This window comes from Pongo abelii, chromosome 10, assembly GCF_028885655.2.
Source record: "Pongo abelii isolate AG06213 chromosome 10, NHGRI_mPonAbe1-v2.0_pri, whole genome shotgun sequence".
Lineage (NCBI taxonomy): Eukaryota > Metazoa > Chordata > Mammalia > Primates > Hominidae > Pongo > Pongo abelii.
Genome location: NC_071995.2, coordinates 27,456,712 through 27,600,890, shown reverse-complemented (window position 1 = coordinate 27,600,890; position 144,179 = coordinate 27,456,712). Strand labels below are relative to the sequence as shown.

Here is a 144,179-nt window from a genome sequence, read left to right as displayed (position 1 = left end):
TTGTTTTTGAGACAGCATCTTGCTATGTCACCCAGGCTGTAGTGCAGTGGCAGGATCTTGGCTCACTGCAGCCACCGCCTCCTGGGCTCGAACAATTCTCCTGTGTCGGCCTCCTGAGTAGCTGGGATTACAGATGTGTACCACCACGCCTGGCTAATTTTCGTATTTTTAGTAGAGATGGGATTCACCGTGTTAGCCAGGCTGGTCTCAAACTCCTGACCTCGTGATCCACCCGCCTTGGCCTCCCAAAGTGCTGAGATTACAGGCGTGAGCCACCACCTCCCGGCCAGCCATCCCTTTTAACGTGAGAGCTATTTCTGAGTTCTTCAGTTCCAGTGTCAACTTCCCCTTTCTCTCTTGCATTTCCATCAGATCTTCTCATTCCACCTCTAAAGATAAATTTCCTGTGCATGACACTGCAGGAAGTAGAACAGGCTAGGAGAGAAGCTAGGTGCATCTTGGCATGTTTAATCAATGAAGGAAAGTGTTAGGAGCCTGGGTAAGAAGATTTCTGGGACTAGTACTTGCTGTGGCACTGTGGGTCTGTGTATGTATATATTAATGGAAAATAATGCACTGCCTCTGACTTTAAGAGAAGCTAGAATCAGTGTAGGAGGATGCACTTTGGCTCTCTAAGGATTGCTTATTGGGCACTGCAATTTGGGCTGCCAGCCATGCATATCAACCTGCCTCAAGCAAGAAGAGCAAAGAGGAAGTGAGGAAAATGTTCTACTAAAAGGAACTCTGCATTCTTCTTCCTTCAGCATTGCTGATTGAGAGCACTTGGAAAGGTGGTGCAGAATTGCTTCAGTGTAGCAGGAGATGCCCTAGAGAAGCCAGGCTTGCCAAACTTTCAAGTCAGCCTTCACACAGTACAGATGCCACTGAATACCGAACTAAAGGAAGTGGTGGCAGAAGAGCCTTCTCTGCATTTCAATTTTTTAATACCCCTCTAAATTTGATTACAGGAAAAACTATAAATAGTATGATAGAAGATTTTAAGTGAGAAGCACGTTACTATCAGTTCAAACTCACCTGTGATAGGCTCCAATGTTCCGGCTTCAAGATACACAGCAGGTGGCAATTTGCCTGTGCTACTCAACAATTTCAACATAGTTCTACTGCTTCGATACATACATTGTAGCGTGTCCCTTTCTTGGCTTAAAATAATGCAGCAGGGCTGTGTGTAGGCATGCACACAGACAAACACAAGTAATAAATGCACTATATTACAAAGTATTGAGACTGATTTTGTTTGCACCCTTCACAATCTCATTATTCTTTAACCCCTGGGCTGGCTCAGTGAATGAACTATGAAGGCAGCCAACACACACAGCGTGATGGTCCATTCTGGGAGGGCCATGCCCCTCCCTGCTTGGCCAGACTCCACTGTCTCCTATCTGATTTGAACTGTCCATTATTCATTAGTCACTTTTTAAAATTCAATATAATTGTGGAAGAATTGGGTATAAAGTGGGTAAATGGCTTTAGAAGACACTCTATTGAAAAAGCACTGTTGGGAGGAGAATGATGACTGTGATAGTCTGTCACTTTTCCATTAGATCATATTGGCTAATAGTCGATGATGTACCCCTAAATGAGGTAATTTGTTGAGTGCCAACTCTGTGCCTATATGTTCTAGGGGAGAGTGGCAGGCAGGGAGTGAATCAAAATAAAAAGATATGGCATGTCTTAAAATGGCTTAACAGCTACTGAGAAGTACAGGTGCACAGACAATTTTGAAGCCAGGTGGCAGGTGAGATAAGAGAGGTAGACTGTGGAACCCAGAGGAAGGAGCTTGGAGGAGAGGAGAGAGAGGCTCACAGATGGATAATTCACATTCTTGTAAAACTAGTAACAGCTAACATTCCCTGTATGTGTCCTCAGGGTCAGGTCCTCTTCTAAGTTTGAACTCATTTAATGCTCATACAACTCCATGAAATAAGTATATAATTATCTCTAGTTTAAAGATGAGGAAACTGAGGCATGGGGTGGTTGAGCAATTTGCCAAAAGTTTCACAACAGGTAAGTGGGGATGAGAATAGAGGCAGTCTCATTCCGGAATCCATCCTTTTAGCCTACATTCTGTGCCCTGAAGACAAATAGAGATGTGGGATGAATAAGGTTCAAGGAGGAATGGGACTGTAGCTATTATGACTGCATGTTCTTGGCCCTACACACCAAATTCATATGCTGAAATCCTAACCTGCAGTATGATGGTATTAGGAGAAGGGTCCTTTGAGGAGTAATTAGGTAGAGGCCTCATGTGTGGAATGAGTGCCTTTACCAGAGGAACCCACAGAGCTCTCTCTCTTTCCACCCTGTGATGATACAGTGAGAAGTCATCAGCCTGCAACCCAGAAGAGGATCTTCACCAGGAACCGTATCAGCTGACACTGTGATCTTGGACTTAGCCTCCAGAACTGTGAGATATAAATTTCTGTTGTTTAAGCCATCCAGTATATGGTATTCTGTTATGGCAGCCCAAGCCACTAAGACCACCGCAGTGCTGTTTAATATTTAAAGTAAGGTAAAAGCAGGAGGAAAGCTGGGCAACTCTTGGAACAGGAATGCAGGATAAACACCTGAAAGAAGGGAAGTAATGAAGCCAAGCTCTGCCTCTTCCTACCTTTATTAACAAACATCCATCAGGCCCAGGATCATCCCAGGCACTGAGCGAGGCATTGGGGATACAAAGATACAAGCATTGTTTTGGGGGAGCTCACATTTCAAGGATGTGACACACCAAAAATAGATTTTAATACAATGTAGTAAATCTATTGGCAGGGTATAGAAGGTGCTGTGGGCGCTCAAAAGAAGAAGTTGCTATGTCCAAAGTGTTGAGAGAGATTGTGAAGAATTGAATGGGAATTTAGAAGTGGCCAAGGAAAGGGCCCAGGGAGAGGGACACCGAAGTCGCAGGAAGCGTGAAAGCAAACGGAGAGAGGAGAGAAAGAAACAGGCTTCATGGAACAGCCAGTCAAAAGGGCCTTTGTGTCATGGAGAGGTAGCTGTGAAATTGTTCTAGATTATTATCCCAAGGAATAATGGGGGAAGCCCCAAAGTTTTTATACAGGAAGCAGAACACAATCATATTTAGTTTTAGGGATATGACTGGAGGAAGAAGGAAGGAAGGATGGTGTATTAGGGTTCTCTAAAGGGACAGAACAAATAGGATATGTATATATATATATATTCATTAGTATATATATACATATACATATTAGTATATATGTATATATGTGTACATATATATGTGTACATATATGTATATATGTGTACATATATATGTGTACATATATGTATATATGTATGTATATAAAGGGGAGTATTTATTAAGTATTAAATACTTAAAAGGGGAGATTTATTAAGTATTAAATCACATGATCACACAGTCTCACAATAGGCCGTCTGCAAACTGAGAAGCAAGGAAAGCCAGTTCAAGTCCCAAAACTGAAGAACTTGGAGTCCGATGTTCGAGGGCAGGAGGGATACAGCATGGGAGAAAGATGTAGGCCAATCTAGCCTTTTCACATTTTTCTGTCTGCTTTATATTCTAGCTGGGCTGGCAGCTGATTAGATTGTACCCACCCAGATTAAGGGTGGGTCTGCCTTTCCCAGCCCACTGACTCAAATGTTAGTCTCCTTTGGCAACACCCTCACAGACACACCCAAGATCAATACTTTGCATCCTTCAATCCAGTCAAGTTGATGCTCAGTATTAACCATCACAGATGGGTTAGAGAGGAAGAAGCCATTGACAAGAAGCTCAGCTTGATTGAAGGTTGTTGCAAAGACCCACCCAAGAGAACAGAAGGCCTGTCCCAGAGCAGTGGTTGTCTGATGAATAAAAGAGAACAGACCCAAGAGACATGAATGAGGTAGAGGTCCAGGATTTTAGATCAATAATAAGTCAGGAAGGGAAAGTTTTTCAGGATTAGCTGAAAGTTCTAATTTGGGAGACAGAGTAAATGTCATTAGCAGGGAGAGAAAATTCTGAAGAGTGGTTATGTTAATGACCTGTTGAGCTTGAGGAATCTACAAGGCATCCAGATGAATATTACAGTACACTCTCTAATTGCTGTGGCAAAATAATATCATCACTTTGTTTTCCTAACACCTTATTTGGAATGCCAGACAGCTTCACTGAAAAAATACGACAGATAGTAGATATTAGGTAATTGAATCAGTTCCTTGGATATTCTAGAGAAGCAATGATCACAAAGTACTTTGAGTTCAGTTAAGAAGAACCAAGGTTTGTGTTGAGTTTTATAGTGCTTTGACATACGTTGTTTCTTTTAATCCTTCCAGCAGTCCTAAAGGCAGGCAATATTTAATATCTTTCCATTTTTATAGCTGAGGAATCTGAGTCCAAATCAGTTGTCTTAGTTACCACATAATGAGTAGCAGAGCTCCAGAATGACCACCTCTTTCCTCCTTTGCCTCTAGAGAGAGATCATCCTCATGAGACTGCAAACCCACTGAGGGCAGGAGGGTAATCTTGTGACCCTGATACCAGGCACAATGCCTAGTGTTTGGTAGCATGGAATCATCTGATTGTGGAATGAATGAATGGATGCCACACATCTAACATTCTAGAATTATTTACCTTATCAAATAACATGACTACATCCTGAGTAAATATTTCCGTGGAAATGAAAAATTAAGAACACTAGCCAGGCAGGTTCTACTTGATGTGAAATAGCAGGGACAGCGAGTAGATTCTATTGGTAAAAATAACAAATATGGAGAATTAACATTTTAAAAATGAATATAGAAAAAGAGATATTTCTATGTAATATAATTAATTTCCCAAACTACCGGCAGGAAGACCCTTTCCTGAATCCCACCTGAACAAGTGTTTTTGTTGCTTGCTTTCCAAGGGTGTGTCTACACATCGACTCTCATCACCTTCTCTGTCTGCCTCTCTCTATTTTATTGCATGACATTTTCATTGAGCTATTGAAATTGGATGTGTCAGACACATTAAAAGCAATGGCAGCTGTGGCAAGTTAGTTGATATATTTTAAAATAAACCAAGAGGGCCATGCAGATGTCAGGGGAATAAATTGCTCTGTTTAGCAACAAGTGATTTATTTAACCACTGTAGACAGGGTCCAAGGGAATGCCAAGCTGCATACATTTTGGTTGGGAAAAGCTGAGCTATTTTCTCAGAAATCTCTTTTGTGGGATCAAAATAAGAGTGGGAGAAGTTTGTGAGAAGATTAATTAAATTCTTGATTTGGGAATGACCCTGAAGAATGAGTTTTATTTCCCATGTGCTTCGAATTTGACCTCTTAGTGTTTCTGCAGGTGAGACACGTTCTGGAAGCATCAGGTATTGGCAATAACCCTGACTTCATGGGCATCACTCAAACTGCAGCAGCAGCATTTCTCTCTAGCTTGCCTTTGAAGGCAAAGTGTGATGTTTCCAAGAGTGTGATTAAAAAAAAAAAAAAAGGCCCGAGGCTGGGATTTCACTCTTTCTTCCTCTTGCATTTCAACCTTGGCTAGTGACTGCTAGATGCAAAGTAATCAATAAATGTGAATTGATTGGAATCTAAAGTTGCAGACGTGCGGCATAGCAGTGAAAGCACAGGCTCTGGAAACAGAAGGTCCAGATTTGCATCCTGGTTCTGTCGCTTAATCACCATGTGCCCATGAACCAGTTTCTGACCTTTCTTTGCTTCATTTTTCTCATCCATAGATGAAGATAGGAACACTACTCACCACATACAATGAATGTGAATTTAAGTAAGTTACTGCAGTCACAGAAGAGGTAACCACCTGCAATGATGACTTCACCTATCCACATCATCAGTTCTCCTGTCTATTGGTTCATTCCCCCTAGCATACATATGTTGTACTCACCCCTTTAAAAAGAATCTGTGATCCTACATCCTCCTTCAGTTGTGACCTTATTCTCTTTTTCTCATTTACATCAAAACTCCTGGAAAACAGAAAGTAGAAGGATGGTTACCAGAGGCTGGGAAGGGTAGTTGGGGATTGGGGGAAAGTGGGGATGGTTAATAGGTATGAAAAAAATAGAAAAAAATGAATAAGACCTACTGTTTGATAGCACAATAGGATGACAATAGTCAATGGTAACTTATTTATATATATATATATTTTTTTATTATACTTTAAGTTTTAGGGTACATGTGCACAATGTGCAGGTTAGTTACATATGTATACATGTGCCATGCTGGTGTGCTGCACCCATTAACTCGTCATTTAGCATTAGGTATATCTCCTAATGCTATCCCTCCCCCCTCCCCCTACCCCACAACAGTCCCCAGAGTGTGATGTTCCCCTTCCTCTGTCCATGTGTTCTCATTGTTCAATTCCCATCTATGAGTGAGAACATGCAGTGTTTGGTTTTTTGTCCTTGCGATAGTTTACTGAGAATGATGATTTCCAATTTCATCCATGTCCCTACAAAGGACATGAACTCATCATTTTTTATGGCTGCATAGTATTCCATGGTGTATATATGCCACATTTTCTTAATCCAGTCTATCATTGTTGGACATTTGGGTTGGTTCCAAGTCTTTGCTATTGTGAATAGTGCCGCAATAAACATACGTGTGCATGTGTCTTTATAGCAGCATGATTTATAGTCCTTTGGGTATATACCCAGTAATGGGATGGCTGGGTCAAATGGTATTTCTAGTTCTAGATCCCTGAGGAATCGCCACACTGACCTCCACAAGGGTTGAACTAGTTTACAGTCCCACCAACAGTGTAGAAGTGTTCCTATTTCTCCACATCCTCTCCAGCACCTGTTGTTTCCTGACTTTTTAATGATTGCCATTCTAACTGGTGTGAGATGATATCTCATTGTGGTTTTGATTTGCATTTCTCTGATGGCCAGTGATGATGAGCATTTTCTCATGTGTCTGTTGGCTGCATAAATGTCTTCTTTTGACAAGTGTCTGTTCATATCCTTTGCCTACTTTTTGGTGGGGTTGTTTGTTTTTTTCTTGTAAATTTGTTGGAGTTCATTGTAGATTCTGGATATTAGTCCTTTGTCAGATGAGTAGGTTGCGAAAATTTTCTCCCATTTTGTAGGTTGCCTGTTCACTCTGGTGGTAGTTTCTTTTGCTGTGCAGAAGCTCTTTAGTTGAATTAGATCCCATTTGTCAATTTTGGCTTTTGTTGCTGTTGCTTTTGGTGTTTTAGACATGAAGTCCTTGCCCATGCCTATGTCCTGAATGGTAATGCCTAGGTTTTCTTCTAGGGTTTTTATGGTTTTAGGTCTAACGTTTAAGTCTTTAATCCATCTTGAATTAATTTTTGTATAAGGTGTAAGGAAGGGATCCAGTTTCAGCTTTCTACATATGGCTAGCCAGTTTTTCCAGCACCATTTATTAAATAGGGAATCCTTTCCCCATTGCTTGTTTTTCTCAGGTTTGTCAAAGATCAGATAGTTGTAGATATGTGGCATTATTTCTGAGGTCTCTGTTCTGTTCCATTGATCTATATGTCTGTTTTGGTAGCAGTACCATGCTGTTTTGGTTACTGTAGCCTTGTAGTATAGTTTGAAGTCAGGTAGCGTGATGCCTCCAGCTTTGTTCTTTTGGCTTAGGATTTACTTGGTGATGCGGGCTCTTTTTTGGTTCCATATGAACTTTAAAGTAGTTTTTTCCGATTCTGTGAAGAAAGTCATTGGTAGCTTGATGGGGATGGCATTGAATCTGTAAATTACCTTGGGCAGTATGGCCATTTTCACGATATTGATTCTTCCTACCCATGAGCATGGAATGTTCTTCCATTTGTTTGTATCCTCTTTTATTTCCTTGAGCAGTGGTTTGTAGTTCTCCTTGAGGAGGTCCTTCACTTCCCTTGTAAGCTGGATTCCTAACTTTTTTATTCTCTTTGAAGCAGTTGTGAATGGGAGTTCACTCATGATTTGGCTCTCTGTCTGTTATTGGTGTATAAGAATGCTTGTGATTTTTGTACATTGATTTTGTATCCTGAGACTTTGCTGAAGTTGCTTATCAGCTTAAGGAGATTTTGGGCTGAGACAATGGGGTTTTCTAGATATACAGTCATAGAGAATGTAATTGGATTGTTTGTAACTTAAAGGATAAATGCTTGAGGAGATGGACACCTCATTCTTCATGATGTGCTTGTTTCACATTGCATGTCTGTATCAAAACATCTCATGTTCCCCATAAATATATACACCTACTATGTACCTATACAAATTTTTTAACATAATTAAAAATTAAAAATACATAAATGAATTGCTTTTTTTTTTTTGAGACACAGTCTGGCTCTGTTGCCCAGGCTGGAGTATAGTGGCATGATCTCGGCTCTCTGCAACCTCCACTTCTCAGGTTCAAGCGATTCTCCTGCCTCAGCCTCCTGAGTTGCTGGGATTATAGGCACCCACCACCGCACCCAGCTAAGTTTTGTATTATTAGTAGAGATGGGGTTTCACCATGTTGGCCAGGCTGCTTTCAAACTCCTGACCTCATGTGATCCCCCACCTCAACCTCCCAAAGTCCTGGGGTTACAGGCATGAGCCACTGCACCTGGCCCGATAAATTGCATTTTTGAAACAATAAAAGAAACTCCTGGAAAGAATTGTGCATTTGCTCTTTGATCCACTCAGACTTTTACCTCCAGTGTTCAAATGAAGCTGTTCATCCAAATCACCTATGCCCTTCATCTTACCTAATCTAAAGGTTCATTCTTACATCTCATGAGACTCGACTTTTCAGCAGCATTGACCCATTCCTGACTCCCTTCATCATTCTTAAAACACGACTTTTTCCTTTCCTGGTTTTTTTCTTACTCTACTATTTGCTCTTTCTCAGCATCCTTTGCAGGCACCTTCTTACTGTAGTGCCCCCGGATCCGGTCTCTGGAACTCTCCTATTATTTTTCTATACTCCTAAGATAGTTTCATCCAGTTTCATGCAGGATATAGAGATTTAGATACATTGCAATAACTGCCAGATCTGTGCCTCTACCTCCAACTTTCTTCTCATTTATCGTATCTCCACTTACATGAATAATAGGCCTCTCAACCTTCAGATAGTTCAGTCCTCATTATTCATAAATTCCATATTTGCAAATTTTCTTATTCACTAAACTCTATTTGTGACCCCAAGATCAGTACTCATGGCACTTTCATAATCATTGCAGTCACGTGCAGGCCTATAAAAATTTTGAGTCACCCGACATGTACGTTCCAGCTGGGATGAGACAAGACATTCTACCTTCTTGTTTCAACTCTCATGATGTAAATAAGCATCCTTTTCATGATCTATTTAATGCCACTTTTTTACACTTTTGTGCTTTTTGTTAGTGACCTTGCTCTTTAAAATGGCACCCAAGTCTTCCTTTGAAATTGCTCCACTTCCTACGCCTTCATTATTTCAAGCCTGGTCCCAACCATGATTGCCTTGATTATGGCAATTGCGTCCTAGTTGGTTCCCCTCCTCTCATCTGTGACCGTGCCTGCTCTCAGCACACATAAGGCAGATCATGTCCCTCCTCTGCTGAGAACCCTTCAAAGACGAGAGTCTTATCTGAAGCCACAGTGTCATCTTTGCTGATTCTTTATTATATCATGACATGCTCTCACCTGAAGGCCTTGCATTTGCTCTTTTCTCTATTTCACTTTTTCTGTTTTTTCTTTTCTTTTTATATATATATATATATATTTTTTTTGAGACAGAGTCTCACTCTGTTTTGCAGGCTGGAGTGCAGTGGCATGATCTCGGCTCACTGCAACCTCCGCCTCCTGGGTTCCAGTGATTCTCCTGCCTCAGCTTCCTGAGTAGCTGGGATTACAGATGCATGCCACTACACCCAGCTAGTTTTTGTATTTTTAGTAGAAACAGGCTTTCTCCATGTTGGCCAGGCTGATCTCCAACTCCTGACTTCAGGTGGTCCACCTGCTTTGGCCTCCCAAAATGCTGCGATTACAGGTGTGAGCCATCGCACCCAGCCTTCTTTTCTCTATTTCAAACATTTGTCCTGCAAGGATGCAAGTGGCTCACTTCTTCCCTGCCTTTTTGTCTCTGCTCAAACATCAGTTTATCAGAAAAAACTCCCCTAGTTACTCTATATAGAATTGCACTTCCTTTATTCTCTATCCTCTTACGCAGCCTTACTTTTCTTCGTATCGATTATCACCCAGTATATTAAAACTCTGCTTATTGTTTACTCTCAAAAGAATGTAAACTTTTTGAGGGCAAAGACTTGATCTATTTTATTCACTGCTGTTTTACCAGTGCCTGAAACATTACCAGACACAAAGTAGGTACTCAATAAAATTTATTTTGATGAGGATTCATACTTTGGTTTCTTCTGTGTGAAATGGGGATAATATGACTCCCTTTCACACTGGGACTTATCTGTTACAATGTTAGATTGTACTTCAGACTGCCTGCCAGGCCCTTGGGCCATCTTCAGTAAGTCAGCTCAGGGAAGGCTGGTGTCCACTATTGACCTAAGCAAGCCAATGACGGCCTACACCTGAAGCAGACATCAGGAATGTTGAGATTATCTACTGCCCCTTGGCTCTGGTAAGAGGAATCAAAAATGGCTATGTTGTTTTAGAAAATATCACCTTGAAAGCTTCATGATGATATACCAATTTGCTCTGTTGTCTCATAAAGCACCATTTTCCTTCCCCATATATTATGGAGCAGACGGCTCTCTTCTCAAAGGAAGCTGTGCCATTTCAAAACTTTTTTTCCCATACAGGATGAGCCACTGGCCGAAATGGTGAGATCACCATCCATCCAGCCATGCTATTGTAACCCAAGACACTCATGTAGGATTGAAGCCTGGAAAGTTAACTGCATGATTTCCAGGTGTTAGGGCTCCTTACCAAGAATGTTTGCTTAACTTTGAAAGGAAGGTTTCCCTGGGAACATACATCCTGGTGAACAGGATCAGGTGTTGTTTAATAGATATTATGTAGATACAGAGTAAATGTCGGGCTTACATAGAGGAGTTGGCTGCTGAGGCAAATTTGTTCTTCAACCTTGGCCAGCAACCCAGAATTTGAGGGAAGAGTCAAGGCTGGAAGCCACGTGCATTGAGGATCTAGGAAACCACCCACAGAGTCATCCTTCTTCCAGACTCAGCCTCCTCAGACAAAAAAATCCCACTCTGTTCCCAGGCCGGAGAGCCTCCCAGGCTGGAATTGCTCAAGCCTCAGCTCACAGACGAGTCACTGTATTCATTTGCTCCACAGGTAGGCGTGTAGTTTGGCCCCATATGCAACAGACAGGCCAAGTTAACAGAAACTCGGGGAATTTCAAAATTGATTTTTATGGCAAAAAGAACACATGACCATTGTGATAGAAAACATTGGAACATACAGGCAAGCACCATAAATTTTAAAAAGAGCTCATAATCTCCAAATGCAGAGATTAAACATCATTAATAATTTCTTGTCTCACCTTCCAGGCTTTTGTCTATCCACCTGGGAGTACATATAATGTAAAACAAATTGGATTATTCTAACGGTGTTGTTTTATGGTCCTTCTCTATATACCATCCTATGGTGGACATTTTCCCAGGTCATTGATTATTCTGTTCTAGTGATTTTTTAATGGCCATACAACATTCCAACATAAAAATGTACCATAGTTTGTTGTACAATGCTTTACAGTTGAACATTTAGATAATTTTCAGTTTTTCATTACTAAAGATAACACTATGATGAGCATGATTGAACATACATATTTGTGTACGCCTCTGAATCCTGACTAAGAATAAATTCATTCAAATGAAATCATGCAACCAAAACATATGAGTATTTTCAAGGCTTAAAAAAGGTTTTACTTACTTATACTCCTACACTTGCAGCATGAAACAGGCCCTTTCTCAAAGGTGGCTTTTAGGTAAAGCTGCTTTGGTGGCCCAAACTAGGGTCCCCCTGCCTCTGATGGAGCTAAACTGTGCCGCCGGAAGCTGCCCCAGGGCAGCTGTGTGCAGAAGGCTGTTTTTGCCCCTTGGGGCCTTCCGGCTGCATTTTCTCATCTCTACAGCCAGGCCAGCTGAAGCATGTGGAGGTCAGGTGATGTGCGTAGGGTCATGCAGCCAGCAGTGACTCAGCCAAACCCACTCCAGCTCCTGAACCTTGCTCAGATCACAAGGCTGAGAGCACTCGCTTTCCCTGCAGCCCACAATTTCCAAATAATTAAAAGAGGCTCCTTGCGCTTCAGTTTGTAGATATTAAGTTTTTGGAATGAGTGGTTCAGCCCCATGACCTTGTTAATTGGTGACACTAAATGCTGTATAATCCTGCCTTCCTTTTTCTTTCTGGAAACAATCAGAATAATTTGTTGAGCTTCCCTGCACTGTATAATTTGCAATGAAGCTTTGTGATGAGTCTATTCAGGTTCCCATCTGAGACTCAGATTCAAAGACATAACTGCTGAGCTGAATCAAAACAACAATTCTGGTACATCTGATTCATTATGACTCATGCATCAAACTCAAGCTGCCTATTAAGGTACTAGAACACTCTCACCAAGATAAGAAAACCCCTGATGACAAAGATTGGCCAACTCTTGGGGATTATTGTCTCCTTCCTCCATAATTCAGTAAACCAAATTAAATTCAGGTGACCAATAGTCAAGTCAACCTAACAAGACTGTCTCTTCTCAGGTGGCTGTGCCAGCATGGGGGGATAACTGCAGCTATTCCACAGGGAGTCTTTGCTTCCAGTGGTTTACTATCCCTGTATTACTCTCTGGAATGGAGCCTGTGAGCTCAAGGTCCTCTGTGGACATCATACTTTGTTCTGATTCTTAGCCATACACAGTGGGAGTTGAATCCCAGATGTCCTCTTATGGCCCAGCACCATTTGCACAGGGTTAAGAGAAAATGGAAGAGTATCAACCCATCCCCTCAGCTGGGAAATGATTCCTGACTCTTTTGCCAGGAGAATATATCAGTTACATCCTCTTTGGGGCATTCAGAGATGAGCCTAATATGTAAAAATTAAAGAAAGTAAACAGGCTGAGGAGACACATACTTGTAGTATAGCTGCTGTGTTATTTATCTGCATATATAAATGCACAGGCACATAACCTAGCTGATTCCAAACTGCGTAGGTGAGTGTTTGCAGAACTGGGGGCTAGGAACTTTTCTCAGTACCTATTTGCATGAGGCTGTGTTTCAGGAAGGCTTTTGGTTGTTAGCTGAAGGACGATGATGGAATTTAATGTCCTTGGGACAGAGACTGAAATGGCGGGATGGCCTGGTGTTTGGTTCCTATCAGGATATTGAAGGTGATTTGAGCTAGGAGGAATAAGGGATGACAGCCATGTCCTGGGCTTCAGCACTGCTCTGACACTCTGAAGGTCAGCAGATTTGAAAGCCTTGCAGGTGAGCTGTTGCATGGATGCTGGCAATGCTCGTGATAGGTTCTCCCAGTCATGGCAGGACTGAGGCTCCTTCAGAAGGTGTTGTGAGTAGAGGACGCTGAGGAGGGAGAGGGGGAGAAAGAGAAAGAATAAGGCAAATGCCACATGTGATTATATCTAATAGTCTGACTTACGAGTTCCTGTGGGAGAACTTAGGGGAAGTCCAGAAATACTTGGGGAGACCTTACAGGGGTCTGCAGGGCAGGTTAGGCTAGAGCAGGAAACTCATTTGTAAATTCTAATGCATCCATCACACCAAAGGCCCCCGTTTTTGTACATCAGTCTTTTATTTCTTGGCATTTAGGTAATGGCTGGATTTTTTGTTGTTGTTTTTGAGACAGGGTCTCACTCTGTTGCCCAGGATGGAGTACAGTGGCATGATCTCAGCTCACTGAAATCTTGACCTCCCAGGCTCAAGCAATTCTCGCACCTCAGCCTCCCAAGTAGCTGGGACTATAGATGCACCACTGCCTCCAGCAAATTTTTGTATTTTCAGTAGAGATGGAGTTTCACTATGTTGCCCAGGCTGGTCTCAAACTCCTGACCTCAAGCAATCCACCGACCTCAGCCTCCCAGAGTGTTGGGATTACAGGCAGGAGCCACCACCCAGCCAATTTCTGGTTTTTCATTATTAAAAATAATAGTGAGGAGGAGGTGGCAACATGGCCAAATAGGAACAGCTCTGGTCTGCAGCTCCCAGCTAGACCAACGCAGAGGGTGGGTGATTTCTGCATTTACAACTGAGGTACCCGGTTCATCTCACTGGGACTGGTTAGACAGTGGGTGCAGCCCACAGAGGGCAAGCCAAAGCAGGGTGGGGCATCGCCTCACCTGGGAAGCACAAAGGGTCAGGGAACTCCCTCCCCTAGCTAAAGGAAGCCATGAGGGACTGTGCCGTGAGGAACTGTGCACTCTGGCCCAGATGCTTCACTTTTCCCATGGTCTTCCCAACCTGCAGACCACGAGATTCCCTCCAGTGCCTTTGCCACCAGGGCCCTGGGTTTCAAGCACAAAACTGGGTGGCCATTTGGGCAGACATCAAGCTAGCTGCAGGAGGTTTTTTTTGTACCACAGTGGTATTTGGAAGCCCAGTGAGAGAACCATTCACTCCCCTGGAAAGAGGGCTGAAGCCAGGGAGCCAAGTGGTCTTGCTCAGTAGGTCCCACCACCATGGAGCCAAGCAAGCTAAGATCCACCAGCTTGAAATTCTTGCTGCCAGCACAGCAGTCTGAAGGCAGCTTGAGACACTCGAGCTTGGTTGGGGGAGGGATGTCCACCATTACTGAGGCTTGAGTAGCTGGTTTTCCCCTCACAGTGTAAACAAAGCTGCCAGGAAGTTTGGACTGGGCGGAGCCCACCACAGCGTGGCAAAGCTGCTGTAGCCAGACTGCCTCTCTAGATTCCTCCTCTCTAGGCGGGGCATCTCTAAAAGAAAGGCAGCAGCCCCAGTCAGGGGATTATAGGTAAAACTCCCATCTTCCTGGGACAGAGCACCTGGGGGAAGGGGCAGCTGCGGGCACAGCTTCAGCAGACTTAAACATTCCTGCCTGCCAGCTCTGAAGAGAGCAGCAGATCTCCCAGCACAGCCCTTGAGCTCTGATAAGGGACAGACTGCCTCCTCAAATGGGTCCCTGACCCCCATGCCTCCTGACTAAGAGACAGCTCCCAGCAGGGGTCGACAGACACCTCATACAGGAGAGCACCGGCTTGCATCTGGAGGGTGCCCCTCTGGGATGAAGCTTCCAGAGGAAGGAACAGGCAGCAATCCTTGCTGTTCTGCAGGCTCCACTGGTGATACCCAGGCAAACAGGGTCTGGAGTGGACCTCCAGCAAACTCCAGCAGACCTGCAGAAGAGGGGCCTGACTGTTAGAAGGAAAAATAACAAACAGAAAGCAATAGCATTAACATCAACAAAAAGGACGCCCACACAAAAACCCCATCCAAAGGTCATCAGCATCAAAGATCAAAGGTAGATAAATCCATGAAGATGAGGAAAAACCAGCGCAAAAATGTTAAAAATTTCAAAACCCAGAATGCCTCTTCTCCTTCAAAGTATCACAGTTCCTTGCCAGCAAGGGAACAAAACTGGATGGAGAATGACTTTGACAAATTGACAGAAGTAGGCTTCAGAAGGTGGGCAATAACAAACTCCTCCAAGCTAAAGGAACAAGGTTCTAAGGAAGCTAAGAACCTTGATAAAAGGTTACAGAAAGTGCTAACTAGAATAACCCATTTAGAGAAGAACATAAATGACCCGACGGAGCTGAAAAACACAGCATGAGAACTTCATGAAGCACACACAAGTATCAATAGCTGAATCAATCAAGTGGAAGAAAGGATATCAGAGATTGAAGATCAACTTAATGAAATCAAGTGTGAAGACAAGATTAGAGAAAAAAGAATGAAAAGGAATGAACAAAGCCTACAAGAAATATGGGACTATGTGAAAAGACCAAACCTACGATTTATTGGTGTACCTGAAAGTGATGGGGAGAATGGAACCAAGTTGGAAAACACACTTCAGGATATTATCTAGGAGACCTTCTCCAACCTAGCAAGACAGGCCAAATCCAAATTCAGGAAATACAGAGAACACCACTAAGATACTCCTCGAGGAGAGCAACCCCAAGACATATAATCTTCAGATTCACCAAGGTAGAAACGAAGGAAAAAATGTCTTTAGGCAGCCAAAGAGAAAGGTCAGATTACCTAGAAAGGGAAGCCCATCAGACTAACAGTGGATCTCTCTGCAGAAACCTTACAAGCCAGAAGGGGAGGAGGGGCAATATTCAACATTCTGAAAGAAAAGAATTTCCAGCCCAGAATTTCATATCCAGCCAAACTAAGCTTCATTAGCGAAGGAGAAATAAAATCCTTTCCAGACAAGCAAATGCTCAGGGATTTTGTCACTACCAGGCCTGCTTTACAAGAGCTCCCGAAGGAAGCACTAAATATAAAAAGGAAAAACTGATACCAGCCACTGCAAAAACATACCAAAATATAAAGGCCAATGACACTATGAAGAAACTACATCAACTAATGTGCAAAACAACCAGCTAGCATCATGGTGACAGGATCAAATTCACAAATAAAAATATTAACCTTAAATGTAAATGGGCTAAATGCCCCAATTAAAAGAAACAGACTGTGGATAAAGAGTCAAGATCCATCGGTGTGCTGTATTCAGGAGACCTATCTCACGTGCAAAGGCATACATAGGCTCAAAATAAAGGAATGGAGGAAGATTTACCAAGCAAATGGAGAGTGAAAAAAAAAGCAGGGGTTCCAATCCTAGTCTCTAATAAAACAGACATTAAACCAACAAAGATCAAAAAAGACAAAGAAGGGCATTACATAATGGTAAAGGGATCAATGCAATAAGAAGAGCTAACTATCCTAAATATATATGCACCCAATACAGGATTACCCAGCTTCACAAAGCAAGTTCTTAGAGACCTACAAAGAGACTTAGACTCCCACACAATAATAGTGGGAGACTTTAACACCCCACTGTCAGTATTAGACAGATCAATGAGACAGAAAATTAATAAGGATATTCAGGACTTGAACTTGGCTCTGGACCAAGCAGACCTAATAGACATCAACAGAACTCTCCACCCCAAATCAACAGAATATACGTTCTTCTCAGCACCACATCACACTTATTCTAAAATCAACCACATAATTGGAAGTAAAACACTCCTCAGCAAATGCAAAAGAATGGAAATCATAACAGTCTGTCAGACCACAGTGCGATCAAATTAGAACTCAGGATTAAGAAATGCACTCAAAACCACACAACTACATGAAAACTGAACAACCTGCTCCTGAATGACTACTGGGTAAATAACAAAATTAAGGCAGAAATAAATAAGTTCTTTGAAACCAATGAGAACAAAGACACAACATACCAGAATCTCTGGGACACAGCTAAAGCAGTGTTTAGAGGAAAATTTATAGCTCTAAATGACCAAAGAAGAAAGTAGGAAAGATCCAAAATCAACACCCTAACTTCACAATTAAAAGAACTAGTGAAGCAAGAGCAAACAAATTCAAAAACTAGCAGAAGATAAGAAATATCTAAGATCAGAGCAGAACTGAAGGAGACAGAGACACCAAAAAACCCTTCAAAATATCAGTGAATCCAGGAGTTGGATTTTTGAAAAGATTAACAAAATAGATAGACCACTAGCCAGGCTAATAAAGAAGAAAAGAGAGAATAATCAAATAGACACAATAAAAAATGATAAAGGGGAGATCACCACTGATGCCACAGAAATACAAACTACCATCAGAGAATACTATAAACACCTCTGCACAAATAAACTAGAAACACTAGGAGAAATGGATAAATTCCTGGTCACATACACCCTCCCAAGGTTAAACCAGAAATAAGTCCAATCCCTCAATTGACCAATAACAAGTTCTGAAATTGACGTAGTAATTAATAGCCTACCAACAAAAAAAAAAGCCCAGGATCAGACAGATTCACGGCCAAATTCTACCAGAGGTACAAAGAGGAGCTGGTACCATTCCTTCTGAAGCTATTCCAAACAATAGAAAAACAGGGACTCCTCCCTAACTTATTTTATGAGGCCACCATCATCCTGATACCAAAACCTGGCAGAGACACAACAACAACAAAAATTTCAGGCCAATGTCCCTGATGAACATCAATGCAAAAATCCTCCATAAAATACTGGCAAACTGAATCCAGCAGCATATCAAAAAGCTTATATACCACAATCAAGTCAGCTTCATCCATGGGATGCAAGGCTGGTCCAGCATATGCAAATCAATAAATGTAATCCATCACATAAACAGAACCAATGACAAAAACCACCTTATTATCTCAATAGATGCAGAAAAAGCCTTTGATAAAATTCAACACCCCTTCATGGTAAAAACGCTCAATAAACTAGGTATTGATGGAACATATCTCAAGATAATAAGAGCTATTTATGACAAATTCACAGCTAATATCATACTGAATGGGCAAAAGCTGGAAGCATTCCTTTTGAAAACTGGCACAAGACAAGGATGCCCTCTCTCACCACTCCTATTCAACATAGTATTGGAATTTCTGGCCAGGGCAATCAGGCAAGAGCAAAAAATAAAGCATATTCAAATAGGAAGTCAAATTGTCTCTGTTTGTAGATGACATGACTGTATATTTAGAAAACCCCATTGCCTCAGTCCCAAAACTTTTTAAGCTGGTAAGCAACTTCAGCAAAGTCAATGTGCAAAAATCACAAGCATTCCTATACACCAATAATGGACAAACAGAGAGCCAAATCATGAGTAAACTGCCATTCACAATTGTTACAAAGAGAATAAAACACCTAGGAATACAACTTACAAGGGATGTGAAGGACCTCTTCAAGGAGAACTACAAACCACTGCTCAAGAAAATAAGAGAGGACACAAACAAATAGGAAGAATCCATATCTTGAAAATGGCCATACTGCCCAAAGTAATTTGTAGATTCAATGCCATTCTCATCAAGCTACTGTTGACTTTCTTACAGAATTAGAAAAAACTACTTTAAATTTCATATGGAACAACAAAAAAAGTCCGCATAGCAAGACAATCTTAGGCAAAAAGAACAAAGCTGGAGGCATCACAGTTCCTGACTTCAGACTATACTGAAAGGCTACAGTAACCAAAACTGCATAGTACTTGTACCAAAACAGATATATATACCAATGGAACAGAACAGAAGCCTCAGAAATAACACTGCACATCTACAACCATCTGATCTTTGACAAACCTGACAAAAACAAGAAATGGAGAAAGGATTTCCTATTTAATAAAAGGTGTTGGGAAAACTGGCTAGCCATATACAGAAAACTGAAACTGGACCCTTTCATTACACCTTATACAAAAGTTAACTCAAGATGGATTAAAGATTTAAACATAAGACCTAAAACCATAAAAACCCTAGAAGAAAACCTAGGGAATGCCATTCAAGAAATAGGCATGGGGAAAGACTTCATGACTAAAACACCAAAAGCAATTGCAACAAAAGCCAAAATTGACAAATGGGATCTAATTAAACTAAAGAGCTTCAGCATGGCAAAATAAACTATCATCAGAGTGAACAGGCAACCTACAGAATGGGAGAAAATTTTTACAATCTATCCATCTGACAAAGGTCTAATATCCAGAATCTACAAGGAACTTAAACAAATTTACCCGAAAAAACAAACAACCCCATTAAAAAGTGGGCAAAGGATATTAACAGATACTTCTCAAAAGAGGACATTTATACAGCCAACAAACATCTGAAAAAAGGCTCATCATCACTGGTCATTACAGAAATGCAATCAAAACTACAATGAGATACCATCTCACACCAGTTAGAATGGTAATCATTAAAAAGTCAGGAAACAACAGATGCTGGTGAGGATGTGAAGAAACAGTAGCGCTTTTACACTGTTGATGGGAGTATAAATTAGTTCAACCATTGTGGAAGACAGTGTGGTGATTCCTGAAGGACTAGAGCCGGAATTACCATTTGACCTAGCAATCCCATTACTGGGTATATACCCAAAGCATTATAAATCATTCTACTATAAAGACACATGCACACGTATGTTTATTGCAGCACTGTTTACAATAGCAAAGACTTGGAACCAACCCAAATGCCCATCGATGATAGACTGGACAAAGAAAATGTGGCATATATACACCATGGAATACTATGCAGCCATAAAAAAGGATAACATGTCTTTTGCAGGGACATGGATGAAGCTGGAAACCATTATTCTCAGCAAACTAACACAGGAACAGAAAACCAAATACTGCGTGTTCTTACTCCTAAGTGGGAGTTGAACAATGAGAACACATGGACACAGGGAGGGGAACATCACACACCAGGGCCTATCAGGGGGTGGGAGGCAAAGGGAGGGATAGCAGTAGGAGAAATACCTAATGCATGCAGGGCTTAAAACCTAGATGATGGGTTGATGGGTGCAGCAAACCACCGTGGCACATGTATACCTATGTAACAAAGCAGCAGGCTCTGCACATGTATCTGAAAACTTAAAGTATAATAATAAAAAAATAGCAGTGAGAAACATCCTTGAACATAATTCTTAAGTTAATCTCTGATTAAATTCATATACATATGTCAACACATTTAATATTGTGTCTATCCATATAAAAATCAAATTTATTGATGTTATATACAATAGTATTCACATAAGTATACAATTTGATGACTTTTTTATTATCTTAACCTTTATTATCATTCACGCTGATAAAATCATCCTAAAATGTGTAGACTGACAGAGCCCATGTTATGTTTTTATGATAATTATTCCAAACACCAACTTCATAATGAAGTAATATAATTGATTAATTAATTAAATCAGTACCAAAAGCATCCCAAATATTTTTTGAGGGAATAAAAAGACTACATTCTTTACAGTGAAAATGATTTATTGTAGTCAAGAGTACCAGAGAAGGAGTGGGAATCGAAATGGGGCAGTGAAGGAAACCAATAAATTGTGAATTATTGTGATTATCCCTAGGGGAAAAAGGCTTAATCCCATTTCAGAACACTGGGAGACAGTGTAGACCATATTACAGAATTACCCCAGCTGACTGATAGATGAGGAAGCCGGGGTACTTATTTACCTACTGCCTTTTTATCATTGGTGTTGTTTTCATTTTTTTTTTATTGTGATGAGAACACTTGGCATGAAATCTGCCCTCTTAATAGACTTTTAAATGTAAAATACAGTAATGCTATCTATAGACACAAAGTTGTGTATCCTGCATAATTGAAATATTGTGGCCAGGTGCAGTGGCTCACTCCTATAATCCCAGCACTTTGGGAGGCCGAGGCGGGAGGATCATTTAAGATCTGGAGTTTGAGACCAGTCTGACCAACATGGTGAAACCCCATCTCTACTAAAAACACAAAAAATATTCGCTGGGTGTGGTGGTGCACACCTGTAGTCCCAGCTACTCAGGAGGCTAAGGCAGGAGAATCACTTGAACCCAGAAGGTGGAGGTTGCAGTGAGCTAAGATCACGCCACTGGACTCCAATCTGGGTGACAGAGTGAGACTCTATCTCAAATAAAAATAAAAATAAAAATATTTTGCCTATTGATTAGCAACTTTCCATTTTCCCCATCCCCCCGCCCCGACAATAACTATTCACCCTCTGTTTCTATGAGTTTGCCTATTTTAGACACTTCATATAAGTGGAATTATGCAGTATTTGTGCTCTTGTGAATGGCTCATTTCACTTAATATAATGTTCTCAACGTTTATACGTGTTGTTCCATGTTGCAGGCTTTCCTTCTTTTGTATGACTAAATAGTATTCTATTACGTGTCTATATAACATTGTTAAAAATCCATTCATCTGTCAATGAACACTTAGTTTTTATTTCCACAGCTTGGCGATTATAAATAGTGCTGCAATGAATATGGGAATGGTAATATCTCTTTGACATCCTGATTTCAGTTCTTTTGGACAAATACTCAGAAGTGGGTTTGCTGAATCCTATGGTAGTTCTATTTTTAATATTTTGAAAAATCTCCATACTGTTTGTCATAGTGGCAGCATCATTTTGCCTTCCCCTCCAACACTGTATAAGGATTCAAATTTCTTTACATTTTATCAACATGTGTTGTCTTTGTGTGTGTGTGTGTGTGTATGTGTGTGTGTGTATTTTTATAATAGCCATCCTAACAAGTGTGAGGTGATATCTCATGGTGGTTTATATTTGCATTTCCCTGATGACTAGTGACACTGGGCATCTTTTCATAAACCTGTTGGCCATTTGTATGTCCACTTTGGAAAAATGTGTATTCAAGTCTTTTGCCCAATTATTTAAGCAGGTTATTAGTTTTTTTACTATTGAGTTATAGGAGTTTCTTATATATAAGTCTTCTTACATATTTTGGAAATTAACCCTTTATCAGAAATATGGTTTGCAAATATTTCCCCATTTTATAGGTTGTCTTCTGTTGATTGTTTCTTTGCTGGTAGAAGCTTTTTAGTTTGAGGCAGTCCCACTTGTCTATTTTGCTTTGTTACCTATGCTTTTTTTGGTGTCATATCCACAAAATCATTGTCAAGGCCAACGTCATGAAGATTTCTCCCTATGTTTTCTTCTAGGAGTTTTATAGTTCCAGGTCTTGCCTTTAAGGCTTTAATCCATTTTGAATTGATTTTTGTGTATGGTATAAAATAAAGGTCCAATTTTATTATTTTGCATGTGGGTATCCAGTTTTCCCAACACCATTTTGAAGAGACTATCCTTTCCCCATTGTGTATTGTTGACATCATTGTCAAAGATCAGTTGACCATATATGTGTGGGTTTACTTCTGGGTAACTGGTCTATATGTCTGTTTTTATCCCACTACCACACTGTTTTGATTACTATAACTTTGTGTTATATTTTGAAATCAGAAACTGTGATGCCTCCACCTTTGTTAGTTTTCAAGATTGCATTGACTGTTCAGGTTCTTTTGTGGCTCCATATGAATTGCGGAATTGGGTATTTTTTTCTATTTCTATAAAAAATGCCATTGGGATTTTGATAGGAATTGCATTGATCTATAGATCATTTGGGGACATTTTAACAATATTAAGTCTTCAAATCCGTGAATGTAGGATGTCTTTCCATTTGTTTCGCCTTCTTTAATTTATTTTATCAATGTTTTGTAGTTTTCAGGATATACTTTCCTAGTTAATTTCATTCCTAAAAATCTTTTTTTATGTTATTGTAAATGGGATTGCTTTCTAATTTCTCAGACAGTTCATTATTAGTGTATAGAAATGTAATTGATTTTTGTATGTTAATTTTGTATTTTACAACTTTACTTAATTTATTAGTTGTAACAGTTTTTTAGTGGAGTCCTTGGGCTTTTCTATATAAAATCATGTCATCTGCAAATAGGGACAATTTTACTTATTCCTTTCTATTTGGTTACCTTTTATTTCTTTTTCTTGCTCTGGCTAGGACTTCCAGTACTCTGCTATATAGAAAGGACTGGGTATCCATGCCTTGTTTCTGATCTTAGTGGAAAAGCTTTCAGTTTTCACCAATGAGTATGATGTTAGCTATGAGCTTTCTGTATGTAACATTTATTATGCTGAGGTACTTTCTTCCTATTCCTAGTTTGTTGAGAGTTTTTATCATGAAAACATGTTGAATTTTATCAAATTCTTCTGCATCTATTGAGATAGTCATGTGATTTTATCCTTTATTCTGTTAATGTGATGTATCACTTTAATTAATTTTCATATATTTAACCATCCTTGTATCCCAGGGATAAATCCCACTTGGACATGGTGTGTGATACTTTTAATATGCTGTTGAATTGGTTTGCTGGCATTTTGTTGAAGATTTTTGTATGTATGTTCATCAGAACTATTAGCCTATAGTTTTCTTACAGTGTCTTTGTTTAGCTTTGTTATCAAGGTTTTGCTGGCTTCATAAAAATGAGTTTGGAAGTGTTCCTTCCTTTTCAATTTTTGAAAAGAGTTTGAGAAAGATTGACATTAATTCTTCTTTACATGTTTGGTAGAATTCACCAGTGAAGCCATCTGGACCTGGAATTTTCTTTGTTGGGAGGTTTTTGATTACTGACTGCTATGGCTTGAGTGTGTACCCAAAGTTCATGTGTTAGAAACTTAATCCCCAATGCAACAATGTTGAGAGGTGGGGCCTTTAAGGGGTGATTAGGTCCTGAAGGCTCTGCCTTCATGAATGGGATAAAGGCATTAGCTTTATCACAGGAATGGGTTATTTATCATAGAAGTTGGTTCCTGATAAAGGGATGAGTTTGGCTTCTTTCCATTTACTTTTGCCCTCTTACCCTTCTGCCTTCCACCATGGGATAATGTAGCACTAAGGCCCTCCAAGATGCCAACAGCATGCTCTTGGCCTTCCCAGCCCCCAGAATTGTGAGCCAAATAAATTTCTTTTCTTTATAAATTACCCAGTTTCAGGTATTCTGTTGTAGCAACACAAAATGGACTAGGATGCTGATTCAATCTCCTTATTAGTTATGGTCTGTTCAGACTTTATACTTCTTCATGATGCACTTTTGGTAGGTTATATGTCTAGGAATTTATCCATTTCTTCAAGATTATCCAGTTTGTTGGCATTCATTATAGTCTTTTATGATCCTTTTTATTCCTGTGGCATCAGTTGTAGTGTTTCCTCTTTTACTTCTGATTTTATTTGAATTCTGTCTCTTTTTTCTTAGTCTAGCTAAAGGTGTGTTGACTTAAAAAAATCCAACTCTTGGTTATAATTACTTTTCTGTTGCTTTTCTATTATATTTTTCATTAATTTCTGCTCTAATATTTATTATTTACTCCTGTTAACTTTGGGCTTAGTTTGTTCTTCTAGTTTGTTGAGGTGTAAAGTTAGAGATATTTTTTCTTTTTTAATGTAGGTATTTATTAGAAATGCTTTTGCTGCATCTCATTAGTTTGGTATATTGTGTTTTCGGTTTGTTTGTCTCAAGATGTTTTCTAATTTTCCTTTTGATTTCTTCTTTGACCCATTAGTTGCTCAAAAGCTATTGTATTGCAGTCTTATAAGTTAAGAACTTTTGACACACACACACACACACCTACACACACATATATATACATACACACATATAACAAACTTCCCATTTAAGATGTAGACTATTTTCATCTCTTCAGAAAATTATTTTGTGTCCCTTTGTGATCTCCTGTCCCCTCTTCACAGCTCTCAGGCAACCACTGATCTGATTTCAGCCAATCACTGATCTGATTTCTATCATCATAGATTAGTTTTGCCAGTTCTATAAATTCTTAGAAATGCAATCATACATATATAATCTCTTATATATGGACTGTTTTGCTTAGAATAATGTATTTGATATTTATCCATGTTGTTCTATGTATCAGTAGTTTGTTTCTTTCTATTGCTAAGAATTTCATTATATGGAAATACCCCAATGTATTTGTTTATTTATTTGTAGTTGGTGATTTGTGTTGTTTTCCAAGCTTTTTACAAATAAAGTTGCTATAAATATTTGTCTATAAGATAGGGATGCCCTCTCTCGCCACTTCTATTCAACATAGTGTTGGAAGTTCTGGCCAGGGCAATTAGGCAGGAGAAGGAAATCAAGGGTATTCAATTAGGAAAAGAGGAAGTCAAATTGTCCTTGTTTGCAGATGACATGATAGTATATCTAGAAAACCCCATTGTCTCAGCCCAAAATCTCCTTAAGCTGATAAGCAACTTCAGCAAAGTCTCAGGATACAAAATCAATGTGCAAAAATCACAAGCATTCTTATACATCAATAACAGACAAACAGAGAGCCAAATCATGAGTGAACTCCCATTCACAATTGCTTCAAAGAGAATAAAATACCTAGGAATCCAACTTACAAGGGATGTGAAAGACCTCTTCAAGGAGAACTACAAACCACTGCTCAAGGAAATAAAAGAGGATACAAACAAATGGAAGAACATTCCATGCTCATGGGTAGGAAGAATCAATATCATGAAAATGGCCATCCTTCCCAAGGTAATTTACAGATTCAATGCCATCCCCATCAAGCTACCAATGACTTTCTTCACAGAATTGGAAAAAACTACTTTAAAGTTCATATGGAACCAAAAAAGAGCCCGCATCGCCAAGTCAATCCTAAGCCAAAAGAACAAAGCTGGAGGCATCACACTACCTGACTTCAAACTATACTACAAGGCTACAGTAACCAAAACAGCATGGTACTGGCACCAAAACAGAGATATAGATCAATGGAACAGAACAGAGCCGTCAGAAATAATGCCACATATCTACAAGTATCTGATCTTTGACAAACCTGACAAAAACAAGAAATGGGGAAAGGATTCCCTATTTAATAAATGGTGCTGGGAAAACTGGCTAGCCATATGTAGAAAGCTGAAACTGGATCCCTTCCTTACACCTTATACAAAAATCAATTCAAGATGGATTAAAGACTTAAATGTTAGACCTAAAACCATAAAAACCCTAGAAGAAAACCTAGGCATTACCATTCAGGACATAGGCATGGGCAAGGACTTCATGTCTAAAACACCAAAAGCAATGGCAACAAAAGCCAAAATTGACAAATGGGATCTAATTAAACTAAAGAGCTTCTGCACAGCAAAGGAAACTACCATCAGAGTGAACAGGCAACCTACAAAATGGGAGAACATTTTCGCAACCTACTCATCTGACAAAGGGCTAATATCCAGAATCTACAATGAACTCCAACAAATTTACAAGAAAAAAACAAACAACCCCGTCAAAAAGTGGGCGAAGGACATGAACAGACACTTCTCAAAAGAAGACATTTATGCAGCCAAAAAACACATGAAAAAATGCTCACCATCACTGGCCATCAGAGAAATGCAAATCAAAACCACAATGAGATACCATCTCACACCAGTTAGAATGGCGATCATTAAAAAGTCAGGAAACAACAGGTGCTGGAGAGGATGTGGAGAAATAGGAACACTTTTACACTGTTGGTGGGACTGTAAACTAGTTCAACCCTTGTGGAAGTCAGTGTGGCGATTCCTCAGGGATCTAGAACTTGAAATTCCATTCGACCCAGCCATCCCATTACTGGGTATATACCCAAAGGACTATAAATCATGCTGCTATAAAGACACATGCACACGTATGTTTATTGCCGCATTATTCACAATAGCAAAGTCTTGGAACCAACCCAAATGTCCAACAATGATAGACTGGATTAAGAAAATGTGGCACATATACACCATGGAATACTATGCAGCCATAAAAAATGATGAGTTCACGTCCTTTGTAGGGACATGGATGAAACTGGAAATCATCATTCTCAGTAAACTATCGCAAGAACAAAAAACCAAACACCGCATATTCTCACTCATAGGTGGGAATTGAACAATGAGAACACATGGACACAGGAAGGGGAACATCACACTTTGGGGACTGTTGTGGGGTGGGGGGAGGGGGGAGGGATAGCATTGGGAGATATACCTAATGCTAGATGACAAGTTGGTGGGTGCAGCGCACCAGCATGGCACATGTATACATATGTAACTTACCTGCACATTGCACACATGTACCATAAAACCTAAAGTATAATAATGATAATAATAATAATAATAAAGAAAAAAAAAATTAAAAAAAATAATAATAATAATTAAAAAAAAAAAAAAAAGAAAGTATGATATTGCCTCAGATTTGTGATGAGGAAAAACAACGTAATAACCTCTTAGAAGAAAAGTCTCCAGTTAGATAAGAATTGTGTTATTTTGCCTGGCTCGATACCACTAACTATTCTCCATTTTGAGTTGATCTTGAATGCTCTTACATTAATGCTTTTGATCCAGATGGCCTCATCTAGTCATTCAGAGTATATACACCATAATTCTATTTTTGTAAAAGACGAAAAACATATAAATATTATGTATATATAAAGTACAAAAGAATATAAATAAAAATGTTAATTGGGGTTGTCTCTGAAAAAAAAAAAAAAAAAGATATTTATTTATTTATTTTTACATGTACTTTTTGTCTTGTGAGTAGATATCTAGGAGCAGAATTGCTGAGTGGTTTGGAAAGTTTATATTTAACATTTAGAAATCTGCCAAACTGTTTTCCAAAGTTGCTGTACTGTTTTGCAAGAGTTCCAGTTGTTCCAAATTCTCACCAACAGTTGGAATTTTCAGTCCTTTTACTTTTAGCAATTATAATAGGTATACGATATTTTGTGGTATTTATTTTCACTTCTCTGATGATTAATGATGTTGAAGATCTTTTCATGTGATTATTTGCCATTTAGCTCTTCTTTTGTGAACTGTTTGTTCACATTTTGCCTATTTTTGTTTTATCTTCTTACTGCTGAGTTGTAAGAGCTTTTACTATACTCTGGTTACAAGTTATTTTCCAGATATGTGCATTGAAAATATTTTCTCCTGTTTGTGGCTTGTGTTTTATTTTCTTTTTTGAAGAACAGGTTTTAATTTTATATAAAGTCCAATTTATAATTTTTTATAGCTAACAAAGTTAATATTTGTGTAAATCAGGAAGTATAGATATCCATTTGTTTTTAAGACTCTAAATAGCTTAGTATTTATAATTGATCATAGTTCAGATAATAACGAGCACAGGACAAAAGCCAACAAATGTGTATTTCAAAAGCTTAATTACAAAACAACATATCTTAAACCAAGAGTTTTGAGGTTTAGTAAACGGGTCACAGGTACAAAGTAATCATTTTCTAAAGCAGAAGATGGCACGATATATCCATGTGTCGTATCCACGTTGTTTCACATTTAAAGCCTTGAGAAGGAGTCTTCTAGATGGTTTGCTTAGCATTTGTTTTTCCACCTGTTGACTCCTTCCCAGGAAGAGATTTGAAACCCATGCTGCTCTAGTAATCTGCTTATATGTGACTAAGGCTGTAGGATAGCAAAGTAACTACAGGTTAACAAAAGTAATTTTGTTGATATTTATTTGAAAATGCAGATGAATGGCAGTTTTGAAAATAATGTAGAAACATGCAGAAAAGTGAACTTCTAACCCTCTTATGTTGGACAGAGGCATGGTGCTCCTCTACACCTTGCTAATGTATAGGCAGGTTAGGGACAGACAGCATAAGAGATTTCATAAACTCAGCTGGTCATGAACATCATCAGTCTGTGCCCTGGGTGTTAGAGGACCTATGTTTGAATTCAGCTCACTTTGACTTTCAGTGAATAAATTACCCTTTCTGAGTATCTGTGTTTTACTTTGTAAAGTAGGGATGCTACCTTTGATGTTTGTTGTAATCACTAAATGATATAACACATGAGGAAACATCTAATACATGACCTTGTCTTATCTGCACAGGGTAAATACTTGATAGATGTTTGTTGAATCTGAATAAGTTGGATATTCAAGGTTTTTATTTAAACCAGAATATTCTATTAAAGCTACCACAGGCTGTTAGCACCTTATCTCAAGGTAGCCTTTCAGACTTCTCTGTTACCTGGCCAGGATCCTCTGGGAATGTACTACCAGATAGTTTTGAGCAGGAAAAAAAAAAAAGTCCTATCAAAAAATGAAGAAGAAAATATCAAAGACATAAGGTATTTCCCAAAGTGGTTTTCATCTGTTGGTGGGGTTTCACCTCTGGAGTAGGTTTCACACTAGGTTTCACACTTGGGCAGGCAGAGTAGATTATATTGGCTGGGTGACCTTGGAGGGAGAGAAAAAAAAGCCATAAGGGAAACATTAATGAAAAAGAAGCAGAATGCAAGGTCAGAAAGTCAATGTTTTCTTATTTCGCATTTAGCCCTTATCTTAGATCATTAATGTTTCAACAGATTTTTCCACGTGACAGTAGGAAGACCTACCATTCTCCTGGATACTATAGACAATTCAGAAACCAGTGTCTATTCTCTGCAAAGAGTAAGCCAGATAGATATAAAATGGTGATTCAGGACCAAAATGATTGACAGACCATGAGCATTTTAGAGTTCAAAAGGAAGCGATATGGAGAAGGGGCTGCCCATGAAGGGCTTCAAAACAAGGGTTAGAAATATGATAGACATGCTCTCGGGGATGGTGAAGGGGAAGGATTAAACCTGGAAGGACACAAAGGAAACAAGGTTTCCCTGGGTCTTTAGGCCTTCATAAGTCTCTGTTCTAGTGTTACTCTACTGCTGTTACCCTTCTTGCTCTAATAAGTTGCTTTCTCCAAAAGGAAATGGGTAAACTTGACATTCAACATTATGCTCCACTCTGATATCTCCAGCTATCATGTGGGTTCTTAAACTTAGAAAAACAGTGCAATATTATTTTTCAAGTTCTCCTTTCCCCTACAGCCCTGGCATGAGTAACTGGGTATGTGGGGCTGGAGGTAAGATTGAAGGGGTGAATACGCATGACATGATTTCAGCAACAAAGACTTCGCTTCACTGAAAATTGTGTCTCTCCCGTGACACTGACCCTGTGCTTTCGATAAAGTTTATGGGTTTGTCTTCCAAAACTGATCATTTGCCAGAGCCTCTCTCATCTCCAAATCCATAAACACATTGAAACTTTAAGATTGGACTCCACTTAGACTAATAACCTAGATCTCCTAACCCACAGGACTGTCTAATAAGTAGCATGTCAGCTCCTTCAATATCTACCTAGTGGGATCAAAGTAGAGGTTGTAGTGGAGCCATTGTGGGAACATAGTGGGGGTGGGGAATAAAAACACAGGCTTGTATCATCTAAAATGACTAAGCCCAAAGAAGGAATGGAGGAAACAAGAGAGTGTGAACATGAAGGAAGGTTCACTAAAGATAAAGACAGAAAGAGCATTTTTAAGACAAGAGAATGAAATCTTATTGTTGGCAATACCCGTTCCTCATAGACAGGCTCTTTCAATTTGCCCACTTCAGGGTGGCATTTGGTTGACTAGCCCCTCGTCTATGCAATACTTTCTTGTTGCTGGTATAAATCACTACTCTGGGTATATTATCTTTTGTTAGTTTCCATCCCCACTGTAGAACCTGAGGGGACAGATAGAGAACAGCAGCATGGATAATGGTGTAGAGTTGAGATTAACCATGGCTTTGGTTGAGAGATCAGGTTTATCAATGTGGAAGACTCATGGGGAGAAACAACGGAAGACTCATTCATTAAGCTGATACTTGCAAAGCCCTCACTCTGGGGTAATACTACATGGAAAGACAGATAATAGAGAGAAAAAGACTGAAGACACTGAAAAGTAAAAAAGAAGATAGAAGTGAATACATTTCCCTCTGGATCTAGGTAGTAAAGATGAAAGTATACATGTTAAGGAGTCCAGGTGCGGTGGCTCATGCCTGTAATCCCAGCACTTTGGGAGGCCGAGGTGGGCGGATCACGAGGTCAGGAGATCAAGACCATCCTGGCTAACAAGGTGAAACTCCATCTCTACTAAAAATACAAAAAATTAGCCAGGCATGGTGGCGGGCGCCTGTAGTCCCAGCTACTCGGGAGGCTGAGGCAGGAGAATGGCATGAGCCTGGGAGATGGAGCTTGCAGTGAGCTGAGATTACACCACCACACTCCAACCTGTGTGAGAGAGCGAGATTCAATCTCAAAAAAAAAAAAAAAATTGTATACATGTTAAGGAATAAGTAATCTCAAGCAAACACTGGAGAGTCATTCATGAAAACTTGTACTGAGAATTCACTACCTGTCAAGCAGCTTTCTATGAGCTACAGAGGGGCTGTGCGATGAAGGAGAGGGGAGTGGGAGACAACAAGGAGTAAAATATAAACCCGACAGTCAAAGGGTTTAAAGCCTATGGGAGAATCAGATAAATAAATAAGAAAAGTATAATGTTCCAAATGCCGTAGTAAAAATGTAAATACACCCAGAATTCCCCTTCCCATTTCCCCCCAATCAGGGTCCTGATGTTGGCATGAGACCTGCTTTGGCTGAAAGTTTAACCACCTTTGAAGTTCAGTCCTCAGATTATCAGGCTGGGCTCTTTCTCTTCTTGCAGCTTCAGGAGATGAGGACTTCTGCATGAAAACAACAAAACCACTGGCTTTTCCACTTGGCGTTCAATTATCTGTTACTCAGATATTTGTTGTGTTTCTGCAGGGCATCAATGGCCTTAGCAATCAGTATTGAGGAATATCGTTATCCTTTTAGCTATAATTTCCTTTGTATGCCTCAGAAACCTGATATATCATACCCTCTAGAGCATTCTTTGCTATCAGTACACCTTCCCAGTTCACCACCAGTAAAAGTTTAACCATCAGATCAACACACTGGGCCAGGGGCTATCTGTGATCCACCTTCCACCAGCAATGGTTTCCAGTACCATCACTGCCAGCTGGAAATGAAACTCTAACTTACTGTGTATTTCCTAGGACTACTCTTAGATTGGGTTCTCTAGAAGGAGACACTAAGACACATTTTGGGGTCAAGCCACATATTATGGATGAACACCCATAAAGGAAGAACAAAGAAGCAGGATTAAACAGAGAAAGTTGAAGATGACAGAGAGCTCAAGAGCTAAGATTCTAAGTCAATAATCCTGCAGTGGCTGAAACAACCAGGCCTTTAGACCCACTTTTCTCTGGCATGGATGTGGACCACTCCTGCAAGGATGCAAGGCAAAGCAACTGAGGCAGACCCTGAAGAAGATGACAGCTGGACAATATCAGCTGATCACACTGTCCACAATTGGGTGGCAGGTCATTCCTTGAAGGGGGATCTGGACAACGTACCATAGGCCTGAGCTAAGACAGAATGCAATCAGGAGATGATAGTTGATAGACAGATTGACAAATGGATATAGAGATGTGTGTATGCATATATATATACACACACATATGTATACATGCAGACCAGAGAGAAGAGGAAGGAGGAGGGGGAGAAGGAGAAAAGAAATTATGGAATAACATTAATATTACTTATAAATCTAGAAGATTAATTTGCAAAGATCAAGGATTATGTGGCTGGATATTTGAAGAAAACAAAGTATTTGGACATACTGGCCAGGAGAAATGTTTTAAGCCTTCTGACAGAATTTTAAAATCTCCCTAATATTGCAGATCAGTTGGAATTTTTAGTGTAAATTTACAGAAGGCCAGTCCTATAAGATTTTGGTCTTTATCTCACAGCCTCATATTGTCAAAGGCAGGTCCAGAGAACACAGTGGGTGCAGACCATGGTTTGGGGGTGGCATGGTGGATGTGGCTAAGTGCCAAATGGATAAAGGTGTCTAGGATGATGGGGACATTGTTGTAATTGCTGACCACGGACTTTAAGCTGAATGGGGCATTGAGTGGAGTCAGAGGGGCTCCTATGTCCTGGTGTGACAGACAGAAATTATAAGCGATTTAATCTAGCAGAAGGGTAGAAGAGGATTTTTAGTTCTTATGAGTGAGTGGAAGAGAGAACAGATGGGGAGGTTTCAAGAGAAAGATGAAAGGACCAATTTGAGATCTTGATTGGGACATCTCCCATGAAAAGACCCAGGATAAAGCTATGCAGGTGGAAAGTTGGTATGGATTCGAGATGAAGGCTGCTAAAATTATATAAGGGAAGAGAATGTGAGGAATGTCATCATCATTGTCATCAAGATGCTTTTAGTAAAGCCTGGAATAATCAGATTTGAATTTCAGGTTCTGCACAGAGCAAGGTAGTAGATGCTATATCTGGCCACTAGGAATTTACAATCTGCCCCCTCTGGGAGGAGATGAAAACCAGTCTCCCCCTTCCTGGAAAAAAGACCTCACTTGTTTTTTGCAAACTGAGAGGAACCAGGAAAACATTTTGGTAACAGGTATTAGCCTAAAATGCTAAAATATCTTGAAACCTACTTTAGCGGACTGAGGGACAGAACACATTTTTAAAAACAGACGTCGAATGGCTTCTTCCTCTTTCACTTTCTGCCACAGTGTCTGCTAGGCAAGGAAAATGACTCATTAATAAATTTAGCCCCGGAGGCCTGACTCAGACTCATTCAGAAACCTCTTAACAACCACCTCACCCAATCTTACTCTACTTTAGCTAATGATATTCTCCAGCTTAGGCTGTCAGAATTATGCCTTACACATGGGTAATGGGTTTTATAGCTTGTACTAGAAGTACGCTAGTAATATGAATTCACATTTTAGTGATGTTAAAGCTGAGTGAAGTGAATCACCTTAGGCTAAACATCGAAGAGAAGATGAGATCGTACTTCTTATCCCCAAAATAGCAAGTGTCCACAGCAAAGCACTTAGCTCTAGAGCAGACACTCCAGTTGATAGGTTAAGGTCTGAACCCAGTGACCTCACAGAAATAACTACTACCAAATTTGAAGAAATGGTAGCAGCTCTTTTAATGAGCAATTGAAGGGTAGAAATCATTTCTTATGAAATTTTGTATTTTCTATACCTAGCACAGAACTTGGTAATACATATTCAAAGCAGATGTTTGTTAAATGATTGAATAAATGAAGTATCTTAAATATCAATTTTTTTTTGTGATCACTGTCATCCCAGAGAGGAAATAAGAAAATGCACACTTTCTAGCTAAGGCAAACTGTACAGTTCTCAGCAGTGAAGTGTGCTCAGATCTAAGTATCAAGGATAAAGAAATCTATTGCATTGCAGCTCTTCAGTATCCTTGATCTTATTCTTTTGATTAGTGTTGATGCTAATATCCATGTAGTTTCTGGAGCAGAGGTAGGGGAGGAGCTCAACAGGAATTCAAACAGACCTCCAGCTTCCTGGCTTGGGCTCCCCTAAGCTTCAACTTTTTATATTTATCATCTAAATCTCAGAAGTTTCTATTGCATCCTCTGTGGTGTTAGTCAAGGTAGAGAATCATTGTGTATCATTGAGAAGTCAAATCCAACCAATTCATGTTTACTGGCACATCTATAAGAAAGTAATTGAAGAGTTACAAGGTATAGGCTTTGCCTCACATGTTTTAATCTACCTGGGAGGAAGAGATATGAAAAATATGAAAAGAAGACAATAAAAGCTGTTAATAGCAATTCAAGATAATAAATACTTGTCACACGGCAACATATGACATTCATCTCCCCTTTTCTTGATTCCTACCAGACCCCAACTTTATTAAAGTATCCACTCCTCCTAGGCGATGTGGGGGAGGTTCAGGTGTAGGTCCTAATTAGTATAAGACTTAGCATGTTCATTCTGATTGAGCCAACATTGGTGACATGCCCACTGCTGGACCAGTAACGGTTGCAATGCTACTGCCAGCAATGGGCATGCGACTGATGTTGGCTCAATCAGACTGAAAAGAGAGACTGAGTCACTGCCTGGAGAGAGAGTTCCTGCTGTCTGCCACTAGGTGTAAACAAAGAAGTATGTCGCCCTAGCTGCTTTTGACAGCCATCTTATGCCCATGAAGAAAGCAGACATAGGATGGCAGTGTGGAGAAAACATGGATCTCCAACAACTCTTTTAAGTTCTCAAATCAACCTCGGAGCATGTCCTAACTCAGAGCTCTTGCTGTGTGAGATAATAAATTTCCCTTCTTGCTTAAGGTGGTTTGGTGGGGGATGTTTCCAGTAGGATCTCGAGGAGACAATGACCAATTGCCAAATGCGTGGGCAGATAATAATTACTGTGAGAGTCCAGAATGAGAAGAGTTCACATCAGGCTAGAGTGGTCAGGACAGCATTCAGAGAAACCGACGCATTAAGAATGAATAGGGTTTGTACAGAGGAAGCGGCAGGAGAAAAAGCATTCCAGTCAAAAATCAGAAGATGGAGGGAGTTTTAGGAGCAGAAAAGGAGTAGGGAGTGCAGAGCTGGGAAGGCAATGTCAGAGAAGACCTTGAACTCTTACCACATGAAAGTACCTGGAACCTTTCTATTTAGGCAGGAAGGCTTTAGGGGCTCCAATTTTAACTTGAGGTTTGAGGGGACAAACACCCAAACTTCAGCAATGGCTATACCCCATGGTTAGCACTGAGGTTGTTTTAAGGGAAGTCAAATAAGAGGTTGATATATATGCTATACAAAGAGCTGTTTGAAGTTGACAAGAAAAATGTAAACAATCCAATAGAAAAATGGAGTAAATGGTTAACCATCATGAAAGGGTGCTTGAATTCCCTAAAATTATGGAGCTGCAACTTAAAGAATCAGTGAGGCCGGGCATGGTGGCTCACGCCTGTAATCCCAGCACTTTGGGAGGCTGAGGAGGGCAGATCACAAGGTCAAGAGATCAAGACCGTTCTGGCCAACATGGTGAAACCCCGTCTCTACTAAAAATACAAAAATTAGCTGAGCGTGGTGGCGCATGCCTGTAGTCCCAGCTACTCAGGAGGCTGAGGCAGGATAATTGTTTGAACCCGGGAGGCAGAGGTTGCAGTGAGCCGAGATCGTGGCACTGTACTCCAGCTTGGCAACAGAGCAAGACTCCATCTAAAAAAAAAAAAATTAGTGAAATATCAACTTCTATGGCAAAAGTTAAAAAGAACTCTACTACCTAGTATTGGTGAGCATGTAGGGAAAACTGTACTTTTATATATTACTGGAGAAAATATGAAGACTTACTTGCAGCCTTATTTAGTGGAGGCAAAATGACAACGTCTCTTAAAATTAAAAATACATATAGCCTTCACCCCAACCATCCACCTCGGTTTTAATGTTATAGAAATCAAACAGCAATACAAAAAGATGTAAGTACACAGATATATATTGCAATGCTGCCTGTATGAGGGGGAAGAAATGGGGAAAAAAGAGAAAACTCTTCAAAAGAAGAGAGACTGAATAAATTACAGAATATTATATACCATCACAGTCATTTGGTGCTGTTGTCAGTTGACATAGAAAAATTTACATGGGGAATAATGATAGCTTAGATTTGTCTAGTGCTTACTGGGTGATAGGTGTGATTTCAAGTTCTTAACATATATAGGCATACCTCATCTTATTGCACACCACTTTACTGTGCTTCACAAATACCACATTTTCCCAAGTGGAAGATGTGTGGCAGCCCTGCATGGAGCAAGTCTATCAGCACCGTTTTTCCAGCCACGTGCTCACTTCCTGTCTCTGTGTCATATTTTGGTAATTCTCACAATATTTCAAACTTTTCATTATTATTATATCTGTTATGGTGATCTGTGATCTATGATTTTTTAAAAAAAATTTTACTATTGCAATTGTTTTGGGGCACCACAAACTGGACCCATTTAAGACAGCAAACTTAATAAATGTTGTGTGTGTTCTGCCTACTCCATCAACCGGCTGTTCTCCCATTTCTCTACCTCTCCCTCTGTTCCCTGAGACACAAAAATATTGAAATTAGGTCAATTAATGACCCTGCAATGGCCTCTAGCTGTTAAAGTGAAAGGAAGAGTCACACATCTCTTACTTTAAATCAAAACCAGAAACAACGAAACTTGGTGAGGAAAGCATGTCAAAAATCAAGACGGGTCAAAAGCTAGGCTTCTTATATCAAACATTTAGCCAATATGTGAATGCAGAAGAAAGGTTCTTGAAGGAAATTAAAAGTGCTACTCCAGCGAACACACAAATTATGATAAATTGAAACAGCCCTATTGCTGATATGGAGAATATTGGAGTGGTCTGGAGAGAAGATCAAAGCAGCCACAACGTTCCTTTAAGCCAAAGCCTAATCCAGAGCAAGGCCCTAACTCACTTCAATTCTATGAAGGCTGACAAGAATGAGGAAGCTACAGAAGAAAACGCTGAATTTTGCAGAGGTTTGCTCATGAGGTTTAAGGAAAGAAGCCCTCTCCATAAACTCACAGAGCCCAGAGTTGTAGGGACAGGAAGCAGAGGTCTCCCAAGTGGGTCACTGGGAGTGATGGGAAGCAAGGCCATTCTTACAGCCACACTGTGTTTCCCAGATCCATTTATTCTACCTACTGGGCCCACAGCACAATACAATGGCCACTGATTTATGGCTGCTATTCTTACCAAGGATTCTCCAAGATTATTAATCCCAAATGCCCTAAGGCATCCATTCTACACAACGGATTAACTTTCTGCCTAAGAGTCTAGGGTAGTATTAGCTGTGGACCGTCCTTGGAAGAAATAGGAGAATGGAGAAAACAGTTATGCAAATCATTTTCGGTATGCCTTAAATCTCTCATGGAATTCTGATTTAAAAAGATGGAAGTTGTATCCCATATCCTACAAGACAGCGTCTCATCTATACAAGGTAATATCTCCAAGCAGGTACTATGCTTCTGAAAGACCGTTTCACCATTCTACCTGGCTAGTAACTAACTTCTTGATGATGCATTATATGATAAGGCCAGGAGATTTTATGATCGTATGTCCACTGCCACATCTTCTTTGCTATAAAACAGTCGTTCTCTAGCATTGGTGTAAGAAGGACTGAGTGGGGATGGGGGGGCATGGTTAATGGGTACCGAAAAATATATACAGTTAAAAAGAATGAATAAGACCTAGTATTTGATAACACAACAGGGTGACTATAATCAATAATTATTTAATTGTTCATTTTAAAATAACTTAAAGAGTACAATTGGATTGTTTATAACACAAAGGATAAATGCTTGACAGAATGGATACACCGTTTTCCATGATGTGATTATTGCTTATTGTATGCCTATATCAAAGTATCTCATGTACCCCATTGATATATATACCTACTATGTACCCACAATTTTTTTTTTAAAAAATCACCTGATGGGCTTGTTAAAACAGATTTCTGGGCCCTGCCTCAGAGTCTCATTCAGTAAGTCTGGGGTGGGACCCAAAAACTTGCATTTCTGATAAGTTCCCAAGTGATGCTGATGCCACTGGTCCAGAGACCACACTTTGAGAACCACTGCTTGGGTTCCTTTGTCCAGTGCATTATTACACAAGATGCTAAGTCAATGCATCAGACACTCTATAAGCCTTTGGACAGTACTGCAGGCTATAGCCCTGCAGGCAGGAAAGACAAACCCATACCCAGAATATATGCCACTGTTCCTTCCAAGTGGAGGGGATCCAATGTAATCAACTTACCATCAAGTGATTGGTTGAACTCCTGGAAGGACTGGGTCATATCACGGGCCTGGTGATGGTAGACTGACAATTGTCAGTGGGAGTATCTAGATCAGCTTTGGTGGGTGGGAGCCTATGCTGTTGAACCCATGAGTAGCTTCCAATCATGCTACTACAGTACTTCATTCATACACCCATTGTGCCAGCACTCTCACCAATGAGAGAGGCTTGCTGGTGTCAACTGGCTAAGTTGTTCTGTCTGCTTGATATTTTAGTGCTTTGTGGTTAATGCTCTCTGGTAGGTGGATAGTATGGATACAATGATTTTCACATTGTGTGCATTCCAGTAAGACCATTCACATGCCTCTTTCTCAGATTTCATTGTCCAATCTTCTAATCTTTCTCTTTCCAGACCCTTGACCAACCAGCTGAACCGTTTACTACTGCCTATGAACCCACTTGTATTCTTACTGCAGGCCACTTCCTTTTCCACATGAAGTAGCTGGCCAGGTATACCACCTGAGGCTCTGCCTGTTGGGAGGATTTCTATTTACTGCTGTCTTTCAAGGTGTTCTCTGAGTAAGGTAGCAGCATTCACTTTTGGCTTGCACCCACAAGCTCGGCCTTTTTTTTTTTTTCCTCCATCACTTGGTTATAAGGGACTCTCATGCAGCCACAGGTGTGAGCTGAGAGAAGATGTGGCCAGACAGTGCGGGGTGACACGGGAGTCCAAGTCACCTGCTTGTGTGGCTTCCTTGTTCCTTCTGGCCTTGCTTGTGACCTATCCTGGATGTGCTATTTCCATCTTACAATGGATTGTGGCTGATCCACCTGATTTTATGACTTGGTGAGTCTGCTAGGAACCAGATCATGGGCAATTCTGACCACATGTTCCTTTGCTGTTCCATTGTCAGGAATTTCATCTCTACCATGGGTGAGTAGCATTCAAATTGTTATCTTTTGAAAGGTGTATGATTCTCTGCTGTACACAGTAGGCCTCGATCTAAAACCCTTGGAGTCTATATTGTGATTTTCCTACTAGTCTTGCCTTAAACACCACATGACAGCTTTTCTTACCATGGGTGTCTCTAATATTATAAAGTCTGCTGGGTCATATTGTCCAAAAAGCAGGGTGGCCTGGACCACAGTCTGGACCTGCTACAGAGCTGCTCTGGGCCTGTCTCAGAGCTGGAAGCCTATGTCACCCATTAAATGAGTTGTATTAGCATTCTCCCATCCTCACAATGCCTAGTTAATCCTTTCTCCAGTGCATGGCTACCAGAGTAAGTGATGGTAGGACCCTTTTGGGAAGGACTGGGTGACTCATTACCAACTGTTTGCTGTGGTGTTGCAGTGTCCTGTCTCCCAGAAAAGCATCTCCTTCTTATAATGGGATCTGTGTCTGAAAACTAGTTCAGACCAGAAACTCAGTCATGAACTTACCTTCTTTGTTCCCTTCAGTCTTTACTTCCAATCTTTCAGCAAGTCTGTTGGCTTCACCTCCAAGGTGTTCATTTAGCCTTTCTTTCTTTTTTTTTTTAGACAGAGTTTTGCTCTTTTTGCCCAGGCTGGAGTGCAGTGGCGCGATCTTGGCTCACTGCAACCTCTGCTTTCTGGTTTCAAGCAATTCTCCTGCCTCAGCTTCCCAAGTAGCTGGGATTACAGGCGCCCACCACCACACCCAGATAATTTTTGTATTTTTAGTAGAGACGGGGTTTCACCAGGTTGGTCAGGCTGGTCTTGAACTCCTTACCTTATGATCCACCTGCCTTGGCCTCCCTAAGTGCTGGGATTACAAGCGTGAGCCACTGTGCCTGGCCCACTTAGCCTTTCTGTTCTAGGTGCTTAGGATTACAGAAGTAAAGAGAAAAACCCCAGGTTCCATGTTGCATATATTTTAGTGAGTTATGCAGACCACATATATGAATAGGTAAACATATAATGTAATATCAGATGACAAGCACCATGAAGGAGAATCAATTGGGATAAGAGGCTAGAGCATGATGGAGAGCAGGGAGTGGCAGTGGAGTGGAGTGGGGTATGCTTTTGTAGATAGGGTGGCCAGGACAGGTCTCTTCGAAAAGGTGACATTTAGGTAGAGACATACCTCAGGTGGAGAACTAAGGCATGTGAGTGAATGGAGGAAGTGTATTCCAAACTCTGCCTAGTTATCTCCATCTACATTCCTGCCATCCTAGCTCATGGTGCCACTGTCAGCAACCTCCTAACTAGTGCCCCTGTTCTGATCTTCCCATTTGCACAATCCATTCAACATGTAGCAAATGATCTTTCCAAAGCATAAGTTTAATTCAAGCCACTCATCTGCTGAAAACCTTCCAGTGCCTTCCTATTGCACTCAGAAAGAAATCCAAACTCTCACCATTACTGTCAAGTTTCCACATCATCTGGCCCTGTCTACCTTTCTAACCTTATTTCTTCCCACCTCCCTCTCACTGACCACCCTCCCGTCACTCTGGCTTACTTCCTATTTGAAACAGTGGAGGTAGGGTTCTCCCTCAGTGCCATCATGTGTGGTTCCCTCTGCTTGGATTATTTCCGCCCCCTGCCCCCCAACCCCCAATCCCTTAACACTGTGGATTCATCTTACAATTCAGAACTCACCTCCTATGTCACCTTCTCAGAGATGCTTGCCCTGACAACCTCCCCATCTAAGATTGACTGCACTTGCCTCCACTCTCATTCCACCTTATCACTTTTTTTCATAGCACATATCACTACATGAAATGTTATGTATTTAATTGCTATTCTGTTTCTATTTTGTCTCTCCCTCTCCCATTTCTCAGTGAGCTCCATCACTGAAAGGCTTTTGCCTCTCAATCAATGCTCTATCCTCTGCACCCCAATAAAATAGTCACTCAAATCATATTTGTAGAATAAAGAAATGAGTCAATGAGAAACCCCTTCACCTGATGCTTGAGCCTCTCTCCACCAAAATTTTATTGCTACGTGTGAAATTAAACCCCATAATGTGTTTATGGCCCAGTCCTGAGCCTTTTAAGAAGCCACGCTCCACTCACCACCTCCCACTCTCATACATTAGCCAGTTCTCAATAACCCCTGGCAACCTGGAGAAGATCTCAGCTTCCTTCTTGAATGTAATCAATGCAAACCACTCTGGGACCAATTTCATAACCTGTTCCCGCCTCTTAGCCTCCCGGCCTCCTGCTTTATTCCCCCATGTAAGGCATGCACTTGCTTTGAAGTTTCCTCAGGCATCAGTAACAGAGGACCAGATGCCTGCATCATCATCCCATCTCCGCCTGTGAATTTTCCGTACAATGTGCACTGATACTGAAGACAGTTTCCCACTTTCACTTGTGACTTTTCCACTCGATTTCTTCTTTCCATGTTTTTATCTGCCATGCTCTATGGTAACTGTGTTCCCAGATTTATCTGACTGTTTTCCCCTCCACAACACACTATGTTGAGTTAAAAGTCTAAAGTCTAGCCTCTCCCCAGACACATTCTTTCTGTGCATGCAAAATGTAAACCACCCATGGCCAAGAACCTAGTATTCCAGGATTTTAAGCCAGCGGACCCCAAATCCAAATCCAGTTTGTCAGCACCACCTGGGCAGGCAGTCATCGATCTCCCAGCTCTTTCCCTTTCATCTCAAATCCAGATTCTCAGTAGTATTAAGTGATAGAAAACAGCACCTGTGCCCCAAGTCATTTGGTGTTTTTATTCAACAGTTAATATTCTCTGAAGATACTTTCCTGAGGGCCTCTAATTGTCTGTTTTCAGACCCAAATACTGCTTCTGTTTTCCCTCTGCAACAATCAGGTTTCCTGTGGACAGGTCGGGGTTTTGAAGGTCTCTTTACAATCGATTCTGATGTAGGCAAATAATCTCTTTTTTCTCATATTTCCGTATACCTAGAGCTCTTTCTATTAGAAGTATTGAAACTATGCGTGCCTTAAAAATATAATTCCATATGGAGATGAAATCCCATAGTCAAGAGATCTGTGTGTCCCACATGAAGAAGAACGGGTAGCTGAAAACAAAAAGGAGATAGTAGAGGAAAAATGGACTCAGTTCCTGGCAAGAATTATGATGCCCATGGATACATGAGAACTTCTAAAACCTGCCAATGGAAAAGGAGGAGTTGATGAGGTCACCTTATGTTGTACTTTTTTGCCTCTCATCATGGGCCATAAACTTTGTAGAATAATCAGAATTTTTGCTGGAGTACCTTCCACATTTAAGTTATAGATCCAATATTAAACAACAATAACTACTGGAAAATGAGAACATAAGACTCTATTCCAAATGGATTGCCCAGTTTATTTATGTAATTATGAATGTAGCTAATGCTTCAAGTTGCAAAGCTGGAGGATGAAGTAGTCGAAGAAACAAGTAGTTCAAAACAGCCACCACCAAGAGAACAGAATCCAGCAGGGCAACCCAGAATCCCCATGGTTTAGAATGAAACCTAGGTTCCAACGTCAGCTCTCTCAGATATGCGCTCTATAACCTTTAATCGCTCCGGATGTTACTGTAATCCTATGTAAAAATGGTAGTGAAGATTCCTTTCCAGGTTATTCTAAGGATGTAATGACATAATACACAGGACAGCACTAGCATGCTGCTTGGCACCTGAGTACTCAAGAAGTGTGAGTTTACTCTTCTTTTTACTAGGTGGCCATCCCAAACTCTGAGATTTTAGACCCCATACAAACATTAGACACTCCTTGCTGTGTCCCTTTAAAAAGTAAGAGGAAATAGCTTTGTTCAAACTTCTTAAAAGGCCATTGGCCAGAACAACATCCTTCCATACCTACTTAGTAACAGTTAGAAAGGAAAACCTCAAGCTTTGCTACCAAAGGGACATTTGATATTGGAATGCAGGGAGTGTCATGGTATCCATGTTTCAGCCCAATGGGAATTTCAACTTAGACTTCAAACCAGAAAAATCTTAATTCTATCAAAAAGTGTATACATGGAAGAGGAACAATAGAAGTTGGTAAGTCAAAACTTGATGAGAACAGAATAATCCAGTGCACTGAGGAAGAGCACCTGATTTATTTGTTTAGTGATGAAGACCCGGACTTCTGTGTCTTTAATTTGCTGTGGACAATTTTGTCGTCTAAATTGATGTAGAGCAAGGTTTTAAAACTATGGTTCTCATTTCAAATTATGACCTCAGTCATTCCCAACGAAATATTTAATTGTCTTTGTGAAGTTAAAGAAATCTCCAAGTTAAGCAAAACCTCAGGAAGAGCAAAACCCTGGGCACTGCCAGTGTGCCCTAACTCTCCTCTTCCTGTTTCTGTGGCAAACTCACCCCACGGTGCTCATTCCCACTGACACGGGATGTGCTGTCAGATTTGCAGTTAAGATTTTGGGGCCCAGAACAAGTAAAGGCAGGTGAGAACTCTAATGACAGGGCTCCATTTGTCTAGGGGTGCTGCGTGCTGTGTTGGCCATGGGCAGAGCTCCCTTCACAAGGAGGAGGAGGAACGTGTTCTCTTAGATAATGCCAATGGATATTGACCACTGATTGGCCCCAACTAGCCTCTCTGTTTCTACTCTCTGCTCTTTGTATATCACTAGCTTTGTTCCTGCTTTTCTGAATACCAGGCCTGCTTCCATGTAGCACACAGCTCTGCTTCCTCCCTGGTACCCAGTTAGATTCAGGCCTCACTTCAGATCCTCACCGCTATTGTTCACTGAACACAGGTCTCTAGGTCTTGCCTAGCAACCAGCTGTTTTTTGTTACTCCTCCTGGGCAGAGCCTGCATGGCCTTAGCAGGCAGCCATTCTCAGTTGTCTTCACCTGGTCTGGTTAACCTAGGTCTGGCAAGCTGCCCATGGGGTCCAGCCTGGCCTGCCCTGGCCTTGTCTGGCCTTGGCACTGGGTGTTGGGGGTGTCCCACAGCTTTCCTCAAGGGACAGCCTGTACCTGAGTTGGCCCAAGCCGAAAAGGAGGCCTCCTCTTCCTTTTCTGGATTTGTGGTTCGCTAGTTATTCCCCAACCCTACCACAGTTGCCTTGGCAGCAACACACCCTGGGGCCTGCTGGGAAAATTCCACACTCTGATTTGGCACCTGTTCCTGGTAGCAGACCGGCCTGAGCTGCTGGGAAGAACACAGGCATGATGAGTTAGATATTGAACTGATCGGGGCAGCAGGGGAGTTCCTTTCCATGAGAGTGGCCTGCAAAGCAGAATTAAGGAAATGGCTTCTTTTCTTTCCTCTGTTAGCAATAAATCTCTGTGCCCCAGGACGGCCTGAGCTTGGCAGGTTGATACTCAGATGATTGCTGATGGCCTACGTGCCAACCGCAAGGCAAGCTTGAGCACTGCCAACTCAGCCTCCACAGAGAATCCCTTCTCTGGGGATGAGAGGTGCCGTTCCAAACCCCAGCGAGCTGGAATGTGTCCACTCCTACCCCTTGCATGTCGCTACAGTGCACAGTGGTCAGCTGAATCAGGAGGGCAGGGGAGCAGCCTGTCTGTACGGGAAATGTTAGGCCATGCTCTGAAACCTGAGACATAAAGAGAAATTTGGCCATGGAGGAGCTGTGGTTCCAAAACTGATAAAAATGTTCCAAAATCTTGCTCTGTCATATGCTTGATTGCACCAATCCTCAGAATGGCAAATGAGCTTCCATCTTAATTATAACTTGGGAAGGATGTGTAGACAGCTCTTTGACTTCTGTTTCATTCTGTCCATTCCAAATGGCTGCTTCCAAAAGGGGGAAAAAGAAGAAGAAAAGAAGAGACATAAATAACACTCCATGGACTGTCTCATTTGCCCTGGAAACTCTCCTAAAAGGTTAATGTTGCTCCTCATGCTTCTGGACATGTGCGGGTAGCATGCTGGGGGCTGGGAAGTCTCTCCAGACTCCTGCTGCTATAATGCCCGACCAGGCGGAGAGGGACGGGTACCAGGCGGCACAGAAACAAGTTTTGGTAAACCATTGTTGCCATCAGGGTTCTGTGTAACAAGAAATCTCATGAGGAGAGAAATCTCAGTTTCCTTCTCTGAGAAAAGAAAGGAGCAAGAAAGGGAAGGGAAGAGTGGCTATAATGCCTTCAGGGTGCCCAGAAGAAAGAGAAGCCCTTGGACAATGAGGAGATCAAATCTCCATCTGCCTCAAATGATGCTGGGAACATCCGGAGCCCCAAGGAAAGGGGCCCTTCACTTCCTGCTTGGAACATGATAGATTTCCAGTGCCAAGTGTCCTGACCAAGGTATTTTGTGGCAAAGATAAAAGAGAGGAGGAAATGGGTCAAAAACCCCAGTGTAGACTGTCTTTGGGGAAAGAGCCAAAGAGCCAAGTTATTCTATCTTCATGTAGTCTGAGTCCTTAAACTACAAAACAGGGAGCCCCAGCCTCACCCAACTGAACAGGCCATAAGGTGCCAGACGATGTGGCCAGAATGTAGCTCTGCTGTAAGGGAGAAACTTCCCAGGGTCCTGCTGGAAGGTATGGGACTCCTTTTGGTGAAGAGAAGGTATCCATGGGGAAGGTATAGAAGTCACCCAAAAGAGGCAGAGATGCAGGATGCCTGTGAAAGTGAGGCAGGAATTCAGCTAGTACAAGTTGAAGGCAAATAGGGCTATAAACACGGCTGCCCTAAGTAGGCTAATGGAGAAATGGACCAAAGGCCACAGAGGGCAAAAGCAAGATGCAATGAGTTTGGCCACTGGATTCCCTGGGCCATGAGAATAGCCCCTTTCTCCTGTGGCCTCCCAGCCTCATGTGATTCTCATGTGCTGAGCGTAGGCTGGCGGAGGGCTTTGAAATCAGCTCCCACTGGTGCTGGAGGTGGGCCGCGTGCCCGGATGCCCTATGAATCACCTGCAGCAGGAGGAGCTCATCACTCTCCCATCTGCCATCCCTGCTCTCAGTATCCAAATTGAGTTGGCAGCAGGAAATGGGCCCAGGGACCTCAGCCTTCTCCCTCTTTCCTGCCCCACTTACTGGGAAGGGAGTCAGCCTTGAGTCATTAACCTTGAGGCTCCCTGGCTGTCCAGGGTGGGCCTGTTGTAGCTGTGGGGCCCAACCCCCAGCCTGCTAGAGACCCCTGTATTGGTCAGCTTGGGCTGCCATATAAAATGCTGCAGATGGAGTGGCTCAAATAACAGAAATGTATTTCCTCACTGTTCTGGAGGCTGGAAGTCCAAGATCAAGTGCCAACAGGCTTGGTTTCTAGTGAGACCCCTCTTCCTGGCTTGCAGACACTCATCTTCTGGCTGTGTCCTCACATAATTTTTCCTCTGTGCAAAGTACCCCTGGTACCTCTCTTCTTATAAGGCCACCCATCATATTGGATGAGGGACCCATCCTTATGACCTCATTTAACCTTAATTACCTCTTAAAGGTCCTGTCTCCAAATACAGTCATATTTGGAGTTAGGGCTTCAACATATGAATTTGGGGAGGAGGACACAATTTGCTCCCTTATGGTGCCCCAGCAAGTGTAATTGCTTATGAGGGGTGCTGGAATGGATTCCTTGGAATCAGGAAGCAAACAGTTTGTCTGGAGACTTCAGAACTAGCACCTCAGCCCTGTCAGCACATAAGGCATCCAGTGTGCCTCATCTGCTCTTGTGATCTTGCTGGGGATGGGGCACCGGCATGGCCATCTGAAAGAGCCTTTATTGTTGGCTTGCTTATTTTTCTACTTGCTGGTGGGGGGGGGAGAGTTAGAGGCAAATTCCTGTTGTGCTTCTGCTTCTATTAATATTCTTCAACCACACACATTTATTTAGGAAATCACATAATCTTAAAGATGCTGGGGACCTCGAGGGGTCTTCTGGCGTGGTCACTTGCTTCTGGGTAGCTCTATGCCGTGAAATCATTCAAGGCAGAAGAAGAATGATCCTAGCTGCAAAGATCCATTTTCCTCCCACCTCCAGCATCTGCCAGATGCTCTGAAAATTTCACAGACGAAAGAAATCACTCCATTAACAATGATAAGTACTCAAACTAAACAAAATTTATAGAGCAGGCTAGGATTGATTTCTTTAAAAAAAGTATTGATTGCTTAGTGTATATCAGTCACCAGTGAAACTGAGGGTTGGAGGGATTTATTAACTCCCCACAGGCCTAGCTAATACATAGGAGGATCAGGGTTAGGGCACACATCTTCTCCACTCCCACTTCAGTACCCTTACTATAATGCCATAAGGAAGGGAAGGAAACAGGAAATCTGATTTAAACAATAAAAACTTTAATTATGGAATTTCTTTTAAACAGTACATTTTCAAGAAACTGTATTTGTGACTCGGCAAAAATATCTTTGCTGGCAAAATTCAAGAGGGACCCAAATCCTATATAATCAGATGATTCTAATATTTATGAGGAGCCAGGCTTGGTTGCTCATACCTGCAATCCCAGCTACTTGGGAGGCTGAGTCAGGAGGATTGCTTGAGCCCTGGAGTTCAAGACAAGCTTGGACAAGATAGTGAGACCCCATCTCTTTAGGAAAAAGAAAAAACACTACTTATGAAAGCAAGGTTTTCACTAGCAGGGTAAGCATGGCCCTGATAATTTGATTTCTGACACCATGCTTAGCAAAACCCTTCCTTTCGGCCGCCCCCATCTTAATGAGTACAAAGTCAAATAAGTGAGGCCCCAAGCAAGGAGCAGGCTTAGAGAATGAGGGCCATGACTCTCCTAAGGTGAGGCAGGCTCACCATATGGCCATTTGGTCCACTCACAAGCTTTCTTTAAAAGCCAGAGAGCACTTAAAACTTCTCCTGTTGCTACTTCTGTCAGATGAGATCAAATTGGTCCTTCTCAGCACACCTGCTCCTCAAGGATGGCAAATTGGGGAAGATGTATTAGGGCTCTCCAGGGGGACAAAACCAATAGGAGATATATATATGTATATCTATCCTATATATATATATATATCCTATATATATATATATATCCTATTTTTATATATATATGTGTGTGTGTGTGTGTCTGTGTGTATGTATGAGTTTACTATGTGTATGTGTATATATATATGAGTTTACTATGTATATATGAGTTTAATATATATAGATGAGTTTACTCTTTCTCTCTATGTATGAGTTTACTATATATATGTGAGTTTACTAGGGAGAATTGGCTCACATGATTACAAGATGACATCTCACTATAGGCTGTCTGCAAGCTAGGGAAAGAGAGAAGTCAGTAGTGGCTTAGTCCAAGTCCAAAAGCCTTAAAACCAGGGAAGCCAACAGTGCAGCCTTCAGTCTGTGGCCGAAGGTGCAGGAGTCCCTGTGAAGCTGCTGGGGCAAGTCCCAGAATCCAAAGGCAGAGGAACCTGGAGTCTGATGTCCAAGGGCAGGAGGGGAGGAAGCAAGCCTCTGGCATAGGAAGAAAAAGAGAGTCAGAAGACTGAGCAAGCAAACCTTTGCCTGCTTCTGCCTGCTTTGTTCTAGCCGCACTGCCACCCACATTGAGGGTGGGTCTTCCTCTTCCAGTCCACCGACTCAAATGTCAGTCTTCTCTGGAAGCATCCCCACAGACACACCCAGAAATAATACTTTACAAGCCATCTAGGCATCCTTCAATCAGATCAAGCTGACACTTAATGTTAACCATCACAGAAGGTATGATGGGAGTCTCCCATCCCTCACCAATGCAGTCATAGCTAACCTGGCATGCGTGGCCTCTTTCCCACTGACCTTTGATGTGGTTCAGAATCCCTCTCAACATAGCACTCAAGAGGGAGTTGACATGTGAACCGACACCCAGTTGCCAGCTTGGTTTTTTTTTTTCACCTGCTGCTTTCGATTCAGAAGGGTGCTGGAAGCTTTCACCCTTCTCTTCAGTTTGCTCTTTATTTACATTCAACCATGGCAGGGTCACAAATTAACTTCAGGCCACGAAGATGTCTAGATAAAGTGCTTTTGTATTGCTCCATAACTGCTCTCTGTTGCCCTTACTGGACAATGGGGAGGGGACAAGGAAGGGTTCTGTGCTTTAGATCAGCACTGCTCAAACCTGAATGTGCCTGTGAACCCCCTAGGGGCCTGGTCAATATGCAGATTCTGATTCCTTAGGTCTGGAGTCTCAGATCTGGGACCTCAGAGTCTGTTTCTAATGAGCTTCCACCTGAAGCTGTTGGTTTGGGGCTCATACTTTGAGTAGTAAGGCTTTTAGACACTATGAGAAGCCTAGTCTGGTATCATAATTTAAATAGTCTCCTTATGAAACTCTTTAGTCTCTCTTACATACAATACTTAGTTGTTCAGAGTTCTGTTCCCTCCCCTTGCTCCTCTCAGGGATGGTGTCTGGGCATATGAGGAAGGAGTGTGTCTTCAGTACCTCCGTGGCAGAATGGGGAGAGGGTATCCATGAGTCTACATGGAGTCTCCAGGATCACCCCGTGGCAGGTCTGGGCTGCTTTGTGGTCTGGTGACCACTAAGTTGCCACCAGGCTCCTCTCTGGGCCTGTGTCCAGCCTAGGAAGTTAATCTGAAAGAGTGATCTTGTGAAGATATTAATAAATGACATTGACTTCTCGTGTCAACACAGAGAATCTATGAGCATCCAGGGAATTCTAAGCACAATGGCAGCCTGGTGTTTGGGGACAGGGGATTTCCAGTGACTCTCACATCACATGCAGCTGCGTATTCCATCTAGGGGTAAGGTTGAGCTAAGATGCTTGGCATCTCCAGACCTCAGTTTCTTTTTCTGTAAGTCATATCTCATGGGAATACTTTTTACTGTCCTCCTTTAGCTGCAGAGAAGTACAGTGAATCTACTTTTGGTTTCACCTCAATCCAAATGCAACCTGAACCCTCCTGAAGTAAAAGAGGATGGATGGAAGTTAATATCAAGTATGCCTGAGGATCCTGAACCCCAAATCGTGAGAATTCCAGAGCTAGGGGAAAACTTAACAATAGGTGACTTTTTACTATGATTTAGCCCCCCATTCATCCATCTACCTGGCCACCAACGTTTGTTAAGCACTTAAATGGATCACAGAGCAATGCACTAGGCAACAGTCAGTCATTTGAGATAAATGAACATACAAAGTTCAAGGCCACACTTCAAAGCACAAATTTCCTGTTGCCTTAATTTTCAACAGGAATGGAGCATAATTTCATTTCTGTGTAAAACTTGCTTCATGGGAGTCTTGACGTGAGTCCTGTTGAAAGCCCCTTTAAGGAACACTGTCAAGAATCCCTGTCATTTTCTCTGGATAATGCAAACCAGAGGCTTTTAGAATGCTCCACAGATTGTCGCCAGAGCTCCCATTTACTTGCAAATCCACTTGACTATGAAAAGTGAAATGAGGAGAGCAGCCATTCTTGTAAATAGAAAGAGGTCATTATTGCACTGATGGAAACAAGTGGCCCAGACCCTTCCACCAAACTAATGCATTCTCCCAGCCCGTTTTCAGTTTGTTTCACATTTTGGAAAGAAGGAGCAGACAGATTGGGTGACTTGCCCAAGGCCACAAAATGTGCCACAACCAAGGTTTGGAATGAGACATGTCGTTCCTGGCTTGCAGTACCTTTCCCTCACAGTCCTACCTCTCTTTGGCTACAGGGATACCGGGGCTGCCATGAAGACAAAAAGGAACAAATTGGAAAGTGTCATGCAGCTGTATTATTTTTATAGCCCTATTGTATGTGACATCTGCCTGTTGTGAATTTGCTCTGTAGATGAAGAAAGCTAAGGATTTCATCATTTGGACAGCGAATAAGGTCTCGTCACCAGTCATGGAATTTATGGGAGGGCAGCCAGTCCTTGAGACTTTGAAAAGGGAATGCTGATGGGCTTCGCCTCCAGCCCTGCCTCAGCTTGAGCCAACCATGTCAAAGGCAAGCAACTTAGCCGTGTACTATAGAGCAGGAAATTAACTCAAGATCAGCAGTCCCAAGAGTGGAGATGTGAATGATGCACTGTGAATGCTCAAATGTATCTCAGCCTCAGTACCCTAACCATCCCAAAATACTGACCAACTTCACGAAATGAGTATGAATTGTCTTACCTAGCACTCTTGTAATTCACTAAGATGGGAAGGCAGCCCTGAGCCTCAAATTCCTTAACCAACTCTTGCTAACTCCCAACCTTTGGGGTCACAGGGCACTGGATGGATCCTATGCTTCAGCTGGTCAGTACCTGGCTGGATCCAAGCCTTGAACGAACAGACCAACAGAAGCTATGCTTCTCTACACTTCCCTGCACACCACTCATGTCTGGAATTCCCATCTTGACCACAACCTGGGGGGTGGCCTCTCCCCAGCACCTATGAAAACCACACCTGATGTTCGAACACACATCAGATGCCCATTGGATCCTGTCCTCAGATCTTCTGGCTAACCTGGCTGAAGTAGCCTCTGCAACTGGGGTTTTCCTTTCACCTAAGTCTGTATCTTAGATTTTTTCTTCTTCCCACCAGTATAAGTTTTGGCAAGTGTAGCAAGGGTGCCAACTCCCATTATGACATACATGGTCAGGGTGGAGTTGGGTGCAGGGCCATGTATTAGAAACTGTAGAAGTAATAAGGGATTTTTTTTTTGTATAAATGCATGGGGTACAAGTGTAATTTTGTTACATGAATATATTGAGTAATGGGAAAGTCAGGACTTTTAGTATATCCATCACCTGAATAACATACATTGTATCCATTAAGGAATATCTCATCGTTCACCTCCCTCCCTTATCCTTCCAAGTCTCCAGTGTCCATCCTTCTACACTCTACATCCCTGTGTACACATTATTTAGCTCCCACTCATAAATGAGAACATGTAGTATTTGTCACCCTGTTTCTGAGCTGTTTCACTTAAAATAATGACCTCCAGTTCCATCCATGTTTTTGCAAAAGTCATGATTTTATTCTTTTTATGGTTTAATAGTATTCCATTGTGTATGTATGCCACATTTTCTTTATCTGGTCATCCATTGATGGACATTTAGGTTGATTTCATGACTTTGCTATTGGAGAATAGTGCTGTGATAAACACACGAGTGCAGTCATCTTTCTGGTATAATTATTTCTTTTTCAAGACAAGAAGTAGATACCCAGTAGTGGGATTTCTGGATCAAATGGTAGTTCTGTGCTTAGTTCTTTGGGTAATCTGTAGCAGTAGTCCAGGGATTGGCAGGGCGAGTTACACACACTCCCTTCCTAGGGCCTGTACCTCAGCTTCCTGGAGAAATGGCCTTGATTACTCTGATAACTACAACCAGCGCAGTACCTCCCTTAGATATGGCAGCCAGGGTCCTGCCCCGTGTTTCATGCTTTAGAGGTTTCTGCCCTGACCTGGCCTGCTCTGATCCTAGCCAGATGAGTGAGGAGCCCACAGGTCTGAGGGGCATGCTTGCCCAGTCTACACACTGTCTCTTCTAGACCACTCTTTGGAGTCCTGGGGCCCTGTAATTTCCATCCAAATAGCTCAAGGCCAAATTCTAGGACTTGCCTGATACCTTTTCCCATGTTTGTCCTGGAGTAATAGCCAATGAGTGCTTTGTGAGAGGCAGGTGGTAGGGGTTGGGGGCTGTGTACCAGTGGGCTGAGGTGTCCAACATCTGCGCATGAGGCCCCCATGATGTGGGTTACAGCCTCTGTGTGTACTCCTGCCCAGATGCCCATGCAGGCCACAGGGTGAGAAACCCCACATGTTCTTTTCTGGAATGCTTTTCTCTTCCCATCAGCTAGGTCAGCTCATCAATTCTCATGGTTTCAAATACCAGCTTCATACTTATTGGAACCCTTCCTTCACTCCCTGATATCAAACCCATCAGCAAATTCTCCTGGTTCAAGCTCAAATGTCTTTTCTCTCCCTCTCTGCTGCTATCCCTTTGGCTCAAGCCACCATTGTCTCTTGCCTGGACAACTGAGATAACCTATTCAATGGTTGCTCTGCTTCCACTATTGGCCTCCTACAATGCATCCTCCTCATAGTGGCAAAAGTGCTTTTCTGTTCATGTGAGCTGGATCGTGCCCTTCCCCTGCATGAAAGGGAGAAATGACTTCTCACAGTCTTGTGAGCATGGCCCTTGCCTGCCTCCCCCTCCTCCTCTCGTGCGCTCTTCCTTCTTCTGCATACCTCTTCAGGCTGGCCCTTCAGTTCCTGCAGCACAGAGGCCTTTCCACACCTTGCACAGTCACCAGCATCTCACATGGGTTCTTTGCTGAAACACTGACTCCAAGAGCCTTCCCTGACCCATCTAGCTAAAGATCACTCATTCCCTGCATTCATTCTCCTTCTCTGCCCCTTGTGTGTCCCCAGCATAACACTTAATGTATTTGAAATTATTACATTGTTTTATTTTTTGTTTTTTTGAGACAGAACCTCACTCTGTCACCCAGGCTAGAGTGCAGTGGCGTGACCATGGCTTCAAATTCTTGGCTTCAAGCAATCCTCCCACCTCAGCCTTCCGAGTAGCTGGGACCACAGGTGCATGGCACCATGCCCAGCTAATTTTTCATTTTTTGTAGAGACAGAGTTCCACTCTGTTGCCCAGGCTGGTCTTAAACTCCTGAGCTCAAGCGATCCTCTCACTTCAGCCTCTCAAGATGCTGGGATTACAGGCATGAGCCATTGTGCCCAGCCAAAATTAGTATTTCAAATCATATGCGTTTTAAATTGTCCATGCTACTAGGATATAAGTTCTTTAAAGGCAAGGGCTCTGACTGTCTTGTTCACAGTTCTCTCCCCTGTGCCCAAAGCAGTGCAAGGCATGTAGCTGGCACTGGATAAACATTTGTTATGTGTACAATGAATACCAGGGAAGGATTGTTGGGTGTGGCAGACAGATAAGTGAGAATGCCATCTTCTATGTCCCTCGGGGACTCAGGCCCACTCATTTTTCCACACGCGAGTCAACCACTGATGTTTCAATTTCCCTTTTCTCCTGATCACTCATGTTGGTTTCTAGATCCTCTGAATGTGCCCTCAGAGGGTCCTTGCTAATCTGTGTCTAAAGAAAGAATGTAAGACCCTGGCTAAAGCTTACGCTAAGAAATTCCACTAGGCCTTAGCTATTGAAGGAAACAGATTCCCACCCAAGAGTGACAGGTTACAGCTCTGCTCACAGGGACAGACCCGTCCTCAGAGAGCCCCGTGGGGTTGCTGAGGCACAAAATTTACAGAAAGCCTTTCTGTTTGGGGTGGTGGGTTTTCTCTGCTTTGTTTTCTTGTGTGCTCAGTGGCTTGTTCCTAACTCGCGGCCAATCACCACACTGCCAGATGGTGCAAAAGATTTACCGGAATTTCGTTTTCAAATAAACCACAAGCTTGGATGAGCTAATGTTGTTCCACATAAAAAAGCCACAAAACTGGACAAATTAACGTTGTTTCAAGAAAGGAAACTTGTCCCGGCCATCAGGTCTGCCCTCTCAGGGGGCACCAATATCTGCACCAAGACACTGGGGACGCCCCTGCCTCCTTTACCGCTGACTCCACAAAATAACTTACAGGGAATTTTATTTTCCTGTGGAACCGAATCATTTCTGTCAAGTTCATCTCAGTTACACCAAGAGTCTGAGGATGGCAATGCCTCTTCCGGCCTGTCAGCAATGGCTGCAGTCTCTCCCAACACTGCCTGTGAGCGCTCCCGGGACAGGGCCACTGGCCCAGCAGGTCAGCTTGGGCTGCTTAGCAGGGACATTTAGCATGATTTATAAACCACAATGGCATGGGTGGGAGTGGCTTCTGGGAAGGCCCCACTCTCAGCAGCAGTGGCCATAAAGCCTAATGGAAAAAGCTTCCAAGATTGGGATCCTGGATTCTCACCCCTGCTGTACCACTTAGTGGCAGAACCATGAACAGATTGAAAGACTCTAAAGAACATGATTTTCTCATTCTTAGGATGGAAACAGGCTGGGTGCAGTGGCTCACACCTGTAATCCCAGCACTTTGGGAGGCCGATGCAGGAGGATAACTTAAGGCCAGGAGTTTGAGACAAGCCTGGGCAACATAGCAAGAACCACCCACTGCCCTTCTCAACAACAAAAAAGAGCCAGATGTGGTGGCACATGCCTGTTGTCCTAGCTCAGGAGAATGAGGCAGGTGGATTGCTTGAGCAAGTTCAAGTGGATTGCTTGAGGAGTTCAAGGCTACAGTGAGCTATGATCATGCCAGTGCACTCCAGCCTGGGTGACAGAATGAGACCCTGTCTCTAAATAGATAAATAAATAAATAAATAAAAATAAAAAGGAGATAATAATATTAAGCCAACAAGGTTGTCGTAAGGATAAAACTGAATTAATATGTAAAGTCCTTTAGTGCTGTGCTCAACACACAAGAAGTGCTCCTCCCTACACGTGGACACTACATGGGATGATGGTGATGATGATGATGATGATGACAATGTCAGCCATGTGGCTGCCCCTCATCTTACAGCACTTATCCTGTCCATCTGGTGCTAAAGAGCCAGTCTCAGAGGAGGTATGTCATCTGCTTCCTATGGTCAGCTGAGCTGAACAAAATACCACGAAGTGATTCAAGCCAGGAAGTCAATCAGTATAACTCAAGCTGAAAGAGCCCTTCTTTAAAGAATCTAAAGAATTGCCTCATCTTTCCTCCTTCCTTTTCTCAACCAAACAACAAAATGTTTTGCCTTAAGAATTAGTGCCTGAAGGATTTTGTTTTAAATTAGAATTTTGTGAATGTCCTTCCTCTGTGAAATTTTATATTATAAATATATGTAGAAATACTCTAAAGGGATGTCTGTGATCTGAGTGTTGGGATTTCATCTTGCTACATGGGATAATGAAATATGGAAGTTATTTGAGCAGAGATTCAGGTCTATTGAGAATTATAACCAAAATAACTACCGCTTATTGAGCACTTTCTAAGCTAAGCGACTTTATATAATTTATTTATTGAATCCTTACTACAAATTTATATTTTCTCCATTTTGCAAATGAAAATTCTGAAGAAAAATTTTACTAGTTGTAAAAAGGCCATATCTGCTTGACCATAAGACCTGTTTATGCTATTCTGTCTCACTAACACATTTTTAGATAGAAGTCACTAGAGATGAACATTAGGCTAACCTTAAAAGATAATGATGGAGAAAAAGAAAAACATTCAAAATGCTTTACAAGTTTCACTTTAGTCTTCACAACCACCCTTTGAGGTAGCAGCTTTCATTGCCTTCATTTTACGGATGAGGGAACCAAGCAGAGAAATCAGTTCCAGACTCACATAGCTGGTGGCCTGTAGCAGAGCTGGGATTCAAACCCAGGTAGTTTGACCTTGAGCTTTGTGTTACGCTGTCATAGGCAGGGGTCAGCCTCCTGAAGCCTTGCACAGGGAAGGAAATGTTCCCTTCCTTGTGCATTAGGGAAGCTGCCCTGAACTTCTTGCAGCACCCACCATAGCATAACCCACCAACTCCATAGGAAACCTCGCTTATGCACCCAGATCTGGTCTGTGATTTGCTACAGAAAGACAAGAAATGGCCTGTGGCTTCTTGCTGGGCATGTTGAAAAGCATGGTGGGGTGGGAGTGCAAGCCATGATTAATTGTTTGCTGATGTGGAAAGTCTATAAAGTTTGAACTACATTTCTCAGAAACAGGAAGAGGGACAAATAATTTCTGGTCCATTAAGCCTTTTCTTACAGGGCTTCATATTGTTTTCTCAGGGGTTTTGTTTGTTTGACCTCAGAATGTGAGCAATAGTGTGTCTTTTTTTCCCTTTCTGGCTAAAACCAAACCTTTTGACTTCTCAGTTGATATAAATGTGCCCTTTCTCCTGCCCCTCAGACTTGTTTCATTTCTTTTTTTTTTTTTTTTTTTTTTTTAAGACGGAGTCTCACCCTGTTGCCCAGGCTGGAGTGCAATGGCGCAATCTTGGCTCACTGCAACCTCCGCCTCCTGGGTTCAAGTGATTCTCCTGCCTCAGCCTACGGAGTAGCTGGGATTATAGGCGCTCGCCACCATGCCCGGCTAATTTTTTTGTATCTTTAGTAGAGATGGTGTTTCACCACATTGGCCAGTCTGGTCTCAAACTCCTGACCTTGTGATCCGCCTGCCTCAGCCTCCCAAAATGCTGGGATTACAGCAGGGCCACCGCGTACGGCTGACTTGTTTCATTTCTTAGAGCTAAAATGAGGTTTGGAGAAAGCTGTGTTCATTTTGAAGCCTCAGTCTTCACCCCAGCACTCCTGGATCCTGGCTGCACCCTGGAAGGGAGCTGTGATTACCCGAGATAGGAAAACCCCGGCAGCTCAGCTACAGGCCTAAATAAACAGTGAATCTTCTTGCAAGCATCCCATCTGGGCTTCAAATGCCCCCAGAGTCTCCTTCAGCCTGGTGCGTGGGCTCTGTGGGGCCTGCATTTCAGAGCCTCCTGTGGTGCTTCCCCTTCCAGGGCAGGCCCCACTGGGCACTGACTCAGGGCTTATCATTCTTTACTAGAAGTTCCGGATGAAGCAATGCAGGGGAGAGAGTCACTGTTTCTGCTCCCTAACTCTGACCATGACTCATTATTCAGCAAACACCAAACGGTTCCACATCCTCCTCCCGAGAAGGAGGCACAGAGCCCATTACATAAGCAGCAGTCTACAGCTGCTTTTGGGTAATTGAAAGTGAAGCCCTCGACTGGAGGCCCTGCTGGGATGGCATGACTCTCTCCTCACCCCTTGATACCAATCTTTATGAACAGAGAAACCCTCTCCAGGAGAGGGCCCCCAAAGCCAGGGGGTTTGTTTTTTGCACAGTAGGCCTGATGTTTGGAATAGCTTGTATTTTCTGCCTTGTTAAAACCTGGCCCTTCCGTAGTGTCTCTGATCTTATCTCTTGATGAGCCAGAGCTGAGCTGCGGGAGGCAGCATCTGCCCAGCGTGCTGAGCAGAGGAGGAAACGTGGCCTGGGGTTTCTGTGCCCAGGGACCCACCCAAGAAGGACCACCCAGGAATGATCATCTTAGGGAGAGGATTCACAAGAGCTGCTTTTGTTTAATAAGCTCAGCACTGCGATCATAGAAAATAGAGTTGAACTGCAAAGCCCAGAGTAAAGGGGACGGTTGTTGATCTGGTTCGGGGATAGGAAAAGTAACTTTAAATTGATCTGAAAAAACACAGAGGGGTTAAAAGAGATCATCTCTGGGCTCAGTAATCCTGTCTTCTTTCCCAGCCTGCACTACCAGGCAATTACTTTTCAGGAGTGGTGGGAAGCCAAACAAATTCTGAACATCCTTATCTGGAACCTGTTTCATGCAGAGAAAGCCTGCTTGTAAACACAACAGGAAGTACAAGCTGATGAGGAGAAGGCTATTTTTTTGAATGCCGCCCCTGGGGGACTGGGAGGTCTGCTAGCCCTGGCTCGTCGGGCAAGACCACAACCCTCCAACTGGGCCTCACTCTCTGCTTTGGCTGAGCTGGCAACAGCCAGCAAGGGAGGAGTCGCGGGTGTGGGAGCGCATTGGCCTCCACCTTGGCAATGCTGCTGTCCCCAAGGGAAATGTTCCAGGAAATGTCCTCAGCACCACAGAGAACCGAGATCCTGGAGAAAACTGGCCTAAGAAGCTCAGAAAGGCCAGTAAAACTAGGGCATTTGGGTAAGAAGAGGAGATGGAATGGCATTATTGGATGATTTAAATGTGGTGTGTTGCTATGGTTCCCAGCCTTCCTGAAAGTCACAGACATGGTGTATGGGCTGAATTGTGTCTTCTCAAAACTCACATGTTGAGTACAGTACTACAAAATGTATTTGAAGACATTTGAGTTATAGCACTACACATTTGAGTTACAGTACTACAAAATGTATTTGAAGATGGAGCCTTTGAAGGGGTAATTGAGTTAAAATGAGGTCTTAAGTTGGTCCCTAATGCAAGGTGATTGGTGTCCTTATAAAGAGAGAGGATACTACAGAAGGAAGACCCTGCAAAGATAAAGGGAAGAGACAACCATCTGCAAGCCGAGGAGAGAGGCTTCAAAAGAAACCAGCTCTGCCAGAACCTTGATCTTGGACTTCTAACATCTAGAACCACGAGAAAATAAATTTCTGTTGTTTAAGCCACCCAGTCTATAGTATTAATACTTTGTTATGGCAGTCAAGCTGAGTAACATACAAGGTGACCCTGCAATTCCCTAGATTTGGAGTGCTTGGCTTTTGTTTGTAGCTCAAAGCCTGTCTCTTTTACAGGTAGCTCTCAGAAGACAAGTGAGGGGACATGCAGAAAGGGAGGTCCTTCTTCCCCCACTGCAATGCCTGAGCATGGATGGAGATGGGAGGGCTAGGATCCTCAGTTCTGTGAGAAAAATACAAAGGACCATCAGCTCTGGTGAGAAGGAAGAGTCTCCCTGAGGCACTAGTAAGGAAGTGACCTGGACCTGGACCTCCCACTCCAGGACATTTTAACCAGCCCTGTGTCAACAGAGCATGCGCAACCCAGAGGACATTTTCTTTGAGCCCCACTTTACAGTCTCATTTACCTGGAGCCTGGCTGGGCTCCATCAGCCCCCATTCAGTTAAGAAACTGCCAAAGGAGCAGTTTATCCATATGCCTGCATGATATTAAGGGAAATGAATATTGTGTTCTGGCTGAGAGGGCCTCAGTGGACACTTCCAAAAGGAACCCTGATTCACAGTATTTGATACTTGGTTATTGGCTTTGGTAGAGCTTGGTTTTGTGTTCTGTCTTCTGAGAGGCAGGTACTGGACACCAGAAGCAGCAGGATAATGGCCCTGAAGGAGTCCTGACTGCCACCCCCTGACCACCACCACCAGAGAATTTGCTCCAGCTTTACTCTCTTCTGACTTTCCAGAAATCTGGCATTTTAACTAGCTATTTTGTTGGCCTCCTTTCTTCCTTTCTAAAAAGTATGTTTTAATTAAATGTTCTTTGGTTCCTGGCTAAGCTAACCCCAAAGGTTGGTGTCCCTGGTGCGGGCAGGAGAGGTTGAGTTCACACTGCCTGTCAAAGCAGTGCCAGTCCCTTCTGCCCTCTGCGAAGCCCACGTGAAGGGAAGACAATGGGTTACTGTGGGCCACAGAGCCATGTCCCCTCACACTGCTCTACCCTCAGGGCTGCCAGGTGTGGGTGGGGCCTGAGACAAGCTTCTCGCCTTATCATTCCTTTCGAGACAACACTTAAAACAGAGAGGCCTTCAGAAAGAAACAGCAAAACCAGTGTCTCAGCACGTGCGGCAATTCAGAGAGGAAGTACGTTCTAGAACAAAAATTAAACCCTAAACCTATAGGTACCAGCTCCATCCTGCCATAAATGCCTCATATGCTTGGAACTTCCAACACAGCCCCGAGAATGCTGCTCGCTCCCACGCGCTGACGGCAGGCCTGGCCCTCCGCCAGGGAGTTCACTTGCAAAGCTGGAAACTCCCTAACTTAAAACAATGTCTGGGTGTTTTCTGCTTCATAGGGGCTCAGAAGGAAGGTAAAAAGCTCAGTAAATTTGTTGTTTGACGTCTCACTCTGAGTACTGTGTGTTTCATCTGCCTTCACTATCTCACAATTATTATCAACTTGCTAGCTATAAAAGGCAGGGGCTACAAACACAGTGAGCCAAATGCAGTGCTTGCTTCCTATCTGTGGTCCATTGCATAGCAGTGTGCTTGGGTGCTGTGTAAGACAATTCCCCCCAACGCCTCCAAAAAACAGGACATGGTCCACTGCAGGAGTTCATAATCTAGGAGTCCAGAGAGTCCAGGCTCATCATCCCTTCAGGTATGCACTGCTAAAACCCATTTTCTTCTTATTTCTTCATCGTTTTCCTCTTCTTTCCCCATCTCTCTGCTTCCTCCCCCTTCATTCCCTCCTTGCCATCTTCCTCCTCCTGGTCCTCCTTTACTGAGCTAGAGGTAAGAGCACACAGCTCATCTTTCACTGCCGTCGGGGTCAAGAGTAAAGAGGAGTGACTTGCAGTTGTCTTTGAAGTAATCTTCCCTTCCCAACCCTACTTATCTTAGCTGAAGTTGGGTTTTAGGAGAAGAGGGTGATCAAGAAGTTAAAAGAAATAAATGCAGGAACACCACATCAAAAAGTATTTGCTAGCACTGAAGAATATGGGTGAAGACAAAAATGGTGAGTCATGGAATTCCAGAGCTGAAGACGACTTTGGGTGCTGTGAACTTATCTCCTCACTTTACAGATAAGAAAAATGAGACCCAGGAAGTCTAGTGACTTACGCAAGGAGAGAGTAATCGTCAAAGGCTCTAGACTCAGCCCTTCTTGTTTCTAAGTTGGTGCTTCTAAGTCAATGCTCTAGATAACAAAAGTCTGTCATTAGGAAGATCATCCATGGGCCTAATCCTACCCCACCTTCACCTTTGTCTGCAAGTTCTTTCCTCTTATCCCATTATATTAAAGGAAACTCCCCGAGGATGTTAATGTAAGCTTCTGTCTGTCAATTATGTCTCCATGTAAATGAATCATGTGGGGATGGTGGAAAGGAGAGACTACTTAGTTAGGAGTCCTGACCTGTCTCCAATGATCCAGATAGCCTTGAAAAGGCATTTAGCAAAACAATAGAAACCATTGCTGTTTAATACAATTATAATTTAGAAAGCCATGAATGTATGCCACTGCGTAATTCTGAATTTTCTTATAGTCATATTTTAAAAAGTAAAACAAAACAAATGGGATTACTTTTAATAATATTTTTTATTGGACCTGATCTATCCAAACTATTATTATTTCAGCATGCCCTCAAGAAAAAATGTATTAATGAGATTTTTTATATATATATTTTTTGGTACCAAGTCTTTGAAATCCTGCATGTGTTTTACAACCGCAGCACACCCCGGTTCAGACTAGCCATTCAAATGCTCAGTGGCCACCTGGGACTAGTAGCTTCTACATTAGACAGGAAAGACCTAGAGTTGCTTTCTCATCTATAAAAATGAAAAAAATGACACTATCAGGGGTTTTCTAACTGTCTCTGCTTAGAGTCCTAAGAATTCTAAAGAGGTAACTCAATGAGTGTGAGTGTGTGTGTGTGTGTAGTGAATTTTGGTGTGGCAGAGATAGCCAGCTTGGGTTCATCTACTACCGCTTCATGCCAAATACTTCCAGAACTAACTGTTTTTATATATCCGGCTTTGGCCTGAGAGTTTGCTGGGAGTTGAGATTCCATCGCTAAATAAAGAAACTAAAAACCCTTGCACAGCATAACCTGCGACCTGCACTGATAGTCCCAGATTCTGGAGGACCTGCAAGAGGAATCGACAGTCACTTGCCAGGGAAGAAAAGGGCCAGGTGACAAGCATGGGATCAGCCTGACACTCCAGCTGGCTGTAAAAGACATATGCCCTCATTGCTGTGGCCTATAAACTACACACACTGACTCCCTCCCGCCTGGTCAGGTTCACGGATAACAGTTTGAGTTATCGGCCCGTGCTTTGCCCAGTGGGCCTATCCTGGGGCCCTATCCAGGACAGAGTGTCTAGAATCTGGGCTGATTGATACACAGAGGTCACAGAAGCCCAGGCTTTCTGCATAACACAGAGCCTTGGCTCTCTTGCTCCCGGAACATCCCAGTTTGAGGACTCTGCCCATGGGGGTTCTATATGTGGCCCCAAGAGTTTTTCCTGCTATCCTCATTTTAAACAGTGACATATAAGCAAGAGCACAACAGCTGCAAGACTGAAACAGCTGTATCAGCAAAGGATGCAGTTGTTGGAGGGTGTCATTAAAGCCAGCTTCAAGAGCACACCCACTCACTTCCCGGGGCCAAGCCATGTGAGATGGACCTTGTGGCTGCAGTCCTTTGAAACCCAACTGCTGAGGACAGGCACACATTTTTTTTTTATTATTATCCTTTCATTTAATGAGTTATTAAGCAGCTTTACTGAGTTCAGTTAGACACATGGTCTCCACCCTTCTGGAACTTTTACAATATTATGGTAAAACAAAGATGTCCTCCTCATCTACTGGCTAAGGATTCCCAGAGTCTTAGGCCAGCTAGAGATGAGCAAAATATACAGCAGTCCCTGACATGTTTATATTACCAAGGAGATAATTAAAAACATAGCCTGTACATTCCCCACTTTCCAACTCTTCTTTTATTTCCCTGTTTTAGTGGTATGTGGGTCTTTGGGTTGTGTATTATAATATTATGATGTAATAGGAAATATATATTTTGATCTTCATATCTGGTTTCTGGCCAGGAATCTTGATAACAGCAATAAAGATCTTTTGTTATTCATAACAAGCTCCTTTCAAACACACCTGAGTTTAATAATGAGATGACTTTTGGAAAGCCCCGAAGGATGGGAGGCTGGTTGCCAGGGAAACCAACCCTGTGATTAGAGGATTGCAACTTTCAGCCCCACTGCTCAACCTCTGGGGAGGGAAAAGGGGTGGGACATTGAGTTAATCATGAATGATCAATGATCAATTATGCTTATGTAATGAGGCCTCCAGAAAAACTCAAAGCGTTGGGGTTCACAGAGCTTCCTGGTTGCTGAACACTTGGAGGTGCTGGGAGGGCTGTCCACCCAGAGAGGGCATGTAGCTCCATGCCACATCTCCCATACCTTGCTCTATGTATCTGGCTGTTCAGTTGTATCCTTTAATATAGCCTTTGTAATCAACCAGTAATCTAGTAAGTAAACTGTTTTCTTGGGTCTGTGAGCAGCTCTAGCAAATTATTGGACCCAAGAGGAGGATCAGGAGAACTTCCGATTTTAGCCAAGTGGGGCAGAAGTTGTGGGTAACATGGGGACCTACTGCTTATGACTGGCATCTGAAGTGGGGGGCAGTCTGGTGGGACTGAACCCTTAACCTGTGGTGTCTGTGCTAACTTGGATTGGTATCAGGATTATATTGAACTATAGGACACCCAGTTGGTATCTGCAGAGAATTAGAGAATTGCTTGGTGTGGGAAAAAAAGCCCATATATTTTAATGGTCAGAAATGAAGTACTGAGTGTTCTGAGTAACAGTATAGTGAAAAACTATATATATATATATTTATATATATTATATATTTATATATTATATATATTTATATATTATATATTTATATATTATATATATTTATATATTATATATATTTATATATTATATATTTATATAATATTAATATTATATTAATATATATTATATATTATATATTATATTAATATTATATTAATATATAATATATTATAGAAATATATATTATATATTATATATTATATTAATATTATATTAATATATATTATATATTATAGAAATATATAATATATATTTATATTATACATTATATATTATAGAAATATATAATATATATTTATATATAATATATTATAGAAATATATATTTATATTATATATTATATATATTTAATATATATTTATATAATATATATTTATATTATATATTATATATATTTATATAATATATATTTATATTATATATATTTATATTATAGATTATATATATTTATATAATATATATTTATATTATAGATTATATATATTTAATATATATTTATATTATAGATTATATATATTTATATAATATATATTTTATATATAATAATATAATATATATTTTATATATATAATAATATAATACATATATTTATATATATGTAATGCATGTGTGTGTGTGTGTATAAAGCTGGATTTCTCAATACAAGTTTAAGCAGAAATCTTCAGAGGGAGCTCTAGATGCTTCTCCAGGTATAAGGGAAGATAACACCTAAGTGTCTAGCAACATACAATTCATAATGATAGCCCTTTCAATATGCCAGACACAGGCCTGCACACTTACTATGACATGTTGTTTCACTGAATTTCATAACAACCTTCATCAGTAGCCTGTGATTTAGAGAAGAGGAAAGTGTCTCAGTGAGATTAGGACATTTTCCCAGTGTCAGAAAGTTAGAATGCAAGAGAACTTGGATTCTAAAGCAAGCTTCAGCGATGTGCCAGAGCCCATGTGCCTTATGTCAAGCATTTTTTTTGCTATCCTAGAGGTAAGAGAACACACTTTTAAAAAAGAAAATTCTGGGCCGGGCGCAATGGCTCATGCCTGTAATACCAGCACTTTGGGAGGCCAAGGTGGGTAGATCACTTTGAGGTCAGGAGTTCAAGACCAGCCTGGTCAACATGGTGAAACCCTGTCTCTACTGAAAATATAAAAATTAGCCAGGCGTGGTGGTGGACACCTGTAATCCCAGCTACTCGGGAGGCTGAGGCAGGAGAATTGCTTGAATCTAGGAGGTGGAGGGTGCAGTGAGCCAAAACAGTGCCACCGCACTCCAGCCTGGGAGATAGAACAAGACTCCGTCTCAATAAATAAATAAATAAATAAATTTAATTTAATTTAAAAAAGAAAAAAAGAAAATTCTGTAGAAATTCTTTGGCCCTAATAGTAGAAGACAGGACAAGTTAGTATGTTCCTGCTCCGTATTTGTTAATTTGGGAGGGGCTATTAATTCAATGATGCTTAGGTTTGACAGACACAGAGAAAATCTCCATAATTGTAAAGTAACTATTAGTCTGAAACAACGCCTCTCCTTCAGTAGGAGACCCCTTTCCTCCTTTGTAAGAATAGATGTCTCTCCTACCACCACTTACTTAATGCTCACCAAAGGCCTGGTCTTATGTCTTATTTCTACAGGAAAAAATTGGGACAAATGGCTTGATAAATTATTTTTCTGATATGTGGATTTCACTATATTAAATCTTGCAAATCTTCTCAAATGAATTACATTCAGTTTTACATTTAATAAATTACTTTCCCTGAAACAGATAAGAGAAGGTGAAATTTAGATTTCCCAGGAACAATCAAGTAAAAGCATCAGGACCTGAGGGATCTGACTCACACTGCCTCACAGCTCAGACATCCTCTGACACAAATGTGTTAATCAAGAAAACCAGCTGAAAAACACCTGGGTTCCCAAATATTTGCATTCTAATAGGGGCCCCTTGAAAACCAAACTTTTCCAGACCCAAGTACTGAGACTGGAAGGATGGAGTGACCTGTGGTTGGGCAAATGCTTTGGCTGACAGTCGTCATTTTCCTGGTTGTTCATTTCACACCTCTCTTCTCAAAATTCCAATGCTTCCTCTGATCTTCACTCTCAACTTATGACTTTTTTTCTAGTCCACTGAAAAATGGAAACCAATCTGGAGGGAGTCCCAGTGTCAGCCACATCTCCCTCCAAAGAGGCATCTGTCTCCATACATCCTGCTTTCTCTCCATGAACTGAGGATGACTTGTCTCTGCTTCTATCCAAGTCTAAGCCCTCTACTTGATCATCCTCTCTCAGTTGCTCATTCACATCCTTTAATTTTCTCTCTCCTGTATCCATATTTTTTTTTCCTTTTCTACTGGACCATTTCCACCAGCATACAAATGTGCCATTTCACTCATCCTTAAAACAAAATAAAAAAAGAACAACCCTCCTGTTCCTATATTATTCTCTGGCTGCTGCCATATTTCTCTACTTCTTTTTTATAGAAAATGCCTCAAAAGAGTTATCTTCACTCACCGTCTTCTATTCTCCTCCTCCTGTTTCTTGAAGTAACCAATATATAAATTCCCAATTCTTTCTTATGTGACCAATTATGGCATTTAACACAGTTGCCCACTTCCTCCTCCTTCAAACAGTTTCTTTACTTGGCTTTCAGGATGTCAAGCTCTTTGGCCATTTCTCTGACTTTGCTGATAGTTTGTCTGCATATTTAAATATTGCATGGCCTCAAGCTTGGTCATTGGTCCTCTCCTCTTCTGTATCTGTTCTCCCTTAGAGATCTCATCAGTTTCATCTTCAAATACCATCTTTACATAGATGACCACTGAATGTATGTCTCCAGCCAAGACCACTCTCCTTAACTCCAGACTTCTTTAACCAACTGCCCACTTGACATCTCCATGAAGTTGTTTCAGCCATCTCAACATTAACATCAGCCTTAACATATCAACTTGAACCTCTTCTTTATACTGTCTTCTCTAAGTAAATGACAACTCCATCCTCCTAGCTTCTCAGAGCCAAAACCTTGAAGGCAGGAAAATGAGGATAAAGAAATAGTATCTATTGCATAGGGCTATTGCAAAGATTGAGTCAATATTTGTCAAGAACCTGGAACAGTGCCTGGCATATAATTAGTATTAGATAAACTTTTGTTAAATGACTAAAGTAAGTACTAATTTTTGACCCTTCTCTTTCTCTCTCACACCCTGTATCTAATCATCAGCTACTCTTGTTGGCTCTTCCTTAAAAATATATACAAAACATGATCACTTCTCACCGCTAACACCCTGATCTAAGCCACAACCACCTCTCACCTGGATTACTGCAATAGCATCTTAAATGGTCTCCCCACTTCTACCACTACCCTACTATAGCCAACCTCAACACAGTAGCCAGAGTAATCCCTTTATTTTATTTTTTTTAATTTTTATTTATTTTTTCTTTTTATTATTATTATTATTATTATTATTATTATTATACTTTAGGCTCTATGGTAGATGTGCACAATGTGCAGGTAAGTTACATATGTATACATGTGCCATGTTGGTGCGCTGCACCCACCAACTCGTCATCTAGCATTAGGTATATCTCCCAATGCTATCCCTCCCCCCTCCCCCCACCCCACAACAGTCCCCGAAGTGTGATGTTCCCCTTCCTGTGTCCATGTGTTCTCATTGTTCAATTCCCACCTATGAGTGAGAATATGCGGTGTTTGGTTTTTTGTTCTTGCGATAGTTTACTGAGAATGATGATTTCCAATTTCATCCATGTCCCTACAAAGGACGTGAACTCATCATTTTTTATGGCTGCATAGTATTCCATGGTGTATATGTGCCACATTGTCTTAATCCAGTCTATCATTGTTGGACATTTGGGTTGGTTCCAAGTCTTTGCTATTGTGAATAATGCCGCAGTAAACATACGTGTGCATGTGTCTTTATAGCAGCATGATTTATAGTCCTTTGGGTATATACCCAGTAATGGGATAGCTGGGTCGAATGGAATTTCTAGTTCTAGATCCCTGAGGAATCGCCACACTGACTTCCACAAGGGTTGATCCCTTTATTTAAAAAGTCAGATTACATCACTTCTTTGCTCAAAGTCCTTCAACAGCTCCTTCTTCACTCAGACTAAAATCCAAAGGCCTTAAAATGCCCTGCAAGGTCCTTCATGCTCTACAAGCCACATCACCTCTGCTTCTTTGAACTTATCTCTACCATGTACCCCTTATATTCTGTGCTACAGCAACATGCATTTCCTCCTTTTTCATGCTTGAATATGCCGAGAATCCTCCTGCCTACAATCCTTTGTATTTCCTGTTCTTTCTGGCTGGGTTGCTTTTTTCCAAGTTAGCTGCACAGTTCCCTCCCTCATTTCCTTCAGACACATTCAAATGTCGTCTTGTTAGGAAGGCATTGGCTGGCCACTCCTATCCAATTGTAACTGCCACTTCCACATTCCCACATTCTCCTTTTCTCTTTTCAAGGCTTTCCAAAACTCTCACAGCTTAAATATCAGTGTCTCTTTGCTTATTGTTTGTTTCTCTCCCAATACAATGTATGCCCCATGAGGGCAGAGACTTTGTTTGTACAGTGCTGTGTCTCCAATACCCAGATCAGCACTTGGGACAGAGCAGACACTGAATAAATATTGGTTGAAGAATTAATACATGAAGCCCCATAGCCTGTGTACCTACCCACTTGCTCCCTCATAAGGTTGGCTTTTGTGTGCACACAGCCCAAGGAACACACATTTCAGAAAAATTCTGAGCCATAAGCTACTTCATACTCAATTTTTGCCGAGAAAGAGAGAGAAAAAAAAGTTTTATCCTATGAGTGTGAGTTAAAATTGTCTAATTATTTCTGATAAAGACCGTTGCCAGCTTTTGACTTACCCATCTAACATTGTTCACATCTTGTGTCTCCCTTTCTTAAACTACCCTGAAGTCATTCTGGACAGCAACTAGGCTACACAGGCCAAAAGCACCATGTAGTGGCTGAAGGGTACAGTGTATGCAAAGGCACAGAGATGAGAAAGCAGGTACAAAAAGCTGCTTTTAGGAAAAAAAAAGAGTAGTTAAAAGATAATTAGTATGGCAAGGACATGTAGCTACTTGAATGTCATAGTCCATGGAACATGATTAGTTTTTTAAAGCTCAATTGAGTAATTGACTAAAAAATGATTGAGCAATCCTAATGAGCTGTGCTCCAAAGAGAACATAATAAAGATCTACTTCTTGGTCATAACAGCTTCTACTAATAAGAATGAGGAAATTTAGCCATTTTTTATTTTTTGAATAGCTATACAGACGTGTAATTTACATATAATACAATGTACCCATTGTAAATCTAAACTTAAATTATTGTAGTAAACTTAGAGAATTGTACAAAAGCCACCAAATCCACAAGTTGAAGAAGTTCCCTTCTACTCTTTTGTTTTTTCTTTTAATTTTTATTTTAAGTTCTAGGGCACACGTGCAGGATGTGCAGGTTTGTTACTTAGCTAAACATGTGCCATGGTGATTTGCTGCACCGATCAACCTGTCACCTAGGTATTAAGCCCAGCATGCATTAGCTATTTTTCCTAATGCTCTCCTTCCCTGCAACCCCCCCGCCAACAGGACCCAGTGTGTGTTGTTCCCCTTCCCATGTGTTCTCATTGTTCAGCTCCCACTTATAAGTGAGAACATAGGGTGTCTTGTTTTCTGTTCCTGCGTTAGTTTGCTAAGGACAATGGTTTCCGGCTCCATCCATATCCCTGCAAAGGACATGATCTCATTCCTTTTTATGGCTGCATAGTATGCCATGGTGTATATGTACCACATTTTCTTTATCCAGTCTATCATTGATGGGCATTTGGGTTGATTCCATGTCTTTGCTATTGTGAATAGTGCTGCAATGAACATATGTGCGCATATATCTTTGTAATAGAATGATTTATATTCCTTTGGGTATATCCCCAGTAAAGGGATTGCTGGGTCAAATGGTATTTCTGGTTTTAGATCCTTGAGGAATCACCATGCCATCTTCCACAATGGCTGAACTAATTTACATTCCCACAAACACTGTAAAAACATTCCTATTTCTCTGCAACCTTGCCAGCATCTGTTGTTTCTTGACTTTTTAATAATCGCCATTCTGACTAGTGTGAGATGGTATCTGACTAGTGTGAGATGGTATCTCACTGGTTTTGATTTGCAATCAAATGATCAGCAATGTTGAGCCTTTTTCTTATGTTTGTTGGCTGCATGAATGTCTTCTTTTGAGAAGTGCCTGTTCATGTCCTTTGCCCACTTTTTAATGGGGTTGTTTTGTTTTTCATGGAGTTGTTTGTTTTTTTCTTGTTTATTCTTAATTTGTTGAGAGTTTTTAATCATAAATGGATATTAGATTTTGTCAAATGCTTTTTCTATATCTATCGAGATGGGCATTGTGGTATTTATCCTTCCTGTTTTAGGTTGATTTTCAGATCAGAAAGCAACTTTGCATTCCTGGGATAAACCTTTGATAACTCTGGGATACTTTGTCTTGGTGTATAATTCATTTTATATGTTGCTGGATTTAATTTGATAATATTGTGGTAGTAATTATTATGTCTGTGTTCATGAAGGCTATTTGTCTATAGTTTCATTTTCTTGTGAGGTCTTTATTTGGCTTTGGTACTGGGGAAATAATGGTCTCATAGAATGAATTGGGAAGTGTTCTCTCCTTTACTTCCTAAACAAATTTGTTAAGGACTGACAAGACGTCTTTAAATATTAGATAGAATTCACCAGTAAAGCTATCTGGGCCTGGGTTTGTCTTTGTGGGAAGATTTTTAATAACTAATTTACTTTATTTATTTATTATATGCCTACTCAAATTTTCTATTTCTTCCTGGGTCAAATGTGTTAATTGCGACGTTTTGGAAATGTGTTCTTTTCATATAAGTTTCCTAAGTTATTGGAATAAAGTTATTAATAATATCCCTTACAATCCTTATAGTTTTTTATTTTGGTAATTTGTGTCTTTTTAAATTTTTTCTTTATTTATTCTAAAAAAAAAAAAAGGGGATACATGTGCAGAATGTGCAGGTTTGTTACACAGGTATATGTGAGCCTTGGTGGTTTGCTGCACCTATTGACCCATCCTCTAAGTTCCTTCCCCTCACACCTTACCCCCCCACCCCCCAATAGGCCCTGGTGTGTGTTATTCCCCTCTCTGTGCCATGTGTTCTCAGTGTTCAACTCCCACTTATGAGTGAGAGCATGCAGTGTTTGGTTTTCTGTTCCTGTGTTCATTTGCTAAGGATGATGGCTTCCAGCTTCATCCATGTCCCTGCAAAGGACATGATTTCATTCCTTTTTATGGCTGCATGGTATGCCATGGTATATCTGTATCATATTTTCTTTATCCAGTCTATCATTGATGGGCATTTGGGTTGGCTCCATGTCTTTGCTATTGTAAATAGTGCTGCAATGAACATATGTGTGCATGTGTCTTTATAGTAGAATGATTTATATTCCTTTGGGTATATCCCCAGTAATGGGATTGCTGGGTCAAATGGTATTTCTGGTTCTAGATCCTTAAGGAATCTCCATACTGTCTTCCACAATGATTGAACTAATTTACATTCCCACCAACAGTGTAAAAGCGTTCCTATTTCTCCACAGCCTCACCAGCATCTATTATTTCCTGACGTTTTAATAATCATCATTCTGACTGGTGTGATTTGGTATCTCATTGTGGTTTTGATTTACATTTCTGTGATGATCCGTGATAATGAGCTTTTTTTCATGCTTATTAGCTGTATAAATGTCTTATTTTAAGAAGTGTCTGTTCATATATTTTGCCTGCTTTTTGATGGAGTTCTTTGTCTTTTTCTTGTAAATATATTTAAGCTCCTTGTAAATTCTGGATATTAGACCCTTCTCAGATGGGTAGATTGCCAAAATTTTCTCCCATTCTGTAGGTTGCCTGTTCACTCTAATGATAGTTTCTTTTGCTGTGCAGAAGCTTTTTAGTTTAATTAGATCCGATTTGTCAATTTTGGCTTTTTTTTTTTGCAATTGCTTTTCATATTTTTCTCATGAAGTCTTTGCCTATAGCTGTGTCCTGAATGGTATTGCCTAGGTTTTCTTCTAGGGTTTTTATGGTTTGGGGTTTTACATATAAGTCTTTAATCCATCTTGAGTTAATGTGTAGGGTGTAAGGAAGGGGTCCAGTTTCTATTTTCTGCATATAGCTAGCCAGTTTTCCCAGCACCATTTACTGAATAGGAGATCTTTTCCCCATTGCTTGTTTTTCTCAGGTTTGTTGAAGATTACATGGTTGTAGATGTGTGCTGTTATTTCTGAGGTGTCTGTTCTACTCCATTGGTCTATATGTCTGTTTTGGTACCAGTATCATGCTATTTTGGTTACTGTTGCCTTGTAGTATAGTTTGAAGTCAGGTAGCATGATGCCTCCAGCTTTGTTCTTTTTGCTTAGAATTGTCTTGGCTATACAGGGTCTTCTTTGACTCCATATGAAATTTAAAGTAGTTTTTTCTAATTCTGTGAAGAATGTCAATGGTAGTTTGATGGGTATATCATTGAATCTATAAATTACTTTGGGCAGTATGGCAATTTTCATAATTTTGATTTTTCCTATCCATGAGGATGGAATGTTTTTCCATTTGTTTGTGTCCTCTCTTATTTCCTTGAGCACTAGTTTGTAGTTCTTCTTGAAGAGGTCCTTCACATCCCTTGTTAGGTGTATTCCTAGGTATTTTATTCTCTTTGTAGTGATTGTGAATGGGAGTTCATTCATGATTTGGCTCTGTGCTTCTCTATTGTTGGTGTATGGGAATGCTTGTGATTTTTGCACATTGATTTTGTATCCTGAGACTTTGCTAAAGTTGCTTATCAGCTTAAGGAGTTTTTGGGCCGAGACAATGGGGTTTTCTAGATATAGGATCATGTTGTCTGCAAACAGACATTTTTACTTCCTCTATTCCTATTTGAATACGCTTTATTTCTTTCTCTTGCCTGATTACCCTGGCCAGAACTTCCAATACTATGATGTTGAATAGGTGTGGTGAGAGAGGGCATCCTTGTCTTGTACCAGTTTTCAAAGGGAATGCCCCCAGCTTTTGCCCACTCAATATGATATTGGCTGTGGGTTTGTCATCAATAGCTCTTATTATTTTGAGATATGTTCCATCAATACCTAGTTTATTGAGAGTTTTTAACAGGAAGGGATGCTGAAGTTTATCAAAGGCCTTTTGTGCATCTATTGAGATAATCAAGTGGTTTTTGTCATTGGTTCCATTTATGTGATGGATTACTTTTATTGATGTGCCTATGTTGAACCAGCCTTGAATCCCAGGGATGAAGCTGACTTGATCATGGTGGATAAGTTTTTTGATGTGCTGCTGGATTCAGTTTGCCAGTATTTTATTGAGGATTTTTGCATCAATGTTCATCAGGGATATTGCCCTGAAGTTTTTTTTTGTTGTTGTGTCTCTTCCCAATTTTGGTATCAGGATGATGCTGTCTTCATAAAATGAGTTAGGGAGAAGCCCTTCCTTTTCAATGGTTTGGAATAGTTTCAGAAGGAATGGTACCAGCTCCTCTTTGTATTTCTGGTAGAATTCAGCTGTGAATCCATCTGGTCCTGGGCTTTCTTTGGTTGGTAGGCTATTAATTACTGCCTCAATTTCAGAGATTGTTATTATTCTATTCAGGGATTCAGCTACTTCCTGGTTTAGTCTTGGTAGGGTGTATGTGTCCAGGAGTTTATCCATTTCTTCTAGATTTTCTAGTTTATTTACAGAGAGGTGTTTATAGTATTCTCTGATGGTAGTCTGTATTTCTGTGGGGTCAGTGTGATATCCCCTTTATCATTTTTTATTGTTTCTGTTTGATTCTTCTCCTTCTTCCTCTTTATTAGTCTAGCTAGTGGTCTATCTATTTTGTTAATTAAAAACAAAAACAAAAACAAAAAACAGCCAGGCGCAGTGGCTCATGCCTGTAATCCCAGCACTTTGGGAGGCCAAGGCGGGCAGATCACCGAGATCAGGAGATTGAGACCATCCTGGCTAACACAGTGAAATCCCGTCTCTACTAAAAATACAAAAAATTAGATGGGTGTGGTGGCATGCGCCTGTAGTCCCAGCTACTCGGGAGGCTGAGGCAGGAGAATCGCTTGAACTCGGGAGGCAAGGTTGCAGTAAGCCAAGATCATGCCACTACACTCCAGCCTGGGTGACAGAACAAGACTCCATCTCAAACAAACAAACAAACAAACAACCCAGCTCCTGGATTCGTTGATTTTTTGGAGGATTTTTTGTGTTTCTATCTCCTTCAATTATTCTCTGATCTTAGCTTATTTCTTCTCTTCTGCTAGCTTTTGGATTCATTTGTTCTTGCCTTTCTAGGTCTTTTAATAGCGATGTTAGGGTGTCAGTTTGAGATCTTTCTAGCTTTCTGATGTGTGCATTTAACGCTATAAATTTCCCTCCTAACACTGCTTTAGCTGTGTCCCAGAGATTCTGGTACTTGTCTCTTTGTTTTCATTGGTTTCAAAGAACTTCTTGATTTCTGCCTTAATTTCATTATTTACCCAGGAGTCATTCAGGAGCAGGTTGTTCAATTTCCATGAAATTGTGTGGTTTTGAGTGAGTTTCTTAATCCTGAATTCTAATTTGATTGCACTGTAGTCTGAGAGACTGACTGTTATTATTTCAGTTCTTTTGCATTTGCTGAGGAGTGGTTTACTTCCAATTATGTGGTCTATTTTAGAATAAACGTCATGTGGCACTGAGAAGAATGTATATATTCTGTTGATTTGGGGTAGAGAGTTCTGTAGACATCTAGTAGGTCCACATGATCCAGAGCGGCATTCAAGTCCTGAATATCCTTGTTAATTTCCTGTCTCATTGATCTAATACTGACAGTGGGGTGTTAAAGTCTCCCACTATTATTGTGTTGGAGTCTGTCTCTTTGTTGGTCTCTAAGTACCTGTTTTATGAATCTGGGTGCTCCTGTATTGGGTGCATGTATATTCAGAATAGTTAGCTCTTCTTGTTGCATTGATCCCTTTACCATTATGTAATGCCCTTCTTCATCTTTTTTGATCTTTGTTGGTTTAAAGTCTGTTTTGTCAGAGACTAGGATTGCAACCCCTGCTTTTTTTGCTTTCCATTTGCTTGTTAAATTTTCCTCCCCCCCTTTATTTTGAGCCTGTGTGAGTCTTTGCATGTAAGATGGGTCTCCTGAATACAGCACACTGATGGGTCTTGACTCTTTAATCCAATTTGCCAGTCTGTGTCTTTAATTTGGGCATTTAGCCCATTTACATTTAAGGTTAGTATTGTTATGTGCGAATTTGATCCTGTCATCATGCTGTTGTTTGGTTATTTTGCACACTAGTTAATGCAGCTTCTTGATAGTGTTATTGGTCTTTATGTTTTGTGTTTTTGCAGTGGCTAGTACCAGTTTTTCCTTTCCACATTTAGTGCTTCTTTCAGGAGCTCTTGCAAGGCAGGCTTGATGGTAACAAAATCCTCAGCATTTGCTTGTCTGGAAAGGATTTTATTTCTCCTTCACTTATGAAGCTTAGTTTTTGGCTGGATATGAAATTCTGGGTTGTAAATTCTTTTCTTTAAGAATGTTGAATATTGACCCCCCGGTCTCTTATGGCTTGTAGGGTTTCTGCTGAGAGGTCCACTGTTTGTCTGTTGGGCTTCCCTTTAGGTGGCCTGGCCTTTCTCTCTGGCTGCCCTTAGTTTTTCCTTCATTTTGACCTTGGACAATCTGATGATTATGTGTCTCGTGGAGTATCTCAATGGTGTTCTCTGTATTTCCTGAATTTGCATTTTGGCCTGTCTTGCTAGGTTGGGGAAGTTCTCCGGGTAATATCCTGAAGTGTGTTTTCCAGCTTGTTTCCATTCCTCCCATCTCCTTTTGGTACTCCAATCAATCGTAGGTTTGGTCTTTTTATAAAGTCCCATGTTTCTTGGAGGCTTTCTCCATTCCTTTTAATTCTTTTTTCTCTATTCTTGTCTGCATGTCTTATTTCAGTAAGGTCTTCAAACTCTGATATCCTTTCTTCCATTTAGTGGATTCGGCTGTTGATACTTGTGTATGCTTCACGAAGTTCTCATGCTGTGTTTTTCAGCTCCATCAGATCATTTATGTTTCTCTCTAAACTGGTTATTCTTGTTAGCAATTCCTCTAAACTTTTATCAAGATTCTTACCTTCTTTGTATTGGGTTAGAACATGCTCCTTTAGTTCATCATAGTTTTTTATTACTCATCTTCTGAGGCCTACATCTGTCAATTCATCCATTTGATCCTCCGTCCAGTTCTGCACCCTTGCTGGAGAGACACCGCAATCATTTAGAGGAGAAGAGGCACTCTGGCCTTTTGGGTTTTCAGCATTTTTATGTTGATTCTTTCTCATCTTCGTGAGTTTGTCTAGTTTCAGTCTTTGAGGCTGCTGACCCTTGGATGGGATTTTTGTGGGGGCCTTTTTGTTGTTGTTGTTGTTGCTGCTGCTGCTGTTGTCACTTTCTGCTTGTTTGTTTTTCTTTCATTAGTCGGGTCCATCTTCTGTAGGGCTGCCGCAGTTTACTGGGGGTTCACTTCAGGCCTTATTCATCTGATTCACTCCCATGCCTGGAGATGTTACTCAAGGAGGCTGGAGAGCAGCAAAGCTGAGTGCCTTCTCCTTCTTCTGGGACCTCTGACCTCGAGGGACCCCAATCTGATGCCAGGAGGATCACTCCTGTATAGGGTGTCTGAAAACCCCTGTTGGAGGGTCTCACCCAGTTGGGTGGCATGGGGACCAGGACCCATTTAACAAAGCTCTTTGTCCCTTGGTGGAGAGGGTGTGTTTTGCTGGGGGGGAGCCCACTCATTTGGGCTGCCCAGATTCCTCAGAACTACCAGGAGGAGAGGCTAAATCAGCTGGTCCACAGGGACTTTGGCCACCCCTTTCCAGGTCCAACCCACAGACCCTGGCCGAATGACAGATGAACAGAGCACTCAGACATAGATATCCAGTGAAAGAGTGGGCTAGGGACCTGGCCACCCACAGATACTGATGAGGGTGCTGTAAAGAGTCAGCAGCTGCATCTCAACCAGCTGGTGCTGTGGGCATTTATTCAGTATAGATTTAATGACAAAGGCCTTGAGTCAACACACTTGTGGACAATTCACATGGTTGCCCTTGCCCCCAGACAGTAGTCAGTTCTGAGGCCTGAGGCCTAAGTAAACTAACTTATCTAGATCAATTCCCTTATACTTCCTTGTTATCTACTCTGAGATAATTCAGCTGCCTTCAGCCAAACCCTCTTCTGAAGCTTTTGCAAAACCTTCCAGCCTTCCAAGAAGGTTTGCATCTTTCTGCAATTTTCCCACCACCCTGACCGATCTCCTACAACCCCTCCCACTAGGGACTCAGGCCTAGGGAGATCCAAATTCTGTCCCTGAGCCTCTGGCTAGAGTTATTAGAGATCTTGCAGGGAAGCCCCACCCACTGAGGAAGGATGGGTCAAGGTTAGACCTGAAGAGGCACTCTGGCCACAGACTGCTGCAGTTCCATGTGTTGGACTGTGGGGACAAGTCCTGGGACCAAGCCATCCAGTCTCCCTGGCTCCAGCAGGGGAAAAGCACAGCCCGGAGCTATAGAAATGGGTGCTGCCCTTCACCTGCCCAGGGAGCTTAGCATGTTAGGCAGTTCCCAGTCCCAGTGCTGGTTGCTGCCCCTCCCCCAAGCTCAAAGGGCTTAGACAGCAGGCAGCCCCATCTCGTGATGGTCACCCCTTCCCCTGGGAATTTGGTAGGCTTAAGCAGATTCCAGCTGAGAAGCTGTAAGAATCTGTGCATTCCAGGGTTGGGACACTAGGCCCCAGTGGTGTGGGTCTGCAAGTGGGATCTTCCAATCTGTGGGTTGTATAGCTCCATGGAAAAAGCAGTTTCCCCAGCTGAGTATGAGCTCACTCGCCACCTCCCTTGACTAGGGGTGGGGGTTCCTCTTCCCCATGTGGGTCTCAAGTGGCACCACACTGCTCCTCCTTCTCTCCATGGGTCATGCCAGCCTTGTAGTCAATTTTGATGAGAGAACTTGGATACCTCGGTTGCTGGTGAAGGATTCACACGCTTATCCTGTTTTTTTTTTTGATGGGAACCTCCAAATGGCGCTAATTCTAGTCAGCCATCTTGGCCTTACCCTTTAATTTGTGTCTTCTCTCTTTTTTTCTTGGTCAGTCTAGCTGATAGTTTGTCAGTTTTCTTGATTACTAAAAGAAAACACAACTGCCTTTCTTTTTTCAGTTTCTTTAGTTTCTTTAAGTGAAAACTTGGGTTATTGATTTGCAGCTTTCTTCTTTCTTGATATAGGCATTTAAAACTATAAATTTGCCTCTAAGCACTGCTTTAATTTTGGAATATTTTGGCTAAAATATTTTCTCATTTTCGTTGTGATTTCTTCTTTGAACCATGAGTTATTTAGAAGCATGTTATGTAATTTTCCAATATTTAGGAATTTCTCAGATTTCTTTTTGTTGTTGATTTCTAATTTTGTTGTAATTGGAGAGCATACTTTGTATAATCTTAATTCTCTTAAGTTTATTGAGACTTGTTTTAGGGCCAAGCATATGGCCTATTATGGTCTAACCATGTGTGCTTGAAAAGAATGTGTTTTCTGCAGTTGTTGGATAGAATGTTTCTATATGCCACTTGGGTTGAGTTGGTTGACAGTATAAGGTTTTCTGTATTTCTGATAATTTTTTGTTTAACATTTCTATTAATTATTGAGAATCGTATTGAAATCTCCAACTATAATTGTTGAGTTTTCTAATTCTATTTTAATTCTATGAGATTTTTTTCATGCATGTTGGGGCTCTATTGTTAGGTGCATTTACATTTATAATTATTATACTTTTTTGATGTAGTGACATGGAGGTCTCACCAATTACCATTTTTAAGATTGTATTGTCTCAACTTTCTATTCATTATCTCAGTTTCCTCACAAGTTAAATAGTGTTAATGATATTGGTGGGATTCAGGACATGTGACCCCAAAATATGACTGTACCCCCCAAAATATGCCTATTTGGAAAATTGATTATTTTGAGCTGGTTATTTAGAGAAACTAAAGACACAGGAGTAGTCTCTTTCTTTGAGATCTACCCTAGAGATTTATTTACTCATTTATCTGGATTTCTCCAATGTATATATGAGATATACATGTTAGTAAGTTTCTGTTTGTTTTTGTCTTGTTAATCTGTATCTTTCGTTATGGAGAGTTCCAGTTAAGAATGATTAAGGGTAGAGAGAAACCTATTTTTTTCTCCTTTATCATATCCATTGTATTAGATGGTTGTTAACAAACAAGTAAAATGGAAAAAAAACTTTAGCACATTGCTGAGCATGTAGCAGGTACTAAATAAATGTTAAGCCCCTTTCCATTTCCCTCTCTCTTCATGCCATGGGATGTGAGCACAAAGTTGGCTTTGAAAACAGTTCTAAAAAGAACAATTTCTAATCGTACTTTTGCTTCCAGTAAATATTGTTATGCTCCATAAGAAAATGGCATAAAAGGGAATCAGACAAGCTGGAAACAGAGCATGGCTTTATTTTTCATCACTATAAGCTGCTGAAGAGCAAACAGTATATCACTTTATTAGTTTCTGTACAGTTTTTGCACACTATGTCCCTCAATAAATATGAAATCAATACACCAAACTTTCTTAGGCAACTCATAAGTCATCTGTGGCTCATCTTTAGGTAATAAAACTAAAAACATAGCATGGAAGTATTTACCATATAAGTTTAAGAAAATTAGAATTAAATAACTGTTACTCTTAAGGTACAAGGAAGTATTTCTAATGGGGAAGAAGTAAAGGGTTGGGAAGTAGTGAGGGATGATAGCAATGGATTTTTTAAACCTGTTTGTCATCTGTGTGTTCATTTTACTATTATTGGTTAAACAGAATGTGTGCATTTTGTATGCTTTTTCTTTTGTGTTCTATATTCCAGTTAAAAATAAATAATTCTCATTGAATGGGTTAAGTAAATGCTGAAAGGGTGATTAGCTTCAGTCATTGACTAATAATGATTATAGCTCCCATTTAGTAAGAATTTACTACGTACCAGGTACCATGCACAGGGCTTACACTCACTATCTCATTTAATTTGCCATCTTCAGAATTATCAGCCATGTGCTGTTATCATCATTCTAAAGATGACACTGAGGCTCTGAAAAGTTCATTATTTGCCTAAGATCTCCTGGTGAGGAAATGATGAGGTAGGGTTAGAACTCAGGAGTGTTTGACCTCCAAGCTGGTCCTCTTCCTCATGGGACTATTCCAATCCGTGATTATCATACTGACAGAAGTTTCCAGGAAAATGTACTTTATACCACTATCTTTTTTTTTTTCTGATCACTAGAAAAAAAGTGTTCAAGTATTTACCAGACAATCTCAGGTTGGCTGCCATTTCACAGCTTAGAGAACTAGTCCAGATTGGAGCTGAGGGATATTTCCGGAGAGAGAGGAGATTCTTGGAATTTTTTGAATTCTTAAAAGACTGGATGATTTTTAAGCATTATAAAATAATTTTTTGTTAGGAAGAGAAAATTTTAAATCTGTACACAAAAGTTATTGTTCTATCTGAAATAAGCTAAAATACGGCAAATTTTTGAGAATTGATGAAGTATAAGAGAAAAATAGTATCCATTTTACCTTGATTCTGGGAACATTCTCTTTCAAACAGCTCAGAAGTCATGACAATGGATCTGCAGATAAAGATACTGAATATGAGCACACCATTTGGCACTGCTATAAAAAAATATACTTAGTCTCATTTAAGTAAATGCAATTTATTACTTTTTAAGTTTTAGAGTAAACTAATAGTCCAATCATGAAAAGCATAAACATAATCTTAAGTTACTATTAATATTATGGGCTAGTCACTCTTCTAACCACTTTACATACATGGACTCATTTGTTTCTTACAACAACACTATGAAGTAGGACCTATTTTTCTTCATCTATAAAATACAGATGAACAAACTGAACTACAGATAGAGTATCTTGCTTGACCAAATTTAATCAGCTAAAGTGAGTAGAAGCAGGTTCAAACAAAGCCAGTCTGCTACAGACCCTTCTCATAACCATGGCACTATCATATCTTAGAACAGAATGTAAATTTTTTTTTTTTTTGAGACAGAGTCTTGCTATGTCACCCAGGCTGGAGTGCAGTGGTGTGATCTCTGCTCACTGCAATCTCCACCTCCCAGGTTCAAGAGATTCTCCTGCCTCAGCCTCCCTAGTAGCTGGGATTACAGTTGCCCACCACCAGGCCCTGCTAACTTTTTTGTATTATTAGTAGACACAGGGCTTCACCATGTTGGCTAGGCTGGTTTCGAACTCCTGACCTTAAGTGATCCGCCTGCCTTGGCCTCCCAAAGTGCTGGGTTTATAGGCGTGAGACACCGCACCTGGCTAATGTAAATATTATTATCCTTGAAAATATAAAAATAAATGTGTAGTGGATAGAAACTAGGATTCAGGAAACAGAGAAGTGATATTAAGGGAACAGTAAGAGTCACGATATCTTCATCCTGTTTGGCTAGTATTTTAGCTTTCTCTTGCTACATAACAAATTACCACAAACTTAGCAGCCTAAAACAACACTCATTATCTCCTAGTTTTCGTGGGTCAGATGTCTTGGCATGAACCAGCTGGGTTTTCTGCTCAGTGTCTTGCCAAGCTGCAATCAAGGAGTCAGCCAGGGCTGCACTCTAATAGTAGGTGGGGGCCCTCTTCCCAGCCCACTGATTGTGGTAGATTTTCAGCTCCTTGTTGTTGTAAGATTGGTGTTCCTCATGGAATATTCCAGAGGCAGTTCATGACATGGCTGTTTTCTTTCTTCCAGGCCAGCTGGAGAGCATCTCTGTTGCTTCACTTTCTTTTAAATGACTCACCTGATTAGGTCAGGCCCACCCAGGACACCTCCTGTTGATTAACTCAAACTTAATTGATTAGTAACGGGCCCTGCCCACACTTAAAGGAAAAGGATTACACAAGGTATGCACACCAAGGGATAGAAACTTGGAGGGTCATCTTAGAATTCTGCCTACTACAGTTAGGAATCAGGAAAACAGCATCCAAAGTTGACAGACAAGAAATAGATATTTAACGATATTCTTTTTTTTTTTTTTGAGACAGAGTATCACTCTGTCGCCAGGCTGGAGTGCAGTGGCACGATCTTGGCTCACTGCAACCTCCACCACCTGAGTTCAAGCAATTCTCCTGCCTCAGCCTCCCAAGTAGCTGGGACTACAGGCACGCACCACCATGCCCAGCTAATTTTTGTATTTTTAGGAGAGACGGGGTTTTACCATCTTGGCCAGGATGGTCTCAATCTCCTGACTTCAAGTGATCTGCCCGCCTCGGCCTCCCAAAGTGCTGGGATTACAGGCATGAGCCACCGCACCCAGCCTATATTTCTAAAATAAAGATTAATTGAATAAAGATTAATACCATAAAAACACCTACTTGTAAGAATGACAAAAAAAGAAGAAAGAATGTAATACCAGTAAATGTTAGGAGGGAGGAAGGAATTCAGGGGGGTTGAATGCGAGCCAAATTAGTTCTCACCCTTGATTTCACAGCAGAATCATCTGAATATCTTGAAAAATGACTAATAACTTAGAATCCGCCCAAGACAAAATAAGTCAGAATTTATAGGGGTGGGGACAAGTTATAGATATGTTTTAAAAGCTCTTCAGGTGATTTTAATCTGCATCCAGGTAGAAAACCTCAGAGCTGAATCTTCATCTTTCTTAATAGAGAGGTCATTGGAATGCCTCCCAACCTAAAGTTGATAATAGAGATATAATCATGTTATTTGGAATTGTGAAAATAACCATCAGAAGCACTGTCTCCAATGAAGAGTGGGGCTGGGAAGTTTGGGAGTGTAGAATTAGCCAATTAGTGCTCAGTCCAAATCTGCCTACACTATTTTTTTTTAATCATCTGGATGTATTATGTTGACTTATTTAAAAAATGTTTCAAGTGGGTGCAGTGGCTCATGCCTATAATTCTAGTACTTTGGGAGGCTGAGATGGCCAGATTGCTTGACTTCATGGGTTCAAGACCAGTCTGGGCAACATGGCAAGACCTCGTCTCTACAAAAAAATACAGAAGTTAGCCTGGCATTGTGACACACACCTGTAGTCCCAGCTACTCGAGAGGCTGAGGTGGGAAGACAGCTTGAGCCAAGGAGGTTGAGGCTGCAGTGAGCCATGATTGCACCACTGCACTACAGCCTGGCAACAGAGCGAGACCCTGCCTCAAAAAAAAAAAAAAGGAAAAAGTAAAAAAGGGTTTCAGAGCTTATAGTCCCTTCAACAAGTGAAGAGTCAACGCTTCCTATATGATTAGTACTAAAACCTTACCGGCCAATATGACCTAGCTATTATGTGCTTTTCTTTAAAAACATATGCCCTAAACCTAATGAAACAAGTACTGGGGTTTGTTCCTTTGGTGTAGAAATGCACATAACTTTAATGTTATCTCATTTTTTAAAGATTCTGCCCCCTCGCCGCCCTTTTCACTTCCTGTGTCAGTAAGCATTAATTCAGAATAGCTTTTGTATGCATTTCCTATGGCTGCTGTAACAAATAACCACAAAATGGATGTCCAAAAACATGATTTTTTACTACAGAGATTATCTGTAGTAGTTTGATAGTCCACAGATCTGAAATTCGTTTCATCACCCAGAAAACCAGGTGTGAGTTGACAGGGCTGCAGATCTTCCAAAGCCTCTAGGGGTAAATCCACTCCTTGCCCCTTCCAGCTCCTGGTGGCTGCCAGCATTCCTTGGTTGGTGGCCACATCACACCAATCTCTGGTCAGATTGCCTTCTCTTCTGTGTCAAACTCCCTCTGTGTCTCTCTTATGAGGATACATGTGATTGCACTTAGAGCCCTCCTGGGTAGTCCAGGATAACCTCCCCACTTCAAGATCCTTCACTTAATTATGTCTGCAAAGTCTCTTTTTTCCATATAAGGTATCATTTACAGCATAAGGTAACATTACAGGTGCCCCTAACCCCCAGACCACAAACCAGTACAGGTCCTAGGCCTGTTAGAAACCAGGCCACACAGAAGGAGGTGAGCGGCAGTCAAGCGAGCAAAGCTTCGTCTGTATTTACAGCTGCTACCCATTGCTCGCATTACTGCCTGAGCTCTGCCTCATGTCAGATCAGTGGCACCATTAGATTCTCATAGGAGCGCGAACCTTATGGTGAACTGTGCATGTGAGGGATCTAGGTTGCATGCTCCTTTTGAGAATCTAATGTCACTCTCTCCCATCACCCCCAGGTGGGCCCATCTAGTTGCAGGAAAACAAGCTCAGCACTCTCACTGATTCTACATTATGCTGAGTGGTATAATTATTTCATTATCTATTACAGTGTAATAACAATAGAAATAAAGTGCACAATAAATATAGTATGTTAGAATCATCCCAAAACCATGACACTTCTACCCGCTCCATGGAAAAACTGTCTTCCACAAAACTGATCCCTGGTGCCAAAAAGGTTGGGGCCCACTGATTTACAGGATCCTAAGGATTGGAACATGGATATTGTTGTAGGACTTCAGTCTACCATTATTTTTTACATTTTTAATCATTGAGCTAGCTTCCAATGTCTGTTCAGATGAAGGAAATATATCTGAGGTGAAAATGAAATTTTAAAATCTAATTTATTTGGAGCTCTGGAAACACTATGAAAGGGAAGTGTCCATATTTTTCAGAGTTAAGTATTTTATTTGTCTTGTTTATAGTAGATTCTCCCTATTTTATTTACTATTTGACTTCTGTTTTTTACTCTTAAAATATTTTGTTTCATTATATCTTTCTTTTAAGTTGGTAAAGAGCAAATAAGATGAACTGAATATACATACCTACAAGTAATTCATGTTTTCATGTATTCTTTGCTAATAACTACTCTGTTCAAGACCATCATAATTTGCTTCAACATTAACTTTGGTTTTTTAAAAAAGATATTTGTTTGCCTTCTGTACATATTTGCTTTCAACAACAAGGAGCTCTGTGGCTATGAAGTCTGTTTACTTGTAGTCTGAGAGAATACCAGGTTTTTAAAACTCCATCCTTTCAGAAGAATAGTATTATGTAATTTTAGCCATATTGAATGTACTCACAGTTTGTAATAAAAATAATCTTCCCTTTTCTCTCAGATTTGGCTGTCTCTCCCGTTTAAAGTTCTTGAAAGAAAATAAAGACGGAAGGAAGGAAGAGAGGGAGGGTGAGAGGGAGGAAGGAAGGAAGGAAGGAAGGAAGGAAGTCAGTCAGTCAATATAAAAGAAGTATTTGAAGGAATTTCATAGGTCAACACCCCAAAACGTTTACTTGCTCCAAGAACTTTCATTGACTGGGTCTTCCAGGGTGGTGCAATGTCTTTGGACAAAGAGAGACCACTGTGGTTAAACACGAGGGTAAAACTGAAAGTTCTTGTCTGGGTCTCAGAGGGAGGCTTGGTGCTCTGAGCAAATATGGATAAACCACGCCACTTGTAAATTACTGGTTTTTTGTTCCTTAAATGAAGTTGTGCCTTCTCTTAATGGATATGTAAGTCCAAGGGGCTTAGTGAAAAAGCCATCCAGCTTTTTCTTCCCTATTGTGACCCTGTTCTGGTCACGTGTTCTGGTCACGAAGAAATGTCTTAAAGGTTGGCTTTCAAAAGTCAATGTCCAGCATGACTTCTGTGTGAATGGTGCTGTTCCATTTCAGGTATTAATTTTATAAAAGGGTTTCCAAGAAATACTTGACTTATTTTCTAATCTAGCCCTTCCTTTTATACTTCTGAGAAATTGTTCATCTTTATAAATGTACAATTTGTAGTAACAGTCAATTATAAAAACATAAAATATTTTGACAACTCAAACTGGGTCTCTGCCCACTCATATATCTTCCCTGTGTTTATGTGTGGGTTTATATGTGTGTGTCACATATGTGAGTGGGAAACACAGGTGATAAACTTCATGTCATTCCACTGCTTGCAAACACTCCAATGGCTCCCAACTTCCTTACAGTGGCTTGTAAGCCCCTCTGCAATCTGACAGCAACTGACCACTTCATTCCCGTGCAGTAGTAGCTGGCCCCGAAGACACTCTGATCAAGGGACCCATGTCTTCTTTCTGTTGCTCTGATTGCCCAGCCTCATTCCTGGGCTTGGCATTTGCCATTCCTTCTACCTATAATGCTTTTTCCCCATATTGTTGGCAGGCTATCATTTATTATTCAGGTTAAGGATCAAATGGCATGTCCTTCCCTCACCATCCTTCCCAATATTGCCCTACCTCTTTTCTCTCTTCTGTAAGAGCACCCTCTTCATAGCACTTGCCCACTATCTAAAATGTTCTATTTATTTATCTTTTCATTGTCTGTCTCTCCTTCTTGGATGTAGTGAGCTTGTCTGTTTTATTGGTCCTATATGTCCAGCTCCTAGAACAATGACTAGCACAAAATAGGTATATTAAAGCTTTTGCATTTCCTTTCCCTCTTGCCCTCATTTCTTATCCTGTGACCAAGAGGAGAAGCTCAGATGACTCAAAGATCTATAGATCCAGTGATAATAAAATATGCCTCATGGCAGAAGATCAAGGAAGGGCTTGGAGTGCTAGGATCTTGACAAAGGCTTGGGGGTTGGTGACGCTAACACCTCCTCCTCTACCCACCACGTTCCCACTCAACCACTCCAACCTCAGCTGACCAAGCAACATCTTGGTCACCTCTTCCCCCAATTCCACTTGGACTATGGAGCACATCAATAATTTAATGATCCAGGAGGTACTGGGCATTTCTAACAGAGGCCCTTCAGGCACAGGTGATTAAGGAAGCTGGAGAGATGGTGCACATTCCTCCAGCTTTGGTACACAAGCCCTGCCCTTGCTCACACCCTGGGCTGATGTGGTGAGTCACTCCAGGTAAGGGGTAACACAGGGCCAGAGGCGACAGCAGCGAGGCCTATGTTTTTCTTTCTTCAGAGGAAGAGAGTTGAAATGGAAACTCCTGGCCACACAGAACTGGGAGGCAGGGAGCAGTGAAAGTGGTGGTCCAGTCTCTGCACAGGCAGAATTACTTTCATTATTGCTCAATTTGAATTAGGTTAAAAGCAGATAGATTATTTTTTAAGTCTCTTTTCTCCTTTCAGTAGATATCCCAAAGTCTAGAAATTGATATAATTTAAAGGTAATGAAAAGAAAGTTCAGCAGCTGCATCATGTTTCATGCTGTCCTTTCCTTCTCCTGGGGTGGGGCCTCTCCCCCTTCCTCCAGTCTTCTGTTGTGTTGCCAAGGGCACTACTCAGAGTGGAGAAGATGGTTCTGAGGCCATGGCAGCCTTCCCCGAGCTCACGTCACATTAGCCACTTACCAAGATAAGCTGGAGCCGGGTCCTTTTTTCAGGTTGAGCAGGTGAAGAATGTTTCTAACTGTTCCGGCGGCATGACTAATGATGGTGCTTATTTCTGTTGTCCTATGGACTCCCACGTCCAATGTGTGTTAGCTTTAAGTTGCATATTAAATGCAGTGGGGAGGGCTAAGACCTGATTGTTTTGGAAGGAGTTTACACAATTAACCAGGTTCTCCATTCATTATGGGTGTTGTGTGTTTGCACTGGTGGTTGTAGGAAAGACAAAGAAAAAAAATCAGAAACATGGGAAGGTTTTCCTGCTGCATGATTTCATTAGCAGGATCAGGGACTCCCAGATCACTGTTTTTCTTTCCAGCATAAAATGGCCTTCAGAATGTTTTGGCATCAAGCCAATTAATTGCCATTGGAAATTGTCTTTAGATTCCCTCTCTACTTTCCACTTCTTCCTTGTGTGCTAGTAATTATGTGATATCTCCTGAGAGTTCCACTGCAAACTCACTGAAGGCAAAAGCACTGACACGGAACTAGAAGGACTGAGGATCTGATGGAAAACAGAAAGTCCCACTACTTGCCCACTATCCCTTTTCATGCATCATAGTGGGGCTGGCTCTGAAATCCTGGGGCTTTTTAGAAGTCCCAGCATGTATCTCCCCCGGAGGACCAGCCCGTCTTTGAGAAGGGCATCACCAATTGCACAAGAAGAAGGCTGAGCAGAAATATCGAATGCTTATTGGCAATAGGGGCATTAGCAACAGAGTCTAAAACCCAATTCCACTGCTGAAGACTTGGTGGCAGGAGTGCCACTTCCTGTTGTAGATCTGATGCCACAATGAGAAAGCACAGTGCATATTGGGCTAGTTTCAGAGAGGAGTCATTATATTAGCCAGAAACCAGACTTTAATGTAAAAGTCTGAAGCCTATCAGGGATTTCTCTAAGAAAGCACACTCTGGAAACTGCTCTCTATTTCAGTGTTAACTACAAGCATGCATGCTTGCAGCTGGGTTTAGGTACAGGAAAAAGGATTCCTCGCGCTCTCATCAAGTTGTAACTCTAGTGTTCCTGAGCACCTAGTCAAGTATAATAAAATAATTCCCCTCCTCTTCCATCTCTAGCCCATATTTTCAGATTCAAAGATGAGCTGGGAAACAGGGTTGATAACAGGTAATGATAATGATAAGCACAGATTGCGCCCTTAGAATGTTCCAGGCACTCTTCCCAGTGCATCACAGAGAGAAACCCATGTATGCCTCACAATGACTCTATGAGATGGGTGCTCTTATTACCCCCATTTTATGGATGAGGGAACGAACTTGGGTATAGAGTAGTTGAGGAATTTGTCCACGTATATATATAGCTAGAAAATGGTAGCAAAACCTAGGCTTGGACACGAGGCAATATGACTGGTCTCAAGTCTGTTTTTAACCACTGAACCACACTGTGGCAGGCGGGCAGCTTCCTCGGGGATTGCAGTCACCAGTGTTATATAATCAACACCAAGGGCTCATTCTTAAGGAAAGAGGCTGTTTGGTCTGGCCTTACTGTTTTCTAGTCACACTTACAGCTACCCTTCTTCAAATAGGTCTTGGGTCCCCCAGATCACCTTTTTCCTTTCTTCACTCTCGGATAATATGAGTAACTTTCATTTTATTTACTTTCTTTTATTCTAAAAAATATATATAGAAGAAAAATCCTGGGTATATTAGCAAAATAAATGTCAACATTTTGCCCTGTCCCAGAAAAAAAGAAAAAATAATGAGTTCTTGCCTAATATCCTTGAGAATACTGGGCAGGGGTTTCAAACCTGTTGAAATTAGGGTTTATACATTTGCAGATCCCAATCAAATAGGAAAAAAAAGATAAATCATAAGACAAAGAGTAAAGGGGGGAAAAGGAGGGGGAGAAAAACATATGCCAGTTTTAAGCCAAGAGTTTATGTTAATAAGAAAAAGATTTGAGGTGAGTGAGCCTAAACGAGTCATCTAACCTCATCTGGCCTCAGTTTGCTTTTCTGTAAAATACACAAGTTGGACTGGAAGGAATCTTTCCAGCTCTAACACAGTGATTTTAAGATAAGAAGTAACTGCAAAGGTGATCGAGTTGGGAGTAAACTAAAAGAGGTTGTAATAATATTTCCTTTTCCCTTTTCATACTTTTCCTTATGACAGGAAAACAAGTATAATAGATAACTTTTGACTACAAGTAACAAGACCTAAAATTAAGAGCAGAAGATTTTAATATATTATAATAAATAGATAACGTTTGACTCTAAGTAACAAGACCTAAACTAAAGAGCAGAAGATTTCTCACCTTTGCTTATGTCAAGGGCCATGACTGCACTGGGGCAACAATGCCCAGAGGTAGAATATGGATGAGGGTAAAATCTGGGGGCAGAAGAAGAGAAGTATCCCTTAAAAGCACACTAAAATCCAGTAATTTCATAAAAACCCCACCTGAAGCCTAATTCCTCTTACAAAAGAGTCCGTGAACCTTCAGTAAATCCTAGGTTTGCCAGAACACAGCGTGAAAACCTTAGTGCCTATCTTTAAGTACCTCACATGTTCATTCACTCTGACCTTCAACTCTTTTTCATCCAGAAACTCTTTTGTGTTATACGAGGAATGAATGCAAAGTTCTGTGGGCAGCTATCCAAGGGTTTCTATGATGACATCTCCTTGGTCCCTCACCCTAGTTTTGTTTCTTCCTCTGCATGAAAGAAAAGCAGAGAAAGAGTGAACTTGGAGTAGGAGGGGAGGTGGTTTGGGGTCGAGCATCGTGTTGGCTATGCCCCTCTTTTGACCTCATAGATCCACTACTTTTGGAGCAATGACTGTGGCTTGGAGTGTTTGTTCATGGTCTGATCAGATCCCGTGACATTTCTCCCAAAGGCAGGAAGGCATCTCTCCCCCAGCAAGATTGTTTGGTCCTGTCTGTATTTCATGTCTATTTTTAATTCACCAGGAGGCTGCAAATCTAAATCTCATCTATCTTAGCTCTTAAGGGTACCCAAGATGTCAATTTATAGAACTCTACATTTAGGTTTGAACAGAGTAGCCTTGCATTTTAAGTCCACTTCTAACACCACCCCACGGAGCCTGGGGCAGGCAATGTGGCCTGGTAAGAACAGCTTTGGAAAAGGCCTCTGAAGGTGTTGTTTCTTGGATTCCAGGGCTGACCTTGACAGTCTGGACATGAATCTATAAAATTTGAGGAAACAAGTTTGCTCTGCACCTTCTTACTGTCACACAAAAGTCCCTACCAGGGCTTTGCCAAAGTCCAGCTCTTATATGGAACCTGAGTTACTACTGGTGCTGGGCAGGGCTCAGGGACAGAGCTTAATGGAGGGGCAGGAAGAAAATAACATGGCCAGCTGCGTTGAAGAAAGTAGTCATATATATCTGTGCAAACACTTAATTCATAAAACCTACCAGAGTCTCAAAAACAAAGATGGTGGGATTTTCCTTTCCAAAGTACACTGCTCGTTACCTTAAGCTTTTGTTACTTTTTTACTCCCTGAAAGGCTGTATAAGGTATTTCTTATAATCTAAAGTCACCTGCAGTTATGGAAGTAGGGGAGTGGCCAATGGGATGGCTCTGGGCTCTAAAAGTCTTATTCTGTCCCTGGCATCATTCTCCCAGGTCGGTGAGCCTCAGGATTCCTAGATGCCAGGACTTGGAAGCCTGACCCAGTTTGCCCATGGAGTAGAGATTATGGCTTGGGAACAAACACAAGAAAATCTTCTCTGTTGCACTTTCTAATGTTTGCAGAGGGCAGAGGGATTGCTGTTTTGTACTTAGGCTCCAGCGGATACAAACTATTGTCTTATGTTTCTGCAAAGTGTTTTGCTATAGGAATTTTAGGTGCTACAGTTATTTTCCTGATTTCCTGATGTTCCTATGAATTTCTATTTGTTGACAGTTTCTCACCATCACCATCATCATCACCACCATCATCAAACACTTGCATAGCATTGTTCTGTATCTATTATATAAAATAATTATCATTCATTCTTCACAAGCCCCTGTTTATTATCGTTCAGATGAGGAAACTGAGGCAAGGAGGCATAAACAGATTAGGTGGCTTGTCCGAGGCCACACTGGAATTCAAACACAGGCAAACTTGTTCCAGATCTATTCTCTTAGTGACCATAATATGTGGCCTCTCCAATACATATAAATACTAATTCAAGGGCTCTTTAAAATATTATTCTGTGGGATTTCCCAAGTCTAGTTAAAGACCATGGTTTGCATATTATTTTTATGTACTTAAACTATGTAGATGATTCTTAAGTAGTTTTTTGCTTTAAGTTTTATTGTTATTGGATCTTGAAGTGATAATGTATTGATATTTCAATTCTACTCCTTGCTTCAGTCCTTTAACTTCCCCATTTTTTGCCTTGTCTCTAAAATTTCCTAAACTAGAAGTATTTTTAGAGCCAGAAGAGGCCAGGGGACAAATAAGAAGGGAAAATGACTCTATTAGAAGTCTCTATTGGCTTGGTAAAGTCCCATAATTTCCAGTTGGAAAATTTTTTTCCTTATAATTTTTGGGTAGCATTTGAATGAAGACACTCTAGAAAGAGAGTTTTATACTATCTTATTAATAATCTTCAGAGAAAATTTACTTAATATACTGCAGAAATAGGGCTTACACAAAGATCCCTTGGTAATTTCTTCCATTTCTTACAGATTCTTAGTTAGGAATTTCACCCTAATGTCTATTCTAAATTCTTCCTAGTCAGTTAGTGTTGAAAAAGAATATGGATTTGTAATAACACTTCCATGAGCATTTTGAGCACTGCCTTTTGAGTTCTTGTCCTTGCAGTATAGTAGCCCCACCCATTTTGGATGCAGATTGTGTTCACATAAAACAGAAGCAATTTCATTTTCTTATCTGAGGTGTACTTGAACTTCACCTTGTCTCCTGGGGATAATAAATCAAAAGGAATTGATTTTTTTTTCACATTAAATTTGGTGGGGTTTTCAAATTATGTTTTCTAAAATTTTGCCCTGTAAAGTAGGCAAGTAGCTCCTTCAAGAAGCTTGGGCCCAGAGACTGAAGAGGTGTCTTCAATGATCCTTGGGGAAGTCTCTCTTTTAAAGCCAGAATGAGAAACCCTTTCTACTCTCAGCATTTTGAAATGTGATGAGCTGAAGATGATGAGACCTGAGCCACATGTATACACAAAACTGAGTGTAGCACAATTTCTGGAACCCTCAGTTTTGCAACTGCTGTCCAAAGATCCACGCAGTGAACCTGGTGGACTGGCGCCTAATGCGGAGGCTTTAAGGGAGGTGGGAGGGACAGCCACAGCACGGGTAGGCAGCCTCTCACCTCTCCTCTGTGTGCTGCCCAGGGATGCTCCACAAGGCAGTTGGAGATGGCTGCGCCTCACCAAGTTCAGGAATCCCTTCTGAAAGCTTGTGGAGGACTCACATGTCACTGAGCAGGGAAAGAAATGTGCCTCCACCTGAAACGAGTCACATAGCTGGTCCCAGATGAGAAAATGTCTGCTGCAGAAAGAAAGAAGCAAAGGACTTGCAGGATCCTTGAAAGACCATGAGGTCCACGGGGAGGAGAGAGCAGGCTGGAGCAGGCTGTCCCCTCTCTTTCTCCTGCTCCTCTCCCCAGGGCTGCTCTGGCAGCAGAACCAGATGGAAATGTCACCTAATGCAGAGTGTTTTATTCTTCCTGGTCTACACCTCTGCCTTAAACAGTGAGAGCTCCTTGGCAACATCATGCAGAGGTTCTTTTCATTTTTAATTAAATCCTAAGAGATATATTTTTTTTCCTAAAGGTGCCAGCTTAAAATAATTACTAGAATTCCCAACAGAGCTAATCAGAGACTTATAGAAAATAAAAATGAAGGAGAACACCCTACCCAGTGGGTTTCTGTCATTTTGCTCAGAAGGCTCTTGCAATCAGGGGCAGTGATCACAGTTCTTGGCATTAGGGGCTATTAATAGGAGCCTTGAAATAAATCCCTGTCCAGTGAGATAAGGAAAACTTATTTCACTGCCTGAGTATCTCTCCTCTGATGACCAGACACCTTCCATTTTCATCAGCTGTTTATCAAAATCAGATTAGTAAAAGAATAATCAGATCAGAATTGTTTATGCCTATCTCAATCTTGAATTACAAATGACTTTCATGTGCTGCTTGGGCAAAGTACCGTGACCTATAGATGAACTAGCCTTTGTATTTCCTGCACCTTGTACTGAACTTATAATTTCCCAAAGACCACAAGTCATTAAGTCTCATTGTTGATTATTGATCTAAGTAAGATAGGTGAAGCTAGCTCCATGGGGGCTGTGGATATGTGGGCAATAGATTCTCTTTGTGATAAGTCGTAAGTCACTAATGGGTTATTTTGAGCTCTCCCAAGTGGAAGACAATGGAGCCTTTAGTAGGTTGTGGAGTTACGTAAGACATCTCTTTCCAAACAAAGAGGAGGCAGGACACCCAGCCAAAGGGTTGAGCACAGGAGGCTGTGTGGTCTGGTGGTTCCAGGGAGAGACGTGGGGCCAGGGCTTCCTGGGTTCAGCTACCAGCCGAGACTCTGAGTCAGGGGGGAGCAGAGCCAAGTCTCTTGGCTTGAGGCAGATAGACTGTAAAACCAGGAGAGAGAAAACCGCAGGTCTGTGCTCAAGGACTCTAGGGGAAAAACACATTCTGGAAATTAAAAAAAAAAAAAAAAAAAAAAAGAGTGAGAGAGAGATCACCCTGTTAAGTTACAATTTGAGACTTTTTCAACAAGAAATGAGCATCTTTCCTGCTGATTGGCTGACATATCCTCCTCTGGGCAGCACTGTGAAGCCCAGCCAGTATCTGAGGGTGTTCTGTGTGGAATGAATAGAGAAGCTCAGGGGTCTGAGCAAAGCCAGTCAACCTTGGTGAGTTGTCACAAGGAATGCTTAGGGAGCCGGGCCCTGGGAGCAAAGAGGTTCTGCATGAATTCTTCCCTTTCACTCATCCTGTCTTCCACAATAAAATGTCATCTGAAATCATGGGAGGAAATATCCCTCCCTGCCAGCTTCTTCTGGACACCTCCCTTCCACCAGTCTGAGCACAGAGTTGTTCAGATGTAACCAGCAACCTGTTTAGCCACAGATCCACACAGGTTTCCAAGCCACAGCCAGGGCTGGGGCTGATGGTCCATGTTCTCCAAGTCCCATGGGCCCTGAAAGTCTGATAATTCTGGTCAGACAGAGTAGGTGGCCAACTACATGGTGAATTTGAAGGATGACTGGGTGGGTCTCCACTCCTTGGCAGGGTGCTGCATTTCTCTGGATCTGAAAGTTTTTCTGATTGTTAGAAATAGCCTGTTAAAATGAAAACCATATTTATGAAGAAATCTCTGTATTCAGCATGAGCACTTAAGTCAATAATATCTTAATGGCGTCCCATAGAAATGGGACAGGAAATGAAGGAGGGGCAGATTTTGCTGTGGAATAAGGTTTGGGGAGGAAGTTTCTTATCTGGAGGAGCAGAGGGAGCCCAGGAGGGGACAGAGAGATGAATCAGGTGGAGGGAGTCTTTCTAATAGTTTCTCCCGGAGTGTCTGGAACAATGTTAAAATCTAGTGGTGGGTAAGTGTGAGTTGTACCAGGAGCAATGCTTTTACTCTAATTCAAGCCAGGCCAAATGGAATCCAGGTTTTCACTTGTGGGCACCTTGTCCAGCCACCAAGTACACTCATGATGTCGCTCCTCCCTGCATTTGCCAGAATGCACGTTCCCTGCCATTGGTTAAATAGCCATGCTCAATGTACCAAGTCCTAAGCTTCCCCATATTAAAATGAAGCAGCAATCTCTCCTTTTGTAATTTTATAACCATCCTTTTGTCACTTTGTTGCAATCTAGGGAAAAATTAATAAAAAATTAAGTCTACTCTTGTGAGCAAAGGTATCTGAGGAAGGAACGTTATCTATTTTGTAAGAATACCCGAGCGAAAGAATGAAAACTAATCCACTGAGGTTAGTGACAGCTTTAATCACATAATTTTCAGACTCTGCTTCCTCTGCTTATGATAATTCACTATGGCTGGCGCACCACTTTCAGGCCCTTCCTGGGTAACCAGTGCTCTAACAAACACATGTCTAGGAAAACGTAGAGAGACCACTTGGGGGTGGATTTCACGAGATTATTCTCATCTTCTCTGGTCACAGTGCCACTGTCCCCTGTGGTCCTTGAGAGTCCTCCTCCTGCTTTCTACAATCACACCTGGCCAAGCAAAGACAACACAGTGAGAATTTCTGGGGGGAAACATCTGGGTAGGAAATAAAACAGAGTAAACAAGGCACCCTGCCTAGAGAGAGGTACTGTCCAAAGTCTCCAGGTATGAGGTCTCTAAAGTGCCCACTGACCTCTCCTTGTTCAGTTGCCTCGTTGGGTATCATCTAAGTCTCCTCCACAATTCCTGGCAGCACCAGGTGGGTCTCGGTCCCATTCTGGGTCCTGCCTTCCTCTCCAGCAGGCTTTCCTGTGGGAGAGGAAGGACCAGCCCTTGTCCCACAAAAGTGACTCCAGGCTTCCTCATCCCTCAGTCAGAGAGTCTTGTTAAACAGAAGACTTCATGTCTCAGATAAAATCTGTGTTTTAGTATTACTGTTGTAGTATGTTTTAATATTATGTTATAGTATGTTCATGTAGACATGAATATATCTCCCCCATCCCTTTGATTAAAGGACCTGTCTAATGACACCCTCAAACAACAACAAAAAAACTTCCTCCAAGTACCCATGCTTTGGAAGGGATCAATAAACATATATAAATAAATGTTTGCTGGAAATAATGAGTTGTTGTCTCTGAGCTGGCATCCCCATATATTAGTTTTATTTTCACTTACAATCTGAATTTTAAAATATATAATATCTAATATTAGTTTTATACTTTACAAAGTTTAACTTATAAAATATATGAGTGTGCTAAGTGAAAAATAAAATAACATATCATGACCTATTAAGATAGATAGGCTCTATCAAGGGAAAAAGTCAATTAATGGCTGTTTAATTTCAATAACTAAATCTGCCACAAATTTGAAGGTTCATGTAAATGTTTTCATATCCAGTTTGCAGAATGAAGCTCCATTTGGTATTTTCTGATTGTGCTCAAAAATAAACCTTGTATGATTCTTCAATGAGAATCAGTGACCCGCAGGGTCAAGCATACCAAAGGTGCTTAATGGTTGCTTTTAAAATAAATGAGGAATTGTACATTATAACCCAATATATGGTGGACTGATAATGTACAAAAGATTGGTTTCTAAAAGTTGGGGAAACATATGCTTCTATTACATTAAGTTAGAAGTTATATGAAACATAGGAGAAATAGCTCCAGTTCTACTTCTTCCTGGGAGAAGAATTGAGAGAAGACAGTCACATTCAAGACACATCCAAATATGTAAAACAACAAAGGGATCCAACCAATACATAATTTTGTGTGCTATATGTCTATCTACAAAAGTTGGTGCTATCTTATTTTAAAAGCAGGATTTCTGTTTGAGGCCCATTTCATGTTTCCGGTTTACAAAAAGGAAGTCACACAGCAAAGCAGCGCTCCTTTTCTACTTTGATGTGCGGACAGGAGCCTGCAGCAATGAGGAGACAAGTCCCAGGCTATGTGGAACTGGGCTAAGGTAGGAAGAAACCAGATGTGTATTAAGCAGCATCTAGAAGCCAGTTGCTTTGCTAAGTGCTGTTTCATTGAACCTTCCCTATGTTGCTGAGGTAGTTATATTTTTCTCCACTTTAGACATGAGGAAACTACAGATGGAATGCTTTGCCCAAAGTCACACAGCAGTAAGTAGCAGCCAGAGTTGCAACTCGAGGCCCTACTACCACCTTAACATGAATGATAGAAAGTCCAGATTATTGAGAAGTGTCTGTTCATATCCTTCATCCACTTTTTGATGGGGTTGTTTTTTTCTTGTAAATTTGTTTACGTTCCTTGTAGATTCTGGATATTAGCCCTTTGTCGGATAGATTGCAAAAATTTTCTCCCATTCTGTAGGTTGCCTGTTCACTCTAATAATAGTTTCTTTTGCTGTGCAGATGCTTTTTAGTTTAATTAGATCCCATTTGTCAATTTATACAGCCAAAAAACATATGAAAAAACCTCATCATGCAAATCAAAACAACGAGATACCATCTTACACCAGTTAGAATGGCGATCATTAAAAAGTCAGGAAACAACAGATGCTGGAGACGATGTGGAGAAATAGGAACGCTTTTACACTGTTGATGGAAGTGTAAATTAGTTCAACCGTTGTGGAAGGCAGTGTGTTAATTTCCCAAGGATCTAGAACCAGAAATATCATTTCACCCAGCAATCGCATTACTGGATATATACCCAAAGAGTTATGAATCATTCTACTATAAAGACACATGCACATGTATGTTTATTACAGCACTACTCACAATAGCAAAGACTTGGAACCAACCCAAATGCCCATCAATGATAGACTGGATAAAGCAAATGTGGCACATAGACACCATGGAATACTATGTAGCCATTAAAAAGGATGAGTTCATGGCCTTTGCAGGGACATGGATGAAACTGGAAACCATCATTCTCAGCAAACTAACACAGGAACAGAAAACCAAACACCGTATGTTCTCACTCATAAGTGGGAGTTGAACAATGAGAACACGTGGACACAGGGAGGGGAACATCACACACCGGGGCCTGTCAGGGAGTGCGGGGCTAGGGGAGGGATAGAATTAAGAGAAACACCTAATGTAGATGACGGGTTGATGGGTGCAGCAAACCACCATGGCATGTGTACACCTATGTAACAAACCTGAACATTCTGCACATGTATCCCAGAACTTAAAGTATAATAAAAAAAAAAAAGAAAGAAAGAAAAAGAAAAGAAAGTTTAGATTAGGGAGTGTGTTCTGGGCTTGTGTGTCCTGGGATTTACTAAGAACATAAAAAGAACCACTGTATTTTACAGTATAATCAACTGTTTAAATTGCCTCAGAGTTGGTAAGAGAGAGTCCTTGGGTTCTGATCTGAAATGGAAAAGGCTGTCTGTTTTTCTTTATAATAAAATAGAGAATAGGACTTGTGAATCCCATTCTTCAGGACAAACTTTAGTTGCTATTGGTAGATATAAAGTAAGAATCGGCATTCCAGGTACGTTTTACAAGACTTTTTCCAGTCAGACTCTCTTTGCCTTGGGAGCAGTTACAACCTTGACTTCTACAATGGATACAGAGTAGCAAAACAGAGACAGTCACTGGAACAAAGGAGTCACAGTGAATATTGGTTTTTGTCTTTCCAAAACCAGATTTTTGAAATAAACACTAACTTGAGAGATTTTATGTGTACCAGTTCATTGGTAACATAAGTTACTTTAAAGCTCATCCAAACAGTGTTTTCAGAGATTATGAAAATTTTATTAATAAAGAAAATCTGCATTACACATATCCCCTTTAAAAAAATCACCTCAAACATGTAGAAATGCTTTATTTTGTATTTGCTATTTGATCAATGCCAGAAAAATGAAACCACAACACCAAAGTACAGACCAGTATTTTTGAAGGGGATAATAATCATTTGAGATAATAAAGTACTAGAAAATCAGAAGAAATGATTCAAGGTATTCATTTCAAAGGCTAAACCACTAATTCTTCATCCAAACGAATGTTTCCACTGTGAGTCAATACATTTGCCATCAGTTCTTTTTAATGCTATTCTGAATACACAATATACACCTAAAAACATGATAGAGTGCTCTGAGAATAGCAAGAACTGATAGCCAACATGATTTACAGAAATTTATGGCTATGTAGCAACGGTTCAGAGACAGTCTCTAGAAAATATGAAGGTACTCTTCATGATAGGAAAGGATTGGTTTTGCAGGGCAGCTTTTAAGTTCATTTCTGATTATCTTTAAATAACCACTCTACCCTTGTCCCTTGATCTCACCCTTTGCTAAAATTTTATAAACATATTCCAGACATACTGCATGCAAAAAGGGAAGTGCAAGAATATTAAGATTCTCATGCCCTGGACATGAATAGAAAACATGTATATAATGTGTTCCCACTGTCAGAACAACCTATAGAAGTGTAAAGCTGGAAACCCCTCAGTAGAGAGATATACACTTTTAATCCAAAGAAAAAAAACAGTGAGGCCTGTTACTTGACTACAGTTTCTAGGGCTCTGGTGTAGCTATATTTTAGGCATAGCTCCAAGGAGCAGCCTACACAAATTTGGATGCAGCGAGGGAGGCACAGATGGTGGTCACGTGAAGGCACAGACCGATCGAGTGGGCTCGGCTACAAAGTCTGTACATTTAGGCTGCTGTATTCCTCCTATTTCAAGTACTGCCAAGTCCCGGCTCTTCCCCGTCTTTCCAAAGTCTTGATTCATTTAATTCTCCTGAAGGAGGTGGAAGAGGAGGAGGGTTGCACAAATCTTACTCTTTGATGGTTTAGAGGAGACAGTCACCATCTTGGCGCCTTGTCAGATTTTAAATGTAACATTTTGCTAAGTGTAAAGCTGTGTATCTGTTCCTTTTCTGTTGCCATTATTGTAACTTCAATATTTGCAAAACACAACATCAAAATACTTCAAATCCAGCCCAAAGCGGTTATTCATGCAACACAATTCTTACACTTATCAATATACAGCAAGCTCATAGCAAACGAATCTTTTCTTTCTTTCTTTTCTGCTTAGTTCTATTTGCTTATGATTTTTTTTCCTTGGGGACTTAAGAATGATTTAATCATACAATAGTAATATCCCCATTTTATATATGTATAGTATATATTCATATATATATGTATATACATATTCATATATATACGTATATATATATCTCCTGACGGTTATACTATTATAAAGCTTATTACAATGTCAACTCTTACAAGTTGCATTATTTAGAAAAAGGAAGCACAGAAGCTAAAATGATTCTACCATTTTAAATACCCTGTGAATTACTGGTAAAGCATAGAGCACCTTAAGGATATACAGTCTTAATTTTTAAATATAAAAACTAGTAGTGTTCACTATAAAATGTTGTTGTTAAAGGAATTCGGGATGTGCTTTCAGTGGTGCCTAATTCACGGTTACTAGCATTAAAGTGCTATGTTCTTACTCTTTAAAGGACGGACTACAACATTCCAGATTCTCAGTTATTTTCTTCTTTGTGTAGGAAACTCAATCAAAAATCAAAATGGATTCAGTTACTGGCTTTTTTTTGTTTTTTTTTTTAACAGGGCACAAGGTATTTTACAGGTCCTCATCATTCTGCTTGGTATTCTGTTGGTGTAACTTTTGTGTGTGATCAATTCTGCTCTGGAGACTTATCCTCTAAGCTCTCCAATGTGTCTTTTTGGCTGGAGCTAATGTGTAGGAAGGCCATTTTTAAAGAAAATCAAACATTAAAAGGTTTAACATCTGTTAATCGGGTGTTTTATCTAGAGGACATAAAAGATATTTACAATCCTCTAGCTTACCGACTTAGCGCTTTCCTTTATACTGGATATTTATATTGTGTAGAAATTGAAACCGTTATCACAATCAATGGAATTATTCCACTTTCTTCTAGGACAAGCAAGAAAATGTTTTCCTTTTAGGTTAGAATTTCATGATTAGTAAAGTGTATCAATAGGCAATGTGGAGAGGCGAATTGAACTCAATTATTATCTTAATTTCTGCTTTCAACAAAGCATACTGATAGAGAAAGTTCTTGATACCATTTATGTTTCATGAATTTCCATTTTTAGCTCCTTCCTTAAAATATGGATACAGTTCAGAATTTAATAATAACAATAATCACAGAGAGAAGTCTCCCCACCTTGGGGCATTTGTGCTTTAAATCACAGTCACTTAAAAACAAAACAACTAAAACTACCCTCCAAGTCAAGGCCATATTGCTCAAATAAGAACTTCAAAACATTATTTTGATTTCTTAGGTTGACTAAGCATATGAATTAATAATAGAATTATGTATCAAATACAGTTTCATGAATGGAACACATCAGCATTACCCAATCTTCCTCAAACATAGATTGGTTGCCAAGAGAGATACTTTTCAACATATCACAAATATGCTATTTGTATAAACACTTCCTATTACAAATGCTCTTGTTTTTGTTTAAATGAGTGTTTTTAACCTGAGCTGTTAATAATTTTTTTTTTTCCTTGTGGTGCTTGGCTTTCAGAAGAAAGAATCTTCAGGCCTCTGCTCTTGTGAGAGTAATTTCTCTTAACACCGACAGTGCAGCATAAGTACAGCCAGAGCTCATTAAATAGACTTCTGAGCATAATTATAATTAACAATTAGCTAGAAATTAGTTTTAATGATTTGTTTTAGATGATAGAATAGAAGCATAATGTAATTATTTTTAAACCTTCTACATCATTAAGAATACAACTACCACCACCTTTCAATTATTGAGAGGCAATCATCTAAAGCATTTAGCAAGTGATCCACTTACAGAGCCAAGCTAAGGGAGCTGAAGAGAAGAGGCCGCCGCCCCAACCCAGGTGTTTATAATTATCTAGCCTTTTGCAAAGCCTCTTCCGTTTCTACTCTGCTCTTTAAGCTATTTCATGCCTTGAAGATGCCTCTACCAGGGAAAATAAAGAGATTCAGCTCTTCCCCCACCTCCTGCCTATCTCCAAGACAGAGTGGAGCTGATGACTGGAGGTGGGAAGGACTAGAGGAAGATGCCACAAAATTTAGCAACTGGGCCTGAAATTCACCATTCACACCATCAAACTGGACTAACAGGAAAGATTATGTAAGGAATGGATAAAATGAGTAACAGGAATTAACTCCAGACTGTAAAGATAGATCTATGCCATTCTTTCCTTGTTCAGTGTTCTGTTAACTTTTAATATCCCAAAATCAATTTGGATCTTGCTTTCTCTGTGAGAATGTTAAAAAAAAATACAATAGAAACCTGAAGAAATGCTCTTTTGTTTCATAAAAATATAAAAATATTCAATTAGAAGAGTGACTTTTATTGTCAATTTTTTTCCTTTGTTTAAATTTTTTTTTGTTTGTTTAACCTCAGCTATTCCATGTGCTACTTTCTCTCACAACTTTGAGCAAGAATGTTAGATCTTTTGCTGGGGGCCTTCGGAAGCCGTGAGGGAGCATATCCTGACACCCACATAGAAGACCTGGTACCTATGTTTCCACATCACAAAGCAGGCCAACAAGCACACAAGGCTGCAGACCAAATTAAGAATCATCTGGATGAGCAAGAACAGTTTGAAAGTGCCAGTGACGCTGGTACAGTCCGTCACATCCCGGTAAACAAAGGTCCTGCTGAGCGTCTCCAAGGAGGGCAGTTTGCACTGGCAAGAGTCGAGTGTGGTCTCACAGGTAAACTGTGTGAGCTGCGAATAGTGGTGGGCAGCAAAGGCCACGGCCAGCACACAGACCGTCAGGCCCAGGGCACTCAGCAGAAAGTATAACAGCTGCAAGAAAGCAGAAGAAAACCTTTCTGGTTACAAAGAACATTGGATGATGATTTGCAAAGCTAATTCATCAAAACTGTTCTTTTTCTTCTCTCCCAGAAATTTTCTGATGGAAAGGCTGTCTCTTCTTAGAAACACAACACCCAAGACATAGAACTAGCTCCATGTTTGTTTATTAGTGGGTAGTTCTTAAACCCTGATCACATTTTCACTTGCCATCCAGATGTTGGGCCCTTTTCAAGAGTTGTGACAACCATATTAGCTGGACTGTGGAATGTTTTTGTCTAGATATTGCCAGCAGTTTAGATGAATCCCAAACAAGCTAGCCACCCCTGGATGACATGTTGTGCTTATTTTGAACTCAAGAACTTCTGATATTAAGACTGAAACAAGACTAGGAAGTAAAGAACAGGTTTCTGTAATGCAAACACTGTGTGGGCCAAAATTAGCAATGATGGGTCTACTAATAGCATAGGTTAATTTTTTTAAAAGACTATGTTCAATGTAGTGATTGCCAAACTGTCTCCATAAACATGAGAATCCCCAGTAAGAGGTTGCTGGGAGAAAATAAATTATGGCTCCAGAAGTCAAGTGACTCAATGTCAGCTTCATCGTCTGTGAAACTTACCCCAGGCCCAACAATGACCATGTGATTGCTGAGCATGAAAAAACTCTAAATGGTTCCTCAGTCACCAAGGTTTTGAACACTGTTGGCCTCCAGGTTAGCTTTGGGATTGAAAAAGTCTGGTTAAAGTTCTCGCTCTGCTGCTGAAGGGCTGTGGGGACTCTGAACAATTTAGGGATTTAGCTTACACATAAAATATTCTGAGCAAAACTTGTGGGTGTTCACTGACATGGCCACAATAAAATCTATGGAACAAGAAATATTTTTGTGATTGAACTCACCTACTAGAAATGTTAATCTTAATGGTCCACCTGCTGAGACTTTAGGTAAGGCTCAGAGTCCCCAGCTTTTGAGACTAGTATACATAGTTCTTAGTGCAAGAATTATATTACCACAATCAAAAGTTGCTCCCTACAGAGAATAATTCTGGTGAATGGCCACTTCACAAAGTAATATTAGTTCCAGTCATTTCCAGGTTCAGATGAAAGTAGCTCTGAGAAGATGATGCCCTTCCCCCACCTTCTCTTATATATAATTCAAAATTAAAATATATATGTGACACTGTAAAATATGTGTACAAAAGTCCTCCAAATGAGTGTGTTCCACACAGTGATGATTTCAAGTGTTTTCAAGTCTTAAATTTGGAATGCTGTATTTACATTTTTACTTTTTCTCTTTCTTGAGTGGTATGTGTGCATGTATGTGTGGGTGTGGGTGTACATACTGGTTGCTGGTGCCCTTAGCTTATGTCTGGTTTGCCTGTAAGGGAATCCATCAGGGATTACATACAGCTTGACTGTCTATCTAAGACAGTCAAGGTCTATCTAAGCTCACTGGAAGAGAGTAGAATTAGTTAAAGCCATTTTTTTTTTTTCTTAATCCATCTTAATTAGTATCATGGATTCTTTAGATCTTTTCATCAAAGAGATCTTAAACACACATTCTTTTTCCTCTTCAAATCATTTAAAGGATTGTCAGATGTAACCTAAGTATTTTCATCTGTGAAACAGTTTATAGAAACATCTTTTATCTCAGGGACATAACAATGATTGTACTCAATATTAGTGTTCCTTGGAGGAAGGGAACCAGATATATACAAAGTGGTACAATCATAAAACTTTTTTTTTAAAGAGATGGAGTCTTGCTATGTTGCCCAGGCTGGTCTCAAACTCTAAGCCTCAAATGATCCTCCCACCTCAGCCTCCCAAAGTATTGAGATTAGAACCGTGAACCACTTCTTCTGGCCCTCTATATTTTCAGTGACTACATTTTATGCAAAAATTGGAGTTTTTAGCCTGAAAATATGGATTTATTTGGTAGAACCAATGGGGCAGAATAGTTGAACAATTCTGGGTTGTTCTGAAATATTCAGGCTTGGTTACTGACTTCAAACTCTTGGTTCCAAGAGCCAAATTAAACTGTCTTGACCATGTTCTGTGTATGTGTGTGTGTGTGTACCCATTGTAGCTGTGTTCCCAGTACAGCCAGCAGAGAACTGGGAACAGTTTGCTCTGGGAACAATGATATATCTATGACTTTAACCAGGGAAGGCCCAGGTTAAAGTGATCATTTCCCACCTGGTAGTCATCTGCTTAGTAGAATGGCCCCAAATGGAGTTTTCTCTACCTGTTTTATCACCAACAATGGATGGAAGTTGGGGGCGGGGTCTTGTGATAACCTTCCTACCTCTAACATACATACATCCTTAAATAGCAATTTCTTTTCTTTTCTTTTTTTTTTTTTTTTTTTTTTTTTTTTGAGACAGAGTGCAGTGGCTTGATCTTAGCTCACTGCAACTTCTGCCTCCTGGGTTCAAGCGATTCTCATGCCTCAGCCTCCTGAGTAACTGGGACTACAGGTGTGTGCTACCACGCCCAGCTAATTTTTGTAATTTTTTTGGTAGAGACAGGGTTTCACCATTTTGCCCAGGCTGGTCTTGAACTCCTGACCTCAAGTGATCCTCCTGACTCAGCCTCCCAAAGTGCTGAGATTACAGGCATGAGCCACCGCACCCAGCTCCTTAGATAGCAATTTTCTGTAACATTTTTTGGGGCAATATCTTGAAGCAATGACAAAAATCCCTCATTCTCAATCTGCAAATAATTTAAATAGTTGAAAAAGATTTTACTCATTCATGATAGCCACAAAAATCCATTTGCTGAAAATGGGAATTTTGTCTATTTTAAAAGATGACTTTTTGGCTCAGAGATTAAAAGATGCGCCCAAGACCATTTAACAAGTGTGCAGCAGTACTGGCTGATGATTAACAGTGTGAAGCAGGGAGTCAGGTTCTCCCCTCACTAGCCATGGTCCTTGGGCAAATTCATCAACCCCTGTGCACCTGTACTTCTTCATCTGTAAACTTGGCATGATGATCATAATAGCACCTACTTCACAGGATAATTACAAGGATCAAAAGAGCTGGTGTCTGTAAAGAGCTTAGAACAGCGTCTGGTATACAGGAGCACTATTTAAGTATTTGTGAAATAATAAGCAAATTAGTAGGGATGGAAAGAGCTGCCAGTTCTCAGGACTGAGGATATTAATTTGACTGCTTTTGTCTTATTTTGTCACGTGGGGGTAACAATGCATTCTTGGCTTGCAGGAAGGATGTAAACATTTACACAAACACAGTGGTTGCTCACTTTTAATTAAACCGTTTATGCTAGAACCCAAGGAGAACATAAAGAAAAACCATGCCCCTTAGCTTCTCTGAGTATGAATAAATTTACATCGTGCATATCTATCTCACACATTAATGACTCGGCTTCTCCCACTCGGGAAAGCATCAGGCCAAGTAAACTAGAGGAAGCCACGGAATCAAGTTTCTTATCCATTTTAAGACAAATATACTCGATCCCCCCTAAAGCCTGCGGGCTGCATCTGCAGCGCTGTGGCATTTTTCCTTTCTGGCTTTTAACTCATCTGACAGCAACAAGCTTCTGGGTTAGAATCTGTAATTTAAAATCAAGTGGCTTGTTTTACCTACATGGCACGAATAAACTATAAGGAAGAGTGTTTACGATGACCTTGAGAATTCGAGCAAATATATCTTGATAAAAGCCCGGCGCGGGAGGCATCTGTCTTGCTGGTGTCAGCCCATCAGCCCGGCGCTGCGCAGCGGGCGGAGGCGCGGTGGCCCCGGGCGCTTATGTAACAGCAGCGCCCGGGCGCGTCTCCGTTCGCTCGCTGCCTTTAATTGGTACCCGGCCTGCAGCTTTCACGTTCGGTGACCTCGGGAGGAGGGTGTTTCTGCTCCAATTTAATTACCTTCCCCGGTGGCCTGAACGGGAAGGGCCCCTCTGCAGCGCGCGGCTCGGGGGAGGAGGCTGCCGCAGCAGCCCAGGGGCCTCCTGGATGTGGGCAGGAGGGAACGTGCCCCGGAATGTTTCCGCAGGCACATGCCCCCGACACGTTTCCGAACCTCCAGGGGAGCCCTGAGAAAGTCAGGCCACTAGGAAAGGCAGGAAGCGCGACCTGCAGCCGATGCCCAGCCAAGCCCAGAGGCAGAGAGGCAAAGCCCAGGGAGGAAAAAGGAACGCGCTGGTGGCATCGAGGGCCTGCGAAGGGACCCCACCCCCAATCCCCGAACCCCCAGAGGGCTGTCCCAGCTTGAGAAAAAAAAAAAAGAGCCCGTGGCTATTGTCTCTAAGAGAAAGGGAGGGTGCGTGTGTGTGCATACGTGCGGACTACAGTGAGACTGTCATCATGGCCCGTTTGCTTGTCCTGGCTATCTGGGCATTCAACAGGAGGAAATAAATCCTCTAACAAAGCTTAGGCCAGGGTCCCGAGATGGGGGCACCAAAATGCGGTATGCTGATGAGAAACGCCCTATGAAGATGCATATATATGCCTCCGCCCCCCTAGTAGTGTGAGAAGCATAAGGGAAGTCAGCTGTCCCCTGTTGTGTCATTGGAAAACCTGGAGATGGGCTGAAGCTCACTTTCAACCTGAAGATAATGTAGCATGCAACCTTAGAGAGCTAGCAGCAAGCATCAAGAAAGGTCACGTTCAGGAGAAGAGAAAAGTGCCTCAGTATTTGCCAATGCCTGTCACGGGTGGAAAAAAGAGGTAGCTAATGAGATCTTCCTAGTGGGGAATCCTCAACCTGGCTGACATTGGCAGTGACTTTTTTTTTTCTTTTTTTTTTCTCTTACTCCCTATTTTAACTAAGGTGCAGATGTTGAGATGGCACCGGGGCCTCTCTTAAGCTGATGCTTTTGCCTCTGCTGTTTTCTGGGATCATCTGGGGGGGAAATGAGGGTCTTTCACATAAACTAATAAAAACCTAGTTTGGGGTGTTCTTCAGCTGCTGGATGAAGTTCTTGTAATTTAACAGACCATTTCTTACTAAGCTTTCTGGCTTTTTTTTTTTAAATCACCAAGCCTTGCTGTTTAGTCAAACCTCTACAAAAAAAAAAAAAAAAAAAATAGTAAACATAGACTGATGTCTACTCTATCTGGCATTCTTTCAAGGAAAGTCCTCAGACAGAAAAGTATAATTTCCAAATGAAGGCATATCCACCAAAATTCTAACTTCATCATTTAAAAAAGTAGTATCTATTAATTTTTTACTTAGAAAAGTTATAACTATTGGAGAACATTTCAAAATTAGAGAAAAACTGCAAAATGCAAATATAATCCCACCACTCATAGATAATTGTATTTTCTATGCTCATTAAGAGCTTTTATTTTTTCTGTAGGATATCATACATTTTGTGTAACCAGCTTTTTAAAATTAGTTATTATAATGTAAACTTTTGTATTCTATTAATTACTTTTTATAGCATGATTTTAAAAGATATCATCCCTTTGCTTTTTTATGTCAACAGCTTCAATTATACTGGAATCTTCCAACACACCTTATTTTTTTTCACCTTAGTAACTTCCAAATAATGTCATTCACTTACTTTTATGTCTGATGTTTTCTCATTGTAGTGAACAAAAAATCCAGTTTTTATACGTTTTCTTGTAGAAGAAAAAACAATGTTAGTGGACCAAATTAAAAAAAAAAAGATTAAAGAAAGCTTTGTATTCTTTGCTACAGTAGTTGAGAGAAAATGAAGGAATTTGCTTTCTACTAGCTCTGATTGCTAAGTTCTATGTCTATGTCCTTATACTCTGAAAGGGAGTGTCTTTGCTTCCCTTTGGAGTTGAGTCTGTTGTGCAGTGAAAATGCTGTGTACTTGAATTGGTTCCAGCCAAATGCACTGTCCCTAACAGAAAAAAGATACACACAAATGAAAGACACACATGCTTGCCAAACCACGCATATCCCATCGCCCGTCCCCCATTTTGCCCTGAGAGTTTTGGCACAGAGCATTTGGATGCACCCAATGTACTTTTTCTGTCTCAGTGATCCCACCTACAAGAGGAAATACACTTAGACTGCTTCATTATTAAAATATCCCAAATAACCCCCGAGATATGGAAGTGGGCACTGAAAGAGATACCTTTTTTCTGGCCAAGTGTTTTGTTGAACTGATGAATTTTCAATATTCCTTTTAAGGGCACTGAAGGACAGACTTCATATCCTCCAGGCCAACCCAGTTCATGGAAATTAAGACTTAAAAAAAAAAATCAGCATTACCTTTGAGGTCTGGATCAATGCCCTCTTAAAACATTTTTTGGCCTGCCTAAAAATGCAATTTCTAGACTAATCAGATATGCAACCCCTTAAGAAGGCACTCCTTTATTTTGTACTTGGATTTCTTTCTATGTGATGATAAAAGAGAAAGAACAATCACAACTTACTTTCATAGAAAATTGAATACATGTCCGTTCGTCAACCTGATATGAGACACAAAGCATAAACAAGCCAAGATAGGCCACTAAGCAGACCTGCAAGGGAGAACACAGAAGAAAGGATGTTATCAGGGTACGCTGTGCGTTCAAATGACATCAGTCTCAGCGTCTTCCTCCAGTCACATCCATGTTATAAAGCTGTCTATTTCATTTACTTATCTATATGTACTGTGTTTTTCTTTCAACTGGTGGAAAACCACTTTAAAATTAGTAAAAATCAATTGATTTTCACTTAGCCAGCATTTACTAAGTTCTTTTGATATGCCAGGTGCTATACAAGATCCTTCAGAGTATATGACGATGAATAAAGTTTACTCAGTGTTCATCAGTTTATAATCCGGTGAAAGCCAAAATAAATGCACACCATATTCTAAGGCAGGACATTTCATGTTAAATATTATTCAAAGAAGTACAAAAAAAGGAAGAAATTACATTGAGTTGGGCGATATAAAAGGCTTCCATTACGACACGGATTTGAAATGGTCCTTGAAAGAAATGAAACATGATTACTAACATTAGCTGAATATTTACTACATGCTGGAGCTCTTCTAAGGGCTTTATATTGTATTCCTCCTGTAATTGCTTTATATTGTATTCCCTCCTATAATTGCTACAAAATCCTATAAGGTAGGTGATATTATGATCCTCATATTGTAAGTAAGAAAGAAAAGGCACAAAGCCTTTTCTTTGGAACCAGGATTCAAATCAGGTAGCTTAGGATAAAGCAGCACCATAAGCAATAGCACAGAGGAAGGGCTGCACAAAGAATGTGCTGAAAGAACAGCAAATGCACACCCATAGTTTAAAATAACGACGTATAAGCTGGGTGTGGTGCCTCACGCCTGTCATCCCAACACTTCGGGAGGCCGAGGCGGGTGGATCACCTGAGGTCAGGAGTTTGAGACCGGCCTGGCCAACATGGTGAAACCCGTCTTTACTGAAACTACAAAAATTAGCCAGGCGTGGTGGTGCACACCTGTAATCCCAGGTACCCGGGAGGCTGAGGCAGGAGAATCGCTTGAATCTGGGAGGCAGAGGTTGCAGTGAGCTGAGATTGTGCCATTGCACTCCAGTCTGGGCAACAAGAGCTAAACTCCATCTCAAAAAAACAAAAAAACATATAGAGCAAAAAGGGTAGGATGAAAATCTGGGGATACGGGATGGACTTAGTAAGTAGTGGCACTCCCTTGAAAATTTCTGAGCAGGGAATGACATGACTTGAGAGACACATTTCAGGAAAATTAGCAGTGATGTTGGGTGGGTCGGCAGTGAGAACATCCGGGTATTATTTTGCTAATCTGAGCAAGATCAATATATCAGGTGAACCAGAGCTCAGATAGTAGCATGCAAATTCAGAGAAAGAGATGGGGAGGACAGGCATAGTAAAAGCTGAATCTATACATCCTGGCTATTGCATAACTGATGGGAGGACCTGGAGAGGGAGAAACCGGAAGTGACCTCCAAGCTTTGGTGCATCAGTGACAAAAAGACGGTGCACGTGCCTGCTGAAAGAAGGCTGGCCAGAGAAACAGCAGCTCTGAGGGAAAATATACTCAATCTGTTATTTAAACCGCATTTTGTTTTTCATGAACTAGACTTTTTAGAACTAGGATTCAGCGTTTCTAATCAAAGTATATCTATTCACATTCAATTTTGGAAAGCTTAAAACATTGATAAAGTTCCACACTTTCAAAATAGAAAATATAAGCAACAGAATTGCATTTCCTGATAAGCACAATTATCCTAGAGACAGAAGTTGAAAGAGTGGCTGAGAGTCACCCAGGAAGTCACTAAACAACTGGTTTGCACATACTCATAGTTCCCACCCCAGGGCCAGCTTCAAGCCATAGGCAGTCCCTGTTAGGGTGGAGAAACTGTTTGCAAAGCCAACATGGCATTTTCAGGTAAAACTTCTATCCTCTTCTCCCTTCGGTTACACAATCAATAAGCTGCCTATGCCCTCATCCATTGCCAAGTTGTGGGTTGTTCAGATTTCTACTGGACCATGAAGTCAAAAGCCAAGCCTTCTCTTACTACAGACTGTTTCCAGGGTTTTCCATTATTGAATGGAAATGGCTGCCTGGTTTAATAGCAGGATAGAATATTTGCAGTGGAGAGATACAGCATTAAAACATGTGAGCATGGCATGGACTGGAGAGATCTGGAGAGAAAAGAAAACAGATAGGACCCAGGTAGGCAGCTTTTCAGCAGAAGCCTGGCACATACAAAAGTAAAGATACTGAAGTTATTCATGTAGCCCCTAACGTGGCATTTTCAAGTCAGGATGAAGCTTTTTTGTAAAGTTCATTGTAAAAAATACTAAATTGAAGGATAAGTTTGACAAGAACTGTAGGGGTTTACTATTTATTCTCACATTAAGAATTTACAAAACTTGAAACAATCAAAGAAAGACCTACTTTTTGTTTATTGGTGACACATCAGATTGAGGTTTGTAATCCTGCTTATATCCCTAGGCACATGCCTGTGAGTTTCTGTCTGTAGGTGCACAGGGTCAGGCTCTCCCACATAACTGCCTTCTTTGCTAGAGACTACAGCTGAAGTTGGCAATTGCCAAGACTTTCCTCTTTGTCTCCATAAGAGACACATTCCAGTAATAAGGCCTAACTAGCACCTTAAAAATCTGATTCAGTGCGTCTACTTGAACAAAATTTCTGATTTCAGCAGTAGCTACTTCTTTGTAGCCTTCATTTACCCTGGCTTCCAGAAAGAAGTTGCATAGGAACACATGACCTCATTCTAGAGCATTCAACTTATTCAATTCACAGAATTTTATGGAGGACATACAATAAGCAGGCCCTGTGTTATTGTATGATCCTGGGAAACGAGAGATGGCAAAACAGCCCCTTACACCAAGGACTATCCAGCATCTAAGGATCTCCCAGTCCAGTGGGAAAAGAGAGGATAATGAGTTGGAATATTATAAAAGTACTAGGACTACATCTGCTATAGGAATACCCAGAAGGAATAACTACCCTGATGGAAACTTCCTGGAGAAAGATGAGTTTTGAGGATATGCAGAAAGTGGCTAAAAGGAGAGTGTGAGGAAAGGTATTCTGTGCAGAGAGAGTAATAGTATGTGCAAAGGCATGAAGAAAGGCAGAGTAAACATTTGAGGATTCCTCTAGGTCCAGTGCAGAGAAAACAAATAAAAGGCAAAAGATGTGTTTGCAGCAATGGGCAGGAAGTAGGTCACAAAGGACTTTGATTTCAACTAGTACATTTTCAGCAGCAGAAGGGCATGGCTGACTTTGCCTTTCAGAATGGTCCTTCTGGCTATGAAGAATGGATTGGATGGGGGCAATTCTTGGGAAGAGAAGACCACCTAGAGGCCATTCTTCACCTGAGAAATGATGAGTGTCTGAGCTCAGGTAGAGGTAGGGATAGGGAGTGGGTGTGTTTGAGTGACAGTAAAAAAGCTGAATCCATAGGCTCTAAAGACTGATTAAGGTAAAGATGTAAGAGCTGAGGAGAGGGAGAGGTCAGGAAGGTGCTGCCAGGTGGGTGGTGTGGACATTTAATGAGATAAGATAGAAAAGGAGGGGCAGAATGGGAGTGGGGAATGATGATCCCACGTGGACACAAAGCACAACCATATGGGCTTAGAGCTCAGGAACGAGGCCTGGGTTGGAGACAAGGATTTGTTAGTCATCACCGTATGTGAAGCAACTGACACCATAGGAAACAGTGGCCCATCCAGAGAGAGTCTGAAAACAGAAAAGGGCCCAGTTATGTTAGTTAGTCACCCAGTTATGAAGAATCTTTGAATTTTTTGAACAGAAAGCATCTCGGGTATATTTCTTATAATTGTAGTTCTATGTCATATCTAAAAATCATGAAATGGATTATCCTTTTAGATTTGTCCTTTTAGATTTTTGAAAGCTTCAATTTAGGTTCTTGTACAGGGTATTTGCTATAAAGCTTAAATGTATTCAACACATTTTAATTTCTTGGCCTTCTGATAGGGCTTGATATGTTCTAAGGTGAGAGGGGACTTTCATTTTTTTTTTTTTTTTTTTTGCCTACAGCTTTGCATGTTGTAACAAGACTTCTTTATCAAAGAGTTTATTGATGTTCAGTGTAAGCATGTTTTAGAAGGGGAGGCTTTACCGATACTGAAAACTGAAGGTTTTCTGGCCATGGAGAGAAAACCAGATTTCTCATGCTAGACTAAGGGTTTTGTTTCCTGAGCTGGCGGGACGTGGACGTGCCAGGAAGACACAGCATTCTGGCTTCCCAGCAAGGAAGGGGGAGCTCATGTTAATGGGCAGTGAGACCCGTCAGGCCTATCTGGAACGACATTCCTAGAGTCCAGGCCAGAGCTCCCATTAGATATGGTGAGGTGAAGCCCATGGCACAGGAAAAAGGCAGTTATGTAAGGTTTTCAAGAAGGCGCTTGTTGGACCAGACACCCAGATGGCGGCGTCACAGAGCACAAAGCCAAATGGCACATGAGTGGCACTGGGAAGGCTAGTGCTGAGAGGCAACAGGGCAACTAGCATTTAAGAGCTTGTTAAGATTTAGTCCATGTGCATGTAAATAATTAAGTTGATAAGAAAAGCTTAAAGTGATTTTTAATGGAAAAAAGAAAGACAGTAATCATCACTTTAACTTATTTTTGGATGTGTGTTTCTACAATTGGTTTAGCATGAAGAGAAAACTGAAGTCCTAAATTCCACATTCTGCCTGAAGATATTTTTTTGTCCATGCAGTGAAGTCTGCATTCTCTCTTGTGAGCTAGAAAGTTAGACAGGGCTGAAATGGTCTCTGAATGTTAAATCCATTTTTGTGGATGTGCGAGTCCCGAGTCTTGTCACACATTGTCTTTGTCTTTGTTATTTGGCCTATTATACCTGCAGTGGTGTCTTTTGAGGGTTTGTATTATGAATAAAAGGTGGACACTGGACCAGTGTCTCGGAGATTTACCTGCTTATTATTTTTTTTTCCTTTTGATCTTGTCATAGCTGGAAGGTATCATCCTAAAACATTTTGTGAGAATGAGAATTATTGGTATTTACTCTCTCCATGTCATGTGTATTTATATTCTGGTCTTGTGACATTCACACAACCTCCAATTTATTTGTTTTCTTCTTTTTGTTGTCAACAGAGCTGCTTGACAGGGTTGTCTGGGGAATACAACCTTCCCCTGTCAAATGCCTTTCAATGTTTTCCTTCTCCTTTCTTACCCCCGTTTCATCGTGTACCTGCAATGGGACTCTATTTCTGTAAGTTAATAAACTTTCACCTTTGTATTTGAAGTGCTTTAATCCAATCAATATAGTAACAAGATGAACTCTCTTCTCATGTTTACAAAATCAATTGATCAACAAGAGAAGTACCAGAACTGTAAATGTTTCTCCAGATATTTCTTAAGAGAATTTCTATGGATTGTCATCTATTTAATATACATTAAGGTAAAGTATTAGAAGTGATTTTCAACAAATGATAAATATATTACAGTCTGTTAATTGAGGATAGTCTTAGGAGGATTGTTAACACATAATAGACCAGAAAATTAAATGATATGCAACAGAACATTTCACACGGATCTATTAAAGGCTGCTTATCCAATCAAGATTTCAGAAAGACTGGAGAGAATATTTTAGCATGACTTAAACATTTTTACTGGATTCTCATTGCCACTGCCTTATGGTAAGACAAAGCCTAAGAGTGGTTCAGAATCACTTGAAAAGGTGGGTAAATATTGGTCTCATCCTCAGAATTTTTGATCCAATAGGTCTGGGGTGAGGACTGAGAATTCGCATTTCTAACAAATTCCCAGGAAATGCTAATGCTGCCGGTGCTGGGATGACCCTTTTGAGAACCGCTAGGCTAAGCTATAAGCCCAGTGTTCTAAATGCTGATGTCTGGTGTGGGGTTTATCGAAATGGTTAGGGGTCCAGAGTGACACACTGACTAGTAGAATTTCCTATAGAGAGTCATTTATTATAAACAATAATATACTACTACTAATAATATACAGTTTATGAGTATTTACAGAGTGTTAAGCCCAGTGCTGAACACTTGACATGTATTCTTGCATTTAATCATCTCAAGAATGCATTTTTCAAGGGAGAGAAAACTGATGTCTTAGAAATGTAAAAGGCTAGATATACATTCATCACCCCTGAATTGTTTGTATTACTATTGTGTATTACTAAGGTGTTGGCTCCATTTGTTTCCCCATAAAGAAATTTAGTCTCTGCTATCATAGGAGTCCTTCAAATTGGGGGAGAAATCCCCATGTCTTCATTGCTATTTAAATATGACCTCATTGCAGAGTCTGTTTCCTCAATGTATCTGACTGGTGGTTTGAGGAACATCTCTAAATCATTGAGTGTGATGTGGCATTCTGCTATTGTTAAAGGGCATCAGCCACTCCAACCCAAAGCAAAACAATCACCTCTAAAATTGCACCACCTCTCCAGTGGTGTGATGGTAAATGTCTAACAACCAGTTAGAGAAGGGCTATTTGTAGCATTTGCTAATTTCCATGGTGTGACTATTTCTACCATGGCTGATTTCAAGATAACCAACACGAAGTCACCGAGCAAAGTTGCGAAGAGATGCTTGCAATCAGCTGTCACAAGTCCATCAGAAATGCTCCAGCATGCTTCTGCACCTCCACCCCATTTCTGCCTTTTCTGGGTCCCTCTTTTGACAGAAGTATCTGATTAACAAGTGAGATTGGTTTGCATCTAAGTTTGGCACATTACTCATTACTAATTGCTTGGAATCCCTATAATCAGCCTACAGAATCTGTATAAAGATACAGAGGAGAGTGCCAAGGAGAAATCATAGTACTTATTTCCTGATTTGTGGGAATAGAGGAAGAACGGTTACAGCATAATCTTTGAGATCTTGCTATCAATGGCCACCCTAATCTAGGTATCACTCTCCAACAGAATTTAGCTCAACCTTTACTGTGATAGGGACTGGGAGTATAAAAGAAGAATATATGGTCTTTGCCCTTTAGATAATCACAGTTTAATCCCCAGAGGAACTGAGGCACAGGAAAATGTATTGTCATGGGTAATGTCATTTGACCAGTCCATGCCAGATGTGAATATGAGCAGCTGACAGCAGCTTATACAACCCTCACCTTGCTGATCACTTATCAAAATCCCTCATCCATTTTATAATGTAAGAAGCAGTGAATCAGCTTCCCCAATGTGTTACTTTTTTAAAGGCACAATTTTTGGTGTTAATCACATAGGGCTTAAATATGGTAGCATTATGAATGATATCCCCTTCCTATATTTGTTATTATTAATTCTTTTTCATTATAGTTTTAGGTAAAAGCAAGATAAAGGAACATAAAATGTACTCTTTCCCTAATTGGATAAAGTGAGAAAGGTGAAAATGGCGCAAAGCATGAAACATCAAGTAACAGTTCATTCAATAAATGATAACTGCTTATTTGGTTCTGTAAAATCAAGTATAGAACTATAAACATAATTAAGGAGACAGGGTTACATAGTGGTAAGAACATGGGCATTAAAGTTTGCATCTTGACTCAATTACTTTGCTAGCTAAATGATCTTGGACAAAGCTGTTTAATTATTTTTAGCCTCAGTTTCCCTATCTATAAAATGGAGACAATAATGTCATGGTCACACAGCAAATATACTGTATATCACAGAATCGATGGCTGTGCTGTCAGAGTGCAGAGCCTGGCTCTTAGCCACTGCATGGTACAGCCACCTGCCTGAAGGAATCCTGACAGCGCTATAAGCAAGAACTGCAGAGATCTGAAGAACATTGTACCATGTGCTCCTCTCCTGAAGTGCTGAAGCACCAATCCTAAGGCAGTGTGAAAAAGAAAGTCTTTGAGGTCCAAATGACCATGCAGGCTAGGGGACCGTGACTTAGTCATTGAGACTCAGTCTTATCACATACAAGATGGAGAAAATGATAGTTAATAATTGGCTTTTAAATATCATAAATAACGTGCCTGGAATTGTAGTAGATGTTTTTCCCCATCTCACAGGAACTCAAACTGTGCTCAAATTCAAGCTGAAAATGAATAACAGATGTAAATATAAGCACTCAGTCACAACTTAGAAATCATCTCATTCTGCTCATTTAACAAATATTTATTGTGTAACTACCACGTGCCAGGTACTCTTTGAGGCTTGGAGATACCACAGTGAAAAGAAGAGAGAAAAATCCCTGCCTTGATGGGGCTAAAGTGGAGAGGCAGACCATAAACAAATCAATAAGTAGATAGACAACCTGTCAGCTGTTGAGAAGAGCTATGGAGAATGTAGCAATTATCATCATAGCTTCTTTTCCCAACAAACATGACATACAGTGATTAGTAAAATACAAATAATAATTCCTTAAAGTGATATGTTCTCCCTTAAAAAATGAATTGGTAATGCCCAGCAACCCTTTAAAAAAAAAGTAGATGTTTGAGAGCCTTGCTGGCTCTGCTATTTCAACAACATGCATCCACTATAAGTATCTAAGAATTCACAGGATTCATAGACAACATATGAATGCCCCCGAGAAAGGACAACAAAGGGGAACTGTGAAGTATTACAGCAAAATGGGCCACATACCTAAAGACAGAGAACAAGGTGGTGCATGCATGTTAGCTCTGGGTCTAGTGAAATGGTTCAAAACCCACCTCCACCACTTTCTAGCTGACTGACGAAGTTAACCCTTGGAGCCTCAGTTTCATCATCTCTAGGATGATATTTTGCTTTCATAGCAAGGACCCACTTTTCAAAAATCTTTCCAACAATGTTGACATAGTTTGCAAATACCTAAGAGTTATAAAACTTCTTTTCCTGCCTCTTTTTATTTCTGCTACAAACCTATATATAATCTACTACCCAGGAAATGCCAATCTTAGGAACTATGTCCCATGCCTAGCTGCATATTTCTCTGATTACACTACTGTGGTTTTGCAATGACAATCATTTAATTGCTGAAAAAAAAATGCTGTTCAATTAAAACTATTTTTCTGGCCATATGAGATCCTCAAGTTAATATTACTTTTTTAAAAAACACAATTATTTCAGCCAAACTTAGTGCGCAAATATTCATGGCGAATTCCAGAAGTAATAGGGGCGCAAATATAAAGTGAAGAGTTTATAGCAGAACTGACCGCCAAGAGGAGGGGAGCATTGTAACAATCTGTCTCTAAACACTAACATTAGTGGACCAGCATTAAAACTCAGAGCACTAATTATAACCTTGAAAAAAAATGTTTTTTCTTCGTTTTATCTAACCAAGCTCAAAATAGAAGCTTCTTTTTCACTGTGAACAAAACCGTAGCTAGCAACAACTTTTTATGTCTAGGAAGCTTTGCGAATGACTACTTTATTTGGCCTATGATATATCTGGAAGATTTTCAATGCCTTTTCATTTGTCTTAGGTATTGCCAACCCCAGAGCTTCACTGATTTAATTTTTTTTTTTCATTAGAGTAAAAGTTGCCGATGAAAAGCTCTAGTGTAGAAATCCTATTTATGGAAGAACTAAGTTCTGCCTGCCCACGAGGGGTTTGGGTTTCGACACAGAGCCTCATCTGGTCATTTCCACATCTTTCTGGGGAGTTGGGGGAAACAATTTGTAATACTGACTTTGCAAAGATGACATGCGAGATTATTTTTAAAAGAAGATGGTAGAAATCCAGGTCAAAATTTCTCAGTGAAAAGTCAATTCTGGACAAGAAATTCTATCATCACAGAAAAGTATCTCCTTTCAGGATCTAAAGAGAAAAGGCACTTGCTCAATCACACCTAAGTTTACCTCATGTTTAACACCCACCCCTTTATTATTTTAACTGTCATTCTACCTGAGGAGTTGACAGGTCTACATCTGAATTATTGTAAATGTATGTATTTTCATATGAGTATGCAAAGACATTCAAAGTAAACAAAAATAAATGCTAATTAATTAAATTATAATGCAAAAGCAGGGCTTCCTCACCTACAACTTTGTTAAATTTAGATCTCTTTGGAAAACACATTGTAAAAACAAAATATCTAAGAATTTATGGGCAATTTTCTTAAGAAAGTTTTGCTCATAGGTAGGAATTGAACAATGAGAACACATGGACACAGGAAGGGGAACATCACACTCTGGGGACTGTTGTGGGGTGGGGGAGGGGGGAGGGATAACATTAAGAGATATACCTAATGCTAAATGGCGAGTTAATGGGTGCAGCACACCAGCATGGCACATGTATACATACGTAACTAACCTGCACATTGTGCACATGTACCCTAAAACTTAAAGTATAATGAAAAAAAAAAAGAAAGAAAGTTTTGTTCGTGCAGTTGCCAGAAATGAGAGTAGATTCACTGGTATGTTGTGATAAAAGTTCTGATTGTTTGGTAAAGAAGTATGGAATACTTACGTGCCAAGCCGAAGTGCTCTGTATGGCTAGATACATGCTTTCTAATTCAAAGTGGTAGGTTTTGTCATTGTTTGAAACTACTTGATAACTAGAATTTTATATAATTTTTTCCACCAAAGTTACATTGTAATTTGCATTGCTGTGTAGTTTAGCCAGATCTGTTGTCCAAGCACAGAAAGAGTGGGAAGAAAAATGTGCTTGTTCAGTGACTGCCCTGTTTCTCAGCACACACTGTGCTTTGCAGATGTTCACTTGTATCTCCTATGTTGCTTTATAGGATATTAGAAAACCACCCAATGGAGCTGATAAAAATGAGTTGGAACTTGTGACCAGCAGCTGGATGAGAGGAGTGTGAATCCCCCAAATCTTATGGATATAGTGTGCTTTCTCTGATGTTCCTGCCAAAGTGAGGCTGGAAAGCTAGGAAGATCTGTAAGATGTGTGCCAGCACAAAGTGACTACAATTCAAAAGTTCCAAAAACCTTGCTGAAACAATTGCAAATAAATAGCTCATCATTTTAAATCAGTGAACCCAAGGCTGAGTGTTTCATCAATTTACAGAAAACCAAGAAGAGAAATCTGACAACTATCCCAGTGTATGACTTACCATGGAGATCTTCAAGTAGAATCACTTTGGTTTGGGTCTCATTTTCATATTATAACACAAATTTGTGTATGTGGGTTAAGATTCATATTTGATAGGAACTGCTGGGAATTCCTGCAGTTATATCCTCAAAAGACAAAATAAGCACAACCAACAGAATTGTGAAGCAATAAAGTTGGTTATGGATGAAAACTGGGCTGAACAGTCATAGGACATGAATTGTGCCTTTGACCTAAAATGTGCTTTTCTTTCCTTATCTACCCAGTGTAATGGTACTACTCTTTCAACCATCTTGAATTCACTCACATTTATTCATCAAATCCTGATCAGCTATTCCCACTACCCACAAAGTGTATCTTTTTTGTATTACTTACTTTTTATACATTAACTCATTTTCCCCCAAACAATGCAATAAAGTAAAAAATATTACTCTATTTTATAGAAACTTGCAGCTCAGAGAGGATAAGAAACTTGCAAGTTGATCCAAAATAAATTTCTAAAAAGCGTCAAAAGGTTTCATTTCTGCATAATATTAAGGACTAAATTATAGGAAAACTCTCTCCCTATAAAACACTGTAAAATGCTGGATAAAACGTAGCATCCCTTATAAAATGAGAAAACAATTAGCCCACTAGCACTGGAAGTCATCAAGAAAATTGTTCTGTCTCAACAGATGCAGGGGGGCAGTTTGAGGTTTTTCTACTACTTTCCTAGTCCTGGAACCTATTAAGATGAGAAAGTAACATGAAAGTGATCCTGAAAAAATAAACCAAAACCTGGCTATTTCAATAAATAAATTGTAAGGGGGAGAGAGACGGAGACAGAGAGAGAGACACAGAGAGAGAGAGAATAGAAAGGAGAGACAAAGGGTAAATTTTTGAGTAAAGGAAATGTTAGAAATATATGAATCAACTGCAGTGTATAGATCTTATTGAGATCCTGATTTTGATAAACCTAAGAGGAACTATTAATGAGCTAATCATGGATATTTGAACAGTGGTTTGATTCTATTAAGAAATTAACTTGTTAGGTGTATTATTAGTATATTGATTATTTTTTAGTCTTCATCTTTTGACTTACATAGCAAAATATTTATAAATAAAATGATATAAAGTCTGGGACTTACTGCAAAATAATCCACTGTGTAGTGTGTGGGTGTGGAGGAAATATAGGAGCATACAAATAAGATGAGATTGAGCATGAGTTGATAGTTACCAAGGCTCGGTGATGAGAATATAGAGGTTCATTATACAACTGTATCTACTCTTGTGTACGCTTGAAATTTTTCATAATAAGTAAGTTAAGGAAACAAAGTGGTTCTAGGCCTGTAACATCACTGGGACATATGGAAAGACAAACCCATCTGGAAGGGTTGTACTCTCAAATAGGCTATACCAAGTTATCATACATAAAGCCTCTTGGAAGATGAACTCACAAACCAAAATTAGCAAACACTTGAAGAATTAATTATTAGTGAAGTCTAGCTCTTACATGCATGTACACACACACACACACACACTCGCTCTAAGAATCAGAGCTATAAGAATTCCAAATAATGGAAGTAATGAGCAGAGCCTATAAAAAGTACATTCAAAACAAAGACATGAAGGAAGGAACTGAAAACATAAAGAACGGGACAGTTTTTAAAGCACCAGGGATATGTGAAAATAACATCAGTAACAACATCAGTGAGTTCTAGAAACGAAAAATTAAAATTGCTGGCAGTAAAAACTCAATGGACAGGTAAAAGGCAGATTAAACCTAAATGAAGAAGGGAAAAGTGAACCAGAAGATCTGAGAAAATAACCCAAGATACAGCACAGAGAGATAAAGAGAGATGAAACATACTAGACAGGATAAGAAATATGGAAGGAGAATAAGAAGATTCTAAATATACATCTGACAGCAATCCCAGGCAAAGGGATCAAAGACAAGGGAGAAACAATATTAAGGAAAAAAAGGCTCAAATTTTTTCAGAATTCACGAAAAACCCAAAAATCTTAGATTCAGGAAACATAGCCAGTCCCTAGTAGGATTAACAAAAGCAGAATCCACTTTTAGACATATTGTAGCAAACTGTAGAACACCAAAAACAAAGAGAAAATTTGTAAAGCAACCAGAAGGGGCATGTTTCCTCTAAAGGGACAACAATTAGACTTTTGGCAGATGTCTTAGCAGCAATAACTGAAGTCCAGTGATAATAGGATAATATTTTCAAAAAAACTGAGAGAAAATAATTGTCAACCTAGCACCAGAAGAATGTTTTATAATCATTAACTTGTATGTAGCTATTAAGTGGACTAAAAATGTTAAATGAAAATGAGCAGAACTGTAAGGAGAAATAAACAAAACCACATAATTTTAGGACATTTAACTCACATCTCTCAGTAACCTTTAGATTAAGCAGAAAACCCAGTAATGATGTAGAAGCTGAAAAGGTATGACTAACAAGCTTAATTTTAGAATTGAGTATAGAACCCTAAACCCCAAAATGAGAGAATCCACATTTTTCCCAAGCATTCATGAACTGTTTATAAAGATTGGTCACAAAATAAGTCTAATCAAATATCAAATAATTGATACGAAAAACACATGAACTGAGCACAAAGCAATTAAAGCAAACTCAATAATCAAAAGACCAGATAAAAGACATTAGAGAAGACTCAAATAAATGGTGAGATCATCTTTGGTCAAGTATAGAAAGTACAAATCCCAGGAAATTGCCAAAAGTATTTTTCTTGGAACTTGAAAAGCCTATTCTAAAGTGTATATGCAAGAGAAAATGGCTAAGATTCACCAAGAAAATTTTGAAGAAGAATAAAATGAAGGAGGGTGGGTTGGGGGTGGGCTGCTTATCCTATCATCTTTATAACAAGATGCATTATAGCATCATTTTAATTTAGAAAATGGTATTGGCATAGTGATAGCCAAATAAAACAATAGAACTAAGGAAAATCACAAAGCAAATCTAATATGGAAACTTGACGGATGATAAATGGGTGTAACAGATCACTGTGAAAAGGACCGATTATTTATTAAATGGTGCTAAAACAATTATCAATCCATGTGAGAAAAAAATACATAGACCCTTCACATCATTGCAAAAAGAAACCACTTATAATAAAGATATGAATACCCAAAAGCAAACCTTTAACATTTTTAGAAAATGGTATAGAAAAATATTTTTATGGCCTTGGAGTAGGGAAAAATTTATTTAAACTATATCAAATCCATAAAAAAAGAACTGATAAATATAAATATATGAAGATCAAATCTTTTTTCGTAACAAAAACACCATAAATAAAAGATATGATACCAACCAGAAAAAGATATTTGTAGTACCTAAAACCACAAAGATTAAGTAACAAAAGTAACAAATCCTATAAATAAATAAGAAACCAACAACCCATAGAAAATATTTTTGAATAAATAAATTATAGAAAACAAAATAAAATGGCCAATCAACATAAAATACGTTCAACTCCAGTAGCAACCCCAAAATGCAAATTAAAACAAGATACCACTGCACACAAATAAGATAGGTAAAGAACTCTGATTTACCATTGGTGGAGGTGAGGTGTAAGTTAGTCCAATTTGGATTTGTGGTAGTGACTTGGCAATATCTAGTAATTTGACAATGCCTATATCTTATGACCCAACAATTTGACTTCTAGGAATATGCCTTAACAAGACTTTATGTGCACAGGGAGTCATAGACAAGAATATCCACTGTAACACCATAAATGCAAAATACAAAATCATTTTTGAAAACAAATTTTCTTCAACAGGAGAATGAATGAATTAACTGTTATATATCCCCCCCACACCACCACTTTTTTTTGAGACAGGGTCTTGCTCTGTTGCCCAGGCTGAAGTGCGGTGGTGCGATCATGGCTCACCACTGTCTCAACCTCGCAGGTTCAAATGATCCTCCCACCTCAGCCTCCTGAGTAGCTGGAACAACAGGCACCTGCCACCACACTCAGCTAATTTCTCTACAAAAAGTATTTTTTACAGAGACGGGGTTTTGTCATGTTGCCCAGGCTTGAACTCCTAGGCTCAAGCAATCCTCCCGCCTTGGCCTCCCAAAGTGCTGGGATTACAGGTGTGAGCCACTGTACCTGGCCAATGTTGTATATTCCTAACAGTGAAATTCAGTATAGCAAACATGAATGAATGGTATCTGTGTACTATTATAAATAAATCTCAAAAACGATGTTGAGCAGAAATGATATGATACCATCTGTATAAAAATTAAAATATGACATGTTGGTTATGGATATATACACATTTTCAAAGTATGAAAACAGGCTTATGCATAAAAAATACCAAATTCAGGATAGTACATATCTCTGGGGAAGATGGGAGAGGTAGGGGAATTTGATTAAGAAATGAAACACGGGAGACTTCAATACAATGCAATGTTTCCTTTCTTAAAAAATAATAAAAAAGCAATTATTACAAAATACTAAAATTTAGCAAAGCTAGGAATGGATAAGTGGGCATTTTATTATTTTCTATGTCATTATGCAATTGAAATGTTTATAATTTTAAAAATCATAGAATTGCACAGAATTACTGACATTTGTTCAAATTCACACAGAAATGAAAATTTTAAAATCATTACCAAATATTTTTTAGAAAATGATTCTACATTAGTAGAGCCAGAATTCTACCCTGACTCCAAAGCTGGAGCCATTCCTCAAATTTCAGACCCGTCTCCTTTCTTCTTCTGATCTTACCCTGAGGGTTCATCATGTTCTTCTCTGTGCTAGCACGGTACATTGTTTAAGGCACCAACTTGGCATTTTGTTTTTAAAACTAAGTTGCAGTTAGTTGTACCTGTGTTTCCTCACCCAGAGACTAAGCTCCTGGGGGCACCATACCTGGTATATGAAAATACAGAGGGAGAGTGGCTAGGGTGTGAGACGGTTCTGTTTCACCAGTAAGCACCCTTTTATAGGCTTCTACTCCTAACTAACTCTTGTGATGACTTACCAGAAACTAATCACCAAGTTCTATAAATACTTATTCTTGCAAAATAATCAATTTCCAAAGAATGTAAGAGAAGCAAAGATTGTGTTCCAGCCTTTCTCATGAATCAACAGGAGGGGCAGAATTGTTACAAACAGTATTTGTGGGAAGAAATAAACAACCTATAGTTTATTTGTTTCACTTGGGGATTTTTCAAGCCCTCAGAAGAGGGAAAGGAATCTTGCTGATGTGGATTGAGCCTACTCCACTGGTATAGTCATGGGCTGGATTTCATTACTTAGCCATAATTCAGTCAGTTCTCAAATTAGGTCCCATTCTAGAAATGACTGCAGAGATAATTCTACATTAGACTCCTGGGTTCATATATGTTGAATAGTACAATAAATATAAACATATTAAATAGCACGGTGCATAGAAATTGTACAGTAAATCAATATAAATTGAATTATGTAACATTGGAACGGGAGTGTAAATGAGAGAACCATTTTGTTCAACCTTTAAAAATATTATCAAGTGGCTTTTCTAATTGAGAGTACTTTATGAAAAACAGCATAAGGGAACATAAAGTAATATATATTATAATATTACTTCTCCTTTGAAAGTGTTTTGTCCTTTTCAACATGAGGAGGTCAGTGTCCCCAAGCAGCCTGCAGCCTCTCCTACGTTTCCCCTTGCCTCCCATGGCAACACGGGTTAGCCAGACACTGAGCTTTTTGTGATGTGTGTGTGAGGACAGAGAGAAGGGGAGCAAAGCTTCAGGGAGGTCTTGAGGTGGAAAAATTTGTGACGCACACGATTTGGTGACTGAAGAAGAATTCTTTCTTGAGGGTTCTATAACACAATAGTTACGGTCACCCTATGTGCACATGTACCCTAAAACCTAAAGTATAATAATAATAAATTTAAAAAACAAACAAAAAAATTCCTAGTTGGTCTCGAGCCCTTAATGCACACCAAAGCCCTTTAAGAGGCTTCTCAAACTACTTGTTCGTGGAAAGATTATGAGATGAAGCCAACCTGTGTGGGTTTGGTCCTTCTGTTTCAGAACCTGACTAGCAAAGAGCCTGGGAGAAGTACATAAACTTATTGAACATGTAACTCATAAACTAAAAGATTCAAATTCTGTACACAGAATTCCGTATGCAGTCATGAAGAAATCCCTTCTCATTTATGATCATATATTTGCCTTAGAAAGTCCGAGTTTGCCCTCTTCACTGCCTGGGTGCCCCACTGTCTTCCTGCAGTCCTCCTGCAACTTTCTCCGTGAGAGAAGAGCACCTCCACCCTCCAACAGAATTGATGAGGACCGAAATGCTGTTGCCCTTGTCTTAGAAAATGCCTCCTTCATAGCTTTCCTGGCATAGCTAAATGTGAGATGGGGCTAAGCCTGTGAGATCAGGCTAATGGCCTGATATGCATGCCATACGTGATACTTTAGAAGGAAGCCAGCCAAGGAAGTGTTTTTTTCCCCCACCTAGTAATAAAGCTAAAATTCTCTCCCTCGTCAAAGTCTAGTTAACACAGCAGCACCCCCCTCCCCCTTTTCTGGTCTCCTGTCATTATCTTCCATACAAGAGAGTTGGCTTGATAATAACATATCTTAAAGGGGTTTTTAATTGCTCCTTACAATGAATGCTGAATCTAACGCTTTAAAAACAACTGAGTGGGATGCCACTTAAAAGCGCATCCTCCAGGTTTCTCACCACCTCTCTCAGTACCACGGCACTCCCAGCCAGGGGAGAGTTGCTCATTTCTGCAAAGATTAGAAGCAGGTCCAACAGAACTTCTTCAGCAGAATCTGAGAATGCTCATTTGTGAACAAACTGTTTGCTTTCTAACCTCCCGTCACTTACTGGACCTTTGCCAGCCCCAGGAAACACTGTACTGAAACACTCACATTTATGAAATTCACAATTAGGAAGAGACTGTGGCTCTAGCAACATTAGATCAGAGAGCAACGACTTTAAATATGCTCAAAAATCAAACTCGAGAGCTTACAGCATCCCATCGTGGCCATGTCTTTTTGTTTTGGAACTGAGATTGGACCAATTGTTATGAAAGGCTGCATATTTTAGTCTTCCCTGGTCTTTCCCTCTTGGGTGGCTTGGGTTTGTGCAATACAATACTTAGTGAAGGAAAAGCAGAGCCCAGCCCAGGACTTCTTAGGTGAGTGAACAGAATCCAATCAGAAGCCCTTAAATGTGTGTCAAAGTGAAGATCTACCAAAGAGTGAAGGCACCTACTAAAGGCTATTACCTCATAAGGCTCAAAGAGGGGGTGGGGGGTGCCCACAGTATGCGATCACTACCCCCCACAGGACAGCAGGCTTGGTCAATGGCTGAACATATAAGCATTCCCCAACGGTACCACTCAGCCAGCCACCTTTGCATCAGAAGCCAAAGTATCCTTGAGCTACATCTTGACATCAGGATACTCCCTGGAACATAAAGAAATGCAGGAATTTACAGCATGGAGGTTCCTAAGCCTTAAAGAGTTAATGCAGCAAAGGAAATGCCTAAGTTAACCTTAGAATTGTATTCAGTAGCTAGATTTACTTGATTTTATTTTTACAGAAATTTGACAAAAGAAGCAATCTGTAAATGCAATGAAAACAACTTCCTCCATATGTCTCACTACCGGCATGAGCACGGAGCCGCGCCACCCCATCATACCTCTGTGTGTCAGATTACTGGCGCAGAATACCCATCGGAAACACTCAGACTTCTAGCTGTTCCAAGAAAGCCGTAGGGCTTTCAATAATAAGCGTAAAACGAGCTTAAGAATCACTGAGGTTGTTGTGCAAATGTATAACCCTCACCGGAAGTGCTATGGACTGAATTGTGTCCCCGTAAGTCATATGTTGAAGCTCTAACCTCAAAAGTAACTATATTTGGAGATAGGGCTTTTAGGAGGTAATTAAGATTAAATAAGATCCTAAGCATGGGGTCCTAATCCAACAGGATTGGAGGATTCATGAGAAGAGGAAGAGAAAGAGATCTCTTCTTCTCTTCACATGCATGAACTGAGAAAAGACCATGTGAGCACACAGCAAGAAGGCAGCCGCCTGCAAGCCAGGAAGAGAACCCTCCCCAGCCCCTGACCATGTTGACACCCTGATCTTGGACTTCCAGTCTCCAGAACTGTGAGAAAATGAATGTTTGCTGTTTAAGTCACCCAGTCTACAGTATTTTGTTATAGCAGCCTGAGCCGACTAAGACAGAAAGAAAAATGTATTTTAGTTAATGCCATATGTGTAGGTGTACACATATGAATTTTAAAATTAACCAGGGTGATGGAGTGAGCTGCTTCACTCAGGCATCTGACAGTTACTCTTGCCAAGTTTTATCTCAATACACAGAGATCTGAGACTGCATCCAAAGCATCTGAAAGAGGGTGTGCCTATGGAATAGGTTTTTATATAGCTTATGCTGTAAAGCCTGTTCCTAGCATCTATTTTTTTTAAAAGAAGTTCACTGTAAGCTTATGACCTCATCGTGATAAACCTAGACTTGAACATTTACAGCAAATAATAACTGGAAGGTTAAACTACGACATCATGAGGTCCCATCCAGCTCTGGATTTTGATGGACATTTTTTGACCAGTACTTCCTTAGTTTACCAGGATGGAAGACCTAAAAATGAACTGCATTTTGCAGTGAATTATACCTAATTAAAGTTTAATGACTAGATTACATTCCTGTCTGATATGGTTTGGTTCTGTGTCCCCACCCAAATCTCTCTTGAATTGTAATCCCCATGTGTTGAGGGGGAAACCTGTTGGAAGGTGGTTTGATCATGGGGGTGGTTCCCCCTATGCTCTTCTCATGAGAAGATGAGGTAGTGAGTTCTCATGAGATCTGATGGCTTATAAGTGGCAGTTTCCCCAGTGCTCTCTCTCCTGCAGCCCTGTAAGACATGATTTGCTTCTCCTTTGCCCTCTGCCATGATTGTAAGTTTCCTGAGTCCTCCTCAGCCATGTGGAATTGTGAGTCAATTAAACCTCCTTTCTTTATAAATTAGTCTCACGTAGTATCTTTATAGCAGCATGAGAACAGACTAATACACTATCCTACAGTAACATAGAAACATATATGCTGAACTCTTCAACATAACCTTATGTGTTTCCTTTTAATGTTATCATTAACCCTTCAGGCCACAATACAACCAAGTGGATCCAGTGAAAGACCATCCTTAATAGAAATGTCTCAGATACAGCTAAAGGCAAGAGCAAGTCTAGAAAACATTCATTTTCTCAGACAACACTGAAAGAGGGCATCATATTGGCAATCTATCTATTCAACTGTTAGACCAAACATTAGAGAAACCTATGCCATTGCTTTCTTCATAAAAGCTAAGGGTGGTAATATCAACATCTAGCATTCAGCCACATCAATCCTAATATGCCCTATTCTAGTTAGGAGAGTGCAAAATAAGTCAAATGACCTTCCTGAGTCCTGCCATTTTATAACATGAAATAAAAAATCTAAGTAATGTTAAGTTAATATGTTCTGAATTCTTCTAGAATCCAGAAGCCAAAATGGAGTAATAACACATTCCTTACTATTACCTCATAGTTGTCTTAAATGTCATAAATAAATTTGTCTGTGTTTGAATATACAACTACAGTCAGCCCTCTGTATCAATGGGTTCCATATCCATGAATTTAATCAACCACGGATCAAAAACATTTGGATAAAAAAGGATGGTTGCGTCTGTACTGAACATGTACAGACGTCTTCATGTCATTATTCCCTAAATAATATAGTGTGTCAACTGTTTACATAGTATTTATATAGTATTAGGTATTATAAGTAATCTAGAAATGATTTAAAGCATATGTAGGATGTGCATAAATTATATGCAAATACTACACCATTTTATAGCAGGGACTTGAGTATCTGTGAATTTTGGTATCAGCAGTCCCAGAACCAATCCCCTGCAGATACTAAGGGATGACTGTATATAGCTTAAAAATGGGCATATGCATGTTCAAACAGAAGCTCTGATAATGGCAAGTATGGAATAAATAGATTTCGGTTCAACATTTATTAATTATCCATTATGTGTCAGGGGATATATAGTGGCCCTGAGAATATTACTTAAAGTAAGAGAATAAATTATTTTATTTTTCATTTGATTATCCTAAAATTCTATGTACCAGTATTTCTATCAAAAAATTAAATCCAAAATGATGATTGACATCTCAAAAGCTTCCAGAGACTAACTTTCTGAGTTGAATATATCCACAATACAGGATTAAAGAAATATTAGAACCTGCCCCTTCTCCCCCTTATTTTTTTTTTTAAAAAAAGAAGATTTAGGGACAATTTCCTCATTATATAAGCACTCTCTTGGCCTTTGCACATCAGGCTTAGTAGAAGGCTGTAAGTAGAGGCAAAAACACATTTATCCTGCTGATTCTGAACATCTAATGATTTTGTTCAATCTCAACCTGTCTTATTCTTTATTCTATTACTGAAATTATTTCAGGAAACATTTTGCCAAATTCTTTTTTTTTTTTTTTCTGTTACGGGGTCTCACTCTGTTGCCCAGGCTGGAGTACAGTGGTGCAATCTCAGCTCACTGCAACCTCTGCCTCCCAGGCTGAAGTGATCCTCCCACCTCAGCCTCCCGAGTAGCTGGGACTACAGGTGGGTGCCACCACACCCAGCTATATTTTTGTATTTTTGGTAGAGATGGGATATTGCCACGTTGACCAGGCTGGTCTCAAAATCCTGAGCTCATGCAATCTGCCTGCCTTGGCCTCCCAAAATGCCAGGATTACAGGTGTAAGACACCATGCCCGGCCTCACCAAATTCTTGAATATTCCATTTTATTTCTAAATATATATATATATATATATATATATATATATAAATTAACTTCTTTTGCCAAAATAATTCAATTGCATTCCATTTTTATACTTACTATGAGAACTTCCTATGCCTATACAATAATTTTCCTGTCATTATTGTTCTATGTATTCAATGGAGATTGAGTTGGGCCATGTAATTATCTCTCCTCGGTTCCTAACAATCCTGTGGCAGTTGCCATAATAAAAATTATTTCCCAGGGATACCAGGGATGCAACATTATATTTTGGAAGCATATTAAAGTCCCAATATGAAGAATAATGTGTTACTATGCAGTGTACTCCTAAAAGTATAATTCCAGATTAAAATTTTCAAATGTCAATACAACTCTACAGAAAGTTAACACCACATTTAGCTTCCTGACTTGAGGGTTTATCCCACACCCTAATGCCAAACCTTTCTCTCTTCCAGTTACTTTTCATAACCATGATCAAACCATTTAGCTAAATTATTATCTTACTTTCCCTACTTATAAATTCTGGATAACAACTATATTTGTTCCTTATTTGCTATATGTCATATATCTGCTTGTGAGTTTCATGGTATATTCTGCTTTAAAATAAATAACCATCCAATTTTCCCTTCCATTAAGGCAAGACTTAAAATCAGTTTTTTAAAACCTGAATAAACCTGCAACTTGAATTTCTTAGGATAAGTTAACATATGAAAACTGTTACTGAAATTTTTGACATGACTTTTAATCATTACAGATTCGTGTGATGAGTTTTACGAATGACATTAAATAAAGGAAATATTCTTCCCTTTCTTTTAAGCCCTTGCCTTAAACTTTCCAATGTGATTAATGCAGTATTTATCTCAGGGTTTTTACTCCACTGAGTGGGGTATGGGAACAATGGAGGGAGAGTAGGGGAAGCTAAAAACACAATAAGGCAAAGAAATTCTCACTTTCCATGGGAATATTCCCTACAACGGCCAAGAGAATATCGAATACTAAACATATTCACTAGGGATGAGAAGCAAGAGTTTGCACTTAAATTGACTTCAGAGTAGAGATGCCAAAGCAAATAAATCACTGCAAGTGGAATACTTTGAAAGGTAAATGGATCTTAAAAATATTTGTGTACGTTAAATTTTCTAATCGGAAGTATTCATTACTGTCAGATATAATAAGGGCACATGTCCATCAGGATCTGGAGATCTCCTCCAGGTAGTTGATTCATTATTTTTAGGCCAATGCGTAGCACAGCAGACACCCTCCACAGATGTTACTGAATGAAGAAGGGAAAACCAAAGGTTAAGCATGCAGTGCATTACCTAAACTAAAACTGTATTCATTTGAGTGAGAAGTAAAATCCCCAAAGTCCTTAGATTACTTCAATCCTTACACATTTTTCATCAATAAGAATTCCAGAAAAATGAGCAAACTTGAATTCCCATCTGACTTAGCTACTAAAGCCATTAACAGAATAAAATGCAGAACACACTTCTCTGTCCTAGGATCCCCTGTACCCAGCCAAGTGCATCCTCAAAAGTTGCTATTTCATTTTGTTTTGTCATTGCGGTATGACTTACAACCCTCAAACCATCTATAAAGAATTATAATACATGAACAGCAATTTTACAGCTTACATAGTCTCCATAGTGACTCCATTCTGGGTTTTTTCCCCCCTTACAGGAATCTTTTGTAATCAAAGTAAAAAGACTTCAATCATCTTTTGATTGGGGATTGGAGTCACATTTATGGATAGATAAGAAATGACCTATTTGTTTTCCTAAAATTCCACTGGACATAAATTTCTGATCATAGATCACCAAGGGCCTCTTTAGTCTGTAACCACACCTTGAATATTCATCAAGTCACCCAGGCATTGGCCAAAGAGAAGTCACCTAAGTGGATTTACCCATATATCCAGGTTCTGTTAAGGAAATGGCAATCCCCAAATTCCAAGTTAATGGGATAGTGGCCCCTGTAAAATGAAGTGATGACCACATGAGAAGAGGCAAACAGAATAAAGGCAAACAGAAGAATGAAGCATGGAAAGTTGTAGACGGCGTGGGTGCCTCACTCAGCTTGGCTTCAGCCTATATCCCGGAGCCAGTGTGACTCAGCCTCAGCCCCAGGGATGGGCCTGGATTGCTTTGGTTTGGTGGGGCTCCCGAACAGGGAAAACTGATATAACCCGGCAGGATATACCAGCCCTGAATCACTGCATATCCCAAAGGAAAAATGACCTTGGGGAGGCCACTCTCCTCCAAGTTCATTTTTATAGACCTCCAGAAAGATTCAGAAAGTACTGGACAAATCAAATACCACTGTGATTGCTAACTAGTAACTTGGCTGAGAACAGAGAAAGGTGAGACAGCAAAACTGATATTTTCTTCAGGGTTCAAACTAGTCTTGGAAATGTAGCGAGTCAAAAATGATAGTTTTGCAAGTCTAGAGATGAAATAAAGCCACCTTTCCTCTGAAGAGTGACACTGCCGGTGACTGCTTCCCAAGCAGCTAATAAGTAAAGCTAACTCATTGAATCATGCCATTTGTTGGCACTATTTTAAGTGCTTTACATGTATTAATTTATTTCATCCTCAGGGCAACCCGAAAAGGTAGGAATTATTATCATTCTGATTTTGTTAGTAAAGAAATGGAAACCTAGAGAAGTTAAGTAACTTGTCCAAAGTTATTCGGCACACAAGTTAGCACACAAGTTATTTGGCACACAAGTTAGGTGTGGCAGCGCACACCTGTAATTCCAGCTACTTAGGAGGCTGAGGCACGAGAACCTCTTGAACCTAGGAGGGGGAGGTTGCAGTGAGCCAAAATCGTGCCACTGCATTCCAGCCTGGGCGACAGAGCAAGTCTCTATCTCCAAAAACCCCCCCAAAACCCAAAGTTATTCGGCACACAGTGGCTGAGCTGGTGCTCAGCACCAGGTGTGGTGTGTACACATCTGCACTTTGCCATCTGCCTCGCTGTCTTTTCCCTTCCCTGAAAGCTTGGAAGAGTGCCCTGTGACCAACCACAGACAGAGTGGTGAGGACAAGCAGAGCATGGTGTCTGTGTGAGACAGTGACACATTGCCCAAATTCTGGCTCTGCTAGGATGAGGGTTGTTCCTGGCCTGGCTCCTCAGAGACCCTCCTCACTAGTCTCAGAACATCTCTACTAGCTGCTCTCCTCTACATAGTTTCTCAGTTGAAAGAAAATCTAAGATGACAGATTTCATCAGGGCTATGTACTGAGAGCAAACTTCAAATGAATCCTAGATGATAAAAAAGAAAACCAGAAAGAGCAGAGACCTGGCTGTATATAATGCCCTTTGTGCAACACCCAGGGAGCTTCCAGGGCAATTAGGAACATCATCTCCCACCGGAGCTTTAGTTCATAAAATTTCTGGGTTGCACGGTTTGTATGTTCATGCCTTAAACCTTAAAATAAGTTTTTTCTCCATCTAATTTGCCTCTTTGGTGCTGAGATTTTTGAAGCTGCAATAAAGGAAGGATGGGGAACACATTCACAAATGATATTCAAAAACATTGAATGAAAGAGCTTCATTCTTTGTTTGTTTTAATTCCCCTGGCATTAAAGGACAGACATTTTTTCCTCCTGGGTATGTGGATAGTCATTGAGGTGCCTGAAATACACAGTATATCTTACTGAAAAGCTATTTTTAAAATCACTTGATTTAGAAAACTCCAATCATGATAATTTCATGGGAATTCTTAGTACAAAAATTAAAGTTTTAAATTACTATGCAAAAATTTGTGTATTCAAATAATCTTAATTAGGAAATACCTCCATCGATGCATATATATCAGGTCTCTCTAATGTCTGTCCCTGATACAAAATTATTTTGAGGGATGTTTTGTGAGTTATAGTTCCTGTGGTCAGTAATAGCAGTAAGGATGCAATATGAGATGAGGAGTCAAAAATGTCATTTCTAGTCTCTCCTGATTCAACCACATTCAATCTCTGGGCTTCAGAATGTCATCTAACTTCTCTTAGCCTATTTCCTCACATCCAAAAGGAATAACAGTTCCCACTTCAGAGTGTTGTTTTGTGGCTCAAATGAAATAATGCATGTGAAAGAGTTTAATAAGCTACAAGACACTGTAATATAACATAATATTAAAGTTACAAACCAAATGTGGTGGCAGCGTGGTTCAATGAGGAAAATGCAGATATAGTCTAGCATAAAAAGGAATCAGCATGGCTGAATGCTTTACCCACTCATGGCCCTGGGTGAGTCTGGCCTGGGTTCCCTCATTTGAGAAATGAGAATGATTAAAACGATCCCATCAGGATGATGTGGGGATTAGAGATAATACATGTCAGGCCTCTAGCAGGGCGGGCACGCAGTAGGTATTCAGTAAGTGGCACCGGTTTTACATTAAAGAATTCATTTAATCAAGCCAAGTATGCTACATGTTTCAACACTCACAACAGCTGAGTACTGTTCTACTTAGAACAGTACATCCATCGGTGGAGTCCCAAATATACTTCTGCCATGGCCAGCGCTATGGGTTTATCCCACTTTAGACTCCAGTGGATTAAGGCTGTGCTTGCTGTATTCGCATTTCCTGCCTTAGCCCATCATTTCATGAAACTTACTAATGGAGCCTCAGTATAAAATATAAAATGAATGCTACTCGATGTGGCAACTCCAAGTACAGGCTTTCTCCTCTCCTGCTTTTACTAGATGAACTTAATTCACTTTTTGCCACTTGTTTAAGGACAGGGGTGGGGTCTGGGTAATAGGATAAGGAAAAAGCCCGAATGAATCCGCTGTTGTTACTGAGGCTGTTCAGTCTGACCAAAATAAGCAGCTTTTGAAATGAACTCCCCAGCTCCAGAGCGTCAGAGTCAGGCCCCGTGGAGGCGCTGGGAGCGGCAAGCAGGAGAGGGGCAGGAGCCCTATAGCGTCCAGCCCTGCCCCGCCCGGGAAAACCCAGTGCCCCACGCCTCAGTCGCCAAGCAGAGCGCGAGTTAGAAGAGTGAACCCGGGGAAGGGCACATGCAGCTGGGTTAGTCTCAACTCGACCATGCGACTTCGCATTCCTGTTTGGCAAACGCGCTTAGGCAAAACAGACTCGATGCTTACAATGATCCCAGCCCAAAATGGAGTATCCCTGACTAGCAGGGAGGAGCTGATGCTCGCCATGAGGAAGCCCACCACGGTCACGGCGATGCCCAGGGCCAGCTGCAGCAGGGCGAGCAGCAGCGGGAACCGGCAGCCGCAGCAGGTCCGGGGCTCCTCCTCCCCGCACTCCTTGGGGGCCCCCGTGCCCTTCTTCGGCTCCATGTCGTCGGGCCCAGCGGCGTCCGCGGCCGGCGGGCCCCCCTGCCTCTGCTGGCCGCGGGGCTGCTTGTTCTTGCCCATGGCGCTGCGAGGCTGGGTGGGTGGGTGGGTGGGTGCGTGTGCGGCGCCCTGGGCCCTGGAGGGCGGCGCACGGCTGGCTCGGCCTGCCCTGGTATTCGAATTATGGAGGCTGAACAAATATGGAAAACATTTGGAGCCGACTCACCGAGCCTCCAAAGGCCACGGGGAGCCCGCAGCAGAGGGGGATTCGAGGGGGGTCGCCAACTGCCAACGCGCCGGGACGCAGCGCCTGCCGGGCCCCGGGCAGGGTTTGCAGGTCGCCCGCGGGAACCGGCGCGGGTCCCTTGGCCGCCTGAGCCTCTGCACTTTAGACAGGCTGCGAGTGCGCGCGTGTGGGAGTGCGGAGTGTCTGTTTTCCTCACTCAAAACTCCAGGATTGTTTTGGTTTTGCTTTCTGTGAGGTGCAATGCAAGGTGATGAATGTTGAAATCGTTTGAGCTTAATTAATACACAGTTTAATCCAAAATAGGCATTGCTGGGCTCTAAGCTGGGAAGTCATTTCCAGAAGTTAAATCGTTGTTACTTTCCTACAGAGGCACAGGCTCTTTTCCTCCTACTTTCTGTAATCCAGCTGACAAATGAATAAAGGCATTTTTCGCATTTAGGTGTTTTTGAATCTTTCTAAAGATATTGGACTAATTGTGAACTCTCTTTCACATATATTATTAATTATTATTATTATTTTACAAACAGGGGCTCACTGTGTTGCCCAGGCTGGAGTGCAGTGTCACCATCCTAGCTCACTGCAGCCTCAGACTCCTGGACTCAATAGCTTCTCTCTTCTCAGTATCCAAGTGGCTGGGACTACAAGCAATCACCACCACACCTGGCTAATTTTTTTATTTTTTCATAAAGATGGGATCTCATTATGTTGTCCAAACTGGTCTTGAACTCCTGGCTTCAAGGGATCCTGCTGCTTCAGCTTCCCAAAGTGCTGGGATTACAGGCGTGAGCCACCATGCACCTGGCCTCTCACATGTATTTGTTTTTAAAAGCTCTGTTGGCTGAGCGGGGTGGCTCACGCCTGTAATCCCAGCATTTTGGGAGGCCGAGGTGGGCGGATCACAAGGTCAGGAGTTCAAGACCAGCCTGGCCAACATGGTGAAACCCCATCTCCACTAAAAATACAAAAATTAGCCAGGCATGGTGGCACGCACCTATAGTCTCAGCTACTCGGGAGGCTGAGGCAGGAGAATCGCTTGAACCTGGGAGGCAGAGGTTGTAGTGAGCTGCAATCACGGCACTGCACTCCAGCCTGGGCGACAGAGCAAGACTCCTAGTTAGTCTTCACTCATCTCCACAACAGTGCTTAGGGGGATTGGACTGTCCATCTTAGAGATAGACACTTTTACTCAGTCAATATTTAAGAGTTATTTTTAAAGCACCTACAATGTGCTAGGATATAAAGATGTTCAAAATAGACTTGGTCCTGGCCCAGAGTCACAGAAGAAATCAATAAAACTGATTATTCTTATTCCCGCATACCTCTACTCAGTAGCACTTAAAGCAAATTTCAGCGAAACCACTAAAAAATGATCCCATCACTTTGGGGGTATTTATATCTCCTTTGGTATGGTCATTTTAACATTCAGAAAGCTATATTCAAAAGTAAGTGACGTTGCCAAGATGTTAGGATAAAGGCTACTCCTAGCTTGTTTGCTATCAGAAAATTTAAAGAAAGTCCAATTCCCTGCTGTTTGCTTTAGAATTAGAAACTAATCATCATCAGCCCTTTTTGTAAACTGCCAAGTCCCCACAAAAGTAACTTTGAAGTCAAAAAGTATGTACTTCACCCTTACTTATTTTATGAACTTCGGTGTTCTCCTTATGCCTTCCTTCTGGACCAGTGAGAAAAATAATGGTTCATGGAACAAATACATTTGCTTAGAAAACAGAATCTAAACTACACATCCCAGTTCCATGCAGAGGCAGTAGAAATAGCACTCACTCTTACCAGAAAAACAGAGTGGCTGAGGCAAGGTTATGGTCAACTTCGGGGCCATCACACCACAAGGGGTTTCTATTGTGAACAGACAAATAAAAACTGGCGTTATACCAGGATATCCACCTGACTTGGGCCTGACTGAGAAGAACCCAAATGACAAAACAACAAAATGCTTGGTTTTCCTATGTAAATGTGGTAAGTATTTATAGAAAGTCAATTGACTACCTGGAATCAAGTATGTATTGTTATTAACAATATAGCTACCTATTACTGAGTATTCTGTAACAAACACATGACAGGTGCTTTACATATTTTACTGTCACCCCTTATAACCACCTTATAATTATAGTTTCCACTTTTAAAGATGAAAAAATGTGAGTATCAGAATTATTAAGTAATGGATTAAAGTCACCAGCCTACTTATGAATGGGGGTAAGTGGAACCAGATGTGAACCCCAAAGCCAATGGTCTAGAGGATTAACTGTTTTATTAATTACTTCCCGTATGTATATTGCCTATAGGCAAACAAGTGGCTAGACTGTCTAAATTGTGATTTTAAACAATTCAATTATCATGGGTAGCATAGTTACATTACAGACTTAGACCTAAAGATGAGTACTTTACAAAAATATCTTGATTCATCACCATAATATATATTTAATGGTCAATGGAGACCATTATTCCTACTAGTACTAGTTTATAACTAGATACAAGCTCTAGTTGCTGACCATACTGCCAAACTGTCATGTAATTAAAAGTGAAATATTTTTAGGCTCTTCCTCAAAACCTTAAATTATATGTAAGTTTAAATAGTCAAACAAGATTGTAGGATACTGCTATACATTTGTCTTCTGAGTTTCAGACTATTGGCTTACAGTTGTAAAACAGTTGTACATATATACTTTTTAAAAAAGCTTACTTTTAATTGCCTCACTGAGACACGTTACAAATGAAAGCAATGTAAATGAACAACATCCCAGATGCACTAAAATTCTTCTAGTCTGATTACAACTGCAGACTACAATTTTCAGCCTTTGGTGGTCTAAGGAAATTCACACCTGCTCAGTTTCCCAACAGCATGGTTGAGTCTGTGTTTGAGGAGGCCTGGTCTTTGGTAATACCATGAGATGATAGTGAAGAGGATGTCATTTTCACTTAATTGATATTTGAAAGTAGAAACAAAGAAAAGTTACTGTCAAATAGTGATAGAGAGTAATCAAGGCTAAAATAGATAAGACTGTCATTAAGGATACAACAAAGAAAACTCTTCCTTTTACATCTCCTTTCCACTGAGAAAAAATCATCCTGTCTAGCTCATCACAGAGTTTAACAGAAATGAACTTTTTTTCAGTATTCATAAATTTTTCATATTCATAAATTATGATGTCACTATTTTATAGGTTAAGCAATAACTTCTTCAGATATTTATATTACCGGGAAAAAAGGCACAGTAGAAACAAAGTGTTTTCAGATACTCTTGGCTGCTTCCATAATTCAAAACTGACAAAGATTGTAAATTAGAAATTGCAGGACAGTAGTTAATATATGGTTTAGATTATTTGATCCTCTTGGGGGAGAAAACAAAATCAAGCCAGTATCTCTATCTTTGCAGTCTATCTCAAACTTAACATTATTTTGAAGTATTTATGCATCAGAAGTTCAGAACGGGGAAGATGATAACTCTTTAAAACTAGTATGATTAACTAAATGTCCTTAGGAAACCCAACTAGAAATAATCTTTAAACCAACATATTCTCAAACACATGATCTTACATTCCCCAAGAACAAAAAAGGATTTCAGAAAAAAATTATCACATTTCCAAGGTCTATATCAAGTCTTTTTCATATGTAACTAAATCTATCTAAAATGTTCAATTAGATTAAATTTAAAGAAGTATCAAATACTCTGCAGAAACAATTGGGAATTCATTTGTGATATGCAGGACTGCTGCCCCTATATGCCTTGCTGGCCTCCATACCTAAAATGACTCTAGGGATATTGCTGACCTCTGTGTGTGTGTTTGTGTGTGAGTGTGTGTGCAGAACAAATTAAAGCAACTCCTATTTTTTTTCATTTTCTTTATTTCTATGTCATTAATTCTAAATGTGTCTTTGGGCTCAATTTTTTTCTCAGCAGAAATGACCCATTTATAATTTCTGCTTGCAAGTTTGTATTTTCAAGTTAAATATCATATGGACAATGCAATCTTTATGGTCAACAAAGGGCTTATGACTTTCTCATTCTCTCTCTCTTTTCTTCCCTGGAGATGGGGTCTCACTATGTTGCACAGGCTGGACTCAAACCTGTGCTCAAACAATCCTCCCAGCTCAGCTTCCTGAGCAGCTAGGACTATAGGCACATGCCACCATACCTGGCTTAACTTTTTCATCCTCTGGAGGGCTACAGAAACGATAAATCTCAATCATTAAATCATGCATTTCCCCTATTTTTAAGGTGCTTTTTATAATACCAAATTTTTCTACATGTAATTTTGATTTTTCCACTGCATATGATACTGTAGAAATAACTAAATTTATTTTAATTGAGAAATACAGGAGAAGAATGGATAAACAAATTGTGGCATATCCATACAGTGGAATATCACTTGCTAATAAGAAAAGGGGTGAACTACTGATGCAGGCAATGACTTGGATAAATCTCATTAACAGTGTGCTGAGTGAAAGAAACCAGACACAAAATAATACGTACTGCATAATTCCATTTGTAAAAAATTTTAGAAGGCAAAATGAATCTATGGTAATTTAAAAAGTGATTGAGGTGGTGGGATGAGAGAATTGTCTCGGAAGGAGTAAGAGGTGACTTTCTGGGTGATGAAAGTAAGTCTTCTATATCTTAGGTGGTGATCATATGGGTGTTAGTTGTCAAAAGTCATTGAACAACACTTAGGATCTGTGCATGTTATTGTATACAATGACATCTCAATTTTTAAAAGTGTAATAAAAAGAGAAATACAGGGAGTCACTGGATGTCCCTGAGTGATTAATAATGGAACAAGTAGGAGGTTTTTTATAAATTTATCTCACCAAACTCTCCTAATGCCTCTACTGCCATTCTAGATCCTCTGTTTTAATTATCTATTGCTACAATAACAAATCACCCCAACATTCAGTGATTTGAAACAGTAATTATTATTTCATGGTTTCTGTGGGTCACATATTCAAACAGCACACAGCAGGGATGGTTTGTTTCTTCCTGTTATCTCTCGACTCTCAGCTGAAAGACTTAAAGACTGGAGGCCTGGGATCAGGAGGATCCAGTCTTAGCCGAAGCAGGAAGATCTGCTTCCCAGGTGGCTAATGCATCTTGCAAGCACGTTGTTTCCTTTCCAGATGGCCTATCCACAGGGCTGCTTGAGTATCCTCACAACGTGGTGGCTGGCTTTAGAATAACTGATTCTGAGATTGAGAAAGCAAGGCAAATGCAATTCTTTGCATGTACAGCCCCTGAAGTCACTTAGCAACACTTGAGTTATTCAGCTCTTTCAAATCAATTCACAAAGTCCAGCCCACATGCAAGGGGAGAATAAGATCCATCTATTGAAAGGAAGCATACCAAAAAATCAAGGGGTATTAAAGGTGTATTTTTAAATCATCATATCCTCCTTCTCAAGTTTCTTCATGGATTGTTCTTCCTTTGCTGATCTCCTAAACGTTGGTAAACCTCATGATTCTGTTCTTCAGCCTCTTTCTTCTCGTACTGCATGTTCCATGGCTTCATTGAAGACTCCCAAATCTATCTATCTTAGGAGGCCAGACTTCTCTTCTTAGCTCTAGGTCTGCAAATGCAAATACCTATCCACATCTCCATATAAAAGTTCCAAAAGTGCCTCAAATTCACTCTGTCCTTGAACTCCACAGAGAAATCACATGAAGTAAATATAAGGTATCCACAGACTTTAATGACAAGGTGGTCACTGGTTACCTTTTCCAGAACAATCTGGCAGTTTCAAGATTTTGATGAGTTTAAGAATGAACAGGAGGTGAAAAAGGAGGAGAATACATGTAAAGGAATCTATCGAGACACTTAGCTGTGAAGGGAAGGAAACAGAAAAAGCTGCAGCTAAAGGGACAATATAAAGTTAAGGAATGGTTTGCCTTTTTTTTTAATTTAATAGAAGACACTTGAGTATGCTTGTGTGCTGAGGTAGAAAGTGATAGGGATGCCTGAGGGAGGGGACATTTGATCAGATAAGTTCCTTGAGATGGGAAAGTCTTAAAGGAAAGTCCTTCATAGGCTGAGGTGGGAGGAAAGAATGTAAGACTATATAGAATGCAGTTGAGTTTGCAGGATGGGAGAAAGACAGCTGAGAGTTCCTAGATATGTACGTATGAATGTAGGATCAGTATTTTTCTTCTCAATAATGCAGTTTTGGGATATAGAGACATTCTACTTCCATATCCTATCCCACAGCGTATTTTACTGCTATATCTTGAAAGCACAGGTGAGTTTTAATAAAACATTTTCTGAACAATTCATTTAAAATAGGCAAAAACATATTTTCTGTAAATTATAATTACAACGACAACTTATTTACAGAAAGGTTTATGTATCTTTATAGGCTATGAAGTACTCTTACATATTATCTCTTTAAATCTGACCAAAACCATGTGAAGTTGGAATTTCTTCAGAGTGGCTAAGTAACCTTTTCAGGTTACATTAAAAAAACAAAACAAAACAAAACAAAACCTAGATCTTCTTTCTCTAAATTCAGTGCCCTTTCCACTTACATTTTATCTTAGCTGAATGACTTAGATTTTTTATTGTACAAAAAAATTGCATAAGTACATTGCACATATAGGCAATCAGACAGGTTAAGAGAATACAGTGCTGTGTGGACAGACATCCCCACCACATACCAGGTTAGTGAGAACAAAGGCTGTCTAGAGTGACCATAAGTCCCATGAGTGCAGAAACAATGCTTCGTTAATCACCATTGGTCCTACAGTGCCTAGCACAGTGCAAAGGTTGTAATATGGCTTTAATAAATATTTATAAA

At 40.5% G+C, this 144,179-nt stretch overlaps 1 protein-coding gene and 1 long non-coding RNA gene across 4 annotated transcripts; one reads left to right on the top strand and one right to left on the bottom strand.

Moving 5' to 3' along the window:
- The first annotated feature begins 61,308 nt into the window (after positions 1-61,308).
- Positions 61,309-122,145, top strand: LOC129049089 (uncharacterized). The gene is made up of 3 exons (XR_008511871.2): positions 61,309-61,473; positions 115,142-115,259; positions 120,683-122,145. It is a non-coding gene; the product is annotated as an uncharacterized LOC129049089 (long non-coding RNA).
- SSPN (sarcospan) lies at positions 99,523-137,576 on the bottom strand. 3 transcript variants are annotated; one of them, XM_002823043.6, is made up of 3 exons: positions 136,938-137,576; positions 109,966-110,052; positions 99,523-103,586 (listed from the first exon to the last, which is right to left on the bottom strand). In XM_002823043.6, the coding sequence occupies exons 1-3, from the start codon at positions 137,214-137,216 to the stop codon at positions 103,221-103,223; spliced, it is 732 nt and encodes a 243-aa protein (XP_002823089.2). In that variant the 5' UTR covers positions 137,217-137,576; the 3' UTR covers positions 99,523-103,220. The 3 variants fall into 3 exon arrangements, with proteins under 3 accessions (XP_002823089.2, XP_009245837.2, XP_054382980.2); XM_009247562.4 differs by having other exon boundaries at positions 137,362-137,523; XM_054527005.2 differs by lacking the exon at positions 136,938-137,576 and adding an exon at positions 110,449-111,699.
- Between the last annotated feature and the right edge of the window lie 6,603 nt (positions 137,577-144,179).

Excerpts from the sequence above, each read along its gene's own strand:
- SSPN (XM_002823043.6), bottom strand. The coding sequence starts at position 137,216 with ATGGGCAAGAACAAGCAGCCCCGCGGCCAGCAGAGGCAGGGGGGCCCG. Across the intron at positions 110,053-136,937 it reads CATTTTGGGCTGGGATCATT|GTCTGCTTAGTGGCCTATCT; the intron begins GTAAGCATCGAG and ends TCTCCCTTGCAG. Across the intron at positions 103,587-109,965 it reads GTATTCAATTTTCTATGAAA|CTGTTATACTTTCTGCTGAG; the intron begins GTAAGTTGTGAT and ends GCTTTCTTGCAG.